General features: G+C 38.7%; 7 protein-coding genes across 22 annotated transcripts in view; 5 read left to right on the top strand and 2 right to left on the bottom strand.

Moving 5' to 3' along the window:
* The window catches only part of gbf1 (golgi brefeldin A resistant guanine nucleotide exchange factor 1), a 76,317-nt gene extending 66,670 nt beyond the window's left edge, over window positions 1-9,647 (bottom strand). For 4 of the 5 annotated variants that reach the window (XM_017724725.2, XM_037538255.1, XM_017724733.2 and 1 more), the window contains exons 1-3: window positions 9,365-9,641; window positions 8,151-8,253; window positions 1,500-1,566 (exon numbers count right to left, since the gene is read on the bottom strand). In XM_017724725.2, coding sequence (XP_017580214.1) covers window positions 1,500-1,566; window positions 8,151-8,246 — 163 coding nt within the window. In that variant the 5' untranslated portion in view covers window positions 8,247-8,253; window positions 9,365-9,641. Of the gene's footprint in view, window positions 1-1,499; window positions 1,567-8,150; window positions 8,254-9,364 lie in introns of all 5 variants that reach the window. The other variant, XM_037538254.1, reaches the window with a different exon arrangement.
* A 6,064-nt stretch (window positions 9,648-15,711) lies between these two features.
* Window positions 15,712-31,804, top strand: pitx3 (paired-like homeodomain 3). Its single transcript, XM_037538463.1, has 4 exons — window positions 15,712-15,909; window positions 23,215-23,338; window positions 27,196-27,401; window positions 30,330-31,804. Exons 2-4 carry the CDS (start codon window positions 23,230-23,232, stop codon window positions 30,894-30,896), a joined length of 882 nt encoding a protein of 293 aa, XP_037394360.1. The 5' UTR covers window positions 15,712-15,909; window positions 23,215-23,229; the 3' UTR covers window positions 30,897-31,804.
* Window positions 31,805-39,713: 7,909 nt separating this feature from the next.
* On the top strand, window positions 39,714-48,251 carry LOC108442392 (pancreatic triacylglycerol lipase-like). Its single transcript, XM_037538510.1, has 13 exons — window positions 39,714-39,789; window positions 39,878-39,932; window positions 40,203-40,357; window positions 40,861-40,983; window positions 41,095-41,229; window positions 42,269-42,377; window positions 42,748-42,867; window positions 43,122-43,241; window positions 43,823-43,941; window positions 46,876-46,996; window positions 47,379-47,490; window positions 47,709-47,876; window positions 48,134-48,251. Exons 2-13 carry the CDS (start codon window positions 39,878-39,880, stop codon window positions 48,195-48,197), a joined length of 1,401 nt encoding a protein of 466 aa, XP_037394407.1. The 5' UTR covers window positions 39,714-39,789; the 3' UTR covers window positions 48,198-48,251.
* Window positions 48,252-65,264: 17,013 nt separating this feature from the next.
* Window positions 65,265-67,394, top strand: gins1 (GINS complex subunit 1 (Psf1 homolog)). Of its 5 annotated transcripts, none has more exons than XM_017724808.2 (7): window positions 65,265-65,292; window positions 66,201-66,265; window positions 66,431-66,529; window positions 66,625-66,715; window positions 66,797-66,913; window positions 67,034-67,108; window positions 67,207-67,394. In XM_017724808.2, the coding sequence occupies exons 2-7, from the start codon at window positions 66,231-66,233 to the stop codon at window positions 67,273-67,275; spliced, it is 486 nt and encodes a 161-aa protein (XP_017580297.1). In that variant the 5' UTR covers window positions 65,265-65,292; window positions 66,201-66,230; the 3' UTR covers window positions 67,276-67,394. The 5 variants fall into 5 exon arrangements, with proteins under 5 accessions (XP_017580297.1, XP_017580303.1, XP_017580285.1 ...); XM_017724814.2 differs by lacking the exon at window positions 65,265-65,292 and adding an exon at window positions 65,338-65,415; XM_017724796.2 differs by lacking the exon at window positions 65,265-65,292 and adding an exon at window positions 65,483-65,665.
* Window positions 67,395-67,398: 4 nt separating this feature from the next.
* On the bottom strand, window positions 67,399-93,750 carry ninl (ninein-like). 4 transcript variants are annotated; one of them, XM_017724766.2, is made up of 28 exons: window positions 93,497-93,750; window positions 91,354-91,565; window positions 91,121-91,217; window positions 89,540-89,739; window positions 83,110-83,176; window positions 82,418-82,608; window positions 81,264-81,419; window positions 80,010-80,177; window positions 79,215-79,351; window positions 78,796-78,936; window positions 78,242-78,416; window positions 77,789-77,899; window positions 77,582-77,665; window positions 76,894-77,041; window positions 76,714-76,773; window positions 76,505-76,626; window positions 75,647-76,005; window positions 73,174-74,799; window positions 72,573-72,677; window positions 71,501-71,570; window positions 71,123-71,407; window positions 70,868-70,981; window positions 70,640-70,786; window positions 70,392-70,541; window positions 69,665-69,790; window positions 69,373-69,582; window positions 68,461-68,574; window positions 67,399-68,363 (listed from the first exon to the last, which is right to left on the bottom strand). In XM_017724766.2, the coding sequence occupies exons 2-28, from the start codon at window positions 91,534-91,536 to the stop codon at window positions 68,172-68,174; spliced, it is 5,538 nt and encodes a 1,845-aa protein (XP_017580255.2). In that variant the 5' UTR covers window positions 91,537-91,565; window positions 93,497-93,750; the 3' UTR covers window positions 67,399-68,171. The 4 variants fall into 4 exon arrangements, with proteins under 4 accessions (XP_017580255.2, XP_017580263.2, XP_037394741.1 ...); XM_017724774.2 differs by having other exon boundaries at window positions 89,540-89,736; XM_037538844.1 differs by lacking the exon at window positions 93,497-93,750 and adding an exon at window positions 93,004-93,108.
* A 2,374-nt stretch (window positions 93,751-96,124) lies between these two features.
* Window positions 96,125-103,064, top strand: aifm2 (apoptosis inducing factor mitochondria associated 2). Of its 3 annotated transcripts, XM_017722426.2 has the most exons (10): window positions 96,125-96,258; window positions 96,806-96,989; window positions 97,112-97,227; window positions 97,332-97,451; window positions 97,590-97,682; window positions 98,218-98,326; window positions 98,850-99,002; window positions 101,528-101,728; window positions 102,059-102,220; window positions 102,696-103,064. In XM_017722426.2, the coding sequence occupies exons 2-9, from the start codon at window positions 96,815-96,817 to the stop codon at window positions 102,211-102,213; spliced, it is 1,122 nt and encodes a 373-aa protein (XP_017577915.1). In that variant the 5' UTR covers window positions 96,125-96,258; window positions 96,806-96,814; the 3' UTR covers window positions 102,214-102,220; window positions 102,696-103,064. The 3 variants fall into 3 exon arrangements, with proteins under 3 accessions (XP_017577915.1, XP_037394306.1, XP_017577923.1); XM_017722434.2 differs by lacking the exons at window positions 96,125-96,258; window positions 102,696-103,064 and adding an exon at window positions 96,292-96,410 and having other exon boundaries at window positions 102,059-102,637; XM_037538409.1 differs by lacking the exons at window positions 98,850-99,002; window positions 102,696-103,064 and having other exon boundaries at window positions 102,059-102,641.
* A 9,779-nt stretch (window positions 103,065-112,843) lies between these two features.
* LOC108442152 (neuroblast differentiation-associated protein AHNAK) lies at window positions 112,844-138,957 on the top strand. 3 transcript variants are annotated; one of them, XM_037538622.1, is made up of 8 exons: window positions 112,844-113,192; window positions 121,526-121,575; window positions 121,765-121,851; window positions 122,038-122,145; window positions 122,365-122,509; window positions 122,807-122,964; window positions 123,062-136,843; window positions 136,950-137,105. In XM_037538622.1, exons 1-8 carry the CDS (start codon window positions 113,141-113,143, stop codon window positions 136,962-136,964), a joined length of 14,397 nt encoding a protein of 4,798 aa, XP_037394519.1. In that variant the 5' UTR covers window positions 112,844-113,140; the 3' UTR covers window positions 136,965-137,105. The 3 variants fall into 3 exon arrangements, with proteins under 3 accessions (XP_037394519.1, XP_037394517.1, XP_037394518.1); XM_037538620.1 differs by having other exon boundaries at window positions 123,062-138,957; XM_037538621.1 differs by lacking the exon at window positions 112,844-113,192 and adding an exon at window positions 118,364-118,448 and having other exon boundaries at window positions 123,062-138,957.
* Window positions 138,958-144,179: the final 5,222 nt, after the last annotated feature.

The raw sequence follows: 144,179 nt of genomic DNA, 5'->3' as shown, positions 1-144,179 counted from the left end.
TGACGACGACATATACACACACAATAAAACCAAGCACATAGGCATGCAGACTGCTTCTACAAACATCTGTGAAAGAATAGGTCTCAAGAGCTCAGTGAATTCCAGCGTGGTACCGTGATAGGATGCCACGTGTGCAACAAGTCCAGTTGTGAAATTTCCTCGCTACTAAATATTTCACAATCAACTGTCAGTGGTATTATAACAAAGTGGAAGCGATTGGGAACAACCAAAACTCAGCCACGAAGTGGTCGGCCACATAAAATGACAAGATCGCCAACTTTCTGCAGAGTGAATCACTACAGAGCTCCAAACTTCATGTGGCCTTCAGCTCAAGAACAGTGTAGAGAGCTTCATGCAATAAGTTTCCATGGCCGAGCAGCTACATCCGAGCTTTTCATCACCAAGCGCAATGCAAAGCGTCGAATGCAGTGGCATAAAGTGCTGCCACTCTAGAGCAGTTGAGACGTGTTCACTGGAGTAACAAATCACGCTTCTCCGTCTGGCAATTCAATGAACAAGTCTAGGTTTGGCAGCTGCCAGGAGAACAGTACTTGTCTGACTGCATTGTGCCAAGTGTAAAGTTTGGTGGAGGGGGGATTATGGCGTGAGGTTGTTTTTCAGGAGTTGGGCTTGGCCCCTTAGTTCCAGAGAAAGGAACTCAGACCAAAAGATTTTGGACAATTTCATGCTCCTAACTTTGTGGAAACAATTCAGGGATGGCCTTCCGGTTCCAACATGACTGTGCACCAGTGCACAAAGCAAGGTCCATAAAGACATGGATGAGTGAGTTTGGTGTGAAAGAACTTGACTGGCCTGCACAGAGTCCTGACCTGAACCCGATAAAACATCTTTGGGATGAATTAGAGCAAAGACTGTGAGCCAGGCCTTCTCGTCCAATATCTCATCTGACCTCACAAATGTGTTTCTGGAAGAATGGTCAAGAAATCCCATAAACACACTCATAACCCTTGTGGAAAGCCTTCCGAGAAGAATTAAAGCTGTTATAGCTGCAAAGGGTGGGCCGACTTCATATTAAGCCCTATGGATTAGGAATGGGATCTCACTCAATTCCATATGCGTGTGAAGGCAGATGAGTGAATACTTATATATATATATATATATATATATATATATATATATATATATATATATATATATATATGTGTGTGTGTGTGTGTGTGTGTAAAAAATATTATGTTAAGGTGTTATATGTTAAGGAAGCTGAATGCTTAACTCAGTCCTACCTGAGAAAAGGACCATCAGTACTGGCCTTTCCTCAAACTGAGAGTCAAACTGCCTAGACAACAAATGACTACTTTCATGACAAACAGATTATGCTATATATAACATATATAACAGCGCATACAAAAACATAGTATACTCAGTACAATGACATTCCATGGCCAAGGGGCTACATTTCATATAAACATTGTGTAACATGCCAAATAAAAAAAACTGAAGTTTCAATTGAAAATCTTGTGTGTGTGTGTGTGTCTAACCTTTGATGTTATTGAGGACATCCTTCAGTTGACTGAAACTATTGAGAAGTGGATCTTGTTCTTCATCCTGTGGGGGAAAAAAGAGCATAATCTTTTTTTTTTTTTTTTTTTAAATAACAAACTAAACAGTGACTGCCAATCCTACAACGTATACTCAAAAATGACTGTCACTGATAAAAAGTGCTCATCACTTTTTCAGAGATCAAATTCCCTTAGTCATACATAAAACATGAGAAAGATGAGCAAACACAAAAGAAATGAAACAAAAGCATGTTGACCCTTATAAATCAGGCAATGGCTATAAAATAAATAGTTACATGTCCATGTTCAATAATAAGACAATACTTAAGAAGATTTGAGGTAGAACTCCCTGGAAGAGGAGATTTCCTTGAAACACAGTGTGCGTCTTTTGCCTAGACGTACGGTAATGTGGATGGTTAGAGAGGCAAGAATTTTTTTATCATACGGATACAGCATTCTGGGGTTTCAGTGTATCCAAAACTACAAATAAGTGACACATTCATGCCAACAAACTATTTGTAAGGTGTGCCAGAAGGAAGGCTTTTCTTTTAATACTACTAGATCTTTGACTGAAAAAGAGGTCTTCAATCAGATAAAGAGGAACTGGTGTACAAAAAGATAGTTATACAAGTACAGACCGCATACCCACTGTTACATAGAGTGGAGAATTTATGATCCATGAGGGCTGTAGTTCCTCCAAAGGCTCTACAAACCTTGTTAGGATATATGGCATCTCCAACTCCACAAAGTACCTCATTTTAAATGGAAATTTGTCTGCCACTGCCAAAAAGCTAAAACTGAGTCATGATTGAAATTTCCACAATGACAATGATTCAAAACATGCCTCCAAACCCACACACAAATTTGAAAAGTGGTACAGTGACCACAGAACCAATCTTCTGACAATGCCATCCCAGTCCCTTGACCTAAAATACACTGAAAACATGCAGGTTGACCCAAGACCAAAAGAGGAAACCAAGGAACATAGAGGAGCTGGAGAGATTGTATTGAGGATAAGCATCTGATTATTTGCTCTTTGCTCCCTAGTCTCGTCCAGCCTCACAGAATACTACTCATTGCTTTTTTTGCAACATTTATTATTGCCTTATTTTTTACCTGAAAAACTTCTGTTTGGAGGGCCATGCAAACCTAACACTTCGCCCTATCCCTCTATCTCAACAAAAATCAGGACACCTTACCCCTAGGCATTAACATGCAAAATGATGGGGTAAGGGCTAAGTAGTAGGGGCAAGGGGTGAAATGACAAAGGGCATAAAAAGTTATATGTTTGTGTCTAATCAACTGCAAAAGCTTTTTAACTAATCTTAACTGTGTTCAAGAATAACGACTGCCCAGGGCAAGTAATATGCAACATTGAGACAGCAGCACAAAAAGAACTTGCCGATTGGGCGAGTTCAACTTGGGAGGCCGGGGTTTGTACTAACAGAACAATGGAACAATGGAAAATGGAAGTCAATTCACAACTCAAAAGTCAATTGACTTGAATACATAGCCCCTTACCATGCAAAAATGGTCTAATCCATTTTTGTATATCCAGTCAAGACAAGCCAATAGAATTATTTTTGGACAAATGTTGTCAGAGCGAGCAGCACAGGAAAACGCCAACAAATCACTAATACAAAACAAAGTGAATCCTCAGCTTTAGTCCCTCACAGAAAACTCAGACTTAATTGATTTTGACCCCTCTGTCTTGAGATGTTCTGTAAACAAGACAATTAAATATGAATATCCTTTTGTTGATACTATACAACTTAAAAAAACGGACATCTGAGTGTCAACAATTTCAGCAGTTTTGTTAAAAATGTTGTGTCAGTACTATATTCACCCTGGTGATTACAATGTTTTATGGGGATATCGTCTGAAAGAGCTGCAGTCGTCCAGCTTTTATTAGCGTTCTGGCTGTTGCCTCAACTGATGCCAGCAGAAGAGACTTTAAAGGGGTAATGGTGAGGTTAAAAGATGGAGAGCCAATAAACATTTGTGGCTGAGGAGGAGCTGCAGAACAGTACTGCTGTTATGAAAGGTCCTCATTTACAGCAAAACATAAGTGAAAGTATATTGTGACAAACATTTTAAGTGAGAAAAAAAAAGTATATATATATATATATATATATATATATATATATATATATATATATATATATATATATATATATATATATATAAACATAAACACACTGCTAAAAAAAAATAAAGGAAACACATAAACAACACAATATAACTCCAAGTAAATCAAACTTCTGTGAAATCAAACTGCCCACTTAGGAAGCAACACTGATTGACAATCAATTTCACGTGCTGTTATGCAAATGGAATAGACAACAGGTGGAAATCATTGGCAATTAGGAAGACACACTCAATAAAAGGAGTGGTTCTGCACTTCTCAGTACCTCAGTATGCTTTCCGGCTGATGTTTTGTTGACTTTTGAATGTTGGTGGTGCTTTCACACTCGTGGTAGCATGAGACGGACTCTACAACCCACACAAGTGGCTCAGGTAGTGCAGCTCATCCAGAATGGCACATCAATGCGAGCTGTGGCAAGGTTCGCTGTGTCTGTCAGCGTAGTGTCCAGAGGCTGGAGGCGCTACCAGGAGACAGGCCAGTACACCAGGAGACGTGGAGGAGGCCATAGGAGGGCAACAACCCAGCAGCAGGACCGCTATCTCCGCCTTTGTGCAAGGAGGGAGGAGCACTGCCAGAGCCCTGCAAAATGACCTCCAGCAGGCCACAAATGTGCATGTCTGCACAAACGGTTAGAAACCGACTCCATGAGGATGGTATGAGGGCCTGACGTCCACAGATGGGGGTTGTGCTCACAGCCCAACACTGTGCAGGAAGCTTGGCATTTGCCAGAGAACACCAGGATTGGCAAATTCACCACTGGCGCCCTGTGCTCTTCAGATGAAAGCAGGTTCACACTGAGAACGTGACAGATGTGACAGAGTCTGGAGACGCCGTCGAGAGCGATCTGCTGCCTGCAACATCCTTCAGCATGACTGGTTTGGCAGTGGGTCAGTAATGGTGTGGGGTGGCATTTCTTTGGAGGGCCGCACAGCCCTCCATGTGCTCGCCAGTGGTAGCCTGACTGCCATTAGGTACCGAGATGAGATCCTCAGACCCCTTGTGAGACCACATGCTGGTGTGGTTGGCCCTGGGTTCCTCCTAATGCAGGACAATGCTAGACCTCATGTGGCTGGAGTGTGTCAGCAGTTCCTACAAGATGAAGGCATTGAAGCTATGGACTGGCCCGCCCGTTCCCCAGACCTGAATCCGATTGAGCACATCTGGGACATCATGTCTCGCTCCATCCACCAACGCCACATTGCACCACAGACTGTCCAGGAGTTGGCAGATGCTTTAGTCCAGGTCTGGGAGGAGATCCCTCAGGAGACCATCCGCCACCTCATCAGGAGCATGCCCAGGCGTTGTAGGGAGGTCAATACAGGCACTTGGAGCCCACACACAATAGTGAGCCTCATTTTGACTTGTTTTAAGGACATCACATCAAAGTTGGATCAGCCTGTAGTGTGTTTTTCCACTTTAATTTTGTGTGTGACTCCAAATCCAGGCCTCCATTGGTTAATAAATTTGATTTCCATTGATTATTTTTGTGTGATTTTGTTGTCAGCACATTCAACTTGGTACAGAACAAGTTTCATTCATTCAGATCTAGGATGTGTTATTTGAGTGTTCCCTTTAATTTTTTGAGCAGTGTATATACATACACTGAATTTTTTTCCAGAAAATGAAGTATTTCTCCCCGAAAATTATTGCTATCATTATTATTATTATTATTATTATATTATTATTATTGGCACCCTCAACTTAATATTTGGTTGCACACCCTTTGGAAAAAATAACTGAAATCAATCGCTTCCCATAACCATCAACAAGCTTCTTACACCTCTCAACTGGAATTTTGGACCACTCTTCTGTTGCAAACCGCTCCAAGTCTCTCATATTTGAAGGGTGCCTTCTCCCAACAGCAATTTTAAGATCTCTCCACAGGTGTTCAATGGGATTTAGATCCAGACCAATTGCTGGCCACTTTAGAACTCTCCAGCGCTTTGTTTCCACCCATTTCTGGGTGCTTTTTGAAGTATGTTTGGGGTCATTGTCCTGCTGGAAGACCCATGACCTAGGACGCAAACCCAGCTTTCTGACACTGGGCCCTACATTGAGACCCAAACTCCACCATATTTGACTGTAGGTACTGTGTTCTTTTCTTTGTAGGCCTCATTCCATTTTCGGTAAACAGTAGAATGATGTGCTTTACCAAAAAGATCTATCTTGGTCTCATCTGTCCACAAGATGTTTTCCCAGAAGGATTTTGGCTTACTTACATAGATTTTGGCAAAGTGAAGTCTAGCTTTTTTATGTCTCTGTGTCAGCAGTGGGGTCCTCCTGGGTCTCCTGCCATAACGTTTCATTTCATTCAAATGTCGACGGATAGTTCTACCTGACACTGATGCACCCTGCGCCTGCAGGACAGCTTGAATTTGTTTGGAACTTGATTGGGGCTGCTTATCCACCATCCAGACTATCCTGCGTTGCAACCTTTTATCAATTTTTCTCCTCCGTCCACGTCCAGGGAAATTAGCTACAGTGCCATGGGTTGTAAAGTTCTTGATTATGTTGTGCACTGTGGACAAAGGAACATCAAGATCTCTGGAGATGGACTTGTAACCTTGAGATTGTTGATATTTTTCCACAATTTTGGTTCTCAAGTCCTCAGACAGTTCTCTTCTCCTCTTTCTGTTCTCCATGCTTAGTGTGGCACACACAGACACACAATGCAAAGATTTAGTCAACTTTTTATCTGGTTTCAGGTGTGATTTTTAAATTGCCCACACCTGTTACTTATCACAGGTGAGTTTACATTTACATTTATGGCATTTGGCTGACACGCTTATCCAGAGCGACTTACAATTTGATCATTTTACACAGGCAGGCCAAGGCGGTGTTAGGAGTCTTGCCCAAGGACTCTTATTGGTATAGTGTAGGGTGTTTGCCCAGGTGGGGATTGAACCCCAGTCTACAGTGTAGAAGGCAGAGGTGTTAACCACTACACTATCCCAACCACTACTAGTTTGAATGAAAAGGTGGCAATAATTTTGTCCGGCCCATTTTTGGAGTTTTGTGTGAAATTATGTCAAATTTGCCTTTTTTTCCTCTGTTTTTTGTGATGTTCCAATACACACAAAGGAAATAAACATGTGTATAACAAAACATGTGTAATTGCAATAATCTCCAGGGAAAAATACTTCATTTTCTGGGAAAAATTCAGGGGTGCCAACACTTTCGGCCATATATATATATATATATATATATATATATATATATATATATTCACATACATACATACATACATACATACACACACACACACACACACATATATACACATATATACATACACACACACACACATTAGAAGACAGCTAAATTATGGCCACGAAGATTTGCACATATTCAGCAACGATACTTAAATAGGCTGTGACATTCAAGCAAAGATTAATTAATAATAACTGGCCCAAAGTGTACCATGAAAACAGTTCCCACACCATTACACCATCTTCATCAGGCTGGATCCATGGATTCATGCGGTTTGCACCAAATTCTGACCCTACCATCTGTGTGTCTCAGACTAGGTCCTGGATTTCCAATGTTCAATTGTCCAGCTTGGTGAACCTGCACACACAGCAGCCTCAGCTTTCTGCTCGTGGCTGACAGAAGCGGAAACCGACATGTTCTTCTGCTGTTGTAGCCCATTCTCCTTAAGGTTCAACAAGTTTGCATTCTGAGATGCTTTTCTGCTCACCCCAGTTACTGCAGCCTTTCTGTCAGCTCAATCTGGTCTGACTCTTTTCCATTGGCCTATATAATCAACAAAGCGTTTCTGTCAGCAGAACTGCTGCTCACTAGCTGTTTTTCTTGCATCATTCTAAAGAAACTCTAGAGGATGTCGTGAAAAAGCCCAGAGAATCAGCAACTATGGAAATACTCAAACTAGCCTGGTGGCAACATCAATTATACCAAGATCAAAATCAATGAGATCACATTCTTCCTCAATCTGATGGTAGACATGAACAATACATGAAGCTGCTGGCCCATACCTGCATTACTTTATACATTGGCAGTGGGTTAATTAGATAACTGCATGATTAAGTGAGTGCACAGACGTTCCTAATAAAGTATTCAGTGAGCATAAATTAAGCCTAGTGTTTAGTCATTTTACAATGTCAATGGTAATTTTTCCTTTCAAGAAATTAAAAAAAAAAAAAAGAATCACAACAGACAGGATAATGTAGTCCAAGACTAACTTTTTTTTGTCACTTTCCCTTATTTTGATGATACTGGAACAAAATATAAATGCTGTGCCTCAAAATTACCATTCAGTCACAGCTTCTGTTCAAAATGCTGTACAAAGTGAGCAGGCTGACCTGAATAAGTGCTAAATGATACATTAGCATAGATAAGAGACAGCACAGTAGGATCAAATTGAATCTCTCTGCTTATCTTTTTCTAAAAACTAACAAGGAACGTTGCATAATTTACATAAACAGAGTTTCTTCAATTAAAGTTTTCAACAATACAGAACAACTTACCAGCGGTGTGTGGGTACTCCATCTGGAGTTTCTCTTGATAGCACCAACTACAGTTGAAATCTCTCCTTGAACAATGTATATATTTTTGTCCACCATAATGAACCTAGAAGTCAAAATAATAATATAGTTAAGAATTAAGCTCTACATAAATGTAAATTATAGTCTTGTACACTTTGGTCACACAGCAACACAGCATCAGCTGAGAAACGTTCCATTTTCACATCACAAGATAGGGATTTTGGGTCAAGGTCTAACCTTCAGCAACATTTCAAGATACGGTTGTATGCCAAACCAAACCACACCAGTTGATCATTTTAACATAAAGGAAGCACATAATTGCATAATCCTTTCATAAGAGGATAATAAAACAATGAAAAAGCACTATGGATGGGAATGCAAAGACTGCACAAGTCAACACACTGTACAAGATGAAACAGATGTGGATCACTAAAAAAGTATTTGCTTTACAGATTCGTTTGCACTGTCCTTACATGGTTGGTCTACAGACATTTGCATGTATATACTCCTACAATCACTAAGGCACATTCAGAGGTTATAGAAAGTTATTCGTTCCTATTAAAGTCCATACATTTGCCTAGGGATACGTTAATAAATGCCGCTCTACTTCAGGTTAGTGTAGTGTGAACGTAAGCATAATCATCCCTCAAGCTATTACTGCATCTCGCCTGATGAGAATCTCATGAGAACAAATTATCCAAGAAAACGGTCTGGAGCACTTAAACTGACTGTTTTACACAGACTGACACACTGCCGGCTAGCCAGCTATGTTAACTTTAACGCTTGCAAATCAAGTTCACCTAGCTAGGTTAGCTAGCTAGCTGGGTAAACTAGCTCTGCAGGCCCAGTTTGACAGCTGACAAATGTAAGAAGGACCAAGTCTAGTGACATTTCCTGGACCTTGCACCCACAGTTCTTACGTTTAGCAACGCGAACGAGAGAATTCACCATGCTCATTATAACAATGTATTTTAGCGCTGTTGACGATTCAGCTTCAGAGACTTCATGCTAGCTTGCTAGTTCACTATAGCCAGCTAGCAAGCTAACGCTAGCAAGTCGGCGTCAGGAGCCATGCAGCAGAGCAACGTGAAGTTTCGGCGGTTTTTACAGTAAAAACTCATACGACTGAATCTGTACACCAAACAAGTAGTTGTCTAACTACACGAAGCTGTCAGTTTGGACACAAAACCCCATACCTGTACGGACGCGAATCCAAAATGGCGTTCAGTACGTTTTCCACTGATGTGGCTGGCTAGCTAAACCGCTAGCGGGCTGCTAAACAGGACTGAATGTAAATGTTTTCTTGTCACAATGCACTTGAAAGAAATGACACCAGGGTGTCCCGATAAATAAAGTCTCACACTTCAAGCAATTTCACGTCATGCCCGGCTTTCTCAACACTGTTGCTGGTTGTAAATAATCTCACTCTGTTCAACGAGAGGGACTAACAGTAAACTTACTGACGTGGAAAAGCCCGGAGCGCGAACTAACCTGATGACTTCATCTGAAATGACGCACAGTCCAGCCAATCGTGTGCACGGATTTCTCCTCCTCAGCCGAGAACATCATTATTTAAAACACAATATCCGAGCCGGTACGTTCTCTGACGACGAATATGTGTGGCTTTAAGAGTCAAGCCGAGAAAGTTTAATACATGACTTTACTGGAAACTGTGCTGTACTTATGCATTTGCTGGTGCAAATGTAAGGGTGGGCCGACTACAAAATCCCAGGGAACCTAGCCAAGGTTGGTTGAATGACATTCATGACGTGGTGCGCTACAGTGGTGCGTCATCGTTGTTTTCCTTTCACATGTGACATAAGTGGCTAGTGAATTGGTCACTTCCCTTACACTGCTGATTAAAGCGATTGTAGCTCGGCTGGAGTTGAAGGAGCTCTCAAAGTCTGAAATCCTGCCCGATGGCGCTGAGAGTTCTGCTCTGTTATCAACGCACAAAGCAGATTCGGCGCATTTGATGTGACGCAGCAGCGAGGACCCTTCATGCTAATGTGGTACATTCAGGGCCATTTCTGAACGTTTGAGGGCCCTAGGTGGCACTCAACTTGCACACACCCCAATCATATTCTTTTGTATGCAAGAATAAAGAAACTTTGTCTTCTTGATTAAGAAACAGCCTGAGAAATTCTCTGGGCCCACTGTGCTTTTTGACCATTATTATTATTATTATTATTATTATTATTATTATTATTTAAAACATACATACTACAGTCCAATCCCATTTCTTATTATCACCCCTATCCCTTGGTTTTAAGTGTTGCTTAGTGTTGCTTAACTTAGTTGTTGAAATCTTTCTCTACAAAATGGCACAACCCTCGAACAAAAAGAACATTACTTAATTCACAGGCTAGTAGGCTAGTAGGCGACCCTGGCAGTCTGCCCTGATAGCAGAGGAAGGTAAAGTTCAGCAACCTTGCTGCTGGTCTTTAGTTAAATTGAAGGAATCATAGGCCTTCAACAAGTGGGGGAGGGGTGCGACAATTATTTATCATTGCCTGCCCCTAATTCTTTGGTGATATGATGCTGAAGTGAGCTATTCACCAGCATCTTGTACACATTTTCCCATTCCACCTTAAATGATGCAGCAGTTCTTTCTTTTTGCTTGTTGTGAAGAAAAGGACCAGAACACACTGAAACTACATTAAAATACAATAATAGTATAACGATTATAATTATAGTTATTACAATTTTTTAATGAAGAAAACTAAATTCCTGGTTTCTTTGGTCAACTACGCAGCCATTTTGCCATTTTTTTTCTCATAACACTGGAGTGCTATAAAAATGCTGACCTGTTTTTGGAATAAGATGGCAAGAGGAACCGATGTAAATGACTTTGAAAGAGGGTTGTGGTTTCAGTTTTGCTTCAGTATGGACTTTTGTGACATATTTTTAGTTGCACACTTGTCAGTTTTTCTCTCCTACTTATGAGAACAGCATCACAGGCTGTCATATTTTTGTGGAACTGGTGAATGTCTTCAAGATGATAAGCTCTTTCCAGCTATGTCTGTGATGTTTAATTTATTGAACTGTGGGACATACAGTGCAAAAGTGTGAACACCCTGCTCAAATGACATGTTTTGTTGATTTTCTAAGTGAAGAGTTGACACAGCCTGTTCAAAGAATGCACTTAAATGTGGCATTTTCCTGCATTTTTGTACAGTTTGCTGAGTCTAACAATTTATGTTAAATTTTTCCCAATATATTAAATTCAGCAAATAAACATTAATTGTTCATGTACAGAAGTGTGTTCTCTGTAGAAGGTGTGTTAACTTATTTTCACTTAGAAAATGAACAAAACCTGTCATTTGCCTGGGAGCGTTCTGCATATGACTGTACATGTAGCCCAATGCCGCTTTGATGCAGTATTCAGGGTAAGGTACTACACTCCTGTCCCACAGTGCAGTGTAAAGCAGGAGTAGCTACTCACACCTAAAAAAGAAAGCACAGTGAGTGCTAATGTGAGTGTAGATAGCTGGAACTATTTAGCCACTGGAAAAAGCAGTTTACGTGTGTAATTTACATGTTACAGCTCAAACTATTTAAGTTAATTAAGTACTTACACATAATTCTGTTCATGTCATATATTGTGTTTGTGTAGATTTGAATCAAGCAACCCATTGTCCAGTATCCAAACTGAATTAAGACCTACATATTTACTTGCAAACTTGTTTTAAAATTGTTTTGTATTTGTGAGATCAGCATCACCGAAAGATAGCTTTAGAACTAAGAAACTTGTCTTTATTCTCCAGCTTCTCACAGAGTTTAAACACATTCCAATGGGGCGATTATTAAGCCTGGAAAAACCCAGATAAGTCTCCTTTTTGAAAACAGGAAATGCAAAGCATATCTTTGAGCATTTTATGTTTATTCAGAACATTTTGATTAACAGTAATATGAATAACCACTTAATCACTTGCCTTTAAATGTCCTAACTAAAAAATGTCATAAGCGTGCATTCTGATGGGTTTTACTGAGTATTCCTGCAGTTGTTTTCCCTTGGTTACATCTGCACTGGAAGAAGAAAGTGTTTCTTTATTATTATTATTATTACTTTCAGATATAATAATAAAATAGGTCACATGGCAAGAACATAAAAGAACATAATATCACTGTATATATATATATATGAAGATATTTGTATGCTACATGACATGTATTATGGTAGTTTTTGAAAATTTTTGCAAAACAGTTATAATGGAAAAATACACCAGCAGAAGAGTGGTGCCACATTTAAAAATGGTTTCGAGCACAAAATATTCTCGTTCTAAAAGTCGCTTGTGGAACAAAATCTCACCTCTCCAAAATGTTTACTTTACAGGAGAAGGAAAAACCGTTCCTGGCGTTTAACGCATGTCAATGTAAAACATGTTTTCTTTCCGAATGAAGGCCCATTTCTAATGGCCTATTCATCATGAAACCTCTGTGGGATTTTATTGTTATTCAAAACATGTTTGGATGCAAATATACTGTGTTTCGTGATTTTACAAAGAAGGGTAATTGTGTTTCTGAAGATCAATATGATTTTTAATGCAGCGAGAAGCTGCAGAAGAATGCTAAGTTGCTCAGTACTAAAGCTCTCTGTAAGGTTGTGCTATGCACAGTAATACATTATGTGAAACAACAGTTTCAAGATCTGTGTTCAATAATAAGCTAATTGTTCTTTAAGTATGTCATTCAGTCATGCAGTCTGTAGAACAAAAGTGCAGAAAAGCAGAGGCCTTTAGAGAACCCATGGTGCATTGGGTTATTCATTTCTCAGTGTGTTGTAATGGTTTTAAAATCTATTTGTTCTGCAAACACAACTATAGGCTCTCAAATGCCATCTAATCATAATACTTCACACACTTCTTCCCAGCAAAGTAAGGAAAATGAAACTACTAAGCAACAACTTTGCAAGTTAAATCAATGGCAATACAAGATAGGAAAATTCATGTTGAAAAAAGGTTACCTTATATCATCTATACCTCATGCGTAATGCTAACATAACATTTACTATACTTCACCTTGATTTAGCAACTATAGTTAGTTCGGGAGAACAGAGATCTGTGCTGCAAGACATCAATGTTTCATTTAAAATAGGTGTCAAACAAATGCACATTCGGCATAATTTAAACTAATTTCACTTAAAAGTAATTAGCATTGAAGATAGCAGTCCTTCAGTTGATGTAAGCCAATGTGAAGTCTAGGCAACCCTTTTGCTTTAAATATTTCAGATCTGAGCTTTATACCATATGCACTAGCTGGGAATATGGGACACCAGTCCAAAGACAATAGGAGATTTAATATGCATATGTTCATTGAAGGTCCCACATTGTATATTTTACTTTTTGCCTTAAGGTCCATTTATGTTTGTATGGATTTATTTACCAAAAACTGTCACATTTCATTTTTGCATAATCATAGTCCAGGTCTTTTTTGTCTTAAACTGGCTGTTACAGTCACTGGGCTTTTAAGATTGATATATGTATATGACATCTGATCTAACTGGCAGCTCTATATTGAACATCATTCGAAAAGCATAATTCTGTGTAAACTGCTAGGGCTTAAACAGTTGAAAGCTGAAAAGGCAGATACATGTATACAATCCACTGCGTTTTTTTTTAAACATTACAAAAACAATGTATTCAGAATGGGCTGTTAGTGCAGGTCATGGATTCTGTGAACTGTGGAATAAACTTCAGAAACTTTGGCAGTGTCTACACACTATGTCAAACTCTTTTATAGCAAAAAAAGACTTACTGGGACTGATTAAATATGGTAAAAAAGTAAAAATGCATACTGTACTGGGCAAAAGTTAGAGACCCTCAGTCACCCTTTGTTAAATTTCCAGTTAAAATAGTCAATAACATTAGCCATTTTTAGGAGATATGTCTAAGATTATATATAAGATGATACCTTAAAGGAATATACACAGCCATTTCCAAAAGTGGAGTTGGAACTATGATTAAAAGATAGAGAAAAAATAGGACCCCTAACAACCAGGCAAGACCTGATAGACTACCAAAACACTCACCATCAATCAATCAAACACTGATTAAAGCTTTCATTTTTGAGAGAGAGAAGAAAATCAAGCTCCCCTCTTGCTTCAGATCCGAAAAAACCCACAGGTGTTTCTGTCCATCCTTCCAATGTGAGAAGACAACTCCACTCTGTGGGTCTGCAAAGATGTGTAGCTGTCAGGATACCATTACTGAGAAGAGGAAACAGACAAAAAAGAAGAAAATTTATAAATCAAATGAGGCTGTTTGTGTTCTCAGAGCAACAGACTGAGCATCCCAGTGTCCAGACCTCAACATCATTGAATGTGTTTGGGATTCCTTGGATTGGGAGAAGCAGAAATAATGCAACCAGCTTCTGAAACTGAACTTGGGAGGTGTGGAAAAACAACAGAGAAACATATTTCTCTGACATGGATTTTATACCTATTTGTTTTTACTTTTGTGTAATTTTCTGTAAAATATATTTTTCTGCTTGATTTCATGACATTGAAAACTTGAAACTCTCCTCAAAACTATTTCCTGAAAAATAAATGTAAGAATAATACATTTTGCAACGTACATATGCTTTGTTTGTTTGTTTGTTTGTTTTACAACACTTTCATTCAAGGACTCCTCTTTTTGTCTTAGCAAGATTGCTTTTTTCTTTTCGCATCATCAAAAACTCAGTAGAAGTCCAACAACTTTTTATAGAACTACACACAGAATCTAGTTTGTTCTATTCATCATGCAGGCCTGGTCAGGAAGCATTAGTTCTTCATCATTACTCATGTCAGTTGTCATTGGTGAGTCATGCCTTCCTTGAAAAATACACAGTTTTTGACAACATGTCCACATGGGAATGAGAATGAACAGTTCATAAAGGTTTACTAGGAAAACTTACAAGCATTCTCCACATGAGAGAATCACAGAGACTTTGAGTGACTTTGATGGAATATGCATTAAAAAAAACAAAAGCCTGTTGGACTCTGGTTACTTTAAAGAAAGTTTTTCTGTCTCTTGTGATTCAATAAGGGTTTGTGGTCATTTGAAAAAGTGAAATGAAAACGTTAAGCTTTGGTAAAAGGTTGCAGCAGCACTGTGATAAAGTCTGACATCCTCAAACAAGGCTGTAGGTCAAGTCCCATATGTGCTGTAAAAGCGGCTCTGCCATTACTCTTCAGAGCCAGACATGAAGAGTCCTTCGTGTAGAGAGACCTTTTTACTCAAGTAGTCCAGCCCGTCTCATCAAAGCTGAAAAAAATAAAAATAAAAGCCGTGCATAAAATGTTTCTGCGCGTGGTAGGCGTGATAATGGCTACCTGACAGAGATGGCAGGAGGCATTTGTTGAGGGTAGAACAAGCCGGTCTACGATCAGGCGGTCTTGCTTCTGAGAGCCCCCTTTGTAAGAGGGCGCGCGAGAGTGGAGAGAGAGAGAGAGAGAGAGAGAGAGAGAGAGAGAGAGAGAGAGAGAGAGAGAGGTGGGCAGTCCTTTTTCTGCTGTGGACCTGTCGCACAAGATATTTAGCATAAAGTCAGTCCCCCTCTGCATGGGGATCACGCCTTCACTTTTCCAGCAGCCCTTATGACAGACAAACACGAGAGAAGGAAACGGGAGCTTTTGGCATTTTTGCAGTCCGGGGAACTTTCTACATGACGGCTGAGGGCTACATCAGTTCAGGACAGCAGTTCACCCACGACGAAGTTGCGTTTTGCGGGGATTACTTGCACCAAAGCGGGATCTGATGTGAGTAAAAAGCCCCATTCTGCGTAGAGAACAGTGTGATGATGCTCCCTCACAGCAGCCCGTGTAGCCCCGCGGTGCTGTAGCATGCAGGCTACTGAACGCAGCTGAGTGTGTGCACCGCTGGAGCAGCAGCGCATCCACCCCAGCCCTGCTCAGCTCAGCTCCCGGCCTGCGGGAGAGCGAGCTGAGAGCCCGGGACAGGCAGCGTAGCCTCACCCCGGAGGTGACTGATGAAGGGCTGTAATTAAATGATCCATCAGATTCAGTGCGCCCTGTACCTCACGTGCCAAAAAGAGTCACTGAAACAAAGTTTATATATGAGATCCTACGGTTGGCTTAAAACAAAGCAGGCTGTGGCTAAACTCCTCCGCATCCGGTCAGACAGCTCACTGCTCGGCTACCGCTCTGTTAAACATGCGTTTAATTCGTGTACGAACCTAAAGGTCAAACATGTCGCTCAAGACTTTATAACGCAAAAATGTCCGTGTATGTCAGTAAAGAATAATGTGCACCGGCTCTGTCGGCTCTGTGTGTGTAAACTGTGAAATTCCCGGCGCGATGAGTTGACATGAGTTGAACTGGCTTTGGGTTCCGCTCACAGCATCAGCTCACCGCGCGGTCAGAGTCAGAACGGGCGGTTCAGCTTATCGCAGTTAAACGAAGATCAAGATGTTAGGAGCATTTTTATAGTTGTCGGCCGCCTAAACGCCTCATTAGCGCACAATGTGCAGCTGAACTTTCACATTTGCGGTCATTTGCTCCGGTCAGAAACGTGTCCACTCAGTGTTCGTCTCTCATAAGAACTGGCGCGGAACCCTGTGCTGTTAGAAGTGCGGATATTTCAGAGGTCAGAAATATTTGCGGGATCTGCTCAAATTGATAGGTGGCAGGTGCTCGAGCCGCAAGAGACAGTGGGGAAAAACGGGCCCCTCATACTGCCTGTTCTCCACAACAGCTGCTGCGGAATTGTTCATTTAGGACGACGATTTCTTTTCGTGTTTTCTCCAAAAATGTAAAGAAAAGAGATACAGGAAAAATGTAGTTACTCCCCTGAAATAAAAAGGGCTTTGAGTTGACGTGATTAAACAGTGTGTTGTCCGTTATTAAAATATTTTAAATGAACACAGTAATTATAAAAAACACGTAATAGAAGTGTGTTTTATACAACCACGTAAATAAATAACTACCGCTGTATCACAATAACATCACTATCGCTGTTCAGTAATAATGTAAGTAATAACGGCTATTTATGTCAACGCTATATATATATATATATATATATATATATATATATATATATATGTGTGTGTGTGTGTGTGTGTGTGTGTGTGTGTGTGTGTGTGAAGATATTTGTATGCTACATGACATGTATTATGGCAGTTTTTAGTAGTGTATATATATTTTAAATATGTACGTTTGTGTGAATATAATACGTGTGTGTGTGTGTGTTAGTTTAAAGCCTATATATATATATATATATATATATATATATATATATATATATATATATATATATATATATATATATATATATATATATGTTATAAATGTATTATGATTTTAATTTATTTAAAATAATTTAAAAATAATTTGAAGCGGCCTGGTGTTTATGAATGTGGACGTTCACGCACAAACAATTTAAACGTATTGAGCAATGAATAAATAAATATCTTTGGGGCACGTTTAACTGCAGAAAGCTGATATAATCGCCGTTTCACCTGTAGGCTATTTTCATGTGTCCAGCGGTGAATATGATCTGTTGGTTTTTCCGTATTTGCGAGGTCACACTGATTTGTTATTGTAAAACTTCGGCCGCTTTGATAATCGTGCGAGAAAGTAATGAACAAAACGGAGCGGTCATCCAGATTTGAACGGGGTGTGTTTAGAAAGAGAAACTGACCATTTAGTGTGATTTATTACGCCTCGCTAGGACTGAACTTTCAGCGGTCTAGGGTGCAAATGTAGGCAAACAGCGGGACACGAGCTTGTGTGGGCTTTACCAGTGGGATTAGATCACCTCCATCAGTAATGCCTCGTCACCTCTGGCTCGGTTTGAGTCTCTTCACTCTCCTCCACACGGATTCACCGCACAGTCGCGTGCGCAGCGGGTCCTGAGTAAGTTCAGCACAAGATTGTGTGGAGAGAGTTAAATACTGCATCATCACATAAACCAGTGCATTAAGTCTGGAAAACCAGACTTAGCTGAACCAGAGAGAAGGTTCGAGTAGCTGGAGCAGCTCACTGGAGATCGTCTCTCACCGCATTCCTGTCCCCTGTCCTGGGTTTATGTCTGAATAGTGTAATGTTGAATTTGCGCCGCTCATACAATATTCCATCAGCAAAAAGAGACAGAAAACGTTTGTATCTCGGTCTAGAGATTAATAGCGCGTATATACGCATGAGCAGTGTTATTTTGAGAGGAGCGCTCCTACTTTGTTTGCGCGTGTGTGTGTGTGTGCTGCCTCGCGGATATGCAGAGGTATAAAAAAGAGAAGAAGGAGAAGAAAAAGGCGCGCTTTAACACACACGGGCAAATGCAAATGGATGTTAGGAGGGTAGAAATTAACATCTACAAACATTGGGTGGAAATTCCATCTGCCGCCAGCTCGAGTGGGCCCTTAATAAGTTCTCAGACAGCAAAGTGACACACATCTTAATCAACTCTTAATCCGAGGAATTAATTCTGGACGCGTTTATGAATAATTCCCAGCCTAATGCCGCAGCCCATGGAAATGCGTTTAGTCTGCCTCTGCCCAGCCAACAGATGGACCGGCCAATCTCCCGAAAAATGAGAGGATTTTCCTCGGCGTTATCTGTCCTCTTATTAGATATATATTTTAATGAGATCGATAGCTCATATGCAAACCGCTGCATTAGCGCAGGGCGCGCGCTCGCATGGCGACACTGAGCCGTGTTTAAGAGCTTTCTTCTTCTTTTTTTACATCGTGAATATGTGACGGTCTCTTTAGTTTGTGCGTGAATCTATATCTGTGTTTCAAACCGTAAACAGCACGTCAGAGCAGCAAACCGCCATTAGCACTATCATTAGCTGTGTAGAGTTTACTAGTCTGTGATTTGAGACGCGGCCGACGAAACAGTCCGTAGATGTGTGGTCAGCAGGCTGGACGGAAGAGCTTGCGGAGAAGTGGCCCGTGATTGAGGCTGAAACACAGACCAAACTTCCAAACCTCTTAAACAGGGTGTGCCTTTAAAATTAGCTATAAAATGGCCATACACAGAATCAGTGTCCCTATAGTATTATAACAACAACACGATTATTATTATTATTATTATTATTATTATTATTATTATTAATAATAATAATATTGTTGTTGTTGTTTTGTTGTTGTTGCTGTTCTTGTCATCATCATCATCATCATCATCTTATTATTATTATTATTATTATTATTAGCTATTATTGTTGTTGTTCTTGTTGTTGCTGTTGTTGTCATCATCATAATTGTGTTCTTCTTCTTATTAGTATTATTATAATTATTATTATTATCATCATCTTCTTTTTGTTATTATTATTATTTTTATTACTATTTTAAACATTTTTTAAAATGCCATTGCTGACCGTTTAAATACTCTTTTTACTTTTCGATACACTCGAAATCTGTAGCAGATCAATTATTATTAATATTTTTTGCCTGTATTCAGCGCCGTTGTTTGCCTTCAGTTTATGCGTAAAGGCTTAGGTTTAACCCACAGACATCTGAGGTGAACTCAGGTCAAGAAGATGCCCCCCCCCCTCTCTCTCTCTATCTATCTATCTATCTATCTATCTATCTATCTATCTATCTATCTATCTATCTATCTATCTATCTATGCATGTATCTCTCCCTCTGTGTCAGACTTTTACTGTGTAAAATCTCAGACTGTCGGTGTTTACAAGTTTCCCTGATAGCCTGTTACTAGACTCATAAGCCTCTCCCTCTCTCTCTATCTCTCTCTCTCTCTATCTCCCTGTCTGTGTGGAGTTAATGTGGATGTAATGTAAATGTCGTACCTCCCGAGGGGAGCAGTCGAGCAGTCACACCTTGTTCCGGACTCAATCACTATAGCCCACGTCACCTACTAATTCCAGCCTGAACAAAAGCAGGAGTGAACTTTAGTCTGTGCGAGTGTGTTCAGGATGTGGCAGTGTCCCCTCCTGAGCTGAGCATTCCTCCTGAGACCCTCGCCAGCCTCTCTGAATGATCTGTGCCCAGAGCTCTGAGGCTTTAATACGCTACACTATTAAAACTAAAGATCCGGAAAATGACCACTGCCGTATAAGAGCCGCTCTTTTCTCCCTAAAGAATCTTTCAGTGGGCTGTTCTATGAAGAGCCATTTTTCTAGACGTGTGAATTCTTTTAATTAGAACTTTTATATTAAAGCCAAGAACCTTAGAAACCGTATCTGACATGGTTGTCCGTGTGCTGTGTTGAACCTGCACGGTGCCAAATGCATTCCTCTTCGGTGTTTCACTCATCAGAGATAATAGATGGCTCTCATTTCATGAGTCTTATTTTTCTGATCCCTCACATCAATCAATGCTCATCAGCAGCAGAGCATATTCTCTTACAGTGATCAGATAATGAGATCAGGACAGGCTGTCCAAGACAACTGAAAATAATGAGTCATGAATAAGATTTAACAGAGAACATTTCAAACACGAGCTCTATTAAAACAGCCTGACTATAGTGGGGCATCTGTACAGTGTGTGAGGGCACGACTTACCAGATTTCCTCCGAATTTAAGATCTTAACATTTATGTGATATATTGTGCTGGGATTAAGCCTAGTCTGGGACTAAATCGCAGTGTCTGTGATAATTTCTCAATTCGAAGTTATTCTAGTCTAGGTTCAAGATGGAAACAAGCCCTGAATGTTAATAGACAACAATGTCTATATTTTTTCATTATTAAAGGCATGGGCTGCATGTTTCTGAATCAAACCAGGTAAAACGAGGTCTTATGTTTGGTTCAGTCTGGTTTTATTTTCTGACTGAGTAAATATCCCTCTCTGTCAGGTCTCATCACTGGACCCTCCACCTTGGGGGTCCACCTTGTGAATACTGATCACTACATGATTTCTCGTTCAAATAAACGCGGTTATGTTCAGATGATCTTAACCCCATGCATACCAATAAGATTTTTTTCTTCGCCAGAACGGATGAAGTCATGTCATTCAGCTTACATCCACATAATAAAACATGTTTCGCCTTTACTGATGGTTGCCTAACAACAAGGATGCATTCGATGGGGCATGTTTTGCATTTTTATTGGTATTTGTACACAGGAATGCTGACTTTCTGGCTGTTAGTCCTGCATCATACTCTATTAAACTGTGAGTTCAGTCATCTCCTGACAACTGTTACTGAATTTATTTATTGTATTTATTTGAATAGTGAATTTATAATGGATGTCTGTCTGTTCAGAGAGACCGTATTCTGAGACCTAAATCTAGACTAATAATCACTGTTAATTGGGGGATCAGACTAGGTTTAATCTAAATGCACCTCGTACAAAATGTATATTAACAAACAATGTAATTAGTGATAAAAATGTAACATTCGTGTTAAAACAGTTTAAATATTTGATTTATTTGAATTTAATTGATTTTTTTAAGAAGAGCTGCCCTCATTCGAAGGACCGAACAAATCTGAGCTCTAACGTCATGAAGATGCTGAAATGATTTTTACCAATCAAATGAATGATCAATGATACTAAATGACTTAAAACGGAGCTTTAAGTAACGTGACCTTCTTGGTCAGTGAGTTTGAGCATTTCTGTTGTTGTAATTGGTGTGAATACTTGTAGCCTCCCCTGGACCGAGCAGCAGCTACATTATTAGCGTTAATACTAGTATGTTTTAGTCAATTTTAGAAATGGGGAAAACGAGAGAATTCATCAGTAACTTAATCTGCTTTAAACTTAAAAAAAAAACACCTTCCCAAGTCCAGGGTCGTCTGGATCCTCGCGCTGAAGTCGTTGTTCGTTGAGGTGAGGGGGTTCTGAGCAGGTGGGCTCATGGTTTTACTGCGCTCAGGAGCTGCAGCAGTATTTTACAGCCTGTTTTATTCAGGTCTCGCCGCGAGCGCTGAGCCGCGCTGGGGGACTGTGTCCCGTATGAGAGGTGCTAACTGCTGTTGTATAAATACACGAGTTGTTATTTTAGCTTCTATTACGGAGCATCGTTCCTGGCGAAACTGCTATTTAGAGATGGAGTGTCATGTGTTTGCGCTGAGATCTAAAAAATTCGGCTTAAAATTAAACTTAAAATAAAAAAGCAATAATGAAAGAGTCCGTGTCGGTTAGATATTACACTTTTCCATCGTTGTGACGGGTTATAAAAAGTCTATTACATAATAATAATAATAATAATAATAATAATAATATAATAGCGTAATGTTGTATGCCTTTTGTTATACGGTTAAATGTTATTATACAGTTAGATTTTCACATCTCTTTTCAGTCCGCTTTTTGTTATTTATTTAAGCATTTTTTGCTATTGATTGATTGATTGATTGATTGATTGATTGCTTGATTGATTGTCTGTCACATGTCGTTCTCTGTCGGTGAGCTTTAGTGTACAGGGCACCCTGATCACTCTTTACCCACCGGCTGATGCTCCTCTGAGCTGACAGCTCTGGGACTGATCTCATTTATTACCGGCTCGTTCCTCAGTGCATGTCTCAGCTCTGATTTCTGACAGTTTTACGCTAAACTACCGTGCACTGCGTTCGCCTAAAGCAGGCTACTGCTCTCGGGTGAAAATGCGAGCAAAGAAGCGGAAACACCTCAGTTTTAAACCGCACGGTGCGACAAACAAACCGCCAGGGAATCCTCGGAGATGAAGGTGGAACGCGGAGGAAACGGAAATTCGCAGCGCGTCATTAAATCAGAGCAAATGAAACGAGCCGGATTAGTTTCAGTGTTTTGGCGTCTGTCATTGTGAGGAAAGTGAGCGAAATCTGCGCTGTGCGCTAAACGTTGATCACAGTTTGATTGTGGGATCGTGCTGCGCGCTGTTTTACTGATTTAACGCATTAAATAAAGCAACGTGTCTTCCATAACCGGGTTTATATTGTTTTGTGCTAAATTAACAAAAAAAGTAACAAAAAAAATCGTCTCCACCTGAACACACTGTGATCTCTAAATGTGTCCAGCTAGAGACAGAATGTTGAGTTTCTTTAACTCATCTGCGCTGATGATGAGCTCAGGAATGTTACTGTCTTCTTGTTTTTATTCTTCCGTGTGCATCTCTACTGCCTGTGTTCTGAAGCTGTGTGTGTGTGTGTGTGTGTGTGTGTGTGTACAGAGGCTGAAGGGGGTTATGGATTTTAACCTGCTGACGGAGGCCGAAGCCCGCAGCCCCGCGCTGTCGCTCTCCGACTCCGGGACACCTCAGCATGAGCAGAGCTGTAAAGGCCAGGACACCAGCGGTCAGTCTACACTCAGACGCTCACACAAACACAAACACGCTGGAAATCAAAGCAGATTTAACCAGAGAAGTCAAAACGTCGGAAGATCGCGATCTCATTATTCCGCATTCATGTTCTCAGTAGCACGTCCATCGTCCCCTTCAAACGCCAGCACGAGATAACCCGCGGCTGATAAGCGCATCGCAGCTCTTTCAGGGAGGATTCAGCGCGCGGCTGACGGCGGTCGCGCCAGTAACTGAACGCAGATGCTGGTTTAGAGAAGAGCTCCAGGCTGCTTAAGACATCAGCTCCACTCCCCGAGCTGCCCGACTGGAAGTCCACGCACACTTTAATATTAATGATTCATTTGCCTCCAGTCTAAAGGGCGGTTAGGGGGGACTCGGGGATTTGTACCCCACGCACTGATGTTCTGACTTTGGCTCCAAAGGGTTTGAACGCTGATTCACACGGAGAATGAATGGAGCACTATATAATCCAAAAGTAGTCATTTTCTACTCTCTGTCTTTGGAACGAAACGTTTTAGCAACGAGATGAGAAAACTGGCCTCTCAGAAAAAGGTGCTAAACTGTCACTGAGGTGGTCCAACGTAAGTGTCCCATTGGAATTATATTTTCTAAGTTGGATTAACTCCACACACCCTGTTTAGTCTATTTAGTTTTCATTATATGTTTTGTTTTAATGCATTAGGTTATTATAATGTACAAATATGTCTCTTGACTTTTGAAGAAAAAAAACTCATTTAGTTTAGGTTTTTTTTTCTTCAATTTGGACCTTAAAACCACGGATGTACCTTTGAGGGTGCATATATATTGTTTGTACCTTGATGAATGAAACATTGTTAGAAATAAAGGTTCTGTGTAGGTACATTTTTCATTCATCAGTGAAAATGTACCCTCAGTGCAACACTGCTTTTAAGGTCCAACTGTGCACCTTAAATAAGATTTTCCAGGTGAAAAGCACGTATTTGCATCTTTTACACAACCTAATGTTTTACAACAGAACACTAAAATAAAAGCCTGGAGACCCGGCGAGGTGTGTGGAGTCAAAACAACTTGTAAAAAAATATAATTTCAACAGATTATGGTACAATTATGTTCCCCGACTAAAAGTACTGAGAGGTACAGTGACAAGAGGGCTACAGCCCCAGAGACAGTTCATTACTTTTCAACTCAGCACTCAACCTACAGCACTTACAGATTACTAACAGGGGGTTTCAGTATATAAACATCATTCATTTTATAGAAAATGAATACGTCACCACACTATTCTGACCACTGTTATATCAAAAACAAAATGAGACAGATATGATTATTTCTGTTAACATCTCTTGGCAGGAGGGTGGGGGGTGGGTGGGGGGGTGGGGGGTTGTGTACTCCATATGCTCATTCTCATGTTTTCGAGATGGGTTAACTAGTGCTCAATAAAAGGTCACTTTTCTAAACTGGGAAGACACACTTTAGATCTAATGCTATATAACAGATAATCATATTACAACATATAATCATGAAAAATTACTATTTGTGAAGAGCATTGAGAAAGAGCATATGTGGGAAAGGCATAGTAGTAAAAAAAACGTCTGCTATGAAAAACCCAGACAAACTTAAAGGAAAAGAATCTGCGCTGGAAAACTTCAGTTCTGAAATACCATCAGTTTTAGAGCTTCAAAACAAATATATCACAGGCAGTGATAAGAGGCTGACATGAAAGGTGGGTGCATCTGAGCTCATGGAGCCCAATGGAGATGAGCGTCTCTGATTTTAAGTGAGTTCTCCATCTTTAAAGTGGAGCCTACTAACAACAAATGAACTGGGAAAATCTAATATATGAGATTGCAGTTCAACGAAAGGTCAAGATGTTTCACAGATCGAGTCGTACTGAAACGCTTATATTTTTTGAATGGAACCAAATTTTTACAATGAGAATTACATCCACACCAGGAGAACATAATAGTTGAAGGTAATTTCATTGCTATTACTGTGCTTCAGAGGAGCTATATAGCTTGGATTATTTACTTAGTGCGTATTTTTATAAACTGAAATCCCATAGTGGGGGACACGTGGGATACATTCAAGATATTACACTGCTTGTCATGAAAAAATAAATACTCACTTTGAATAAACACTGCGACCAAATCCCCCTGAGAAAAAAGTCTTACAGCATGTAGTCACCCGTTTTGTAAAACACTTTCATAGGGCATCTAACCACCATATCAGCATACTGAAAAAAGTTCAAGCACGTCTTTATGAGGTAACATTTTTCTCATAATGCTGCAAACTGAAGGAAAGTGAAGGGGCTGCAGATGAATTCACATTTAATTGGAGCCAAATGTGCAGAGGGATGTGGTGGCCACTCATAAATCTTCTTATAACAAGCCTGCAGGCATCAAAGCACGCCAACAGGCTTTCATCATAACGGCCAAACAGATAATCTCTTTTCATCAGAGCAAACAGGAATCAGTGCACTGTAAAGGGTACAGACTCATCATTTGGAACCGATCATATAAATCTGATCAGTACTTGTCATCTTGAAGGGTCTTGTTCCAAAAGGCACTGTAGACCACTTTGAGGAATTTTCTTTTTTTTTTTTCATGATACACAGACGTATGCAAAAGTTAGAACACCCCTGGTCAAATGACATGCTTAGTTGATTTTCTAAGTGAAAATAAGTTACACATGCTTTACAGAGAACACATTTAAATATGACATTTTTATGTAAATTTGACTTTTATTACATTATTAAATGTGTGTTTCATTATACGTCAGCTGTTATTCTTTTCAGAAGCTTTTTATTCAAAACGGTTACAAATGGATATACAGCATTGTTGAATCAAACTCCATAAATCTAAACATATTTCTTATTCAGCAGGACATTAAAATATAACCTCAACACTAACAAAAAGATGTATCTTTATTATGCTATTTTGAAATTATTTGGTAATCAATTATTTAAAAAATGTTAAAGTATGCCTGTGTGATGCTTTACGATCCTCATGTCTAGACATTTTTAGTATTTTCCAGATAAATCAGTGTATTACAGTTGCTGTTGTCCTAAGAAGAAAGGTGTATTCTCATATATCACTGCTGTCAATATAAAACCTCATACCTCCAAAACAGTATCTTTACAGGAGAAGGAAAAAACCTAGTTTACTTTTAATGTAAGCCACTGGAACCAGACTTTTCCAAGTCACCTTGTACACAATGTAAAGGGCAACAGGCATTTTCCAATTGTGTTAAAAACTGAAAAACATCTGAGACACAAGGCTTTGTTCTGACAGCAGTGATATCCTCATTTTGCACATCTTGGATTCTTGTATTTCTAAAAGTTCCATATTAAATATTGGTGTGCGTAATTTGAAGGAAAATGTGTTTGTCCTCTGGCATAACAACAATGCGCTGTGGTATTGGTTTATAGTGGCACTGTGGAGTGCTGGAAAGCCTGCTGATCATTTAGAAATGCTCCTACAGTTAAGCCTTTGCCAAACAGCTCCAAACCTGCCCTGTCACTAATGCCTGATCCAGGGATTATGTGGCCAGCTAATTTAGCCCCTTCTGTGAGGTCTTCAGTTTGCAGAACTCTGGTCCACTGAGAGAGGATTTTCCCCCAGACATAACAAAAGGGTGTTTGGGCCTGCTTTTCACCTTACTTTTGTGTCAGTCATTATTTCTTTGTCTTTGGTAGGCTGTTGTTCAAAGACTTTTTCCGTTGTAGAAGCTACAAAATGTGTACACTGGTTCCACATGAACATTCGTGTTTTAGAGGTGTGTTTAGAGAAATGAGATGCTATTTCAATGCAACTGTATCATACATAAACAGTCAGAATCTATATAGTACTTTTTTTTCATCCTGCTTCTGCGCAGATACAGAGAAATCCCATCAGAATCAGACAGATGAGTCCAATCCAGAGGACGGCTCTTTGAAAAAGAAGCAGCGCAGGCAGAGGACGCATTTCACCAGCCAGCAACTCCAGGAACTGGAGGCCACTTTCCAGAGGAACCGCTACCCAGATATGAGCACGCGAGAGGAGATCGCTGTGTGGACAAACCTCACAGAAGCACGAGTGCGGGTACGTGTCCCATGAAGCACTGAATGAACTATAGAACAGCTCATTAAATATTCATATATTTTTAGTGATGATTAATAATGTAATAATGATATATAATAAGAAAGACTTGATTGCACTTTGTTGGTGCTGTAAATAGAATAGAATAGAATAGAATAGAATACCTTTATTCTTAATGTAGGAGTACAAGATTCAGTCTGTGATTACACTCAGTGTGTCCATCAAAAGTGATGCATTTAATTTGTTAATTAATTCATTCAAATGTGTACTTAATTCAAATATTATTTGTGCATGAAATTTTTTTATTGCCAAAATAAATTATTGACAAAAGTAAGTAGACAAATGGGACCTTTTATTTTATATGGAAAAGACTTTTGAATCAAGTAAATTCAATGGATTTTTTTATCATTGTACTCCATCTACTCAGTTATTCAATGAGATGCGGGCTGTAGGACTGTACTGTAGGTCTTTTTTCTCATGTGGTCTTTTAGATGGACATAGATACATGGACATAATAACATCTCTAAACATAAACTTTACACTATCCAATTTTCATACAGTATACAATTATACAAATGCTGGATTAATGGAAAATGCAATTTCAGCTTAGGCAGATGACATTACACCATTGTTCCAGTTTACCTAAACTTGTTCCATTTATAACACAATATGTGATGTAATACAGCTGTGTTCATGTAAAAACACATGCAGGTCATGTGCAAATTCAGTGCTATTCGTCTCAAATCACAGCCAGCATTTCTGGTTATTGAAGCATGGTGGAGTATAAGGCAGATGGGCTCCTGGCCTGATGGATGACAGTACAGTCACTGCTTTCCTGCCTGCCTGACATCTAATGGATCAAATTCATGTTGGACAGAGGAAAGGTCACATAGCATGCAGTCTTGGTTGTTATTTTGAAAGAACAACAGGGCTGGAGCTGCCCCTGTCCTAATGTCTATCAGTGGTCTTCTGAACCGTGCATGTATGCCACTAATCCTAGCTGGACACTCACTCCCGCCACATAGCCCACATGCTTCTTCTGTCATGTTGATTTATGCAATTGAATGAGTATGCGTTCCTAATACACTCCCAAAGCCTAAATCATGGCCCTGACCTAAAGCCAAGCTGACCCACACTACCTTTAAAGGCCTAGCCGTTAGACCACACAGGTTGAGAGGGATTTTCTTAAAGAAAACTTGTAGCACTCGTGCTGCTACTATTGGTCATTACGTACCTTGTGGAAGTGTTTATTGTCATGCATCAAAATAATTTGAATGAAATGAAGGGTTCTCATTTTTTATAGCCTTGATCATCATGAATAAAGTGTTTTGATGTAGTTTTCATCATTTTTCGATATGCGATAAGACTGTACTATTACATGGGGGAGTGAGTCTGTCATGATATAGTTGGGAATCTAAATTAAGACCAGAGTCACCCTGACAATCCAGCTAACATTTGACATTCAGTTATTTCTGTGAGGCTTTAAACACCATTGCTAAGCACAAACGTCACTGGAAAAGTTGGAGAATGCTTCAAAGAGATGGGGATTCCCTATCACTTAAAATAAGCTTGTATTATGTGTGTTGAAAATAAACACAACCACAATACAGCCATGTGGTGTACTAAACTCGAGCTCCATGTCCCTTTGAGCTCCTCGCAGCTGTAGTTGCTCGGTATTCTGCCGAGGTGAACTAGGTTTACTTTCTGCCTATTTTTCGGCACATTTTACTGCATGATTTGTTTAAAATATTTGGAAAAATAAAATATAAAACATATAATTTGCCATAATGTTTGCCCAGGCCACATTATATGTTTTACTTTTTTCAATATGTTAAATTCAGCACATGAACAGTGATTGTGCTTCAGATGTGTTCTCTGTAGTGGATGTGCATTTAGACAGGCAGTAAAACATAATTTGGCCAAGGCGCACAAACTTTTGCACGTGACTGTATGTGGATTAAACTTTTCTGTTTGCCCTTTTTAGTATCTGACAGCCATCATATCATCAAACGTCTACTTATTAGTGAGCATTAGATGGATTTCCAAATACTCTGTTTTATTATGAATAACAATTGGATTTCACTTTTTAATTTTATTCTACAATTCGGCTGGCTGTATGCTTAAGAAAACAGATTTTGAGGAGCTAAATTCAATATTTTCTTTTGAAATTTGCAATTAAAACTTTAATCCACCTATATCCTCTAAAAATAGGATCTTAAATTTGACTAATGTGAGCGAAGCTCTCTCCTGACATTTCTCATAGAAGCAGCTCATAATAAGTGAATAATTTAGTTTAATAAATCAAAGCTAATATGGTTTGATAATTCATAGTTCTCCTATTAGTAGAACTGTTCTTTTTTTACTTTAGTCGTTTTCCCCTGAAGTATTATTTTAAAAAGTGGGACACAAGTACACCCTGTTGCAGTGTTGAAAAATTATTATTTTATCTATTATTTTATTAAAACATTATTTTAGTGTTAACATTACGACTTTTGAAGTATGTTCCTTTAATAAATAAATGAAAATGATAGAAAAAAAATCACAATAATTGATATAAAGGGCCCATAACATACATTTTTAATTGATGATTTTCATTTCTTTATCCCTTAGAGTTGATCAGCTGTTGAAAAACTGTTTTTATTATTGATATATGTAAATGTGCTCTATTCTGATTGGCTGTTCTGTAGAATGCCTTTTTCAAAAAGCAGGCCAGGCTGTAACACTCCATGTAACGCAACCTTGATTGGGCTGAATAGATGAATATGTTGGTTTTCCTGACATCACAAAAACACTACATCTGAAAGGGGGTTATTGTTCACATGTGGACTATAGTGACTGGGGAGTGACTGATATATTTTGAAAGTTTTAAAACTTAAAACAAATGATTACATTACATAGCTTTGACTTGTTCCTATTTGCCCTTTAATCCAGGTATGGTTTAAGAACCGACGTGCTAAGTGGCGAAAGCGTGAGAGGAACCAGCAAGCTGAGCTGTGTAAGAATGGCTTTGGCGCTCAGTTCAACGGACTCATGCAGCCATACGACGATATGTATTCAGGCTACTCCTACAACAACTGGGCTACCAAGAGTTTGGCCAGCAGTCCCCTATCAGCCAAAAGCTTTCCCTTCTTCAACTCCATGAATGTCAGCCCCCTGTCCTCCCAGCCCATGTTCTCCCCACCAAGCTCCATCCCTTCCATGAACATGGCCTCCTCCATGGTGCCCTCGGCAGTGACAGGGGTGCCAGGATCAGGCCTGAATAACCTGGGGAACCTGAACAACCTGAACAGCCCCACACTCAACACGGCGGCTGTGTCGGCGGCCGCATGCCCATACGCCACCACGGCCAGCCCGTACATGTACAGAGACACCTGTAACTCAAGCCTGGCCAGCCTCCGGCTCAAAGCCAAACAACACGCCAACTTTGCATATCCAGCTGTGCAGAACCCTGTGTCCAACTTAAGCCCCTGCCAGTATGCTGTGGACCGGCCAGTATGAACCCCTTCTGCCTGACCCATCTGAGTCCCCTCCTGCCCTCAAACCCAGTCCCAATCCAACCCACCTTTTAATTGTGAGGCCTCACCCAGCAGTATGGACTGGTTAAGAACGTGTTTTTTTTTCTGAACAGGACTGAGTGCCATAGGAATAAGCTTCACAAGGAACTAAAAGAGAAACAAACTCGAAAATGGACCATGCTTCAAAGGACTCCTCCACAATATGCAGAGACTTTGACGCTGAACCGACCAACTGTTAAAAAACAGGATCTCTATCGTTTCTCCACTGCATGACTAGAGTGCAGTACAAAGAAGAGGACTCCATGGCCCTCTTTACTGCACTGGTAGGAAAAGGCCAATTTAAAAATGTCCAATTTGCTCTGACCACCACCACCACGTGTACAAGGCACATGCGTTCGCAATACAGGCAAAAGGATGTACATAATAGACTTTCTGTTTTTGTATGTGACAAAAAAAAAATCTATGAAACGTAGTACTTCAAAGATGAGATGAGCATGTTCCTCAAGAGCAGAACCTGGATCGATGTGCCACGAGTACCTCCTTAGGAATTTTAATCTTTGTTGTGAATTCCATTCACCTAGGTTAAGAGGTCGAGGTCAGAGGTTGCTGTCAAATGGAAGATGAAACGTAGCAAAGAGTAGTTTGAGAGAAAAACAAATAAGTACACGAGTAAAAATATGTTCCAGCTCTGTTGGAACCCAGAAAATTAGGAATTTTTCAAAAAAAAAAGAAAGAAAAAAGAAAAAAAGAAAGCCATTGAATATATAGTTTTGTGTGGTGTTCTAAAAAGGGAGTCTATGACTGTAATATAATGTATGTAAGAGTGCAGTTGTTATAAAACAAGTTTTTTTTTGATGTAGCCTGCTTTGTCTCATTAAAAAGGAAAATAAAGAGTTATTTGTTTTTTGAGTAACTAACACACTCAAAGAATCTATGATTCAGAGAATATCCGGATGTATTTTGCCGCACATCACTCGCCACATCATCCAGGTCAAAAGTACACAGAATGTCAAAGTCTCAAAGTCCTTGTGACCCCACAGCAACATTACCTAAGCACCATGGCAACATCATGCAGCCAGAGTGCTGTGGAAAGGGAGAGCGGCAGATGAAGAGAGATATAGATGTTCCTGTTGACTCGTCACTGATCTGTTTGACCTACAGGCTTGGAGGGGTCTTCAACGCAGACGGCACTTTCTGCTGAACGTCCTGCGTTGGTGGTGTGGAAGGGGGGGGATTCTTGGTGCTGTGCCTCCTCTACTCTGAGGGAACATGGCCAACATTACATAAGCACATAAGAGGCATCCCTCCAGAGTGTCACAACAGCAGGGACTGCCCAGTCTCTCAGCCACAGCCAAACTAAACCTGAGTTCCTTCAGCTGTTCACAGAAACGCTCGCTGCTTCAGACCTTTCAGCTCAGAGCCGCCACTGATTTATAGAGAATAGTGTTCAGTAGCAGAGCAGACCTGGAGCTGAAAGACTTACTTCAATAAAAAAGTATTGCAAATTAAAAAAATGTGCACTACCGTTCAAAAGTTTGGAATCACTTGCCATATAAACACGTTTAGTTTATATATATAATATTCATTTACATAATTTGAATTTAAATCTGATAAGCTATTTGCCAAAAACTTATTATGAGATACTTTAAAGAATTCAATGTAAAAATATAGGATTCAGCAATATATGATATATTGTAAAAACGGTTGTATTCAAAGTTTGAGCGTCCCTGGCCAAATGTTTTGTTGACATGTTTAGATCACACATCTTCTACAGAGAACACACTTCCACACATTTCAACACACAGTGACTGTTTATTAGCTGAACCATAAAATGTGGCTTATGTAAAAATTATAATTCATGTTTTGCCCCCCCCCCTACATGTTAAACAGCAAATAAGCAGAAACAGTGCACAGTATTTTCAGAAAAAATGCCATATTTAAGTTTGTTCTGTGTAGATGTATAAACCATAATTAGAAACTTTGCATAAACACTTGGAGAAAAATGTCATATTTAAGTTCCCGGTCTCTTTATTTTCACAAAAACAACCAAACATCAACTTTCATTTGACGGGGGGTGTTAAACTCTTATGTATGACTGCATTCATATACAATCATTTTTTGTGAAGTTATCTGCCTTGAGATTTGATCTCCACTTTTTTAATATGATGAATTCTTGATAGTATTTTAATCAGCTTCCTCTGTTACTGTGGAATGCTCACTCTTTTAAAAACAGTGCCACAGAGGAATCTTTGCGCGATGCCATAGAAGAACTACTTTTGATTCCCTGAAGAACCATGTTTGAAAAAGAGATTTAGGAGAGTGAAGAACCTTTCAAAGGCTTCACATAATATAAAAGTTCTTTGTCACTTTCACAGGGTTCTTCCTAGAACCATTACATTGTACAGAGGTTCTTTAAACTTTTAAAAGAACCTTTATTTGTTTATTTTTTATTTTTTTACACTCAAACAGTTCACTCATGAAAATGGATCTGCAAAGAACCATCTACTGAAAAGTTCTTTATGGAACCGAATGTGTTTCTTCTGATGTAAGATTTTAAGGGTGTTCTAACATCCACCATTCTGGACACACTCGTTATTTATATTTACAGCCTTCTACAAATTATTCCAAAATGCTGACATTGCACAAGACTGGCATATTTAATCAATTTATGCATTTATCTGCAATAAAACTGGTTTGTACTGTTGAAAACCGTTAATCTAAACTTTTGAATGGTAGCGAATGCACTAATAGATCTAATCAAATCAGACCTGCTGAGTTTCCACAGCACAGTCAAGGTCTTTGAAATTGATACAGACCCCATGAATGACAACAAATTCTCTCCAAGCTGGACATATTTCTGAACACGACTTCGTTGGTGTTAGTTCTTATTTGATGTGTTATTGTCTTACACATCACAATCTGCAAAATAAAACATAATACAACACATACACACACACCATGCTCTGCATCAGCATCATCATTATGTTTTCAACATATTCATCAACTCCTTCACATTCAGTACGTACAACAATAAATTAATATACTAGGATTTCAACTGGGAACTAGAAAAAAAGAAAACAGTAGCATTATTTGTTTAACAGCAAATAAAGCATAGTGTACAATATAATGGGACAAAATATACATCAGCTTTTTTCTGGGAGTAAGTTATATATATATATATATATATATATATATATATATATATATATATACACACACACACACACACACACACACACATATATATATATATATATATATATATATATATATATATATATGTATGTTTGTACTAACATTAGAACAAGTGGAATATTTTTTTCATTTATTCATTGATTTATTTGTTATGTAAAAATTATACAGTGATTTTATGTGTATTAGTGTGCTAACCATTTCCAAAGCTCTTATTGAGGAATCCCAGTATTTACAGTCAGTATCCAGACAATCCTATAAATTTAATCCAAACCTGGAATCAAGCCTGTTTTCATCTAAGTTTATTTTTCTAACCAAGATAATATTAGAAACGCATGTTTACAGGCAAAAACACACTAACTGCTGATGTAAATAGTTGTAACCAATTTTTGTTGTAAACTGCCTAAGACTTACGCACAGTACTGTGGCTCTTTGAGGCACTGTGAGATTATGAAACCCAAATTGTTTGTAGATAAAATGTCTCTTTCATATGAGTGATCACAGACAACAGCCTCTATTGTTCCTACAGGAAAGCCTCTGTATGTGAGCGTAAGAGTTAGTGTGTATGAGCGCGATCCACAGACAGAGGCGAGGCTCGGTCACACTGATGATCCTCTCTCAGCACTCCGAATCAATATCTCACTGGAGGGTAAATATCCTCTAGTCCCCAATGTTTACTCCACAGACTGTGAACCATGAAGAAAACGCATTTACAATGGTCATGACCCATGCTCTGAAAAATCCTTCTAACTGGTAAGCATAGTAACAATCACCTCTGAGATTTCGGTCACCTATAAAGCAAGGTAAAAACTCAATTTTCAGACTGTGCCATGGAGCAGTACTTGTTCAGAAGCTAAAGCTGCTCATGAGCACACTCACTGATGTGTTTCTGTACGGTTACAGCAGAAGATAAATGTACTAAAACTACAAGGTTAGATGCTTAGAAACAACGGATTCTGATCATACTGTAGAGCCTAAACTGACTGAAAAAAGTGATGCACTGAATTTACTTGATTTCAATGTGTACGTCATTTCCACTTTACTAAAATATACAGTCTTATGCAAAAGAGTGGGCACCCCAATATGATTTGTTTGTCTTCTAAGTGAAAATAAATTACACATCCTCTACAGAGAACATACTTCTGCACTTTTTAATGCACAATTACTGTTTATTTGTTGAACTGAACATGGGAAAAAAAACAAACACATAAAATGTGGCTCTAAAACTATGGCAGACATATTATATTACTATACTTATATTATTATATTTAATTATATGTATAATATAATTACAGAATAACAGAATATTTTATCCAATTAGTTCAACTCAAATAAATAGAAACGTTGCACTAAAATTTGCAGAAATGTGTCATAGTTAAGTGTGTTCTCTGTAGATGATGTAATAACTTATTTTCACTTTGAAAATCAACAAAACGCTTGTGTACAGCTGTACTACACCAGCACTGTTCTCTCAGTTTATGCATTTAATGATTGTGTTGATGTTATATATTTTACTCCTGTTGAAATGTTAATTCAATGCATCATTTTGAATTAAAACAGTCATCAATGGTCCCTCTGTAACCACAGCAGGTTCAGTTTATGTCATGCAACCTACACAGCAGGCTACTGTGGTCTTTGGATACTCTGTTGGCCTGAAAGTAACAGAAAAGCAGGGACTAAAACTTCCTTAGGACCAATATTACTGTGATTATATTAAGTAGAAGATTAGCTCTGAAACAGCAAGCATTCTACTGTCCTTTTATAGCCTGTTTATATCTAAGCTGAGCAGAAGAGACAAGGATATTCATCATAAATACACACACTACAGCTTTGCATAGGTTTCATAACGGCTAATGAGCAGAAAAAGGGTTACTTGTTTAAAATTGCAGTGTGAATTATATCTAAACAAGCGAAAACATTTTAAATCTCGTCAAGACATCTAACACTTACTATTATTGGATTGTTCTGAGAATATTCTTCGATTATTTAATATATTTTGGTACAATTTTACTTGTTTTAAGTAAAGTTATCATGAAAGTGTCTTGTTCCATTGGCAGATGATCTTGCTTCAAAGGAAAAAAGCAAAATTATCTCAAATAATACTGAATACAAATACCTGACACTGGAATGACACTTTCACTAGACAACGTTACTTAAAACAAATGAAACCATGCCTATAATGAAATTCTATAATATTCTGGCAACAGACATTAGATATCTTAACTAGATTTAAGATGCTTTCTTGGGCAGATGTCCTTTTTTGCAGTGAACGCATTATTTCATTTATAACCACATAACCAGATTTTTCAACACACACATCTGAGTATCACTTAAATGAATGAATATAACTGACTTCACAATAACACAATAACACAGCAATACAGCAACATTAAAAAATACTCCACAGTTGACACGTATAAACTTCAGATTCATAACTTAGATGCTTGAACTAATTTTTACCGAAGATACAGCTACATCAAAGGGACTACAAGTGCAGGATATTACCAAACTTGTCACACCAAGACTTGCAATCATGAAATAATGAAAACCTTTTAAAAAGCTCATTATCAAAAGTCATCTCTTACATAATGCATTCAAAAAGGTATTGTGCCTTATATCAAGAAGCAGTGCCCTAATTCGCTAATTGCACATATAGTTGGAGGCCTCAACATAATTACATTTTTTTAATCAATGGTTCAGTGAATTCGTGTCATGGGGCACTAAGATGAAATTAATATGGAAAATTGGATAAAAGTTATTGAAGCCTGAACAGAGTGCCTTAATCATGATAATTAGTACGGAAAATAAAAACACTGTGGAGAAAATGTCATTTCTTTTTATACTGCGTTCTAAATGAGGATTAAAGAAATTAAAGTCTGCCGGGACGGCTCGCTAGAATTATTAACTAGACAAACTGATCAAAGACAGACAGAAAGTGACTGCACTGTCTCGATATTACAACTATTTCATGAACTGTTTGCACGAGCTGCCAAACTAATATATTTACTGAACATTTGAACTTGTCTATTTATTGTAAATGTAGAATATAAAACAGGATTTTATAATTAAGATGGTCTCATATTGTCTGTAAAAATGCTTAAACTTTATCTTTAAACGTAATTTTATAGCAACAGGCTTCAGTAGGCCGCACGGAATTTGCTATAACACCGATCATGATAATAACGTATTGTAGGTCACTGGTCTTACAAACAGGAGACCTTAAAAAAATGACCTTACCTTAAAAAAAGAGGAGAAGGCATTTCAGGCCCCCCAAAAAACGTTTTAAAAATAGGGTTGATAGTTTTTTAAGCATTTACACTGCTTAATTAATCAATCAAAAATGAATTAATCACTCTGGTTAATCCATTATTTTATGGCAAGTGCCACAATGTGCATGTACAGTAGCCTGAGGCCTGATTGACTTAGAAGGACTATGTCAGACTACACAACTCTTGTACAATCATTGCAAAAAAACAAAAAACCCTCCTTCAAAACGAATGAATTATTCTAACAGCACACTCAGATTATGATACTACAATGGAAATATCTGCCTGCACCCAACTGCATTTAATTATCTGCAAGTTATTTCTCCTCTTGAGGTCTATTGCATCTTGTGACCATCCTCCAAATGTAATGCACTGTGGGATTAAAATTCCAGAGGTAAATCCAAAAGATGGTTCAGCCTGTTTTTCTTACCTTTTGCCTAAACCCAGCAGCTTGCTTCATCTTGTTCATAGCCTGATTTCCTCTTTACTCGTTTTACAACTTAAAAACGTCACAGTTTTAATACAGATTGGCTAGAATTAGACTTTGTAACATAAAAGGCAAAGGCCTATAATGACATACCATATAGATAGATAGATAGATAGATAGATAGATAGATAGATAGATAGATAGATAAATAGATAGATAGATAGATAGATAGATAGATAGATAGATAGATAGATAGATAGATAGATAGACAGACATGCATGTATTTAGTGTTTAGCTCTATATCAAACACATCATAGAACTAAAGAGCCCCAGTGATTATATTAGGACACACCAGCTACACCCTGAACAGAAATGCACATCTGGTAACACAGATAAGGTTAGAACAGCTGGCCACTGGCTCACCAGCAAACGCTGCGCCAGCAGTGGCCATTAAGCAGCTTCATCAATATTAGTGCAGGCCTTCCTCCACTCACCTGACGTTATTTTGTGAAAGGATTATCCTGGGCTTTAAGAGAACCACCCGCTGACCGTGCCCAGCAGTGTATGGCAGCTCAATCGTACGATCAAACTCACTTTTATTTTCATTTTTCCCTGCTTTGAATACGATAAGAGCCACTTAAGGAGCTTAACATTACTGCGAGTACATCAGCCTCCTTTTTTATTGGTGGCGGTAAAATGCAAAGTGAAAAAGGAGCAGCAGCTCGAGCGATCAGTGATCACACAGACAGGCCCCCAGCTCCTTCAGCTCTGCAAGCTACTCTGCACTGCAAAACTTGCTCTTTGCTGCCATCTGTTGGCCGTAAACTGCACGCCAGCCCCTTCAACTCAGACACGAAGGAGCCAGTGGTATTAGGCCTCCAGGACTGTTCAGACCAAACAGGCTGCTTCAAATTAAACCCATTGTTCTCTGGTAAAGAGAATCACATAAACAGAAAAAGTGAAGTTAATGACCCCTTCTGCAATAACCTATCCTTTTCCCAGATTCCAGATATATTGCATTGTCGGGTCAGACGTTTTTGTTCGTAGCCCATAGTGGTGGATTCTGGTGGCTCTCTGCAGGTTTTTGGATCAAATGTCTTACCACTGAGCTCCCAAAGCTCCTCTACTAAACTGAAGATGGATGAAAAGCTAGGCCACAACCAACCCAGTGAAATATGGCAATGCTTGTGCAAATCTGTTAATTATTATCCTTATTATTATTATGATCCAACATTCTGGAGAATAAATAACCTCTACCTTGCTACTGTGCGTGGAGCCTGACGTGTTAGGCACATCAGTTCAGAAGAACTCGAGGACACTCAAACAAAACCACGGTGAATAATCAACTAAGCGACGATTAGCGATTGATATTCAAGCATTATACACACACATACGTTTTCTAAGCCGCTTCTCCCCCAGGGTCGCGGGGGTGTGCTGAAGCCTATCCCAGCGGTTATCAGGCGGAAGGCATTCAAACATTATACAACATACCAAAAGGATATTAGATAACAAGGCATTTTGATAAGCAAGGACACTGATGATATGAATGTTCCAAGGTTCTGCACTGTTTCTCATGACCTTTAAACACAGAATCCTCAACCAGACCTATACCTATGTCACTACATAGACGACATCTAAAACATTTTTAATTTCATTTGCTTGGTGTTAGGCCTTCTATAGCACTGTGCCATTGCACCACATCAAGGGAAATGACTCTTTAGCCTTTACCCAATATGTCAGACATTTTACTTTTAACTCAGGCAAACCGGACATCATAATTTTTCACCTACACTGATATAAAAGCTGTACGATTGTCTCCTGAACAAGTGAAGGTGCTGTGTAGAATGAACTGAGTCAACAGCACAAACAGGTGCACGCGGTGTTGTGCCAGTTCCTCACCTGGACCTTTCTCACGTTCACGTTTGTCTGCCAGTTTGAGGATCACATATATAAGGTGCTGCAGAACATTTTAGGTTGTTGTCACTGTCAAAGTAAGTATGGTTGGGATAGATGTGGATGACCACTTTGCACTTACATTTATATTCTGCTGTAGGGTGATTTGTATTGTTCTGTTTTCAGATGTATCTGTTCTGGATTGGAGGGCTTGTGAGTTGCCTTGTAGGGGCTGCATATGGTAAGAACAAAACTAAAATATATGTCGTTATCAAAGCCCTAAGAATTATATAAAGAGAAAAGGATTTGTGTATGAATATTTTATGTCAAAGGCACTTATTCAATAATAGAACATTTAATATCTAAATTATTGCATACACTTTACACACAACCTGAAGAGCAACATTTTGTTCCAATGTTGTTCAAGCTATATTGAGGAGAATGACCTTAAAGACCACTTGCATGCATACATTTGCTTGCTCTTACTCGATTTGTATTGAACGACTGGCAGGTGGTGAGGTGTGCTACGGAGACCTTGGCTGCTTCTCTGATGATTATCCATGGAGCGGCAGTCTTGAGAGGCCCATTGCCCGCTTACCATGGAGCCCTGATGCAATCAAAACCGGGTTTTTACTCTTAACACGAGATAATCCTAATAACTACCAGGTAAGTTGGTATGTTGTTAGCTACCTGACTTGTATCTACTCAGGCGAGCCCTCGGTGAGTGGATTCAGGTGTGCTGGAACAGAGGAATATGGCAATTCCTGACCTGTGCAGATATCAACATGCTTGTATCTACATGTAATACTGATGCATTTACATTTGGGCAGTAATAGATCAATTAGGTCCAATGTTTTTACTATAAAATTAAACATTATAATCACACTCTCTACTTCATGTTAAAAAGTATTGTGCATATAATCTTAACCATGTGGTCTCATCCAGTTACTCTGATTAATTAATGTATCAAGTAAATCAATGCTGAATACGTGCCAAATCCTAACATTGAATGAATATGGTAATTAATCAATTACCTGCCAACACTGGAATAATACTAACGTTATCAGGTATCTTCATAGCAATAGCAATTTGTAGTAAATAAAGGGAATCAACAGAGCTCTCATAAATGGTAATATGTTTTCTCCATAAATTGTCTTCAATGTTTTCAGGTAATCACTGCAAACGTAGGCTCCATTGCTGGATCCAATTATAAATCATATAGAAAGACTCGTTTCATTATCCATGGATACATTGACAAAGGAGATGAGAACTGGCTCCTAGACATGTGTCAGGTATACACAAAGTGATACCCTGTCTATTCAATTTTTCATAGTCATTTTCCTTCTCAGTATTTGCATGCTGTATTATTTCAACTTTAAAATTGCATGATCTGTGTGTCTCAGGAAATGCTGACCGTTGAGGACATAAATTGTATCTGTGTGGACTGGAAATCTGGTTCAAGGACACTTTACACACAAGCTGCCAATAACATTCGAGTGGTCGGAGCTCAGGTGGCCCAAATGATTGGTGTCTTTAGGGTAAGTTGCATTAAAATGACTTCTGACTTGTGACTTTGGCCTGTGATGTGTTACCTTTTTGGTAACTGGTAACAAACTTGATGCACCAACATACAAGCTGACATATTACAACTTGTTGCCTGTTGTAATGTGGTTACAACCCCATATTACAACAGGCAACCAGCCTGTTATACTTAATAAGCTTGTCTCATGCTCGAACACCTGTACTCACAAGTTGACACAGCCAGCTAATAAAGGAGCAACGTTTAAGGCACTCATAAACAGAAGAAGTTTCACATACTAATTTATTTGTTTTCCAGTCAAAACAACCATTCAAGTCGGAAAAAGCACATAATTTAGCAAAAATTACACAGTAGCCTCAACAATTACAAAGAATTTAAAAGCATTCAGTATTTAGTGTCTCCACTTTTGTCTTATTAAAGCTTCCATTCTTTTCAAGAGACTTACTTTAGGTTTTTCAAAACAATTTGATGTGATATTTTGTCAAACCTCTAAAGTTCAGTCTTAGAAACTGGTTGTATTTTCTGCTTCTCACAATCCAAGTATTCCCAAACCCATTCAGTGATGCTGAGGTCTGGGCTCTTGGGTCTACAGTCCATTGTTTTGAGAATACCAGCAGCTTATTTGATTTGAAATATTCCTCCTGTTTGTCTATTTCATTTTCCCAGAAATGGCTTCTTGACAACTACACATTCTTTCAGACTCATATCATTGGGCTTTCTTTAAATTTCCCCTCACTATGCAAATGGGTACCCTTATATACCACAGAAAAATGGATAACTTGTACTGGAAATTAAATAGCCCAATGCTGGTCTCTGATTTTTATACAGTACTGTGTAGTGGATGAAGTAAACACAGCTCACTTCTCCATTACCTATTTATCCTCTTGTGTTATTTACACCCTGGAGACAATGGTCAGACATACACTCAGAAAAGATGGTACTTGATGGATATGCTTTTCAAACCAGATATCACATACAAAGAAAAATCTAAACAGTTCTTTAGCGTCACATTTGTCACTGGGTTTTCCCCCCAACAGGACAGTTTCCAGCAGAGCCCTGATAATGTCCATGTCATTGGGCACAGCCTGGGCGCACACAGTGCTGCAGAGGCTGGACAAAGGATTCCAGGGCTGGGCAGAATTACAGGTACTACACAGTCAAGTCAGAAACAACAGCAACACAATTAAAAATCATCCATCCATCCATCCATTTTCTAAGCCGCTTCTCCGTCAGGGTCGCGGGGGGAGCTGGAGCCTATCCCAGCAGTCTTCGGGCGGAAGGCAGGATACACCCTGGACAGGTCGCCAGTCCATCGCAGCAATTAAAAATCAAAGAACTAATAATAAATCAGTTAGTTATGCACAGCTATCCTTACATAAAAATGAACAACTGATTTTTAGGGCGCAATAACTTCAGGGCAAAAGAACTTTTCAGAAACCAAAGATGTGTTTAGGTCCACAAATGCACAGTTGCGAGTTTGACCACCCCTACTCAAATGGGTTTGTTTTACTTTAAGGCTTGGACCCTGCTGAGCCCTACTTCCAGGGCTGTCCTATTGTAGTACGACTGGACCCCACTGATGCCAAATTTGTGGATGCCATTCACACCGATGGCCTTCCAGTCATCCCTTACCTTGGTGAGATTTACTTACAGTTGTCTTTTCAAACTCAAATCCTGCATCACACTGCTCTGTTTGTTTTATTTTACTTTTTTACTAATTAATCATAAAGGCAGTTTCTGGGCATTGTTAGGGATACAACAATCATGATGCTCATTTTATGACATTAATTTGTGTTACTGTAGGTAAGGATGTGAAAAAAAGCCACATATATAAGTATACTATAGTGGCCTGCACTAATATATCTGAAACATTTATCTTTCATCTTTTAGGCTTTGGAATGTCTGAGGCTGTTGGACATGTTGACTTTTTTCCAAATGGAGGAGAGCAGATGCCTGGCTGTGACAAGAACATAATCTCACAAATTGTGGACCTTGATGGCATCTGGGAAGGTGTGACATTATACTGCTGATGTCACATGCTTCTTACATGCAGTTTTGATGAACATGATCTCATGAAAAATGTATATGAGTTCTAAAGACAGAGGGTCATTTCATTGTATTTCATACAAATGATGTCTTACAACAAGCTGTTGTATATGTAAACAGAGATGAAGAAGAACTTGTCGTTTTAAGCGTGTCACTTTGTTACATGATGTTGCTCATTGCCAGAATAAGTGTGTGAACTAGACAGTTTTTTCCTACTTCAGTAACAGAGACCTTCATGGTCATAAGCAGTCATGGTGCTGATTCAAATCTCTAGCAATGGCTGGGGAATGAAGTGAAGGCTCAAGTGATGACATTTGTGCATTACCATTGGGATTGGCTGGAGGGCCACAGCTGAATCTGATCAGGTTTATTCCTGCAGATAAAAGAGTGTGAGAGAAACAGAGCTTCATACATGGAGCCCTTTGAGTGGCTGATACTTGAGCCACGGTGTGAAAAAGTCACAGTGATCCTTTTTTTCTCTCTCTGCATTTCTGTGCTTTCCTCTCATGTTACCCATCTCTGTTCCTTATTTGGTATTTTCCTAGGTACTCGCGACTTTGTGGCCTGCAACCATCTGAGATCCTATAAGTATTACAGTCAGAGCATAGTAACCCCCGCTGGATTTCTGGGATACCCCGCCTCTAACTACAAACAGTTTAAGTCTGTAAGTATGATCTTTTCAGCTTGAACAGCAGAAACCAAGCAGGATATATCAGCAAAACCAAACAGGATGTATCTGTAAGACCAAGCAGGTTTTGTCAAAACAACCAAAAATGCTATAAAGATCTGAATAAAACATCTTGATCTAAACATAACTCAGTCTTTTATAAGCATGACTGTGCATCACATCACATTTAGAGTTGGCCTGGAAGAGGGGTGGTGTAAGGGGTGGAGGGACCACCTGTCATCAAACATGACACTGATATGGCTGTGAAACATTTCTATTGTTTTAGAAGTCGAATTGCTGAGACTGGCTTGAGCAGAACCCCCGTGGGCTTCCCTCAATATCTGCTGGTGGGCCTGCGTCTGCAGCTGTCCCTGCAAATAACACTTTATCCCCAGTTTGGGATGCATCCCAACCAAACAGTGCAGCACACACAGGGCATGACCTCATGTGTCTATGATCTCCTCAAGCACTGGTATCTCTGGTTTGCTCTTCTTGTAAATGACTGCAGGGTGTTACTCCTACATCTAGCTCACAGCTATAAATTTGCCTGTTCCCACACTGTAAAACATGGTAAACTGTTGTCATCCTCTGATTTGGATTTACAGGGTGATGATGCAAGACACATGAAAGATGAGGACACGTTTTAAAAAGCCTTTGAGCATTCTCTTTGCCAGTGGGCACAGACACTCTGTTGTTGATGGCACGAGGCAACAAAATTCTTGTTAAAATTACATTTTGTTTATCTGTTGAGTGAAAATACACATTCTCTATAGAGAACACACCTCTGCACATTTTAAAGTACAGTTACTGCTTATTTGCTGAATTTATGTTGAAAACAAATAAACATAAAATATGGCCTGTGCAAAAGTTATAGCACATTTTATATTATTTGTTTATTTTTAATCCAATATTTTAAACTCGAGAAAATGGACATTGTGCACGAAGATTTTCAGCAAATGTCATATCTATTTCTTTGTAGAAGTTAACTTGTTTTCCATCAACAAAATGTTTTACATAAAAATTTTACATAAGACTGTATTTTAATACTACTTCTACTAGTAGTAATACAATACAGTGCCTCCAAGTAGTATTCTACCCCCTGCAGATTTTGCAAATAAGTTAGAGCCTTCAAACTTTGAACAAGAGTAGCATTTATTAATAGATGCCTAAATATTACAAACAAAAAACATAAGTTGCTCAAGTAAATTATAATACAATTTAAACATAAAAAGTAGGATTCATTATCATTCAACCCCTCGGTTTAATATTTTGTGGAATAACCCTTGTTTGCAATTACTATTTATCATTTTTATAAGACTTGATAAGGCCGGCACAGGTCTCTGGAGTAATCTTGGCCCACTCCTCCATGCAGATGTTCTCCAAGTTGTCTAGATTCTTTGGGCATCTCTTGTAGACTTTGATCTTGAGCTCCTTCCACAAGTTTCAATTGGATTAAGGTCAGGAGACTGACTAGGCGACTGCAACACTTTGATCTTTTGCCTTTTAAACCAGGCTTTGGTTTTCTTGGCCGTGTGCATGGGGTCATTGTCAGTTTGAAGAAGAAATGATGATAGGTAGGTAGGCTGTGCTGTCTATCTTCCCATGGATGTGGACCAGATGGCCAAGTCCCATGGCTGAGAAACAGCCCCATAGCATGATGCTGCCACCACCATGCTTGACTGTAGGGATGGTATTCTTGGGGTCGTATGTAATACCATCTTCTTGCCAAATGCAAGAGTGGTGTGGTTGGCACCAAAGACCTTGATCTTGGTCTCATCAGACCAGAGAACCTTGAACCAGTCTGCCTCAGTCCTCCAAGTGATCACAAGCAAACTTTAGACAGACCTTGATATGGCGCTTGGAACGGAGACCACTGCGGTGGAGCATGTTACTTAATATTTATTGAAACCAATGTTCCCACTGCCATGAGATCTTTCTGGAGCTCCCTCCTTGTTGTCCTTGGGTCAGTCTTGACCATTTGGATAAGTCTGGCCTTGGCACAGGAGGAAACTTTAAAAGGCTGTCCAGGCCGTGGAAGGTTAACAGTAGTTCCATAAGCCTTCCACTTCCAGGTGATGCTCCTCCTTCCAACTCCTTGGAAAGGGTTTTGTACCCCTTGCCAGCCTTGTGAACCTCCATGATTTTGTATCTGGTGGCCTTTTAATGCTGCTTAGTCTTTCCCATGTTGTACATGTATGAGTGCTGTTCACTTGATTGGGGATGGGCTTTTATAGTCAGAAAAGGTGGAAAAAAACCAAATGACTAATCCAAGCTTGTGAATGTTATCGTAATACCTCAATTAATTCTTAATACTTGAGGGAACTAAACAGAATTCTGATGGTTTGAGGGGTTGAATAATAATTAACCCTTTGGTAAACTGGTAAAAAATTAATTAACAGAGGAATAACATTCTTTTTTGCTGCAGTGCATTTCAGATGTCCAGGCCCATCTACAGTCTGAATTTCACAATGCTAAGTTAGCTCCAAATGTGTAAACCTGCAAAATCTGCAGGGAGATGAATATTACTTGGAGGCACGCTAGTAATGTTTCAGAAACATGCTCACTTTTACTTTGAAACATTTTTAACAAGAAATATAAGTAATAATAATTGAATTATTACATTATAGTAATTAGACTGTTAATTGATTAAACAGTTGTCATCTTTTACAATGTGACAATCTACAATCTAAGACACATGAAATATGATGGCACGCAAAAGAGGTTTTTGTGTGTTGTCTCTGCCTGTATACTAGAATTAACAACAAAGTGAGTCAGCAAAGAGAATATTCCCATTGAGTGTAATGTTTGGCACGATAACATTTTTCATAAATAATATATGTAATGTAAGTACATATTTATGATGATAAGTCTTTCGGAGAGCATGTTCTTGGTTTTTGTAGATAACGATTCACGTTTGTTTTTGTTCTTTAGGGAGAGGGCTTCCCTTGTGCTGATGGTGCGTGTGTTACCATGGGTCACTATGCTGACTCCTTCAATGTATCCAGTGGAGCGAAGTTCTACCTGAACACTGCCGATAGTCGCCCCTTTGCACGTAAGTATACCTGTTCCAGGCATACCTACATACACCAGCCTTTAGCATTTTCTAGATTCAAATTCTCATTTTTTAATTTTACTTTAAGAAAACACTCTTTAAAAAGATGGTTCCTGAAACATTCTTCAGTAAAGACATTTAAAACCATGAATATTCAAAGACCCATTTGCATCGTTAAATCAATTTCATGTATGATGTAATGGTTCCTCCTATAGAATCTTTTTGAAAAGGGTTCTTCTATTGTTGCAATTCAAAGCTTGTAACAATAGAAGAATGCTTTTATATAGAAATATAAACATTTATTGGTTCTGTTTGACTAAGACGAATTTATGTGAGAGTGTGTTTAATAAGCAATCTTTTAAACTGAATATTTTTTCTCTAGGTTATCGCTACAAAGTGTCCGTAACTATCGATGGCTCTAGAAGCAATGCAGGCTACTTCAAGGTCGCTCTGTACAGTGACACTGAAAATACTCGCCAGTATCAGATTCACAGGTGTGCACTATACAGTCCATAACTGACAGGTTTTATGAAATGTTATTCATCACTTCTGTTTGTTTTGAGTTGTGAGCTGTATATGTATTAGTTATATATGTGAAAAATGTATATGTTTCTAAAGGTACAGTTTACAATGCTAAAGCCAGTCCTATTTAATTCATTGTCTTTGAGATCATTTTGAAACAGGACAGTAAGTCATTTCTTACTTGTTTCAGTGGCATGTTGACTCCTCGGAAGACCTACGAGCTTTATATCGATGTGGAAAAGGATGTGGGTGATCTGAGCTATGCGAAGTTTTTGTGGAACAACAAAATCATCAACCCACTGCTGCCAACCTTCGGTGCCACTCAGATTACAGTGCAGAGAGGAAGGGACCGGAGAGTGTGAGTTTCTCTGCCTGTCTGTCTCTGAGTAGCCACTATGGGGCAGGCATTTTCTTGGTTTAAACTGTAGCAAAAAAGCACATTAATTCAATGGATAAGATTTATAGTTAAAAAGTACAGACAGAAACTAAACAGCAAGATTTTGCAGCACTGTAATGGTTACAGCATGCTTTGTTTTGGGATGTTATAATAATAATAATAATAATAATAATAATAATAATAATAATATCCTCTTCTCTTCTCTCTCTCTCACACAGGTTCAATTTCTGTGGAAAGGATCGGGTGCGGGAGAATGTCCTCCAGACACTAACTGCCTGCTAAAGAAGATAAAGTTAAATAAGATTAATCATCTTAATAAAAGCATTAACACTACTATGGCCTCATTTTATTTCTTGACATTGAGCTCTGGTGTCCCTTTCACCTGTCATGATTTCACTGATTTATCTGCTCGGCAGCTATTTTACAGTCCATGTGTTAAATTAACACAGCTAGACTGTGCATTGCAGCAACTCTCCATGACAAGAAGCTGTCATCCTGAGATCCCTGAAAAACACTAAAAAATCCATTTTGGGCTTGGCACTTATGCATAAACATAGCGCATGCCAAGGTCTGGAAAAGAAAGGGAGTAGCTTTACATGAAAACAAACATGCACCTAGACACAGAGGTCATTCTCACAGCAAAGAATTAGGGTCTCATAAGAGACCCCCCACTCCACACTCTGAAAACAATGCAAAAACTATATACAGAAAAATAAGCAGACTGGGCTAGTTTATTTAAACAGCTCAAAAAGGTTGTGTAAACCATTTCATTTCATTCATTTTGTTAATCATTACTTAGTCAAAAGCTTCTGCAGAGCAGTGGGCTGTCCTCAGGTCTTGTATCCACCTCAGGCATTTTGGTCTGAGGATCCTCAAGGATCCTGGCAGTACTGGTCAATAATCTATCCCTGGACATTCATTAAGTTCCAGCTTACTTTGAAAAGCACCCTCATTCAAAGCTATTGGACCCACTGAAGGACAGTGATTGGTGTTTATAGTAGGGTAATAACTAGGGTACTTAAATGTGTGTTTTTTTTTTTTCATGAGATAAACAGTAAGAACAGTTAAATCGTATTACCTAAAAATGTTATTCTGTGTGTAATTAAGGATTTTCTTGGAATTGTGATTTTATCATATGGTCACCATTGTAAATTTTCATACATTACTAGAAAACAATAACTTCAAATGCTTTTGAAAATTTGATGTATATTGTAAAACACAGAAATGTTCTATATCTGAACAAAAGATTAAATACAGTGGGGAAAAAAAGTATTTAGTCAGTCAAATGTGCAAGTTCTCCCACTTGTAATTGATATCATAGGTAGACCTCAACTATGAGACAAAATGAGGAAAAAAAATTCAGAAAATCACATTGTCAGATATCCTGCCTTCCGCCCGAAGACTGCTGGGATAGGCTCCAGCATCCCCCCGCAACCCTGACGGAGAAGCGGCTTAGAAAATGGATGGATGGATGGATGGACATTGTCAGATTTTTAAAGAATTTATTTGCAAATAATGGAGGAAAATAAGTATTTGGTCAATAACAAAAGTTCATCTCAATACTTTGTTATATATCCTTTGTTGGCAATGACAGAATTCAAACGTTTTCTGTAAGTCTTCTGTAAGTCTTACGGTTGGCACACACTGTTGCTGGTATGCTGGCCCATTCCTCCATGCAGATCTCCTCTAGAGCAGTGATGTTTTGGGGCTGTCGGCGGGCAACACTGACTTTCAACTCCCTCCAAAGGTTTTCTATGGGGTTGAGATCTGGAGACTGGGCCACTCCAGGACCTTGAAATGCTTCTTACGAAGCCACTCCTTTGTTGCCCTGGCAGTGTGCTTGGGATCATTGTCATGATGAAAGACCCAGCCACGTTCCATCTTCAATGCCCTTGCTGATGGAAGGTTTGCACTCAAAATCTCACAGTTCATGGCCCCATTCATTCTTTCATGTACACAAACCAGTCGTCCTGGTCCCTTTGCAGAGAAACAGCCCCAAAGCATGATGTTGCCACCCCCGTGCTTCACAGTTGGTATGGTGTTCTTTGGATACAACTCAGCATGCACTCTCCTCCAAACACGACGAGTTGTGTTTGTACCAAACAGTTCTACTTTGGTTTCATCTGACCATATGACATTCTCCCAATACTCTTCCGGAACATCCAAATGCTCTCTAGCAAACTTCAGACGCGCCCGGATATGTACTGGCTTAAGCAGGGGGACACGTCTGGCCAGGGGTGCAACTACATACTTTCTGAGGTGGATGCAAACATATTATCGGCGCCCCCCCCCCCCCCCCCCCAAAACCCCGCCCCTTAACTTAAAGTGACTGAAAAAAATTAAAATTAAAATCAAATATTTAAGCAGGCAAGCTAAAATAAGGAACTTTATAAACAGAATACAAATTAAACTGTAAGAGCAAAAAACAAGCAATGAGGATTTAATTAAGAAGAAATAAAATAATTCAGAATAAACTGATAAGTGGACAGGCTAAAATGTAACGCAATAAAATAGAGATTAATAATTAGAATAATAAAAGTTTATATAAAAAAGTAAATTATGGAAATAAAATAAACAGTAAAACAGAAGATAGAATAAATAAAAAGAAGAAATAAATGAAATAAAAAGGGAAAAGGCGAAAAGTATGGAATAAAATAAATAAAAAGGTAAAACAGAAAATTAAATAAATAAAAGGACAAAATAAATAAAAATGTAAAGGAAAACTCAACTAAAACAGTTACAGGCTGAATGTGTCTGAATGTGGCTAGAAACTAAGAGTTTAAGATGATTTAGTGACACCAGCGAGCTGAGCTTTAGACCAGGCTACCACGGTTAGGATTTTAACTAGAATGTTGACTAGCTAGGTTAGCTAGCTAAACAGGCTACTATAAAGAGCTATGGCCTGACTAATGTCACTCGTTTTGAAGTTAAACCGAGAAAATAACCAGTTCAGGGTTAATCAGGTCGTAGCTGGAGAACCAAGTTTAGCTTTAACGTTAGCTTGCTGCCTCACTGCTATCATTCATCTGGCTGGCTGGGTAATATTAATATGGCTAGCCTTAGCTAGCACAGTAACATACATCTTAAACTGAAAAGGCGATCTCTTCTGATTGTGTGAATCTATTCACGGTGAAGTGCGGGATCTTTGGGGAAACTATGGAAGGTTTGACGTCTATTAGATTCCTTTATTTTTGAATAAGTGCATTTGGGAACGCAGCAGTGAGGCAGCTTTGCTAGAACCCAGTGGTCCAACGCTACTTTCGTACCCTACAGTCTCGTTTTGGTAGACAAAGGTGACGTAGGTGAATAAAGCGTATAAACTGACCAACCTGCTGTCTTTCACTTTGAGAAGCTTTTCTTCATCCCTACAACATCTTTTTCTCTCTCCCTCTTCTATTTTCTGTTTTGTTTTCTGTTTTGAAAAAAAAAACAACACACGCCTTGACGCGTTCCCTATGGGGCGCGTTCTCAAGCGCCTGTGTTTGGGAGCAAATGACAGGAGGGTAGGGGACGGAGTGGATGGGCGCCTGATTAGTGCTGTGCTGTTTTTTGATGTGTATTATCATACTTGAACAAACAGCTCTTACAGAAAATGCAGACTAGAAATAATTTTCCGGCATCGTTTTGGCGCCCCTCTAGTGCAGCGCCCATATGCGCCGCATACGCTGCATACCCCCTTTTTGCGCCACTGCGTCTGGCACTGCAAGATCTGAGTCCCTGGTGGCGTAGTGTGTTACTGACAGTAGCCTTTGTAACGTTGGTCCCAGCTTTCTGCAGGTCATTCACTAGGTCCCCCTGTGTGGTTCTGGGATTTCTGCTCACCGTTCTTGTGATCATTTTGACCCCACGGGCTGAGATCTTGCGTGGAGCCCCTGATCGAGGGAGATTAGCAGCAAAATGCAGTGTAGTCCCGGACTAGGCATGACTTGCATACATTCATGAACATATGCCCAAAAAAAAAATCCTATTTTATTTTATGCTAAGTTGTAGAAATCACTACATGCAAAAAAAAAATCTAGGGGTACTATAGAAGTTAACCAAAGTAAAAAAAAAATAATAATAAATAGAAACTGCCTTTCCCTAGTACATACCCAAAAAAATTGGAGTGCTGTGTAAAATGTAATTAAATGTAAATAAAGACAGAATGCAATGATTTGCAAATCTCATAGACCCATATTTTATTTACAATAGCACATATCAGATGTTGAAAGTGAGACATTTCACCATTTCCTGAAAAAAACTCATAAAGAACTTGGTGGCAACAAAATAAACTTACAAAAACTACACTGGGCTGTAAGACAGGCTAAAAATCTATATAGAGCCTAAAAAACTTGCTCAGAAGTGACCAAGATTTTTTTTATGTTTTATGACAGTTTTTGCACTTATGAAGCTTCTTGGAGTAGGAATGCTGGCCTAAAATATATCTCTAAGAGTGAGGTTATCGTAAAAAAGAGGGAACTTTGATCCTTGATTAATGAATATGGGTCCAGATTAAAATGTTATATCATTGCCTGATTACAATTATTATTTAGGCTGACTGCACTCTTTTAAAGATTTTATTTGACTACAGTTGTTTAATACAATCATTAGCTTTTATTATCATAGCTGCATGTTCATCCAGAGCAGTAATATGGCAACAGTCAGTTTATGCATTTATTTGAGCTTGAGCTGTGTTTGTCTTCAGCTGGAAGCCACTAAGAATAATAAACCACAGCCTTGTTCTGTATTATCTGCACACAGTTTATAAAAGAAAATTGCTAATTGCAAATTATTTATATGGCAATTCATGGTTAGCTAAATGTGATTATTGGTTCAGGCCTAGTGAGGTGTTGGTTAAGAAAATGTATAAAATGTTCTCTCCGGTTCACTCAAGTTCATCTGGCTTGTCAGTTCGTTTTCTGAGCTGTAAAAAACATTATAATATCTGTGTTTGTTAAACAGGGCGGCACGGTGGTGTGGTGGGTAGCGCTGTTGCCTCACAGCGAGGAGGGCCTGGGTTCGATTCCCTGGCCGGGTGATCAGGGTCCTCTCTGTGTGGAGTTTGCATGTTTTCCCCGTCTCTGCGTGGGTTTCCTCCGGGTTATCCGGTTTCCTCCCACAGTCCAAAGACATGCAGTCAGGCTAATTGGACATGCTAAAAGTTGCCCCTAGGTGTGAGTGTGTGAGTGACTGTCTGTGTCTGTCTGTCTGCCCTGCGATGGACTGGTGACCTGTCCAGGGTGTATCCTGCCTTCCGCCCGAAGACCGCTGGGATAGGCTCCAGCACCCCCCGCAACCCTGACGGAGAAGCGGCTTAGAAAATGGATGGATGGATGGATGTTTGTTAAACAATGCCCTCATTTCAGTTTTTTCTAAGTATAAGCAAGTTCGGTTTTCCCAGCATGGACATCATAGCAGAGGTCACGAAGAGACCGAAGAAGACGTTGGAACCGAGCAAGAGTAAAGCTCAGACTGGCTTTTACTTACTGGAGAGAGCTAAAAGGGACATAAGGATGCAGGACAGTCTCATGGCTAACAAGAAAGCAAAAATCCAACAGCAGAGTATAAATTACATCCCTGTTAAGATCGCAATATAGGCTGTAACCATATCCCTGTCTTTCACCTCACCTGCCAAAAGTCACTCACCAGCATGCAAAGAAATACATTCATCTCACGCCTAAACATTTGGTCTGTCTTTGTCTGTCTCTCACCAAATAAGACTTTAAAGTTGAAACCTCCTTATAAAATCCTGTAATGTTATTGTTCTTTGTAAGACATTATGGTCCTTTCTTTTCTGATGTTTGCAGGATTTGTGCCGAATTCCGACTCCCTGGTAGAATCTGACTCTCCTTTACGTGTCTGCAGGCCTAGATAAGCTATGGATTTACACTCCCCACCTCGTGGTTGAGTAATCTATAACTTTATTAACATTTATGTTTGTATCACCTTACCAATGTAAAGTTACCAGAATGACCTTCCAGCAAGAAGCCAAATCCAAAAACCTTTAGAAACTTAGCTAATTTGCTAGTTTGGTGTGTCAGGTGGAGAATCACAAACATTCTGACAATCACGCCCTTAAAGTAGCTAAAACATAGTGCACTACTTTTCAGAAAGTGCCTAAAATTAGCCACTACCTTTTCTGGAAAAGTAGCTAAATTGTGGCTAGCTGCAAATGATGGGAAAGTAGCTACAAAGTAGCTAACTACTCATTTTTCAGTAGCTATCCCAACCCTGGTTATAATGCTCAAATGTAATTCCTCAGTATAGTGACAGTGTTATCTGACAACATTGTGTCAACATAGTGGCAACATCGTCAGTATGTTGTCACAATCTCCAGGAATCCTTTAAGTTCCACTATGTTGTGAAGGGAACTCCATGGAGTTCTAATTTGCTTACATGTAGTAATGATAACATCACTTCATTAAGAGGTTGTGACAACTTTGTTCAGAAAGTAGACAAATGTGTGTGTGCAGTTTAAGTTCCCTTCAAACTGAACGTTTTCACTCTATGGTTTGAAATCTCCCTATAAATGTCTGTGCGGTTCACTTTGCAGGGAACTATATGAGGGCGATTGTAACGCACATTGAGACTCCAGGCTTTTGCTTTCAGTAGTACTGAAACTACGCATGCACTGTCTAGAGAGCCGCTACTATGCGGAAACCAAATGCGTTGAGGTGTTGAAATTAGTATGTTTTAAAATAGTTAAAGTATGTTTTATTTGTATGTATTGGCTCAAAGTAACATATCTTTATTTTGAATATAATATTATACTCAATAATACTACATATATGATATATTGTTAAAAAAACATGTTTTTACTCAAAGTAGCTCTTCTTCCATTGTTTTTAAAATTATAAAAGGATTGAAAGGCGATACAGTGCACTTTAAATCAAAACTGTTGTACTGAAATTGCTGTATGGAATTCCACATGAAACGTGTACTGAAACCATTTAAAACTGTAGTTATAATTCAGTAAAAGGTTCACTTGTAAATAACTACTGCTTGTGAATACAACGGCAAGAATAAGAATAAACTGAATATACTGTTTTACACTACAGAAAGAGCTAACTCTTTCCAATAGGAAAAACAAAGAAAGCAATGATATATTAATATTATCCTAATATACAGGGTGAGTCAAAAGTCACAGGATACTGTTTTATTTTATTTTTTATGCTGTCAGGCGGGGTGGCACAGTGGCGCGGTGGGTAGCGCTGTCGCCTCACAGCGAGAAGGGCCTGGATTCGATTCCCTGGCCGGGTGACCGGGGTCCTCTCTGTGTGGAGTTTGAATGTTCTCCCCGTGTCTGCGTGGGTTTCCTCTGGGTTCTCCGGTTTCCTCCCACAGTCCAAAGACATGCAGTCAGGTTCATTGGACATGCCAAATTGCCCCTGGGTGTGAGTGACTGTCTATGTCTGTCTGTCTGCCCTGCGACGGACTGGCGACCTGTCCAGGGTGTATCCTGTCTATGTCTGTCTGTCTGCCCTGCGACGGACTGGCGACCTGTCCAGGGTGTATCCTGCCTTCCACCCGATGACTGCTGGGATAGGCTCCAGCACCCCCCGCGACCCTGACGGAGAAGCGGCTTAGAAAATGGATGGATGGATGGATGCTGTCACAAGCCTCCGTGATGCAGCGCTGAAGGCAATGTTTGTTGCGGATTTTCTCAGCATACACAATTTATGTGAGATGACCCCAGAGATAAAAGTCGATGATAAAATCAAACAGAACAGTGTCCTGTGACTTTTGACTCACCCTGTATTGTTTGTTTAATGTGGGGTCTCCCATTCATGCTTCTGTGGTATACACTTAAAATAATACAAAAAGGAAGCTCTTCAGGGTTCATTGGTAAAGAAAACAGGCTCACCAACCTTTCTTTGGATGACAGTTTTCCTAAAACCCATTCTCACAGTTTTCACAAAGACTCGTTCATGACATTCATTAGTGTTTTCATATTTGGGTTTTGTTCTTAGGTAAGAACAGAATCTACACACTCAAGTCCACAAAGGTGTGAACTATTCTGCAGTTTAAAAACACGCCATGAATCTGATGTAGATATTTTTCTTGGGATCTTTCTTAAGAACATTTTTCTTTAAGAAAAAAATTTAGGAAGATATGATATGATAAGATATGGTGAATGAGGCTTAATGGTTCTATATCAGTAAAAAGTGTCACAAGCTTGACATTATAACCACAGCAGAGTCCTTCTGGTCCTATCTAGAACCCTTCTCGAAAAGGTCCTATGTACAATCATGTACAGTACATTCTCCATTAATCTGAAGAACCTTTTCAGGATGCAAAGAGCCCTTAATTATGCATATGGTTCGCTGAGTGAACGTGGGGAATTTCAGATCTGCAGGTCTGTGTGAAATGTTGCAGGCAGTCTGTCAGGACTGATAGGTTGTCTTCTTACTTGAAGGGTAAAATAATGCACTCCGGATCTCAGTGAAGTTAACTTAGTATTAGCAAAAATGTGTAGTTTCTAAAATAAATACAAAGGTGCAGCATAAAATGTCGGCACAAAATCATGTCTATAGCATGACATGGGGGACATATATAGGACATCCTACAACCTTTGGAACATTGAGCGTTCACGGTTCTATTATTAATAATTACTGAAGAACCCTCAAAATATGCTGATCTACAGCTTTGCCAGAACCAGTCAGATAGATGATGAATTGAAACTCAAACCAACTAGCACTCCTTACACACACTCATGCACAGTTTCAGTCCTCCTGAGTGCCTACTGGTGCTGCAGTATGCAATATGTACTGGTGCCACAGTATGCAGGATGCACTGGTGCCACAGTATGCAGTATGCATCTGCTCACTGGGAGGTGCATGTTGCATTTTCCCAGTTCCTCATCCAGACAATTTTTACATTTGCATTGGTCTATTTGTTTGAGGGCCACTTATATAAGGACCTGCAGAACATTTTAGATTGTTGTCAGTGAGGTGGTTTGTGTTGTTCTGCTTTCAGATGTGGCAGTTTTGGGTGGTAGCACTTGCAAGTTGCCTTCTAGGGGCTGCATGTGGTAAGTACTAAACTAAAATGTGTTCATTTTGTTGTCATAAGCCTAAGATTCATATGAAAGAGAAAATGATTTGAATATGAAGACAACGTCTTTTTCAGGGAAGGCATTTTTCAGCAAGGCAATGCCAAACCCCATTCTGCATGTATTACAGCAAAATTGCTCTGTATTAAAACTAAACTGGCCTGCCTGCAGTCCAGACCTGTCACCACTGAAAACATTTGGCGCGAAAGAGACCTTTAACTGTTGAGCAGCTGAAATTCTATATTAACAAAGCTCAAGAAAACATTTCACTTTCAAAACTACAGCAATTGATCTTCTCAGTTCCCAAACGCTTACAGTGTTGTTAAAAGAAGAAAAGGTACATACAGTGGTCAACATACTCCTGTCCCAACTTTTTTGGAATGTGTTGTTGGCATCAAATTCAAAATGGGTATATACTTTTCAGGAAACAATAAAATTTCTCAGTTTCAACATTTGATATGTTGCCTTTTACTATTTTCCTTTATGAATATGGTTTAGATAATTTGCATATCATTGCATTCTTTTTTTTCATTTACATACTGCACAGCCAGTCTTTTGAAAATGGGGTTATATTTTGCATTACTGTACATAAGTGAGAAAGGCCACATATATTAATATATTATAGCGACCTGCACTAATATCCGAAACATTTGTTTTTTTCGTCAGGCCTTGTAATGCCTCAGGCTGTTGGACACCTTTTATGCAAATGGAGGAGAGGAGATGCCTGGCTGAATCTCACAAAATACAGACACTGATGACTTCTGGGAAGGTGCGACATTATACCACTGATATAACATGTTCCTTATATGCAGTTTTGATCCATATGATCTCATGAAAAATGCATGATAGTTATAAAGACAGTGGGTCATTTTATTGTATTTCATACAAATGATGTCTTACAAAAGATTATATCTGCTAAATGCACATGTAAATGTTGTCAGGTTTTCCAAGAAGGTGGCTGATGTTAACTTATGTTATAATCCATAGAATTCTAAGCAAATATGCTAAATAGCTTATATCTATTTTTTCAGTCAAAGATATAGATATAGAAGAATTTGTCATATTAAGCATGTCACTTTATGTAACATGATGTTGCTCGTTGCAAGAATCACGAACAAGGTCGGATTTTCATACTGCAGTAACAGGGACATTCATGTTCATAGGCAGGTATGGTGCTGTTTCAGCCTCAGTTGAAATCTGTAGCAATGGCAGTAAGTGCAGTAACATGGTCTTTCATGGTCATAAGCAGTCATGGGGCTGGTTCAAATCTGTAGCAATGGCTAGGGAATCAAGTGGAGGCTCAAGTGATGGCATTTGTGCCATTTTATTCAATGCCATTGTGGATTAGAGGCTGTGAGAGAGCCAAAACTTCATATTTGAGTGGCTGATACTTCAGCCACAGTGTGAAGAGGTCACAGTGATCATTTTTCCTCTCTCTCTGCACTTCTGTTCTTTCCTCTCATGTTGTCCATCTCTGTTCCTTATTTGTTATTTTCCTAAGTACCCATGACATTGTGCCCTGCAACCATCTGAGAGCCTATAAGTATTACAGTGACACCATAGTAACCCCTGCTGGATTTCTGGGATACCTCTGCTCTAACACACAGAGTTTGAGTCTGTAAGTAGGATCTCTTCAGATTGAAAAGCACAAACCAAGCAGGATATATCAGCAAAACCAAACAGGATATATCTGTAAGACCAAGCAGGTTATATCAATAAAACCAAGAAGGCTATATCTATGGCTGCACATCACAGGCTTTAGAGTAGGCTGGGAACAAGGGTGATGTAAAGGAGGGACCTCCTGTCATCGCACATGACATTGATTTGCTGAGATTGATTTGGGGAGAACTCCTGCTTCTGCAGCTGCCCCTGCAAAAAACACTGTATCCCCAGTTTGGGATGCATCCCAGCTAAACAGTGCAGCAAACACACAGGGCATGACCTCAAGTGCCTATGATCTCCTCAAACTCTGATATTTCAAGGATTCAAGGAGATTTTATTGTCATTCACATCACATGGTACATGAGGTGGAACGAAATTAAGATCTCATGGTCCAGTTTACACCCAAGAGCTGTTATTAAAATAGATAAATATAAGGTAAATAACACAAGAGAGGGAGAGTAGGAGAGTAGGCAGTTAGCAGCAATATGAGGTCCAGAGTGCAAGTTTGCTATAGCAGCATGATATTGAATTGAGCAGTAGATAAAGTGTCTAGATAAAGTGTCTCAGTGCGGTTTAAAGTGACAGTGTTTGTAACAGTAATTGTTCTTGTAAGTGTCAGTGCAGTGTGTTTAGTTGTAATTTAAGAGCCTTACAGCTTCTGGTATGAAGCTGTTTCTGAGTCTGGTTGTTTTGCACTTGATGCTCCACAGCCTCCTGCCTGAGGGGAGCGGGACAAAAAGTGCATGTGCTGGGTGGGTGGGATCCTTCCCTATGCAGGTAGCCCTTTTCCTGCATCTGGAGGTGCTGGGTTGCTTTTCTTGTAAACGCCTGCAGTGTTTTATTTCTACATCTAGTGGACAGCTATTAACTTGCATAAAAACTCCTTGTTTTTAGAGTAGAGAGGAAAATACAGGCTGTGAGATTTTTTGGAAAACAGGGAGAGTAATTTCCATTAGGCTCATGTAAAATATGTTTGTTTTATTAAGTTTTGACTGTTTCATGAGGATTGATTTTTTTAAAGTAATAAGCAACAAGAGGCATTCTCCATGACAGGATATAGAATGAGATCTGTTGTGAGTTGGTCTGGTCTGATCTTTTTCAACTGTAATTGAGCAAAGAAAGTTAACATTAACTGGCTGTCAAAACCAGCAGGTGGAGCTCATTACCTTATTTAAAACAGTGCTTTTCATGCGTCAGAGTTACACAAAAGTGTAATTTATGGCGTTTAAAATATCTGCATTAAAACAGCATTTAAGCTAATATTTAAACCTCAAAAGACACTTTTTCATTTTCATTTTGAGCTCCATTTTTTGTTACAAATTATTTTTAATTTTAAATACAAATTATAGTTATTGACTAATAAATATCAATGACAGCTATTGTTAAATGTTTAATTTACATTAACATTGTTAAATGTTTAATTTACAAACCCATTTCCCAAAAAGTTGGGAAGCTGTGTAAAATGTAAATAAAAACAAAATGCAATGATGTGCAAATCATTTAAACCCTATATTTAATTGAAAATGCTTCAAAGATGACATTTCAAATGTTGAAACAGAAAATTTATTTTATTTTATTTTAATATTTGCCCATTTAGAATTTGATGCCAACAACACATTCCAGAAAAAGTTGGGACAGGGCAACAAAAGGCTGGTAAAGTTGTGTAATTCCAAATAAATAAAAAAAACATGGTTAATGGGCACCAAGTCAATAACATGATTGGGTATAAAAATGCATCCCAGGGAGTCTGAGTCTTTCAGAAGTAAAGATGAGAAGGGGCTCACCACTCTATAAAAAACTGCATGATCAAATAGTGCAACAGTTCAAGATTAACATCTACATTCATCATCTACATTACATAACAACATTTAAAGATTTTTGCAAGGGACAAGGCCAAAAACCAGTATTGACTGGCCGTGATCTTTGGGCCCTCAGGTGGAACTGCATTAAAAACAGATGTGATTCTTTAATGGAAATCACTGCATGGGCTTCTGAATCACTTCTGAAATACATTATTTGTGGACACAGTCCATCGGCAGTTCCACAAATACAAGTTAAAACTCCCAAATGATAAGAAACCATAAATAAACAGGATCCAGAAATGCTGCCACCTTCTCTGGGCCCAAGCTCATTTAAAATGGACTGAGGGGAAGTGGAAAAGTATCCTGTGGTCCAACAAATCAACATTTGAAATTCTTATTGGAAATCATGGACACTGTGTCCTCCAGGCTAAAGACCAATCAGCTTGTTATCAGTGCACAGTTCAAAAGCTAATATTCATGGTGGTACAGGGGTGCATGGATGACTGGTACATCTATGAAGGCACCATTAATGCTGAATGATATTATATAGGTTTATTCAACATATGCTGCCCTCCAAATGTTTCAACATTTGATATGTTGTCTTTGTACCATTTTCATTTAAATATAAGATTTAAATGATTTGCATTACATAATGGAATTGTCTTTTTATTTACATTTTGTACAGTGTCCCAACTTTTTTGGAAATGGGATTGCACTATTTTTACTGCCTATACTGTGTAAAGCTCAAAGAAATTTTTCATGATAATATTGTAATATTGATTTAATGTAAGTTGTGAGAAAGATTTGAATTTTTGTAAATGTTTTACATTACAGAAAAACATAAAATTTATGGTAAATGGACTTCGGTCCCAAATATCGGTTATAGGTGTCCGTGATTACTAATAATTAGTATCTCTATGACCCATGGTGGTCTTTGCCAGTGGGCACTGACATTCTATTGGTGATGGCACATGTAGACTAAAGCAGCAATGAGAAAAATTTTATTGTGCAATCAATACGTGTAATCACTGGCCACCCCAGTCAAATTATGTTCTGTTGATATTCTAAGTGAAAATACACATCCTCTACAGAACACACTTCTGTACAATTTAATGTACAATTACTATGTATATGCTGAATTTAATATATTGGAAAAACAAAACATAAAATATGGCCTGAAAATGTTATTGCACATTTTAGGCTTAATTTTTTCCAATATGTTAAAACCTTACTTTGTTTAGAAAATCGACCAACACTTGCATAAGACTGTATTTAGATTTAATAATAATAATAATAATAATAATAGACTGCTGGGATAGGCTCCAGCATGAGCAAAGGCTCATGAACCCTTTGCATGTAAGTACTTGTGGGTATGCAGAACTATTCATTAGAAATCTGTTCTAGACATAGCTACATACACTAAACTATACTATTTTCTAGATTAAGATTAAAATTTTTAGATTTCACTTGAATACCCGACATACACATACTAACATTTACTGGTTCTGCTGGACTAAAAAGACCCTGGTCAATAATATTTGTAATCTCCTGTTTGATACGCAAAATTTAAAACTCCATGTTTTTTCTCTAGATTATCACTACAAAGTCACTATCAATAGCACTGAAAGTGTTAAAGGCTACTTCAATGTGGAACTGTATGATTCCAGTGAAAATACTCGCCCGTATCGGATTTACAGGTATGCACTATACAGTCCATAATTGACAGGTTTTATTAAGTGTTTTTCTTCCCTTTTTTAGCTAGTTGAAAAACATCTACATTTCTAAGGTACAGTTTACAATGCTAAAGCCAGTTCTATGTAATTCACTTTCTTTGAGATCATTTTGAAACAGGACAGATGTTTAAAGACATTTCTGATTTGTTTCAGCGGCAGAATTATTCCTGGAAAGACCTATGAACACGTGATCGATGTGGAAGAGGATGTGGGTAATCTGAGTAATATGACATGGAACAGTTCTTGGCAGAGAGGTAGAACCTTCGGTGCCTACTCAAATTACAGTGCAGCGAGGAAGGGACAGGAGAATGTGAGTTTCTCTGTCCATCTCTGGGCCACCACAATGGGGCAGGCATTTCTCTGGTTTGAACTGTAGCAATAGAAAGCACACTAATTTAATGGATAAGATTTACAGTTAAAAAGTCCACACAAAACTAAACAGCAAGTTTTTGCAGACACTGTAATGGTAAAACCAGACTTTGCATGGGAATTGTAGAATTGATTAATGGACTCAGCGGAAGTAAAGACAACAAAGCAACAAACTAAAATCCTTTTCCCTCTCCTTCTCTCTCTCTCGCTCACTCACAGGTTTACTTTCTGTGGAGAGGGTCAAACTCAAGACTGAGTTTGTTTATTTAAAAATAATCATGTGAACATTTAGTTTCATTTACTCATTATTTATCACTGTTTGTTGGAAGAAAATCTTGTATCTCCATTTTTGTTGTTTTTCAGTATTTGACAATAATTTGAAAATGCCTGTTGCCCTTTACCTTGAATGTAAATTTCATGATGAATGGACTAATAGAAACAGACCCAAAATAACTTGGAAAAAAGTCTGGTTCCATTGACTTTCATTAAAAGTAAAAGATGTTTTTCCTTTTCCTGTAAAGTTACCATTTTGGATATACAAGGTTTTCTTCCGACAACAGTGTTATTCAAGAACTTGATCTAATTTTACACCTGCAGTGGACTGTCCCCTAATTAATGTACCTCACTTAAGTACATACATAAGATTTGGCAGAAGTACACAAGTCCATTACTTTAGTAAAAGTACTAGTAATTCTGTAAAAAATAAGCATAAAAGAACATGCTTATAAATGCACTTAATGTTAAAAAGTAAAAGTACTTCTTTAAAACTCATCTCTAATTCAATTTTTATACAGGATATTTTTCTACTGAGAGTTAGACAGGTACACATCCATCAAACTGAGCATACACAATAGTTTATACTAGAACTGTATGCATTATCCACAAAAATCCACACATTTAGAGCACCCAAAAATGTTCACATTTGATTTCCTGTACAAGAATTAGAGATGGATATTGTTGGAATCTCTAATGAGAAAAAAAATTAACTATTCAAATTTTTATTTCAGCAGTCAATACTGAACAAAATGTAACATTTTGTTTGATGTTTTATATATATATACTACTAGTGTGTATATATATATATATATATATATATATATATATACACACACACACACACACACACACACACACACAAACTCAACCAACCACCTTTACTTTAAAGCATGTTCACCACAGACAACTTCTACCCAGAGAAGATGACAAACCTAGGTTAAAATAAGACGTACAACGTTAAACTTAGAGAGTAGTACAAACTTAAAACTTTATCATTGTTAGCCAAAAACACAGGTTACTGACACAGTGGGCAGACCCAAATAAAAATGACATGAAAGTTAAATCAAACACCTGATGCAGCTTCTGTGTGAAGATGAGGAAAAACAACATAGCAGCCTAATCATTGTAGACAAAAGGAAATTGGCACAGCAGGCATGAAACATGTTTATGGATTATGTATGTCTTACCTGTAATGACTCGATGCACTGAAATAATGTCCATACAGCCACCTGAACGTAACTGCTTCAACATTTAAGGTGGAATGGGAAATGAAGCTAACTTCAGCTTCATCTAATTTCTATCGACTGTACAAGTCTCAATTACAGTCAGTAAACCAGGGATTACTGGGATGACCAGGGATTACTGAAACAATCATTAATTAAAGATGTGTTAATGTTAGAAAATTAATCTGATCTCAATTTTGAAACATTCTTTTCCTCTAAGTATATCAATAAACGTTAGGATAAACCAGCCGTTACGGGTGTACTTTGCTGAGATTTTTGTTGGGAGTGACAAGGATGGACAAGATTAGAAATGAGCAAATCAGAGGGATAGTGAAGGAGCAGTTTGGCGATAAAGCCAGAGAGGCCAGGTTGAGATGGTTTGGACATGTGTTGAGGAGGAATAGTGGATATATTGGTCAAAGAATGTTTGAGATGGAGCTGCCGGGTAGAAGGAGAAGAGGTAGACCTCAGAGAAGGTTTATGGATGTAGTGAAGGTGGACATGGAGATGGTTGGTGTAAAAGTAGAGGAGGCAGTGGATAGGGCAAGATGGAGGCAGATGATCCGCTGTGGAGACCCCTAAAGGGAGCAGCCGAAAGAAGAAGATATCAATAAACGTTAGGATATGACTGGTATTAACTACCAAGTCTAAGAACATGATATCTATAATATTCAAAACTCAAAGCCATAAACAAACGACCAACACTCTGTGAAACCATGTTACATTTACCCAACATGTAAAGTAACGATAACTATCTGTTTAATCATCAGATAGTAGCGACTTTTACTTTAAAATATATCCTATTGTTGTAACCACACAAACATTTTGGTTTTCTATACAAATATGGCAAATCAATGCATTTATTGACTGCTAAGTACCAAAAGACGCACTTCTGTCGCTGCGTTTATGGGTTTAAACTGCCCGCGAAGAACTTCCCGGGACTATCTGAAGTCCACGCGAATCACGTGGCCATCGAGCATTTTGAACTCCCGTTAGCGCGACTCTCTCTGCCAGGCTCTGCTTGGGCTGTGGACTTTTTGTGGCAGATGTGTCGACATTAGCAAAAACCCTAACCCGATCCCGTATTTTATTTTAAAAATGTTCCTGTTCTTTGAAATATCATTCTGTTTCAACTCCACAGAAATGCTGTAACTGAAACAACCAGTTAAAGGGATTTTAAAAGCTTGCTGAAGTATCGTAGCAATTCTCCTCTCACACCGCTAGGTGGCGTTGATATGACAAGTTACATTTGGAGAAGAAGAGAAAAAGAAGACGAAAACGGTGAGACTAAAATGCTGCATCCTGTAAAGAGAAAGAACCGTTAATAAACAGTCGGTGCGTTCATATTTGTACGGATTCATTGCTGTATCGATTTATTACACATGCAGTATTTTTACTTTCGCGGTAAGTGGTTGATCTGTGGAATCCCACTTGACTTTCCGTACTTTTCGAAGGTATCACGTGATCAAAACAAAGGCATTCTCCCGCGAAAATCGTGTTTGCCGGTTGTGGTGACGAACAGCGAGGGAACGTCGCAGCACAATAAAACGGGACAAAATCACTACATAGAAGTCTAATAATGTTCTGCGAAAAGGCCGTCGAGCTTATTAGAGAACTCCACCGGATGAGTGATGGCCAGTTACCTGCTTTTAATGTGTGTATCTTTGTGTCCAGCTCACTCGAAGCTTCGTGCTAACTCGGCTAGCTACGAGCTGAAGTCAGCTTCTTGTTCGAATTTTCCCGTTCCACCTTAAATGGTGCAGCAGTTACGCTCCAAACAACAAGGGGGCGAATAGGAAGCTAACGTCAGCGTTTATCTTATCTTTAGTTAACCCGCAGGTATTAATAAAGCGTTGAAACCGATAGGAGTTGGTTAAAACTCAGCTTATGACGATGCTATTGTGTTAACTGTCATGAGTTAGCTTGGCTAGCATTACATTGACTCGCTGTCATATTGTCCCTAATTCTGGTTTAAGGTAGTCTGTAATAAGAAGGAACTTTAGCTCTTTATGTGATTTCACAAGTACATTCTGGCTTCAGTAGCTACGCAGAACAGTAAACGCGCAGTGTAATTGTCATTGTGCTTAAATCTCACATAAATGTTAACTTGGTGTAGAAGATCAGCTCCCATGTCTAAAATTGATTTGGATTTTCAGCAGACGGCTAATAAACGGCATTTGTCTCAACAGGAGGACAGCATTCGACAGGTTCTTGAAGAAATGAAAGCTTTATACGAGCAGAACCAAAGTGATGTGTAAGACATCAGCTTTATTTACATTTTTGATTCTTTTATCATATCCCATAATTCTGCAGTTCCAGGTGTGCTACTGTGTCGTGAGCATGTAGGTAAAGTGTTCACTTGCTTTAGTTGAACACAGCATTGACTATGAAATGGAATGTCTTTTGACCTCCTTATAAGGAGTGAAGCAAAGACTGAGGGCAAGAGTGAACTGATTCCAACCATTAAGTTTCGTCACTGCTGTTTGCTGAGGAACCAGCGCTGTATTACAGCCTACCTGTAAGTATTCTGCATCCTTTGTTTACCTGCACACAAGAACAGACCGTCCTGTCGCCAGAGTATGATTTTACTACCTCTCTGTTCTGCTTTCACAGCTATGACCGCCTCCTTCGAATCCGTGCTCTCCGATGGGAGTATGGGAGTGTGTTGCCCACAACAATTCGGTTCCACATGTGTGCAGAAGAGGTGCGATTGATTTTTATTGCCAATACCAAGTTGTTTAATGTTTCCTTGGAAATTTAATAACTGTTTATTTAAACTGTGCAGTTGGAGTGGTTCAATCAGTACAAGAAGTCCTTGGCTACCTATATGAGGTCACTCGGAGGGGAAGAAGGGTTGGACATAACACAAGACATGAAGCCTCCTAAGAGCTTGTATATTGAGGTGAGAGAAATGGCTTCATTAGTCATAGAAGATGAAGCTCCAATAGCAGTTCCTGTCTGAGTGGATTACTGCACGCGCTACAGTAAGTGTTGTTCCTCTCACTTGCATTTCTCTCCTCAGGTGCGCTGTTTGAAAGACCATGGGGAATTTGAAATAGATGACGGTACAGTTATACTCTTGAAGAAGAATAGTCAGGTATAAGGACTTACACTAGTACATTTTATATCATTAACATGCTTTCCTGCCTCTTGTTTGTAAGCCAATGTGTTTACACCCAACTCTTGTCTTCACAGCATTTTCTTCCCCGATGGAAATGTGAGCAGTTGATTCGACAGGGAGTCCTGGAGCATGTCATTTCTTGACTCAGATGTGCTGGCTTTGGTTACTTATGTCAGTGGAAATTAGTAGTTAACTTTATGTATTGACAATTCTAATCATTTAACTTTTTTTGCATGTAAATGTAAAAAAAAACAAAAACATTTTTATACCATGTAACTTTTTTTTACTGTCAAACTGCATACAGTGATTTACACAATGATAGTCTACATCTCACTGTTGACATCTTAACAGGTCTTTTTTCCTTTTTGTTGCTAAAAACAGTGAAGAGAATACAATAAAATTACATGTTCTGCAACAGTCAATGCTTAATAACTTAGGAACATCAAAGTAGATTTGTACACTAGTGCATCACAAAAAATGTGCAAAGTTAAGGATAGTATGTGTATCAAAACTGTACATTTGATGAATACTGTGCTTTTGGTTGATACCTCTAAACAAACATTTAGTCTTTTAAAACTTCTTGATTTGTCAGGAATATTTACCACCATAAGTCAACAATTTATCACAGGTTACTAAAGCATAAAAAGTAAAAATCACTATCTAGGACAATGGTGTTGCCCCTTTACAATTCAAACTTGACCCCAAAGTTATCTTGTATATTCCATACCGTACACATCCATGTTTGTCTCAGAACAGACATAATATAATAACTATGACCTTTTACTAGCTGTCACATTATTCAAAATAGTAACCTAGAGTCTTTCATGCAAAATACCCAGACAGCATTACAGTTGTGATTTGAGTAGTGATTTGCATTCATTCTGCTTTTAGGTTTCACACTAGGAATGTAAACTGCCTTACTGTGGATAAAATCCTCCTTCTTGGACTAAGCATACATTATCTAAGAAATCATTCTGTATTCCAGGTATTTCACAGTTCAGTACCATTAAGGGTCCACCCACCCTTCTCCCGAAGTGACTTATGCGGAAAGCGAGGCAGGGGCAATTTTGCGCAGGAGTTTGTTGAGAGCAGTCACCTTCTCTTCCAAGAGAAAAGATTTTTTCTCTGCACTTTTCTGCCTCTGCTCTGTTACCTGCAGAGCCTTCATGAGCTGAGAGTTTTCAACATAGAGGTCCTTCAACAGCAGATCTGACTTGGCATTTTTAGCCAGCTAAGGAAGGAAAGAAACACAAACATTTCTCAGAATTGAGGGCAGTTTATCTTCCATCCTGACAAGCAGTGTAGTGTTAAGAGTTCTCGTAGCCTACCTGTTCCTTTAACTGATTGACCTTCTCCTGCAGCATCAGCCGCACACTTTTTAGCTTGGCTTCCACCTCTTCCATCCGCTCCTGCATGTTCTCCATCACTTTCTCATACTGCTCCTGTTAAAAATGAAAGATTAAGTGATTTCCTAAAGTCAGAATCTTGTACTTTCTAGATTGAGCCCATATCTGCCTCACTACTCCTCAAATAAGCTCTCATAATTTAGTTTTTTGTAAAACCTAAACATGACTATAATTTATGTATATGCACTGGCACATTAAGAATAATAAACCATGTGGTCACTGCATGGTGCAAGAAACAGTGCAGTAAGTCTACAACATGTAACATTGCAAATGGAAGTATTTAGAGTATGATACAGTTTATGATTATGCAATTTAGTTTGATTATATGCTGTGTTCATTTTGAATGTAGTGAACAATGTTCAGATTCACTGTTTTCACTACTGCAGTACATAAACACTTTGTAAATGTCCACAGCCCATTTCAGGATGTTGCATAATACAAGTTATGGAGCCCTTCATAAAATTAGAAGAGGTATCTCACGGAAATCATTTTCATTAATTAAACTTAGTACAAAGTTTTCCAGAACATTCAATGGGACCTATATAAAAAAAAAAAACACATTACAATGATCTAGATTTATCCTTACTTGCTATTTGCACTTGATCCCTGATATGCATTGATTAATTACAACCACAAGCTGATGACTTGAGAACCGTATCACAATGCCCATAAATATAAGCTAGAGTTCTGTTTTTTTTTTTTCTTTTTAATTAAAGCTCTCGGCGTATCCACTAAATTAATTCAGAAAAGAACATTTTCTTTCAAGGTGACATTCTGCAAATACACAGTTTTTCTCCAAGGAAACCATGCGTGAGTGTTGTACAGCAGATTTACCTGCTGAAGGCTCAGCTGAGTGCTGGCCTTCTGTGCCTGAGACTGAAGCTGCTCATCCAGCTGCTGAGTTCGGCTCTGCTGCTCAGCCAGCTGGGCCTGCAGGTGAACCAGCTGCTCTCGGGTGCCGATGTTTACCTGCTCCCGAAGCTGCTGTACCTCACGCACATGCTGAGCCTGGCTCAGTGACAGATCAGTGTTTGCCCTTAAAGCCTACAAACAAACAAAAAATTAAATGCTGAAAAAAAATTGCAGGCAATTACCAGAAACTTTAATGAAACGGCACATTTTGTACCTGTTCTTCTGCTCTGTGTTTGGCAGTCTCCAGCTCTGCTTGTTTATTCTTTAAGGTGAGGAATTCATGTTGTACCCTTTGAAGATCCAGCTCTTGGATCTGCAGCTTAGATTCTGAGACTGCCACCTACAAATAAATTAAACAAACCCAAATTCACATTACATGACATTTACATGACTGAATTCAGCCATTTACTACTCTATAAACAGGTCATGTTTGTAAATGAGAACTGGTTCTCAAACATTTTACCTGGTAAAATAAAGGTTTAAAAAAAAAAAAGAAGAAAAAAGCAGTTTTGCATAGTACAATACTGTGCAAATGTCAAATTTCTTTGATTTAGATATGATACTACTGGACAATTAATTGTGAGCATTTTGTGCAACATTGGCTGCGCTGACATTTCTACCAAAACAAGGCTACCAAACTTTGCATCAAGGCATATTGAGAGAATCTGTGAGCCTGTCTGGGTTTTAGAGAGGGCCAGGCCAATTTTGTCAACAATACGGATACTGATCCTAAGAATTGAAAATTTAGATAAAACAGTAATATAAGCTAATATAATTTAAAGTGGTCAAATATTAACACAGACTAATAGCTCAGCAACTGTATGTTGTCAGTTGTCAAATCACAAAGTCTTAAATAGGACAAATATTGTAAACACTGGAGGTTATTTCAGCTAACCAATATATTCACTGGGGCATAGCTTTAAGATTCTTTTCTGACCAACCTTGTCAAGAAGCTCTTGGTTGTGTACTCGCAAAATCCTTAGCTCTTCCTGCATAGAACTTGCTGCTGCCTCTTTTTGCATCCTGTGAATTTCCTGAAGCTGCTCCTTTTCTTTATGAAGCTCACGCATACTGACTTCAAGTTCCAGCACCTATTGAACAGCAGTATTGGTGTATGAACGCAAGGTACATTATTTTGGTTTCTAAAGTCAGTAATATAGGAACAAATCAGATTTATTTCAAAAGGAACCTTTTCTTGAGATTCTTTCAGTAGCATCTGGTGTGCAGATATCTCCTGGATGTGAGCCTCCTTTTCCTTGTTCATGGAATAGAGCTGGGAGTGAAGCTGTGCTGTTTGGGTTTCAAGAGTGTCCATATGCTCTTGAAGTCTTCCAAGCTGCAATATGTATGATTTGCTTAGTACAAAACATGACCAATGGCTTTTGGAGAATATGTATTTCTTGTCAAAGCTTCTCACCTCCTTGTTTCTTTCCTCTCCTCCCTTTAACAGCCCATCCTTGTCCTGCTGCAGAGACTGGTTTTTCAGCGTTAACTTGGTCAGCGCAGACTCTACCTCTGTCAAATGGAGGAGCTGCCAAAGCAAAAGAGTTTAAGGGGGGGGCTTTAAATTGACCACAAGGTTGCCTTATATTTCAAAACATGTTCCATTTAAATAACAATAAATGAGAAGGGATATAATCTAAAATACAAAAACATGAATTATATACTACACCTTGTCCTTTGCTGCTTTTAGTTCCCTTTCTAGGTGTTCCTTTTCTTCTTGCTTGCTGACCTGCAGTTGAAGTTTCTCTCTCTCTATCTGACTCAAGGTCTCATGCAGCTGTTTGATGGAAACAGCTGCCTCTTCCTGCTCTTGAGACACCTGTGCAAGTCTTTCAGTCAACATTTGCACTGCTCCTTGGTCAGAACGGAGGCGGGAATTTAACTCTGCATTCTTGTTGCTCAGCTGCAGGTTTCGCGTACTCAGGTCCAGAACCTCTTCTCGACACTTTGAGTTCTGTTATATAGTTTTTAATGAGATGATTTTTATCATGACTAGAAATGACATGCAAACCATTCTGGTTAAGCTTTTATTAAGAAATGATCTTGCCTCTTTGTGTAACTGCTCCACTTCCTCCCGAACTGTTGTATATTCCCTCTCCATCTCCTCAAGTTTCTTTCTGTAAGGACAAATTACAAACCAATTATTAACATGACTAAAATTTTACAGTGTAGCCCAATAAAGCCTATATGACTTATTCAATGTCATGTCAAAACAATGATGGTACCTTAACTTTAGTATCTTGTAGGGATACTGGGACCATATAATATTTTCATTAAATACAAGGCTATTCAGATATTTAATTATTTGATATGTAGCCAAAAACACAAAGATTATTTGATCAAAAATGTACCCAGCACCTACATTTTTAGAATCTTTCCACGTACAACCTATTAAAATTCAGTTTATTACTTTAGCTTATGATTACAAAGAAACAAAAAAGATTAACCTAGGACAGCCATATTTGTACTGATTCCCTCTCCTCTTGCCGAGTATTAAAACTCCATTAGGAAAAAGAAAAAAAAGCATTTTTCCTTGTTTGTTTGTTTTTGTCATCCTCCGCACCAGCAATTTATAATACTTTAAAAATCAAAGGAAATTGAAATATAAAGCTGAATTTTATTATTATTCATTTTTATTATTTTGTCTGCATATATGTCTATTAGTTTCTGATCACTTTCACTCAGAGTTGATGCTAAATTGGAATTCACATAGTCTTGCTTTTTGGAATATGACCCCGTTACCTAGCTCCAGCCGCTCCCCTGCTCTCGGAGACATAAACAAACACACATGCTTAGACCACATGTGCTGAAGCCTGTCAGTGTCAGTCATTGGTTTTAACTGGGTTGATTCATAATTGCTGACTGTGGAATGCAGTACAGAATCGAAGAAAGTATGCTAATAAACATAAAAATAGAAATTAATAATCATAGTGGCACTTTACTCTCTCACAAACACAAGGTGCCCTATCAAACATGCAAGATGTGATGTTTATAGGGATTAGCTGCTGATGCTTTGTTGCACCTTGATGAATCCACTATATCCTTATAAAATGCCCACAGAATGCAGGCTTTGGGTTCTAAAGGTTAAAAGATTTTCTTAAAAAGGGAAGAATGTGTACCTCTTTTTATTGACCTCCTCTTCAAGCCTCATCACATCCTGGTGCAAAACAGCCAGCCTGTCTTTCAGTGCACTGTTTTCAGAATTAACCTCATTAAGCTGGGCTCTACAGTTGGGAACAAAGAAAAGTGTTTCAAAGTCTTCGGTCATAACTATATCATTTGATAGCTTTCAGTGTAAATGTTAAGTGAAATACTGATTTCAATGAAAAAAAGATTATATTGGCAAAGATTAGTTGTTAGAGGATGCAACACTGCACATAAGGTATATTACCAGTTATTCATTCTGGAGAAGAAAAAAAAAAAAATCATGAACAAAAATCTTAAGTTAGCACAAAAGCTTCAGTTAGTAGGATGCAAGTGAAACTCAAGACTCAAGACAAGAAGTATGAAAAATCAAAATGCAAGTGTGAAGGGGTTAAATGCACTTTTCATTCCATGACACACAATCCGGTATAGGAGACCGAATGGTGAGAAGTGCTCTTGCAACTATGTCATTCAACACTTTTCATCCAAGTTGGAGAAGCAAAACAGCGATCAAGGCGGCGAGGATTAATCGGTTTTCTCTCTCATTTGTCATCTACCAGGCCGAGTGCCACAAACCTGTGTGGACTGGCTGGATCCATCACTCTTTCAAGAGCCATGACCAGCTTCTCCATCTCCAGTAACTGCTCCTTCATTCGGTTCTTCTCCTGCTCAAATGCCTCCTCCACCTTCCGAACTTCTGTCTGGGAGTCCAGCAGTGACTGCTGCAGCTGGTTGGTGCTGTTGTCTGCCTCTTCTCTCAAGGAGCACAGCTCATTTTCCTTGTCCTCCAGCAGGCTAGTCAAAAGTTGTACCTCATTAGAAAGATGGCTTACATTTTGAAAGAAGTCTGCCTTCTGGCGTACCTCATTCCAGAGCAAGTCCATCTCTTTGTCTTTGGCTTCCAGTTGTCTCCCAAGTTGTAGTACTTGGTTGTCCTTGTGCTGCATGTCTACTCTCAGTTCCTTAAGGTCCTCCTTGAGCTTGGTTGACTCAGCCTCCATTTCAACAATCTGGGATGAGAGCTGGTCTGAAAGACGACAGTAAGTGGACTTCTCCTGTAAAAGTTGGCTCTTCTCCTCTTCCTCCAAATTTAATAGGGTCTGAAGTTGATCAACCTTGCCTTGCTCCTGGCTTACGATACCCTGCAGGTTCTGAGCCATTTCATTCAAATAGTCCCGTACTTCAGAAAGCCTCTGAACCTCTGCTTGAAGGTTCTTTAGAGCAATGCTTTGATCCCTTAGTTCCTGCTCAAGCCTATCTCTATGCCTCTCCATAAACTCTAGCTCAGAAGCCTGTTTTGACAAATCTTCATCTCTATATTTCAGTGCATCGTGTGTTTTCTCCAAGTTTTCTCTAAGCTGCTCCAATTCCTTCTCTTGTTCCTCCAGTTGCGTTTGCTGCTGGACAAATGCAGAGGACAGACGACTGCAGTTTCCCTGCATTCTTTCCCTCTCCTTTTGCAATGTCTCAGATTCTGTTCTCATGCTCTCTAGCTCCTGTCCAAACTGATTCAATTTATCAAGAAGTTCTTGTTCTCTGTTCTTGCACTTTGTATGCCTCTCTTCAAGCTGGGATAACTTGCTGAGATGCTCTGCTTCTTTGTTTTTCTCCACCTTCTGTCGAGAAAACTGGTCAAGAAGCTTCCTCTTCCTTTCTTGTTCCAAATTGAGCTTGTGCTCTAGTTGAGACACTTTACCGAGAAGCTTTTGCTCTCTCTCTTTCTTAATATCCAGTTCCTTCTCTTTGGCATGCAGCTCTGTGGTCAAATTTTGGATTAGGGCATCTTGGGCTTTCATTGAGATGGTGTTGTCTTCCAGTTGAACACACATCTCCTCTAGCTTCTTCTCTAGCTGTCTCTGTAGATTGAGCAACTCCTCCTCAGCTTTAGACTCCACTTCAGCCTCAGCCTGCATCCTGCAGATACACTCCTTCAGCTCCTGGACCTCCTCCTGGTGCTTCTCTTCCAGTGTCTTCCTCTCTCGAGCAGCGCTGCTGCAAATCTGAGCCTGCTCTTCTCCCAAACGCTCAGCACTGAGAAGGCGCTCCTTGCGCAATTCCTGCTCCAGCCCCTGTACTCTAGCCTCCCATGCCCCCATCTCCCTGCAGTGCTGCTCAGTCTGCTTTTGCAGCTGCTGCCGCAGGCTGCGCTGAGCCTCAATAGATTCCAACTTCATTTGCGATAACTGTTGTTCCATCTGCTCCCTAGTACACAGCAACATGCTACATTTTTATATGTGCATATCTAGATCCATGGCAGCTCTACCAGTAAATATATGCCTGAAAAAGTATAATACTTTTACATATTTTGCTTTGGGGTGAATTTTGGGGAAATATATTGAAAAATTGCAACTAGGGGTTTTAAAACTCTCATTGTGCTATTAACAAAGTTTACATATAACTGGAAACCTATACAAACCCTGAAGTTTCATGTATTCTCTGCACCAAAACACATGATCCACCTAATAAAGGGCTTGATAATTACTTAAATATCTAATCAGGTGTGTTGCAGGGCAAAAAAGTAGGAAATATGTGGTAGAAATAGTAAAATGTAGTAGAAATAATAAAATGTAATAGAAATAAGGGGGTCTACAAAGCTGAGCAGTAAATTATAATGTATTAAATGGGACCATTGTGTGAAAAAAATGTTAAATAGGAGGTGAAAATTTGTGGCCATGGTTGCATAATTTGTTTATCACTAAACATGTTGGACAAAAACATCACAAGTCAGTAATATTTCAATAATAGTTACCTTTGCACCAAAATAAAGAGGTGGTATGTCAGTGTTCTTCTGTGAAATTCAGAATATTACATTTTTCCACCACAGATGATACTATGAAACAGTGTGGACTTTTTGGATATAGTGATATTTAGTTAGAAGTAGGCATAAACAGAATGCTTTGAACTTTATAATTCGGCAATTCAGGTCTCTGAATGTTAAAATTAAATTACACCTGTCCCAGTGGTTATTGGAGGAAGTAAAAACACATTAAAACTTCACCGCTACTTTCATTTAGATTCAGAGAGCCCAGAATGTCACAGTCCAACCCACCTAACAAGCAGCACTTCCTGGTCCATCTTCAGCTTAAGCTCTGCCTCCTGTTGATCTTTCTCCGAGGTTAGCCGATGCACAATGTTGCTGATCTCTCGAGCGTAGTTCTGCTCCAGTTCGGCCTGCTCCCGCTGAGCCCGGCGCTCCTGCTCAGGACCCCAGGCCACACCATCACCCTTAACCCTTAGTTCCCCCTCTAGCCTTTCCACAGTCTGACGCAGCTGCTCTAGTCTTTCCTCTGCCTGGGTCTTCTGTTCCTCTAGCTCACTGATTTCCATCTTGTAGCTCTGTGCGATCTCTTTCCTCTCAACTTCCATGTTCTGCTTCATCAGCTCTATGGTGCGCTCATAGAAATTCACCTGCAAAGAATGCACAGTAAAATTTGACCTTTCTGTAGGCAGATGAGAATTGCAGTGAGATTTAACAATTAAATTTCATAACAAATTAATAATAATTATCATTTCAGTGTAGTTTGCACTACATTATCTGATTCTATTAGTTGTTAGCTACATTATGTTAGATTATCAAATGTAAAAACCAAAGAAGCTTATTTTGGATACCAAGTATATCTGGGTGATAACATTTGAGGTGAGAAAAAATTTCTCTCAACTGTCATTTCTCAGAGGTACAGTTACTTTGTTCCTCCCTAGTTCTTAAACCAGAAAATAACTGGGCTACATTAAAAGCAAGATGAAGAAATATCAGGTTCATAGTCATCACAAATTTCTGCAGTTTTTTTTTTCCTAAAAACTCTCACCCTCTTAAAAAAATGTACACATGCTGCTGCAAATATTGGAAAGCCTATTCAGAATCACATATTTCATTCCACAACGCTTATAATGGTTTGGGTATTTGTACCTTGGTCTCCAGCTGGATCTTCAGATCCTGGACCTGATGTTCATACCTCTCCTTCAGTTGCTCCATGGCTAGCTCAGTTTCAATGCTCACAGTGGGGGTCAAACTATCCAAAGAGCCCAAGACTGTCAACAGACAAAAGCCAACATTGTGTGCAATACTTCTTCAGCCTTCAAAAGATCAAGACAAATCTCATTCCCATAATACGTTACCATTCTTGTCAGTGCCTTTCTTGACCTGAGGAGATGTGACTCTTTTTACTTCAGGATCATCTACATGTCAAACAGGGAAATAAAGAGCAGTTTGGTGATCAACTCGGTGACTAACTGAAGAAAAAAAAAAAGTATAACATTCTAAATATCAAAGTGTTGCTCTAAAATGGTAAAATCTACCAGAATCAGATTCAGTGGTCAGTGCTCTCCGGCTGGACCAGGTATGAGTGCAGAAGCTGTCCCTGGATCGTCTGCTTCTCCTTCCTGAGCCTTGATTCTTCAATGCTTCCAGTTCAGAGCTCAACTCGTCATTCCTGTCCTGCAAGTCCTTTTTCACACAAACAGTAGCAGTGATTGGTATGGAAACCACAGATTGCTAGTGAAACCAACCAAAACTAGTAATTCAACAAAACTATATTTAAGCAGGTGAAAAGCAACATCAGTAGGAATTCACCAACAGCTAAAATCACAGTATCTGCTTAATAAAAAGCTCACCTTTATAATCATTTCTAAAACAGTCATACACATTTAAAATATTCCAGGTTTCAAGTTTTAAGATAAGTAGAACAAATCTAAGTATTCAACACAAATAGTTAATGAACTCTAAAACGTGTTTGTTACTTTAACTGATTATTTTCTAACTAAAACCCATTTTCTCCTCTGTCAGTATGGTAGCACCAATAACTAAATACGAAGTTTTTGTTGCCACTCTGGCATTTTGCTGGTTAAAGGAATGCTACTGATTTTTCGCAGAAATATCAAACAATCAGTGGAATTCCCCTTTTAATTCATAGTAAGGGTATATGTGACCATGTTAGCTTATAGCAGCCAATGTGGTTCACCACAGCAATCTCACACAAAGGCTTACCCTGCACTGAAGTTCGTACTCATTTATGATCCCTGAGAGACGCTCCTCCTGGCTTAGTCCGGTGCTGTTTGTGTCTAAACCATACTGTCAAAACAAAGACAATTCAAGCACTAGTCATGATGACTCAAATTTTTTCTTATTGAAGAATTAAGATTAAGCAAAGTCAAACATCTAAGAGGAGCAACACACAAATCAAAGTGTACAGACCTTGTCCTGTAGCATATGGTCTAGCTCCTTCTTCAGTTTAGAGATAGTGCTTTCTGATTCAGACAGCTTCCCCTTCAGAGCACACATCTCCTCCTCCAAGCGGCAGTTCTCCTGTAACGGCAGATCAACGATTACTTAACCTGACACCACCACTGCTCACAGAAATATACACCACAGCTCTGCCTTCTGGCCTTCCAAATGAAGTGTGATCACAAAGGTGCCAGAACATTATGCAAAAAGACCCACTGACCCAACTGTAAGGCAATAGTCAAGGACATATTTGCAGAGTGAATTGGTGGGTTTAGCTGATATAACATTCAGCCTCCTTTTCATGCAAAGTGGGGTTCTATCTCCCTGCAGAGCTCTTTCTGTAAACACTATCTTCTGGAACAGTGTTGGAGACCTCTGCTTTGTAGAGAACACGTCGCTAGTGTCATGATGTGCTGTGGTCACCTTAATGGCAGTGGCGGCTTCTTCCTGCAGAGTGGCCTCTTGGGCCTTGAGGAGTTCCAGTTCTTCCTTTAGTTTTACTCTCTCTTTCTCCACCTGCTGTAGCAGCACCTCATTCTCCTGCTCTGTCTCACTCCTCAGTGCAGTCAGCTTATCCCTGAAGTCCTGCTCCAAATCCCTGCACCATGCAGAGAGAAGAGGATAATGTTTAATCTTACTTTAGTAAACTCCTTTAAAAGAAATTAGACTCTCAAAACAGATTTAATTATTGTTTTTAAACATATGGGCATGTACAGTTTCCCCAGATTTTTTTTTTTTTTTTTTTACACAAAGATGTGAGCATTGCACAGTCACTGGGAATCCCTGAGGCGCTTACTGATCTAGAGGCCAATGGTCCTAGCTATTGTTAACTGATAACACTACCCCAAATGGTCATCTGACTGTCTTTTATAATTCAGCCAGCTTTTAAAAACCACACACACAAACACACACACACACACCCCAATCCATTTAGTCTTTCAAAACTTTCAACTTCATTATACATGCAATAATCTTACTTGATTTTAGACTCATTAAGTGATTCCATGGTGGCATGACGGTCATCAATCTCTCTGACCAGCTGGAGGTTTCGACGGTCAGCCAATTCCAAGTCTGTCTTAGCCTTGTCTCGCTCCTGACAGGCCTGCTGTGCCAGCTCTCTATAGAAGAGAACACCATCTTACCAGTAAGTCACTCAATCTGGATGTAGATGTAATGATGTAGACATGATAGCTTGTGCTTACAAGGCAGACTTGTTATTGTTACATGAATTTCAAATCAGCAGCCATTATTGTTCCTATTATAGTTCAGATATTGGTACTAGGCAACATCACCACTAGGTGGAGACAAAATCTCATCTAAACTTTAATATTCACAGACGCACTACAAGCTATTTTGCTGACACACAGTAGAACATGGAAGAGCATCAAAAACCCACTGTAGGAACTGGATTTCATCCTTGTAGGAGATGAGGGCAGCCTGGTGAATGCCATTGCCGCTGACCAGCAGTTCATTATCCAAGGCCAGAGTTAGCTCAGCAAGGCTCAGTCGCTCCTCCAAAGGGAAGTCCAGGGTCTGCATAACAATGCAGATACAGAGAATGTGTCATATGATACAAAAACTTGGTTTTACATGTTATATAAGAATTACCACACTGTGAAGTGGTCTGAAGTTATCAATAACAAGATTAACATATATTGCAAAGCAATATCATTATTATAGAAAAAAAAAATCTATAAACACAATCAATAGTACAGTTACTTATATCATCTCAAAAGTAGCCATCAAAAGTCATGTTTAATTCTCACAATAAATGAGAAAACTTGGAAACTCCAAAGTTGATGCTCAAGGATCTCCAAACTCTCATCAAATCCTTTTTTTTTTTTTTTTTTTAAATCGACATAAGTTATTTGTCAGAAACAGGAATGTGTGACCATGCATAACTATCATTCTGAAAACTAAAACAACATGCACTGAATGCAATTAAAGTTGACTAGAAGAGTGATGGAACAGTATTTTGTGCCAATGGGCATCTACATTCAACATATGTAATACACAGTCTGACATGACTTCATAAAAAAAGACATAAAAGCCAGCAATCACAAGACAAAGTCAGCAAAGACATGGAAGGAAAAAGCACTTCTAGCAAATCAAACGCTTATTCTGTTCACAGACACAAAGAATCTGCTTATATGTATAAAGAAGAAGAAAAAAAAAAAGATCCAGTTCTGACCTGTAGGATGTCTCTGCTGTTGCGAATCCCTTCCTCAGTCCATAAAGCGATGACTCTGTCTGGGCTGGTGCAGCCTGAGCCATCGTCCAGTCGAGTCAGCAGCCTCTGTCCCACCGTAGCTGACAACAGTGAGGGTGAGGTGGAACGCACCAATCGCTCCTCAAGTGCCTGAGAGAGGACAGGAAATGACATGACAAAGAGCTACTAAAGCCAAAGCAGCGCTCCTGCACTGATTCTATCAAGTGATAAGAATGGTAAAACCACTTTAACTGTTCACTCCCACACCCCCGTCCATCTAACACTGGACAATGTGAGCTTGGATAAAGTCACGAAATCTTTAACATGAGTAATGTTTCTCAGTCACAGCACTAATAATCCAAAGCTCTCTGATGTTGTAACCTTTAAGCTGGCTTAGCCCAATTTCAGCACCAAGCAATACATTCATATTACATCAACACTGAGCCTGTGTTCTGCCCTTTTACCTAATCCAGTGTACTGACATATATACCCTTTCTAATTTCTGAAATCAGCACACATGTGGAATATGAAATATATGCCTTCAGTCAGAAGTAGAGACTGGAAAGAAAATGCATGAAAGCTTTTGATACTATTGGGTGGATCACCTCAGAAAAGCCCAGAGTGCTATCTCCAAAAGACTCAATGTTGTCTTCAATTTCCCATGTTATTAAGCTCAAGCCAGGTAAAAGCCCTGAAGCACAGTACATTTTTCTAATATTCCACACTAGTTTAGTTGTAGAAATTCATTCATTATTATGTTTAGCAGCGTAGAAAACTCAGGAAGCTCCACCTTCCCAGTTAGCTTAATTGCTTCCAGCATGTGCTGACCCCAAGTATTTGGCCTGAAATCGGAGCTGTTTAAACAGTCCTTTGGGAGACAGGTGAGTAGTTAGGTGCCTGTGCTTTCTGCCTGTTTGAAAATAGAGATAGACTGATAAAACATTACTCTTAGTAATTATGTGAAAATACAAGCAATTGTTTTGCCATTAGTAACTGAAAAGGTTTGTAGAAGCCAGTGTGAATACAGTGGCCTCTATCAACACTTTTACAGCCTAAAAAGTGAAAGCAATACAGCTTTCCTTCACTAGTACACAAAGTAAATTGAAATTATGCAGCATGAATGTCTGTGTGCCAAAGAATGTCTCTAACAATGCCCACATCTGACAGTATACAATCCATTTCCAAGTGTAAAACATCATTGTGTGGTTCCTGAAGATGCTTGCTGGATTTGCTGACCTGTGAGAATACACGCTGAGTGTTAGCCCGGATGGGGGTGGATGCAGCAGTAGGTGCAGGTGGGTTTCCATGTCTGAACAGACCTCTCTGGAACTCACTAAGGCTCACTTTCCCATCCTGGTCTTTGTCCAGTTTTCTGAAGAGAGCATCTAACTCCTGTATACATAGACAATTGTTCAGCTTGAACTATTCAGCAAACAAAAATAAATGGCACTAGTAGATAAAAGGAAAACCATAATTTAGTTTTTAAAGCTAACTTGTGTTTTTGAGACCTTTTTGGTGGAAATGTAGAAATGCATGTGTGGAAGAATCATTTTGTAATGTCAGTTATATTTCGGACCTCTTCCCTGAGCGGATGAACCTGATGATTGCAAGCGCATTAAAAGACTATCCAGTGCGCTTGCAATCATCAGTCAAAACTTGGTGAATGGCATGTAAGTGGGATATAAGTGAATTATCTACTATTGTCATCATATCTTCATATAACAGTATAATGTTGATTTTGCATTTGAGACCTAAACACCAAGCCAGACCTTCTCTGTGAGGCGATGTTAATGTGATGTTAATACATAAAGATGTGAGCTCCCTTGAAATCTGGCCTGACGCCTCTGACTCAGGCTTTACAGGATTAGGCAGTATGTAGACATAGAATTTTTAAATTTTATTCTTTCAGTTTTGACAAAAAGATCTAACATGCATATTTGGTAATCTGTTTTATAGCTATTGTTACTTTGAAAACATGATATTTTGAACAATGCATTTAAATATGAGTGACATTTGTCAAGATAGAAAGGCATGCAATGATTTGAGAAATATTTGGTACAAAAAGTATATTTAAAAACTTTTTACTTACAATAAATGATCATATATGCCTTTATATACTTTAATGCACATATTAGGGTCTACACTTGATGTTCTCCACACCTGAGCTAAAGAGAAAGAAAGCAAGGGTGGCACAGTTTCACTTCACTCCCCACAAAAATAAATGGAAGTCCCCTCCGAATTGGGATGTGGCTTTGTGGGGAAATTCCCCCAAGGAATACTTTGATGTGGAATGAGGAGCAAAGGAAAAGACTGTGTGTTGTGATGAAACAAGATCCATTTATGAATCTGCCACATGATGCTTTCTCAAACTGTATTTTGTATGACTGTACCTCAGACTGCAGATCCTTGAGGCCGATGTGGTCACAGACCAGTGATAACTCCTGCCTGTTCAGTGATCCACCATTACCGACCCCCAGCTCCTCCCACACAGCCTTCACCTGCCCATCAGTCACTTCCTGACATGGAGCAGTAAAGTTCTTGGGATTTCCTGAGCTGTCTGGCTTCCAGCGTTTTAACTGACCTGCAGCACACAGACCTCGTTTATAAGAATAGAGATTTAAGTATGAAAGCACAGTTTTCCAGTTACAGTGCAGCAGGGCCACAACACTACACAGTTCAGTGTTTTCACTACTTCCATGCAGAACTGTTGAAGAGTTTGATATATAGCTGAGGCTAAACTGTGCAGTGCTGTGTACATCCAGGTGTTTATTTTATTTTGCAAAGTAAATGAGAAATCAGAGTTTTTAAAAGGCTAAACAATTCATGTGTACTTGACAAAACCAAACCAGCCATATCCTTTCAGAAATTCTGAAATACTTAATTTGAAAAAGATACAAAGAAACAAACAGAAAGAAGGCTACTCCTTATTAATTTAGTTTCTTACTCTAAGAAAGACAAGAGAATTCAAAATGCATAGGATCATCATACAAACCGCCTAATATTGATGGTCAATATGTCATAAAAGTACATTAAAATTTTTTTATTAATGATTAATCGAGACACCCCCAAAGTTATCAATTACCTTGTGCCTCAAAAGAGTGTTGAATAGACTCCTTGTTGCTCCCGGTGTCTTCATCAGACTTCAGACTCTGGAGGAGATACAGGTAAAAAATTTAGCACTTACTCACTTTTTTAAAAAATCATAAAAATGATAATGAAAATCATCCTTGCTATACACTAGTATTCACTTCACTATAGAAAAGTATTCACTTGTCTGCCTTCACATCCATATGAACTTGAGTGGCTTCACATTCTTAATCCTTTGGGTTTAATATGATGTCGGCCCACCCTTTGCAGCTATAACAGCTTCAACTCTTATGGGAAAGCTTTTCACAACGTTTAGGAGTGTGTTTATGGGAATTTTTGACCATTCTTCCAGAAGCGCATTTGTGAGGTCAAACACTGATGTTGGACAAGAAAGCCTGGTTTGTCGTCTCCGCTCTTATTCATCCCATATTCAGGACTCTGTGGAGGCCCGTCAAGTTCTTCCACACCAAACTGGCTCATCCATGTCTTTATGGACCTTCTTTGCAGACTGGGGCACAGACATGTTACAACAGGCAGGGGCCATCCCCAAACTGTTCCCACAAAGTTGTTTGTATGAAATTTTCCAAAATCTCTTGGTCTGCTGAAGTATTAATTGTTCCTTTCACTGGAACTAAGGGGCCGAGCCGAACTCCTGAAAAACACCCCACACCATAATCCCCCCCAGTCAGACAAGTACCGTTCTCCTGGCAAACACCATACCCAGACTCATTCATCGGATTGCCAGGTGGAGAAGCGTAATTAGTCACTCCAGAGAACACGTCTCCACTGCTCTAGAGTCCAGTGGCGGCACTTTACACCACTGCATTTGACGCTTTGCATTGTGCTTGGTGATGTAAAGCTTGGATGCAGCTGCTGGGCCATGGAAACCCATTCCATGAAGGTCTCTACGCACTGTTCTTGAGCTAATCTGAAGGCCACAGGAAGTTTGGAGGTCTGTAGTGGTTGACTGCATAAAGTTGGCGACCTCTACATACTATGTGCCTCTGCATCCGCTGACCCTGCTCTGCCATTTTATGTGGCCGACCACTTTGTGACTGAGTTGTTGTAATTCCCAATACACGTTGTTATAATACCACTGACAGTTGACTGTGAAATATTTAGTAGTGAGGAAATTCCATGACATGACTTGTTTCACAGGTGGCATCCCATCACGGTACCATGCTGGAATTCAATGAGCTCCTGAGAGCGACCCATTCTTTCACAAATGTTTGTAGAAGCAGTCTGCAGGCCTAGGTGCTTGGTTTTATACAGCTGTGGCCATGGAAGTGACTGGAACACCTGAATTCAATGATTTGGATGGGTGAGTGAATACTTCTGGCTATATAGTGTATCAGTTAAGATGTCGCTTTTCATCTCATTACACAGCACTGAATTATTATGTGGTTCTTCTGCCTGATAAGTTCATGTATGAGTGTCTTTATATTTATAGAGAGAAAGCATGCAGTGACATGAATTACTGCAGCAGTGATATCAGACTGAACAATGACCATAAGGAATTCCAAGCCACCAACATTACTTGTGCTACAATGAGCAGGAACAACTGGCAGACTGTGGCTTCAGGCTCTAGAGCGAGGTAGTACATCTCTTCAGCACACGGCCCCTTCAGCCTCGCACTAAGGGGCTTATGGCCTCATTCCTGAGTGTGGCTTCAGCTCTGATGCATCATGGCTTATATAAGAAAGTTTCCCCATGGCCAAAAATTACTTAACAGCTCTATTGACAAGCTTTATTTTGCTCTACCCTATGAGGGTCATCACTGCTCTGATTTTCAATTTTTCTTATTTTTACATGCCTGTATGATGCACTTTATACTTTATAGGGTTAAACACAGAATACAGAGTAAAATATTATATATATATATATATATATATATATATATATATATATATATATATATATATGTGTGTGTGTATGTGTGTGTGTGTGTGTGTGTGTGTGTGTGTGTGTGTGTGTGTGTGTGTGTGTGTGTGTGTGTGTTACATTAAAATTGGGTGTCATATAAAACATCAAGCAACATTTGAATACAAAACTACAAGCTTTAAATACACCAACTTCTGGCTGTGCACCCAAGAGCAAGATTATTCAAATAAGAAAAAAGTACAGAATTCAGTTCTCTTAGGTTTTGAAGATAGAATGGACTGTACCAGGCAATTGTCTTCTGTAAAATGTCTTGTAGTCCACTGTACGCCACACATCATTGCTGTCTAAAAAAACAAATATCTCCAAAATGGCAAGTTTAAAGGAGAAGGCAAATGAAAGTTAACTAGAAAGTTCTTAACTTTCAATGCCAGTTAATGTACAAAGTTAATGTAGAGAGATTTTATTCAAAGAAATCATGGAATTTTTAACAAAATTGAAAGGACAGCTAGTGTGATCAAATATGGTAGAAAAATAAAAATTTAAATTGAACAGAATTTTGGACTGTGATGATGTGCCTTGCTTCCCTATATAAAAGGGAATTCTGCAGATTTTTCAAAATTTCTGTATAATTTATTGGTTTAGGTGCACAGAAAATGGCACAAATTTGATGGTTTGACGTTTCATTGTAAAAATACTTAAAGATTTCTTTACAGAGGTTTTGATTGGAAACAGAGGTCAAGGTGTCTACAATGCAAATATAGCTAGTTTATTTACTATCCAAAGCCACCAATAAACCTACACGTCATCTGAGTTTTAATATGTAATGGTGATGAACACAGAAAAGTTTTCTTTGGGCAACTATTTTTAATTACAACGCCCAGCACATACACCTTCACTACGAATATAAAAATAATTTTAGCCCACAAAGGTAAACAATTTTATTAGGCAGCATAATTATAACCATTTTATTTAATAACCTTCTGCAAAGGGAGCTCTTTAGATGTCTTTGTTCCTATCACCACCACTGTGAACAACTCTGTTTCTGTAAGTTTCTCTAGCACTAGAAGCATTTCACATTAAACCACTCTGAATAACTTTTATGTTTATGTCTTAAGCATTTAACTATGCATAAATTTTAGACAGTCTGGGAATTTCCTTTTAAGCATTTCCCTTACTCGTTTTTATGCAACACACTTATGGGATACATCTGTGAAAACTTCACTTAAAATGTTTTAAGCAAGCTATCACTAGAGAATTTTACTAAATCAGCATAGAAACCATATTCTGAATAAGCGATTGTGTTTCATCATAGCAGCAGACGAAGGAGATTCTGAATAGAACACATTGAAGGAATCCGCTTAGATAAACATGGATCACAGTTCAGCCTCCAGCAACAAGTGATCAAACCCAGGCTGCTGAATGTGGGACAAGCCACAATCAATTTTCATCAGCTTTAGGTATTGAACAACATTACATAACTTCACACAAACAGCTTTTCAGCCAAGAGCACAGAACGCTCTGTATTCTCAGTCTATTGTTTGTACACACTCTCTCTTTTACGCTCTCTTTTCACTTTTTCTTCTCTCTTTTGCCCTCTGCCGTCTCCCTTACCCTCTCTGTCTCACTCTCTCTTTCGCCATTTGTCTTTCTGAGGTCTTGCTGCTATCGAAAAGTGTCTCAGTTCTAATACTGCTTCTACATACAAATTTTCTCACCTTTTAAACATGCATAGCCTTCACCAGCCTCAGAGTTTTTGTCCTGCTGACCCATTGTTATTGACTAAGCAAAACGAAAGAGTCACTCTTAAAAATATGATATGAACTGTATATTTGATTTTTTTTAAAAATGAATCACACTAGTTATGTGCAGTATATGTGGGTCATTGTTATACTTCTCTGCTTTAACTTCGCCATCTTTGTGAACAAAAGCAGAGTGGGTAGTTACATAGCATGTCGTACTTGTAGCAAAGTACGTTATGCAATGCAACGCTAAAAGCTGCAAAGGTTGGTGTAAAAAATTTACCAGTGCCAGTTCAATTATTTATATAACAAGAGCTGCTGCCCCCATAAACATTCCAGAAAGACATGAAGTCTGCGATCAAGGCTGCAGCGGCTATAACCCCCCTCTTCCTCCACAGCAGTTTAGTCTGCTATCTTTGCCCATTGAGCACGTTTTTCTGAATCCTTTTCATCATTAAATACCACAGCATAACTTACACTCAATTTCCAATCCTCTGGAAATTGTACCGAAGAATCTGTGTAGGCTTAAGGCTCTTTACATAATGCTTAAACTGCTGGACATTTAAACTATTTAAAAGAGCTTACTGGTTTGAGCAGGGTGGGGGTTGCTCTGATTTCTGTGCAGTAATACATAGAATAACTGAGGTTTTGCAGTCACATATAGAGGAGAAACTGGCTTACAAACCACGTAATCTCTCCAGCCATTGCAGTAGTTACTGCCGGCATGTTACATAAAAGCTCTAAATATTTCAAACTGAAGAGTAAGTGAGAGAGAAAACCTGGTATGCAACTATGCGTTTCTAAAACGAGAGGAGAAGCAGTAGACCCAATTACAGCCAACTCCTGCTCTTGTTTGGCTGTGCACTGCCCAGTGTAATGCAGGACTCTTCTGCTTTGCTTAAGACCTACATGAGCTTTCGCCCTCGTCCCCACCCAGAACAACTAAACAAGACCTCTAATCCCAGCTAAATACATACAGCCAAATCACTGCATCTGACACGCAGCCATACAGGCACTAAAACACACACTGGCTAAAATGGAGCCTGGCAAACTGTTTTATAAACACCAGGCAAATGCTGTCCCCTGCCAACACAAACTCAGCAGAGACTGTAATGTGATTGACTTCTCTCTGCCTAAACTCACAGCAGGGGGTCTGAGAGAGATCCTTCTAGCCATGACCTTTTCCACGAGAGAAGTAACCGAATGACCACTGTTGGGCTAAGAATGTCTCTTAACTCTCAAAACAATGCATTAAGTGATGGTGTGCCTCCCTTCCCCCTCAAACACTGACATGGACGGATTTCAAACAATGGAACAGCTACAGTAAAGGATTAGTTCTAGTGACCACAAATATGGCCCTTTTTCTTTAGTGTCAGGGCAATTTGATACCTCATTTGAAAGTGAGAAAAGAAAAAAAAAAACTATCTAGATCACAGGAGCATTACAGGGTTTTCACCAACACCAAGAGTCTGCAAATCAGAATTAAAAAAGGGGGCATATTAGGGGAGTGTTCTTATGGCTACTAACACCTACATAACACTGCCCTTCATGACCGACATAGACCTACATTTACAAACACTTATTTTAATAGATGTTATTTGTCACAAAGTTTGTGTTTGCCAGTTTTGATGCCAGGTTAACATGATGAGCGAACATCAGCTGACACAGATTTTATTTCTAACGTAAGCTTGTTTCATTATGCTTTCTGGACTGAAATCACGTAGACTTTGTAGCTCAGTGGGTCACATATGACACAGTGTCAAGTCAGGCTGGTAAAAGAAAGTGAGCATTTTCTGTGGCTGTTTAAAGTTTTGTTTTATCTTTTTTTTTTTTTTTTTTTTTTTTTTTTTTTAAGATTTAAGCCATCACATCACCTAAAAAAGTGTCAGACCACAACACAATGTTAGAAAATATCAGTGCCATCTGACATAGGTGTTAACTAAAGCAGCCTTTCTGACAGATGATGCATTTATGTAGGTTTATGTCAACTGTCATAACAAGTGTATTTTAGTGTCACATAACTGTACGCTGCCCTACAGTAAAGCATTACTGAAAAAACACTACACAGGAGTAAGACACAGGCCCTTGGAGTGCACCACAGGTTTGCACTAACAACTTTTCTCTGCACAATAATGGGCACCAGTAAATAAAATAAATCCAGAAGAAAAAAAACAGACACAGGCCCTTTTCAATAGCACTCATAAACTATAGAAAGAGAGTGGAAATGTGAATTGGACTGGTCTTTGATCCCAAGCCAAAGGTAACAGTGAGGGCTGGTGAAGGTGGGGGTGCAGAAAAAGGCAGCCACTTGCACATTCCACGCTGCGGCACTTCCTGAGTGGAGAGCAGCTGGGCTTGCGCTCTATTAGAGCTGTAGTCAGTCAATGGCTCAGGTCCTCGTTGCAATATCTGTGCTATGTTACTACAAACAGTGTTAAGAGTAACACCAAGCACTGGCTAACAAAGGCTGTAGCATTTAGCTGCTTCCCACAGTCTGAATCCCACATATGAAGGTCCACATAGACAAGGACAGAGCTGTATCTGTGCAGTCCTGACATCCTTAAAACCAAACTGACAAACCCCAGATGCCTTTTTTATTTTTTTGGTGTGAGAGTCAAGTATCATGCATCTGTCCAATTTAGTATAATACAAGCTACTCACTGTATATTTATGTATCCTTAAATAAATATAGTGTACTGTCTCAAATAGGCCGATTCTGTCTATAACAAATTCGGTTGACACCAACATGAAGAATTCCTTGTACATCTGTACTTAGCTATGAAAGTTTCTGATTTTGCTTCTTACCTCAACACTCTCTAATGAGGTGGAGCGTCTGAGCTTTGCCCTCCTCACACCCATAGCAAGGGTCTCATCCTGCTCCTTCCCAAATGGCAGGGAGTCTTTCAAGTCTGTTGTCAGCACAGAAGCAGTCTTATCAGGCCGTGATCTGCGTCCATAGCGTTTAGTCCCCTTCACAAACTTGGGCTTCACCTCCTCTGGGACTGCTATGGGCAAAGGGAAACATCAGTAACAATTAGGAGCAAGCAAAGATAAACATGTATGAGAAAAAGAAAGTGAAACTGAACTTTTACCAAAGAAAGTGGGCTTTAGCCAAAAAAAAAGCGCATATAAAATAACACCTAAATCAAAATCTCTTTCAAGCTTATTTTCCAAGAGCGGTCATGGTTTATGAATGAGAACTGTATCTAAAAGGAAATGAAACCCTAAGGGAAACATCTCAAAACCCATGATCACTGGTTTACCATCTGTTTTCCATTACAGGTCTTTTTATCAAAAGTTCAGACAACAGCAAATAAAAGATGTAGGACACAGAAAACATTAATATAGTACTCAATTCACTCCCAAATGGCAGCACAGTTCCATAATCACTGTAAAAATATTAGACAGGATAAATATAAGAATCTAATCTTGCTTCCAGCATCTGCATACCCCACCAAAATCAAAGCATACCTCTCATAAGAGTAATCATTACAGTCGCTTAGCAGATGCAAATAGTTCCTCTGACAGCTCCTTCCAAATGAGCAATTACAGTAAATGATTCCATAAAATACAAAAGTGACAGACATGCATATGTTTCTAAAAATGCAGGAATGACCCACAGAGCTGCACAATATATAGTCTGTTATCACAGTATCAGCCTTCACAATTCTGACCTGCAAAAGCACGCAATGTCAAAGTAAGTAAGCATAAAGTATAAACATTCACTGAATGTTTCATTGTTTGTTGTCAGCATTGTGACCAATCCCAGGAATTTCTGATGAGGTTTGGATGAATCAAAGCATTTACATGATCCAATAAGTATTTTTCTGGTCAGAATTGACGCAGGCTAAACTTTCAACTACATGTGTTCAGTATACTGCAACTGGAACTATAGCAATATAATTACAATGGTACTCTGCAGTGTCAAATTACCTACATTTGTGAGAGATACATGAACTTGAAAGAAATAATTAAAAACAGATACAACACAGGACAAACCAGGACAACACAACACAGGACAAAGACAAACCAGTCTTTTTTATCAGAGAAAAAACAAACTGACAAATGCATGAAGTGCAGCTACTCAGCTTGCCAAGCTAGTGTAGTATTGGCTCTCAGTGATAATGTGAATGACCCTGGTCTTGCTAAGGAGATCTTCTCAAATCCAGTGATTAACTTTTTGCACTAAGCACTCTGTCGTAACTACAACTCTATGATAAACAATGAACAAACGGTGAATGTGGTTTATCAGAAGTGGTTTATCAGAAACCACAGATAAGCAGGGGTGTAGGGAAGGAAAAGATTTACTGAATTACAATAACAGTTGATATTGGACATGAGAGCTAAACTGCACAAAACTTGGTGCTATAATATTGATTTGTGCACCTGGTTCAAGGTAGCTGCTCTCCTCTTCAGAGGTGGACAAGTCCAATGATCTGGATAACACAGCCACAAATCCCTCCTTGAATTCTTCAAAATTGACCTGTGTTACATAACAGGACAGTATTAACATATTTTTAAAGAAGCATGCATGTTGTATTTCCACAAAACCATAACTAATGAATGAATGCCTTACATAGAGTCTAGTAATCAAGTGGTCATGTTCATAAGAATCTTACCCTTGCATAATGCTGTGGTCCTAAAAGGGTGTCCAACAGCAGTGGGAGGTGGGCTTCCAAACTCAGTCTATGGCACAGTGCAGTCAGCTCCTCTTTGTCAAGGTAACCAGTGCCTGTGGTATCACAGCTATCAAATTCCTCTTTTAGTTGAGCCACATAACGGTTCTGCTCCTCTTCATCCATCCCACCACATACTGCAGAACAAACTGGATCTGTAGAGGAAGGTTTTATAATAAGAGTGATAAACAGAGATATTTACATACATAAAAACAAAAAAAGAAGGCATTGCACTTTCCCCACCAAACAGTGTTCACTGGTCATATCACTCATAAAGAATGTGTAAGTCTACTTAATACATATTATTACAGTACTTTTGTTTACTACTGTTTAAAGGGCCTATATCCTACATTTTATTCACTTAACATCTGAGTGGTTTATATACCAAAAGAGTCAGAACTGTTTTTTTTTTCAGGATTATTTTCTGACCTCTCTTTATATCTTAGAATTACACAGGCTGTTCTTACTGTGCCTTTAAAACTGATACATGTGAATAATTGACCTCTATTCAGGTGTTTGTTTAAAATTGTATTGTCCTTCTTTAAAAAAAAAAAAAAAAAAAAAAATCAGTCCAGGTTTTAGAACATTCCTGATAATGTAAATAGGCAGGTTTAACCTGCTGTAGACTGAATATGCTGAAATAAATGTGCTGGGATGGATTATCTGACATCACAATAGTGAACTCAAAGACAGGAAAAAGATTTTGCTGCTTAGTTTCTGTATATGGAATTTATCAACTGGGGAGTGAACGGTGCATTTTAAACTTTAACAATGGTTACATATTACACCAAACACTTTTATTTAAAAATAAAGCAAAGAAATGCATGATATGGGCCCTTTAACAAAAATCTAAAATACCAGTCACTTGCAAGTGTAATGTTTCTTAAAATAATATAATACTGTTACAGTATTGATGGATAATCATCCAAGGCTGTGACTCTAAATCTTCTGCAACACACCACCATTAACCATTTCTATTAAAATGGAATATGTGATTTAAAAGATTAAGATTTTAAAAAAAGAATAAATATGTATACATACACATATTAAAACGAATCATATAATATATGAAGCATGTTCATGATCATGTTGGTAAACATTTGTCATGTATTTAGAAACAAAACAGGCATCCAAGATTTACTTTTACAGAAATGTAATACTTATTTGCATTATGGAAAACTGAATTTTCCTCACTCTTTTTTAAAAAATAGAGAGTTTGGTGTAGTGTGTAAACATAATAGTTTCAAAATGTCACACAAACCATCGCATTTACACATCCTATTCAGCCTACAATAGTTTATAGCTCTACCCATTTGCACTGAAGCCTTAAGTATTGTTTTAGCCGACTAGCTTTTGAATGAGGCACAATACAATCCAGCCACTCACAACAGAGCTCATTTACATATATCTTAAAGGCACACTAAAAAAACACAGTCTGATTAATTCTAAATTGATGCAGAAAGGCTGGAAATGGTTATGTAAAATGAATAACGCCTGGTTTGGAACATAAACACACAAAAAAGCCATCAGAGGCATTTTCCGCATGGAAACAATAAACAAGAAGAAAATAAGGATATGGTTTCTTTAACATACCAATTGCCGGATACAAGTGCAGAGTTAATGTAGATTTACTTTAACTGGACACAAGAAGTCTACAGTAAGACTGCGAGACGAGTAGCATACCCGGGCGGGGGGGGGGCATTTGCAGTGTGTTAGTTCTGGTACTGAGTATGATCAGTAAAGTTTAGAAAGGTGATGTTTAGAGGTGCGAGAGTTTAGTAGAGAGTTTAGAGTTTATCTAGACTACAGTTACATTCGGTGCGCTTCCCACAGTGAACGGCGACCGTTAGGCAGGTTAGTTATCGTCGCTGCAGGCTAAACGCTTCACCATGGGAACGGAGCGGGACTACGGCGAAACAAAAGGCTCAACAGCACGAAGGAGAAACTTCGTCTTTTAGACCGCTGTGTGGAGAGTGTAGTCGCCTGTAATCACTCTCTCCACAGAGCAGCAGACGAGTGGGCGAAAATATGTGGTGGACAAAATATGCAGACGTAACGACAAGGGGGAAATCTGAGTCCAGCTTACCGTTTAACTGCTCACCGCCGCCTCTCCAGAGAAAAGTCCACTCGATCTTATCCTAAGCGTCCACGACTCGCTGAACAGAGCGCATAACTGAAGCGGTGAAGTTTCCCAGAACCAGCAGGGCCCATTACATCCACCGATGTAAGCAGAAGAGCGGGCAGTAACGGGACGGACGCTCAGCAGAAGCTGGTACGGGGAGGTACTTAACGCTAGTTGTTACCGCTCTTTCAGTGATGCTCAGTGTGAGAGGGACGCGGGGAACAGGCTCTGCTATTTTGCAGCCCCTGCTGGTCAGGCGGCTCATTTTTAGTGAATTGTAGGGATGGACGATACTACCGTCTTTCTTTTCGATCCGATTAGTAAAAAAGATGAGAACGCCAAAACGCATACTTAAAAATGTTCCTGTTAAAAAGAGAATTCTTTGAGATTAACAGTGTGTGGTGGACTTAGTCATGGCTAGAAATATTGCACATAATGACACATAATGCAAATAAATAAATAAACCAAATGTATCTTTATTGGCACCAGTTAGAAGTTGTCAGAGATATTTGGAGCAGGTAAACATCCTATACTCTTTGACACGTTTCAGGTGTATAATAGTTTGAACCAGTTTAAATGGAGAAAGAACGCGTACATCTTTGTGTTGTGAGTCTGTGTGTCCCACGCTGAGCATGTAGAGAAAAAAGAGGACGAAAGAATTTCCTGAGGATCTGAGAAGCACAATTACAGAAAAGCACAGGCAACACCAAAACTACAAGTCCATCTCCATTCTGGAATTTGCAAAATCGTATCTTAGGAAGCCAAAATCCTACTGGAAACCAAAACAGATCTTTTTGGTAAAGCACATGATTGTTTACAGAAATACACAGAGCACAGACTGTACGGTCAAACATGGAAGAGGTTCACAGATGTTTGGGGGTTGTTTTGTTGCTTCTGGCAGCAAAGCATATGCCTTGAATGAGTGGATGGCATCATGAAATCCGAACACCAAGAGAACTGTGGAGCGCAATGTAGGGTCCAGTGTCAGAAAACTGGGTCTCTGTCAGAGGTCATGGGTTTTCCGGCAGTACAATGGCCCAAAGTATACACCAAAAATCACCCAGATATAGTTTAAGACAAAGCACTGGATTGTTCTGAAGTGGCCATCCGTGAGTCCAGAGTCCAGAATGAGTCTGAATTCCCTAGAATACCTGTGGAGAGATCTCAGAGCAGCAGTTGGGAGAAGGTACCCTTTAAATCTGTCAGATCTGTCGCAGACTGCAACAACAGATTATGTCCAAATTCCAGCTGAGAGGTGCAAGAAACTCATACATGGCTATAGGTGGTGCTTGATTTCAGTTATTCTGTCCAAAGGGCATTTAGCTGAGGCTGCCAATAATTTTGTCTATACCATTTCTTTTATTTGAATGGAGGTATTGAAGGTATTGAAAGGTATTGTAATAGTATAACTGAAATAAACTTTATTAATGAATAAAACTATTTAAAATAATTCAGTAACTTGGAAGAAAATCTACAAATCTACAGCTTTTTATTAGTATTGTATAAACTGCAACCTAAACTCAAATTTTAAGGAGTGTGTACAGTGACGTCATGTAAAATTGTTTTCCGGTTTTTCTATTAGATTTTGCAAAATTTGTGAAACAGTGGTGCGTGTCACACTCCTAGTCAAGCCGTACACTTTATTCAATACTCAGTACACGAGCACACACCACACGAGTTATAATAGTATAAAAAACTAAGTACTGAAAAAGTGTGATGTTATTGTGTTAGTTGATCTTTGTCGCTTCTTTCAAGCACCACACATACTTTAACTCCGGACTTCAAAACTTGCTTGTGTTCTAGCAACACGTGATCAAAGCAGCTAAAAGCTGGTGAGGAGAAACAGGTCAGCTCGCTGTAATGAACATACAGCATTAACATGAACAGTTCAGCCAAGAGCTGAAGCCAAACTTTGGGTATGACATGATAGACGTATTTCAAAGGGACACATAGCAGTCTGTCCTCCTCCTTGAGTCTTGCACTGTAGGGTTTGTGACAGCAGGTAAGTCTTTTACACTACAACAACAAAACCATTTGAGGAGCCTCACATATTCAGATTTGGACTAGGACTGAAATATGAGTGAGGATTATGGCTGCAGCCCACAGACTACACTGACACAGCGAAGTCGTGCTCGGCTCTGCGTCATTATAACCTGGTATACTTTCCCCAAACGCCCCTGCTGAAAAACCCACAGAGACCATTAGGCGTTTCTATTGGTTCCTAAAATAGTTTTTTCAGCGGGGTATTCGGCAGGATAAAACACAAGCAGGCTGAACAACTGTATTTACAGTTAGTCAGTTAATGTGTGAACGCGTGCGGAGAGAGGGTGTATGTTTCGGGCATGATCTCAAAAAGCTCCATATGCCCTACATAGTGCACTACGTGAGTTATACATCTGTGGGGTTTACACAACAAAAGTGTGTACTAAATGTTAAACAGGGAGTTTGGCTGAATCCCTAATCGCTTTCTATTAGATATTTAATGCACTATTTCGGCAGAGAAGTCCTTACTTCATGACCTACTTAGTGCACTACATAGCGAGGAGGGTTCCATTTGAGCTTCACTAAGGTTTTTCTTCCGTGTAACATAGCCACGCCCACTTTATTCAACGCTGAGTGAAATTGCTAGTCAGAGTTTGGAGATAAGCTACATTTACAGGTCTGGAGACGTTTCAGTGAGTTTGGTGTGTTTTTCCTCTGTTCTTGACTACCTGAAGGGCGCATAGGTAAGCATTGTTATTCCAGTCAGAGTCCCCAGCCCTCACTGTGGAGTACGCTCTGTTAGCTGCTTTCGTCGGAAGGTTGAATGTGTTTGATACAAGTCTAAGTTCTGGCTGAGAAATGAGCGCACCGACGTGACCGGTATTCCTTATCAAAGGTCGGACTGTGTGGCATACAGATAGAGGAATTTAGATTTTAGCTAGGTTTATCTGTCTGCAGTCTCCAGCATCACACTGCAGCAAGCGGCGTACATCTAGTACCTTTTATTGGAAACCGTTAGTAGGCTGCTGTGTATGAAGATTACCTGTATCTGACCATCTGTGTTATTATATTTAGGCATGTGCAAATTTCACGTCAGAATGCATGAAGATACCCACATCTTCTATCAGTGGTTAGAAACTCTTAGGCTTCGTGTAAGAGCATTGCCTCTTTCCGTCAGTCTTATTTTTGAACACATTTGTGAATAGAATCCAAGCAAAAGAGACTTGAATGATTAGGATCTTTTGTCAGAAGATGAAAAAAGAAATCAGTAAAAAAGATTTTGCCTTGTAGGTACGCACTATGGGAGGCAAACTATCCATTGATGACGATGTCCATGTGGTGATTGTTGGTGGTGGATTTGGTGGAATTGCAGCTGCCCAGCAACTTAAACACCATGGAGTGCCCTTTATGCTGATTGACCTCCTAGATGCATTTCATCACAATGTAGCAGCATTGCGTGCTTCTGTTCAAAGTGGTATGCCAATCAGCAGCAGATGTATTTCATATAATAAAAGCTTAGTTGTAAATAACTGGTTATATCTGCTATTTCTTATATTAGTGTTTAACAGTCTGTTTTTTTTTCTTTTCTTATTACAGGCTTCGCTTGGCAGACTTTCATCCCGTACAAAGAGACTTTTGGAACGAGTTTCCTTCAGGGACGTGTCGTACGCATAGACACCACAGTGCAGTCTGTTGTGCTCGACGATGGAAAGGTAATGATTAATCTTTCACAAAGGTGCTATTGCAGTGGAATATGCACTTCAATGAAATATTTTCTTTAGGTATTGGAAAATCATTTCTCTTTTCTTTTTTGTAGGATGTTAGATATTCCCATCTCATCCTGTGCACTGGGTCAGATGGACCCTTTCCTGGCAAATACAATGCTGTGGATTCGTACCAGAAAGCCATTGAGAAATATGAAAACATTGTGAAAGAGGTGTGTCTTCCTGTTCTACTCATAAGGACCCCTGTTCTGCTGTTTCAAGCACTTGTTGTGATCCTTTCCACAGGGCTCTGCCTAAACAGGAAGGCAAGCAAAGGCTTATTTACATTTTAATGTATGGTTCTTTCTCAGATCCAAGCAGCAGACTTTGTTCTCGTAGTTGGTGGTGGAGCCACTGGGGTGGAAATGGCTGCTGAGATCAGGACAGAATATCCAACCAAGAAGGTAGTTGTCCTTAATGTCACAACAAACCCTGAATCTAATCAATCTGTAGATTTGAGCGTGATTGATTTATGTTCTGTGTATTAACTGTATTGGGTATTATATATATCTAAATTATTTGTTTAGATTTCTGATTCTCTCAAGAACCATGTGTTAAGCCCCATAGTGCACTCACACTAGATATAATATCATTTTTGGTTTACTAAGGATGGTCATTATTAGTAAATAGTTTTAAATATATAGTTTTCCTGTAAAGGTTATTGCAGTTCTCCACGGCACAAAGACACATACATGGATAATTTGCTAAAGATAATGTGAAACAAGTGATAAAAGTCATTTGTTTCCATTGGCTAGACATCAGTTACTGCAAGCAATGGTAAATTACACAAGACTACAGCAACACAGATGGGGTGAAGGTAATGAAGTTGCCAATAGACAAAATGCAAATGGGTAAAAGAAGGAGTGGCAGCTGGTTAAACAGGACGGGAGATGACATTTTCTTTAGCTTTCGTTCAGTCGTTCTTTACTTCATTTACAGGTGATTCTAATTCATTCCCACGAGGCCCTAGCAGACCCAGAGCTGCTCCCCTGTGTGAGAGAGCAGGCCAAACAGGTGCTGCTAGAGAAGGGAGTGGAACTGTTACTTGGTAACTTAACATCATTGTCTTATACTGTTGTTCGCTTTAGTGCATATTTGTAGTAGACAAATTTATGTTGGCGTATAGAGTTAAAATGATCTCAGACATTATATGTTAACCTCTGAAATTCTACATTTTCTTTGTTCCATAGATTCTCTTAGTCTAAGCATATACAAAAAATTTTTCAAATTGATTTCTAAACATTGAGGCTTAACACAAGTCTAGTCTTTTGACCAAGCGGGACAATTATTTTGTAAATCCAAATTTTGATTGATAAATAAAATGAAGTTTGAATAGATACTATTAAGTCTTTAGCCAGTGTAACACTAAACAAACTTTAATGGTTTTAGGCCAGTCAGAACAAGTTCTAATGTTTTTTGTTTTTGTTTTTTTTTTTTTTGTTTTTTTGTTTTGCACATTGTTTTGCAAATTTTCCAGTTTTGTTATTGGCATTTATTTGCAGATTTAGCATTTTTTTTGTTTCATTTTCAAAACTTATTACCTTATATTTTTTCTGTTCACCTGTAAATAGGACAGAAGGTTTCAAATATGAACGAGCTGGAGTTCAGTGTGACTCGGAAGGGCACAGTGGTCAAGACCGATAAGGGCGAGCAGTTCACTGTTGATCTTGTCATCTGCTGTGTAGGGAATAAGATCAACTCAGATGCGTACAGGTCCAGTCTAGGTCAGTTGTTTTCTCAGAAGCATGGGTGGTATTTGTGTGCATCATTTTTTTTTTTTGGCAAAAGACAATGCAGTATTTCAGAATATGTTTATTGCACATATAATAAGGCCTTTCTCAATTAAAAAAAAATGTCAGCTGTAAAATAATTTTTAGCTGAGGAGCAACAGATAAAACATCTTACTCTGTAGGAATGACTGGTATGTTGGTCAGAATAATTTAATGTAAGTTAATACTTTAAGTCAAGTGAACTTTTAATACAGGAGTTTATATTATTTACAGTTACTTTCACATCAGGTTATTTGTGATGTCACTTAAAAACATAACATGAACATACTTACTGTAATGCTCGTAGCACTTACAACCCCAATTCCAATGAAGTTGGGACGTTGTGTAAAACATAAAACAGAATACGATGATTTGCAAATCCTTTTCAACCTATATTCAAATGGATAAACTTTGTTGTTTTTTGCAAATATTCACTCATTTTGAATTTGATGCCTGTAACACTTTCCAAAGATTGGGGACAGGGGCATGTTTTCCACTGTGTTACATCACCTTTCCTTTAAACAACACTCAATAAGCGTTTGGGAACTGAGGACACTAATTGTTGAAGCTTTGTAGGTGGAATTCTTTCCCATTCTTGCTTGATGTACAACTTCAGTTGCTCAACAGTCCGGGGGCTTCGTTGTCGTATTTTGTGCTTTATAATGCGCCACTCATTTTCAATGGGAGACAGGTTTGGAATGCAGGCAGGCCAGTCTAGTAGCCACACTCTTTTACTACGAAGCTATGCTGTTGTAACATGTGCAGAATGTGGCTTGGCATTGTCTTGCTGAAATAAGCAGGGACATTAATGTTGCTTGGATGGCAGGATATGTTGCTCCAAAACCTGTATGTACCTTTCAGCATTAATGGTGCCTTCATAGATGTGCAAGTTACCCATGCCATGGGCACTAACACACCCCCACACCATCAGAGATGCTGGCTTTTGAACTTTGCGCTGATAACAATCTGGACAATCTGAAATGTGGGCTCATCAGACCACAGGTCACTTTTCCACTTTGTGTCAGTCCATCTCAGATGAGCTTGGGCCCAGAGAAGCCGGTGGCGTTTCTGGGTGGTGTTGATATATGGCTTTCGCTTTGCATGGCAGAGTTTTAACTTGCACTTGTAGATGGAGCGACAAACTTTGTTCACTGACAGTGGTTTTCTGAAGTGTTCCTGAGCCCATGTGGTAATATCCATTACAGAATGATGTTGGTTTTTAATGCAGTGCCGCCTGAGGGATCGAAGGTCACGGGCATTCAATGTTGGTTTTCTGCCTTGCTGCTTACTTGCAGAGATTTCTCCAGATTCTCTGAATCTTTTGATGATATTATGGACTGTAGATGATGAAATCCCTAAATTCCTTGCAATTGCATGTTGAGAAACGTTGTTCTTAAACTGTTGGACTATTTGCTCACGGAGTTGTTCACAAAGTGGTGAACCTCGCCCCATCCTTGCTTGTGAACAACTGAGCCTTTCAGGGATGCTCCCTTTATACCCAATCATGACACTCACCTGTTTCCAATTAACCTGTTCACCTGTGGAATGTTTAAACAGGTGTTTTTTTTTTGAGCATTCCTCAACTTTCCTAGTCTTTTGTTGCCCCTGTCCCAACTTCTTTGGAATGTGTTGCAGGCATCAAATTCAAAATTAGTGAATTTTTGCAAAAAACAATAAAGTTTATCCTTTTGAACATTAAATATCTTGTCTTTGTAGTGTATTCAATTGAGTATAGGTTGAAAAGGATTTGCAAATCATCGTATTCTGTTTTTATTTATGTTTTACACAACGTCCCAACTTCATTGGAATTGGGGTTGTAGTATCCAGGGAAAACTCCATGCATCTGAATCACCACTGTTGGGACATTTATAACATTAAGGCCTCACTTATGTTGTTTAGGTCGATAGAGTGTTTTTCAACATGCTTCAGAAAATGTGCCTTTATACTCCACCTATCAAAACTTTAGACACTCCTACTAATAGAAGGTTCATTTACCTTTTTACATTTTATAATAGGTGAAGACATAAATATGAAATAATACATATGGAATAACACAGTGACCAATTTTTTTTTACTGTAGATTCTTTTAAAATCCCACCTCAGATGTTGTTCCAACAGGACTAAAGAAGATGCTGAGACCTTGTGGTCACCAGTTGAACAAAAAATTTTAATTTCTGTTCTGGGAATAATTTTGTACATAAGTATGAACTTCAATATTTGTACTTGTCTTAGAAACAGATTTTATTTGCAGTTAAACTTTAAAATACATAGGTATATTCAGTTAGGTCTGCCCAAACCTTTTTCTAGTTGTGTATATGGAAGATCCTGTATCATTAATACAAAATTAACCTAAATAAGTTTGTATTAATTAAGCTGAAAAACCATTATGAACTGTTTGTATTATTTTCATTTCACTCCAAGTTTTAAACTAGTTCCTCACCCTCTCCCTGTTTGCTGCTATGTGTCTGCTCATGTTCCAGGTGGGTGTCTGGCAGAAAATGGGGCCCTGAAAGTGAATAAGCACATGCAGATTGAGGGCTTTACCAATATATATGCTGTTGGGGACTGTGCAAATGTCAGCGAACCCAAGATGGCCTATCATGCTGGTCTCCATGCAGCAGTAGCTGTCACCAATATTATTAACAGCATGTCTGGAAAAGCACTGACGTCATACCACACAGGTAACTTTGGGCACGTCACCTTTCACCTCCAGTAACACTATTGTAGCACTTCTCACTGAAGTACATTCTAGATCAGGGGTGCCCAATCCTGGTTGTGGAAATAAACCACCCTGCACAACTTGGCTCCAACTGTAATATAACACACCTCATCATGACCTTCAGGAGCAACTGGATATGAACTCTTCAGGGTGGTAGATCTCCAGGACCAGGTTTGAGCACCCCTGATATAAATGTTTCAGAATGTACAATTATCCATTTTAAATGGCCCTTGTTCTCTTATATATCCAATGTGTAACATTCAACTCGTATTTCTACTCATTTCTCTTAAAGGAAATGTGACAATGCTGTTGGCTATGGGTAGAGATGATGGGGTGGGCCAGTTCAATGGCTATAAACTACCTCGCTTCCTGGTCACTAAAGGAAAGAGCCAGGGTCTGCTGCTGTGGAAGAGCTGGAGGGAAATGGGACAGAAAGCCCCCAGCTAGAAGAAAGGTATTGCCCATCTTTAGGTTACATGCAAACAGGCCAGCCCAGGTCTAAGAGCATGTCTTATTATGTACAAGAATAAATGAATCATATATGATTAATAAATGACAGTGAAACAATATCATTAAATTTACTTTTGTAAAAAGTCATGACAAATAATGTTAACTTTTGATCTTTTTAAGCATTAATCTTTGTCATTTTTCTTATGTGGACAAAATAAAATTGCTTAAGATATGTAGATCTGTACCCTTCATACAGTTAAATAGGTGTAGAAAAGCCACGTGTCTGAGTGAATTGTTATTTGCAGCTGTTCTCAATAATTGAAATTAGGAGGTTGAAGGGGAAAAAAATCTGAAAGCGATATAATTAAACAAATTTATTTTTAAAATTAAATGTTTTTTACTGTAATATGTTTCACACATTTTTTTTTTAGCTGAAGTAAAACTGTCTTTCAAGTAAATTTTTGTTTATTTGATTACAGGCCAGCTCTCTACATCCCTTTGTAAAAAAAAAAAAAAACGAAGCTCACCTCTAGGTGGAGACAGATTTATACAAATTGCAGTAAATGTGGCTTGATTCACCATAACCTTACTGCAGTGAAAGTAGATTTATGGACAGATGATTTTGCCTGTGGAGATTCTGCTGTTAAATCTTTTTGATTAGGTATAGTGGATGAATATGAAATCATAAATACTCTGCATTATAAAGTATGTATTTTAATGTCAACCTATCAAATTATGACTTTGCTGCTGTCTAAGCTGGAGATCCAGTGTTTTTGTATAATTATGAGACCACAGATGTTACATTTAACAAGAGAACTTCATAAAATATGTGCCTGTTTTAATACGCATATGCTTTGTGGTTTTTTTGTTTGTTTGTTTTTTTTAATTTCACCAGAGGTGGAAAGAATACAGAGAGAACTGTAAGGGAAATGATGAGCTCTTTGCAAAATGTTCATTCAAAGTGGAAATGTGGTGCCAAAAATTTACTGAAGTGGAAAAAAGTATTGAACATTTTGTATATACTCAAGAATATAAAAGTAAAAAAAATCAGTTTTAAAGTTTTCTGTGTTTTGTGATTTATGGTGCAGTGACTAATCATTGCATCGGTTTAGACCAATATGAATATGAATTTTCCACTCAATGACCGCTGGGAATAGGCTAAAGCATCACACTGCCTCGCAGTCTCCACTCTAATTCATCCCAAAGGTGTTCTATTGGATTGAGGTCAGGAATCTGCAGACCAGTCAGGTTCTTCCACACCAAACTCACTTGCTTTGTGCACTGGTGCACAGTCATGTTGGAACAGGAAGGCCCATCCTCAAACTGTTCCCAGAAAGTTGGGAGCATGAAACAGTCCAAAATCTTTTGGTCTGCTGAAGCATTAAGAGTTCCTTTCACTGGAACTAAGGAGCCAGGCCCAACTCCTGAAAAACACCACCACACCATAATCCCCCTCCACCAAACTTTATACTTGGCACAATTCAGTCAGGCAATTACCATTCTCCTGGCTTATTACTGTCATCCATTGGATTGCCAGATGGAGAAGCGTGATTTTCACTCCAGGGAAGTGAGTGGCAAGAAAAAATAGATTTTTTTTAGTTTTCTACTTCAAGTACTTTGAAGCTGTAAATGAAAATCTAAGGATTCATTTTTTTTCTCGTGGAAATGTAATAGAGTAAAAAAGCAATTATTCAATTTCATTAAAATGTTCAGTACAGCAGTATTTCCATCCCTTGTCCTGGAGACACTATGCACATTTTAGCATTTAACCTGCTTTAACACTCCAGCCCCCCCCCCCTGCTGTAACACACCCATTTCAACTCTGTAAGGCTCATTTAATGAGGTAATTATTTCATAAGGTGTATTGGAAGCAGGGAAAACTAAAACATGCAAGGCAATGTGCCTCAAATACTGGGGACGGGAAACACTATAGTAAAGTATATATCTTCCAGACATAATACTTCAATATAGTAATAAAGTACAGTACTATGAAAAAGAAAACAAAGCATATTGTTTAAAACCATTTATATTGGCAATGTGTTTTTTTTTTGGTTTTTTTTTGTAAAAGTACCATACATCTTATATATAAATGAATGAACATTCATACAGTGAAAAATAAGTTAATAGTAACAGTATTTAATATCTTATAAGCTAGTCTGAAGAACAATATATGGTTCAGGATTTCTCTTTGATGTCCCCAGCCATCACATGGATTTATTTACATTTACGGCATTTGGCTGACGCTCTTATCCAGAGCAACTTACACTTTGATCATTTTACACAGGTAGGCGAAGGTGGTGTTAGGAGTCTTCCCCAAGGACTCTTATTGGTATAGTGTAGGGTGCTTGTGCAAACAGGGGATTGAACCCCAGTCTACAGCTTAGAAGGCAGAGGTGTTAACCACTACACTGGGATTTATTAATTTTTTAAAATATTTAATATGATGTAGTGCTGGTTAAGCCAAACCGGGTTGGATTGTAGCTGCATTTAATTCCAGGCTGCTGTAATGTGAAGTTTGGAAATGGTTAAACAAGCACATTGACAACTATAAAATCACTAATATTATTTGTATTTGTTCTGATATTAGTGGTTACTTACTGACCAGATACATAGCTTTTTAATTCCAGTTTTGTCAGGTGCCTAAAACTTTTGCACAGTATTTTTTCCACTCCTTTTTATGACCACAGAACCTTTTTTACCATTGCTATAAGACATGATACTCAGGATTGGGGATGGAGTTGTCAAACAGGCAAGTATAAATGTTCAAAAGTAAAATAGAACAAGTGTATAAATTTTACTTAAAGTATCATCTTTGACTAAAAGATGCATAATGCACAGATTTAGCCAAATTTCAGGATTCCTAAAACAAATAATCATACAGTGTAAAGTAACTATTGGAAACAGCAACACTTTAATTTCTGTCACTCTGTTAACTGTCTTTTTTCATCTGAATATTTGCTGTATATTTTTAAGATTTATGTGATTTACAGCAATTTGAAAATAATGTAACTAGATTAAATATAAAGTAACTACAGAGGGTCCACTTCTGCCAGAAGGTTGGCCCTGATTGGTCCAAAAGAGTTTCAGGCAATACTGTGGAGACAGTGGCCTCTGGTGGTAGGACCAAGCCTGTTCTTTCAGAGGCATGACATTCTTTGATTGCAGACGAAATACATTACTGCAAGTTTTGACAGGAAGTTTTCAGAGTGACACTTGTGTAATCATTGCTGTTTACAGCACCTTTTGTTTCAGGAACCCTGAAATCTGACTAAAGTCTATGCATTATTAAGCCTATTTATTCAAAGTTGATGGAATAATTAAACTGTATATATCCATATGTAGTCTATTTTGGACATTTGGATTTGCTTGTTTGACAGTTCCTTCTCCAATGCTGTGTATCACGTGTTACAGCAATGGTCACCACCAAAATAATGCCTGGTCAATAAAGGTCACATGTCCTGTGGTCATAAAAAGGACCGGAAAATATACTGTGCATAAGGTTGTGGTTACCACTTCCTCTGTGGAGGAATGTTTAATACATACAGTATATTATGATGGACCACCAGAGGCCAACTGTCACGGTCATGTCTCTCTATGTTCTGGACACATTAAAATGTGTCAGGACAAACATTTACAAAAAAACTCCACCCATCATTCTATTCTTCCAGCGAGTACTTTATCAGTTGTGTAGTAAACATAACCTGTCACAATTAACCTGGGAGCATGTGGATAGATAAAGTCCATGTAAAAAAAAATAGTTGTTTACTACATTGAGACTCTAAACGTACAATTGTTATGAGAAATAAATCTTCAATAAAAGATCAATCTTTTTCTAAATAGCATTCGACAATTACTGTCACCCTTACAAGGATAAGAATAGTTTAATAAAGAACAATTGAATAGAATGTGAACATTTTTTAATTAGCCTGAGTCTAAAAGAACTCTCTAATTATTACACATGACTTCTTAATTTACAGGAGTGTGAATATGAGGTGATGCATGTCAAGTGTCCTTACCTATCTTGGAACATTAGTGCAGTCAAGAGACAAAAGCTCATGGATCTTCAAAATAACAAAACACTTGAAAGTAAGCATCAGAGGCGAGTTTGGCAGAGACAGAGAGGAGGTCTTCTAGAAAAGAATCTGATGTAAAGTATGGGACTAGACATGATGTGTTTTGTTTCTGAGGTAGTGAGAATACATGACATTATATCCACTAGGATACTTATTCCTGGATACTTGAGAGCAAAATCTGTTTGTCTCTGCTGGGATGCTAAAACTGGACTGTCATTGGATCTTGGCACGATAATGATCCAAACCAGTCTTCCAGTATTCCATACAAAAATGGCTCACTGACCACATAATCAACCTTTTGCAATCATGTTCTCAGTGCCCTGGCTTAAACTCCACTGAAAAACTGGTAGAGTTTAGCTTAAGATGATAATTTACAAAAACAGTGACCAAGAACCCTGAGAGCTGAAAAGAGAAGAATTGTTTCACATACTTTGCTGTTTATTCTTACCCATTGTAAAATATTGTATAGGGGAAGATTGTAGGCTTGTATTTTGAAGTGTGCACAAAGTACTGAACTTTTATTATTTTTTAAAGTTCAGTGAACTCAAATATTTAAGTCAGTCCAGTTACTGAACTGTACTGGAATGTAAAACTGCTAACACAAAAAAATTATACTGCATTATTTTTAAATTCCACTTTATATTTCTTTTGTTAGGAAGCGAAAGACCCATAAGGATCATTCTACTGAACTGGTTCAAAGTTCAAAACACATTTTGGTCTTTTAACTGACTTGGACTTTAGACTAAAATCCATTTGCTTTGAATGGCTGTATACTTTTTTTTTTTTTTTTTTTTTTTTTTTTTTTAGCACAAGTTGAATTTAAAGGACAACAACCTCTCAGTAGAAGGTTTATCTTCTAATTGATGATTTTGTATATATTTTGTTTGTTACTGTCTCCATTAATACCTTGGGTTTAAACATATAATATAATCCTTGTAAATATGTATGAATATGTAATTTTATTTTTTGATTAGTGTTTTTTTCCCCCTGTGGTTGCACTGTTTGAATTAATTCAGTAGAGTGGTCCACAGACAGAAAGGAAAAATCAACATAAAGTGTCTCAGGAAGGTGTTGGTCCATCGCAAGTCACTAGAACAGCTTCAGTGCTTACACAACTCTCTAGAACTGCTCTGGAGGGATGGAACACTGTTCTTGCTAAAGTTATTCTCTTAGTACTTATCAAGCCATTCAGTGTTGCACTGAGCTAGGGGGACTGTCCTCCTGGTAGAGACTCACACCAGGATCAGGAAAAAAAGACTCACATCAGGAAATCTTCATCGTAGGATAAAGGTGATCAGATCGGACAACTTTATGCACCTAAATCATACCTCCCACAGGATAACAGATATTGATGATTCTTTACAGGACTTTAAAAGGTTCTAGCTAAAAGGCTTCCCTACAGGGACAAACAGAATAATCTAACATTCTGATAACTAGAAATGTCAATCTTACCTTTCTTTCTAGATCCTATATGTAGAGGTTAGTGCTATCTCTGCCTTCTCCTCACCCAAACCAGCAAGCAGGTCACACTATCCTTCAGCATGGGTCATCTCCATCCATTGCAATTCAATTTGCCATAAAATGAATTATGCGTAGCGTAATTAATGACCGAGTTGGAGTCATTAAGCAGTCTCTATGCTGTTCCCATATACTCTCTAGTAAAGAGTTTTTTTCTAGCTCATGTCCCCTATTTCTTTTACAATCAGCATACTAGGCCAATTTTTCAAATTATGAGAATAAATGCCCTCTTGTGCTGGTTTAAATTGAAAACAACATTATTCTGTGGAGTCTAATTCATACTGATGAAGAAAACAGGCTTTTACCAAAAGTTTCATAGAAAAGGAAGGGATCAAATTCTCTCGCTCTAACTCCCTATTTTAGGCACTGTGCTCTTTAGAACACATAAACAGGCTAGAACCATACAACTAGACTACATAATATATAAATGGTATAAAAATACAATACTGGGATCAGTTCCACATAATCTAGCGTTGCATGTAATACATTACAATTATAGAAACAGCTTAAACTTACACTGTACAAACATTTGGAATGACTTGTCATATTAATAGTATATCTTGCTTCATAATATCTTATAGCGTTGTTGCTATTTTACTGAATATTTGAAGTATTTGGGGAACAACAAGAAGTTATTTAATACTAAATAATATATTGGAATTATATATATATATATATATATAGACTACACTTATATATAGACTACAATTTTTTATATATATATATATTTATATATATATATATATATATATATATATATATATATATAGACTACACTTCTTAATTGAAAATATGTATTCCAATAGAAAGAAAGAAAGTGAGAAGGAAAAAGAAAATCAACCAGAAAAATCCAGTGGTACACATACATAAACCATTACATTAGGTATATTCTGTGTTTATCCTAGTAAAAACAGAAGAAATTATATACAACCCCAATTCCAATGAAGTTGGGACGTTGAGTAAAACATAAATAAAAACAGAATACGATGATTTGCAAATCCTTTTCAACCTATATTCAATTGAATACACTACAAAGACAAGATATTTAATGTTCAAACGGATAAACGTTATCATTGTTTGCAAATATTCACTCATTTTGAATTTGATACCTGCAACACGTTCCAAAGAAGTTGGGACAGGGACAAGAAAAGACTGGGAAAGTTGAGGAATGCTCAAAAAACAGCTGTTTGGAATATTCCACAGGTGAACAGGTTAATTGGAAACAGGTGAGTGTCATGATTGGGTATTGAGGGAGCATCCCTGAAAGGCTCAGTCATTCACAAGCATCTACAGTCCATAATATCATCAAAAGATTCAGAGAATCTGGAGAAATCTCTGCAAGTAAGCAGCAAGGCAGAAAACCAACAGTGAACGCCTGTGACCTTCGATCCCTCAGGCAGCACTGCATTAAAAACCGACATCATTCTGTAATGGATATTACCACATGGGCTCAGGAACACTTCAGAAAACCACTGTCAGTGAACACAGTTCATCGCTCCATCTACAAGTGCAAGTTAAAACTCTGCCATGTAAAGCGAAAGCCATATATCAACAACATCCAGAAATGCTGTACGCTTATTGAGTGTTGTTAAAAGGAAAGGTGATGTAACACAGTAAAACATGCCCCTGTCCCAACTTCTTTGGAACGTGTTGCAGGCATCAAATTCAAAATGAGTGAATATTTGCAAAAAACAATAAAGTTTATCTGTTTGAACATTAAATATCTTGTCTTTGTAGCGTATTCAATTGAATATAGGTTGAAAAGGATTTGCAAATCATCGCATTCTGTTTTTATTTATGTTTTACACATTAAATGTCCCAAAAATGTCCCAACTTCATTGTAATTGGGGTTGTAAAATAATAAGTAAAAACAAATGTTGTGTTTAAAAGCCCAGCTTTTTAAAGTTAAAGTATCAAACCTCAAACTCCAGCATTGTCTTTGGTATCTTTATTTAGTGTTATACTGAATGACCAGACCACCACATTGTGGTTTTGGTAAATATATTGTATCTTATGTAATACACCTCTATAAATACTTGTATACTTTTGAAATTACTTTAGGAAAACCCCCACTAGACAAAATTATGTTGTTTGTGATTTCCAGTCTTGACAAACAACTCACTTCTTTCCGCCTCTAATTCCCAAGACAAACCAAGCATTTCAGGCATGCTAACCTTGTCTTCAGAGTTCATGGAAGCAGAAGCACACAACAGTGAGCTGATTCAGCCATCTTTTTGCTCCTTTCATTTGACTCCTTGAAATCAGTCACGGGACACAGAGGTTACATTATGCCATGAATGGGGCAGCACAAATCTCCCTGCTTTCATTTGAGATGCACATTGAATGTGGAAATGAGGTTTTAGAAGGTGGTGCAACATGGTCCTAGTTAAGGCCTATTTCAGTAATATCTGGACCAACTGGTTGAGCTAACGTGTGATAGAGTTCATGTATTTCAGACAGATATGGCATGTGTTGTAAGCTACAGCTACTGAAGTAAAGGGGACTTCCATCATTTTTTCCAAAGCTCTTCCAATTAAATGTTAAGATGTAAACATAGTCATTCATGAGTCAAGTCATGCTGTGAAATGCTCTGTCAGAACTGTTCAAAGCAGCAATGATAGGAATCTGAATCTGAAGAGTTTTATGTGAAATGCTTAAAAATACTTTGCATGAGTGTTTGTTTAATAACAGTTTTGAGATAGAATATTGAAGATTTTGGCCTACAACTTAAAAATCTCTTCATGGCGGAGAGATACATGTAAGATGTTGTAAGGCAAAAAACATCTGTAAGACAACATATTTTTTCAGATTAAAATTATCACCTTTACCAGCAATATATGTAAAATCTCAGAAGATGTATTCATTTTGTGACCTCTGCTGTGTTTGTGACCCCTGGTTCCTATCACCAACCTCCTGCACAAGCTCTGGCTCCTTCCCCCCAAGTGAGGTTACATTCTATGTACCAAGAGCCAGTTTCTGCCGCAGGGGCCTAGGCCACCAAGGGCCTCCTTGCGATCTCCCACTGCCTATATGGCACTGCACCGCTCCCTCATGCTGGACCTTGAAGGTGGTGGGCCCACATGGTCAATAAAGGTTGTTAACAAAAACTTGTTATATAATTGTTGTGTGTTTGTTAAATTGGAACCATTCATTCATAATTCCTTCCTTCCAAAGAATTTAAGAATTAGTTTTTTTTTGTCCTCACAACCTTAAATTTGTTTGACAGACCTTATACTGAGACACAAATAGTGCTTACATCAAGACCAGCGGTCAACAAATCTACTCCTGGATCTCTGTCTTCTTGCAAAGTCTATTACAAATTCAGATCTGCTAATCAATGTCTTCAGGAGTTTCTGATGACTTGATGAGGTTCATTAGCATTGGGTGAGGAAGCAGCATCCAGCATGTTAGATATTATAGGAATGCAAATCTCCTGGGGGAGGGCTAGTGGCCACTGATCTAGACAATATATACTCTAAAGATACACTTCCAAACAAAGGCATGCCACTGTAAACATTGCTGCATGTTTTGTTGTTCAAAACTTCAAATTATAGTCCACATATGTAGCAGTCTGGACAAGGACAGAGAAGGTGATAAGGCCCAATCTTGTTTTTCTCAATTCCCTAAACAGCTTTTAACATGGAGTTGTTTCTTGGGTGAAGGCCAGGAGCTAATGCAGTATCATCTTGCCACTCCCTGTCTGTTATGCAGAGAGATGGAAAAGGACAGACTGACTCAGTTGAATCTAAAAAGCAAATATTGTATGGCCTAAAGGCAGTGCCTTCAAACTGGCTTGTAGGAAATAATATCCACCTATCCGTCCATCCATCCATCCATTGCCCGCAGTCTTTGTGCCTGACACCATTGCATTGCATCATAATTAACCTTATCATTGGGGCATAAATTGGTCTAACTCCTCTGGACTGTTATGAGGACAGTCTGTATCAGTTTGATCAGGAGCCCTGCTTTCCCAAAACAATTATCACAATCGAAAAAGCATAAATGCCTGCAGTCCATCTGTAACATCCAGTAGCATTCCAAAAAAAATCTTCAGAATTTCTACAGAAATTACATATTTTTTGTTTAAACATTTCAGTTTCCCAGACAGGAATTTAACTTAGTCATGGACAATATTTGCCTTTCAGTGGAGAATTGCCATTCCACATCTTGTGTAGCCGAGGACTAGGCTTAATCCCTGTCCAGGAAACCATTAATGTTTCGTATGTTGAATGACTTTGTAAATGTATGATATGCAATACATATGTGTGTTGTTTGCTCTGAAGCGAAACAAAATGGTGGTTCTGTTGTCTGTGTGCATGTGTGTGTGTGTGTGTGTGTGTGTGTGTGTGTGTGTGTGTGTGTGTGTGTGTGTGTGTGTGTGTGTGTGCGCCCTCAGCAGTGATCTGGACTGAGACTGACGTCATGGTCTGCTTGTGTGTGAGATCACTTTTATTCTTGGTCCAGAGTGCTAAATCATTTAGCTCTTTGCGGCCATCTTAGGCCTTACTCAAATGAAGTGAGTCAGACAGAGAGGGCAAGGAGTTTGTAAAATTCTACGCAGATCCTTTCCCAATGTAGTTTAACACAAACTGACAATCACAATATGCTGCAAATCCTCTGAAATGCTGTGTAGCTCACCTATTCAGCCTGATCCACAGGTCACAACATCCTATAAACTTGTTAGCTTTTCCTACACTCCTTTCATTCCATCCTTGGCACCTGATGGGCTGCATGCTGCATTTTCTTCCCTGCCTTTATAAGAGATATGAAACCATGTACTGTGTGGTTACCATCTGCATGCTTTGTGGGGGTAAAAAAGCGAATGTTTTTCTCAAGTCCTAGTTGAACTGGCTGGTGGTCTATCCTGCACGTCCTTGCACTGGTTGGTCTAATCGATGAGGAGGGTGGAGTTGAACTGGAACCGGACAGACCCCACCCCCACCCCCACCAAAACAGACAGACCCCCCCCCCCCCCCCCCCCCCGTCAGGTTTACAGGCTGCATAGGAGCCTGTGTTTACTTTGCAGGAGAGGAGAGTGGAGCGTCATTCTAGAGTGTCCTGCTAACTGCTGTGGATGCACACCAGCATCGTTTTCTTTCTCCTTTACTCCCTCTCCTCTGCCAGAGACTGACTCTGCATCTTCTCTCAGACGTGCTCTCTCGCCCTGCCTCTGTCCTCCTCTCTCTGCATCTCTACTGAGTAAGTGAGAGGGAATAGGAGGCTGCGAGTGCTGCAGCGCTCCGGCGGGAGTGGACGGAGCTGCCTCAGCTGGAGCAGCAGATTTATTTTACCTCACTGGAAGCCCACCGCAGGATCTCTAAAGGACAGCCACCATGTGTGACTGTTTTCATCTGGCATTCCCCAACTGGCATGGGCCAGCCACGGGTGGGCATCATCTCTCTCTTTCTCTCTCTTTCTCTCTCCCTCTGTCTGTTTCTCTCTTTCTCTCTCTCTCTCTCTCTCTCTCTCTCTCTCTCTCTCTCTCTCATGCTTTAACTTCACAGGCTGTGAGCTATTTATATCCCTGATCCAATACTCAGCACTCCTTGCAGTGCAGGTGGTGTTTTAGGCAATGCAGTGACTCTGTTTTTGTGTGTGGAAAGAAAGTCTGGCACTGAGCTTGTTAACATCCCTGCACAGTTCTGTTGAAACACTCTGCAGTGTGAGTGGGTGTGTCTGCAGTAAAGTGGGTGTGGTTCTGTTGTTGTGGGTGTGTCTGTAGTTATGCAGTATGCCATGGGAGGTAGTTGCAGTCTGGCGTCTGCAGCACTGTAGATGAGCTCTCAGACTTTTGGGGAGAACTTCAGCTGAACCTTCAGCAACAGCTGCGAAAGATTGTTGTAAAACTTTCACTGTCATATTGTCACCATTTAAAATGTAAAACCATGCACATTTTCAAATACTATTCATATAGCAAACATATTTTTAATGTATTATGTGTTATATAGGATTATGATACTGGCTGTGTTAGGGGTTAATTGCTTTAGTTTTCATGAAGAATCTGTATGTAATATCCAGTGGTGCAAATTTCATTGCATTAGACCAAGTAAACAACGTCTGGCATACTTCTTGATGAGTAACCAGGGCGTATGTGTATGAACAGTAAGCTAAGATCTGCCACCGACTTAAGATACACCCTTCTCTCTGTGAGAAGTCAGACAAAAGAGCACAGGCATTAATCAAAATTAGAGGCTAGTCAGTACATGGCTTTGATGCTTTCTATCCAATACTTTTGTGCCAAAGGAATTTTCCAAAAGAACTCAGGATTATAAGATTACCTGGTGTCACTGCAGATGGTTAACGCTCCAACTTTTTGTAGGGTGATGATTTACATGGTTCTAGTCTCTGACGTTTTTCTTGACAATGTTTCAAAAATTATTTTATAAGAAGTGATGACAGCAAACAAAACTAAAATGCTATAATAATACTGTATAAACATACCATGGTGTCAAAAACATTCCCTGGTGCGCTTGTTTTCAAAATCACTGTGTTATTGAGTAATAGCTTTTATTAAACCAAAGACATAGTCTTGACATGATTTTGTTTTGGCAGAGATTCCTAGAATTTATATTGTGGGCATGTGGGCATTATGTTTTAACTTATTTTCTAGGCTTCTTTTGATTGCACTATAACACATCTTTAATTGTTCAGCTACATCATCACCAAAACTTCATAACCTACACATTTAAACTTTAATCTGTTTAGGTTTTTACAATTATTTAGTTGTACCCTCATAGTTGATTGGTTTTTAAGTAAATAATGCCCTTAGCTGAAAAAGTGAGTGATATTTTGGAGGTATTTGACTTAAAACATTGCATGTGCTGTAATCCGATTGAGTGTGGTTCTGTTTACTCATGTCTCAGTAATCAGACTTGAAGTGCATAAAATAGCCTCAGCAGAAACAAAATAGCAATGACTGTTGGTTCTTCTTTTAATGTAAAATTTTGTTTGAATTACTTAATCAAAAAACTGCATTTGAATGTATTGAATGTAATGTTCACCCTTTCACATGTTTATGAAATGTATGGTGAGGCCTTAGATGACACAGATGTTACACAGTGCAGTCGCAAGGTCACTCTGTGTGATTCTCAGCTTGTGAGGCTTGGATAACTGCCAACATAGATGATGCATTTCTCTTCCTAAGTGCACCCTGAGCAAGAGGATGGGTATTGAGATCTATCGCTGCTGTCAGGAACAAAACCTCATGTCTCCATTTTTGTCATTTTTCAGTTTTTGCAATAATTAGAAAATTCCTGTTGCCTTTTAATTGTGCAGAATGTTTATGATAAATGGACCAAATGAAATGGGTCAAAATTACTTCATTTTATAATTCAAAGTAAAGTATGCATTTTCCTTCTCCTGTTAAATTTATCATTTTGGAGATAAGAGGTTTTGTTCTGACAACAGCAATATGCTATATTAATTAAATGTATTATTGTTATTTATTTATCTATTTATTTATTTTTTATTATTGGTTAAATTATCTGAATTAGACAAACGTACTTTCATTAATGTATACTGTTTGAACAACAGCAACACAGATATAGCTAAAATAACATATGCCTCATATACAACCCATGTTTATGAGGAGAGGCAGTGGAGGCCCGCTGAAATATTTGCGCATCAGCAGAGACAGCTCATGTATTAGCTGCTGTTTATGTCTCTTTAGTGTCAATTTAAAAAGTAGACTAGAAGTGTCTCAGCCTCTTATGTCCTTCCTATCTATGAATAATGAATGATACTGAGTGTGCAATGAGCAAATGCACAAACATGCCCTGAGACATTGAACAGGACAAAGCACCTGCTGGTGAATTTTATTAGTACAGCTATAAGTCTTGGTTTGTTACAGCTATTTTATGGTGCTTTTTCATTAAACCTCTCTTACCATCCAAAGTCAAAACCTGTAGACATTTTCTTATTAAGTTGAAGCTTGGAGGACCTTGGACAAAGTTCTTAAAACCTAAATTGAAACCCCCCCTCCTTCCACAGAATCTGATTATATTTTAGATGCAAACAAGTCCCAGCCGTCTCACTGTGAATGAGACTTGTGTGTGTTCTTATCAATACAAGTCAGATTTGATGTCTCAGCTCTGCCAGTTCTAATTGTGTTACTGCAACTAATAAGCACTGGACCGTCCCAGGTGGCCCCAGCAGCAGAAAAACAAGCTCTAATGCCTGTAATATTGGTCATGCGTGATCCACTCACATACAGGATTGTATATGTGACAGAGTGACTGTTTGTTGCAATGAGAGATTCCAGGAACTGCAGCAATCATTGTACAATGTGTTTGTAAACCCATTTAGCATAACCCTTTATGAACTTGTAGTTATGAAATAGAAGAATGGTTATATCTACTGATAATTTCTTCCTAATTAAAAATGAGGTTTAGAACTCACAACACAGCCCAAACACAAGAGCCATGCTGAAGCCACAAAGGGACATCAGTCTTTCTTTTTCCCTAGGGAATCACAGCAACAGTGTGATTCCTCTCACAGATCCTGATTTTACAGTAAAACAGTGAGCAATGCGAATACATTGTTGATTTCTAAGAGATCACTGGAGCCAATAGCCAAAGAGATAATCTTGCTATTACTAAGCTGTTTGCTTAAATTACTGATCTCTCCTCATTGAGAACTATCGGAAAAGTTGTAAAAAAAAATGATGGAGAATTACACATCTGGTTCTGTGGATATGCACTGAACATAGTGACAATTAATATGCAGTCCAACTGCAATTGAAGTCCAACTGAAGTAGCTAAAGTTAAGTGATGGACTATTTGGGCAGTGAAGTGGGACCTTCTGCTAAAAGAATAACAATGGAGGTATCATAACCAACTTATATGTACATAACCTGGCAGAACACAAAGATGTACCAAGGATCAGTATGACCTATGCTGACGTTTGATGGACATTGCTATGATATATAAATGGTAAAGTGCCCAGTTTGGAATCATAGCAATTTATGAAAATAAGCATTTTGCACCATCGCACACAGAGATAAAAATCATATCAGTTCAGGTAACAGTAAATATTAGTGCAAAACTCAGTATAGGCTACCATCTGAAATAAAACCACAGTCTCTTTTCTTAAAAATGAACCCAGAATATGTTGTTTGAAAACATTTCATAGCATATTCTCTGTAAAAGTGCAGACTTGTATAAATAACACTTCCACTTACCAAAAAAAATACTTAACCAAAATCTACTCCTGACTGGCTCTTGATTCTGGATTTTTTTGGGGGGTAAATTAAAGTCTTTAGCTGTTGCACAAAAGTTTTTTCTATAAAATCATTTACGTACTATTTTGGTGGTAACCAGCAACACACCAGTACCTTTTGCTAACCTCTCTGAAAGCTACAACCTCTACAGCTGATGGACATGACAGCACAAACTTTCTAGCCTGAAACAAGTGGTCCATCACATATATCAAAGAAAAAAATCATGACAACACAAAGATGCAAATTTGGCTGAAAAATAAGGCTGAAATGTAATAAGCTATTACATTTGCAGTACTGTACTTCCACAGCATTAGTATTAATACTATTTTAGCCTGCATTGTATCTTGTACATTACAGTATAAGTATAGCCCATGAATGCAAACATGTGTTACTGGAATTTATTTAATCTTATGACATTTTTTCAAGACTTTTCTGGTGTAACTCTAATACAGAACTCCATTGGAAGGAATTACATATTCCAAACACTTGTAAGTCTTTCAAGGAAAACCTCTTACTCTTTAGAATAAAATCTTGTATTTACATTGTAAACAGATTGACTTTACTGTATGTCCTTATTTCGAACACATGTACAATAGATATCAAGAAAAAACTTAATCGCTTTGGTAAATAGGTCAGTCTTATCGTTTTTAAAACAGCTCCCTAAAAACAAATATTTGATTAGGGTGGAACTAAATACTTTACAAAATCAGCATTCAGGTCTCGGATCACATGAAAAACATAAGAAACTGACAACAGATATAGTTTACAAATAAAAGACACACTTTACTTACTTAACTTTGTTAAGCGAGATATATTAAGAGAGTTATATTAACTAAATTGTGTGTAGTGTTTTTTCTCCCTGTGATAAATCAGTCAAAAGGTAATGGACATCCTTAAAGTAAATAACTTGTTTATAAATATCAACATAGTTCTATATTGGTAGTAAAAACTAGATACCTCTATTTTCTGTTCTCATAATTACTGAGCTCACTGGTCAGATGAAAGAATGCTGTGTTCCTAAAACAACAGCATAAAAATAGGTGTGGAAAATGTATTCAACCATCTCATTAGGTCAAACAATAATGTCAGTTTCCCTAAACTCATATTTAAACTAAACAAATAGCTATTCCTGTGAGAATGGAGCAACATTCACATTAATGCTAAATAAAGTTTCTGGCAAGTTCCTTTAATCTCTGGACATTCATACTTGTTCTTGTTCATGGGGATTATTATTTTTTCCTTTTCAAGTATGGATGTTGCCTAACAAGTGTGTAAAATGGGCAGGGCACTGCAACACCTCCTGTACTGAAATACAGGCAGCTTTAGAACAAGACTGTGTAGTGGATTGGGTGAGGCACAGTCACGGAGGAGAGAAACAGATACAGTACCTGTACACAGCTAACTCCATGTAAACGATAACTCAGGTGAGAGAAATCTTTGATGTTCTTGAATATGTAGGTGTTCTTAAGAGCATTTGATTGCAGAAACTAATTGCATTGGCCTGATTTTAGTAGAATACCAATGATCTGCAGTAGACATCAGTCTTGATGAAAGTATGCTGTTGTCAATACACAGTAGAAATATATTTCTCTTCTACAAAGACAGATGCAGTGAGCTGAAAGTAATACTGTCTTTTCTGTGTCAAGAACATTTGGAGACTAGAACAGCACAACCACACCCTTTTGACCAGAAGCATATATTCACAGATGTACATTACTATGCAAAAGTCTTATGAGAAATTTGCTTTAAGAGCTAATATCTGGGTAGTAAACCTCAATTTGCTTGGAAGGAACACTAGCATCTTTCCAATACATATTCAATAATACATTATATTGTAACAGTGTGTAAGCTTAATCTTTACCAAACCTCTCCTCCAGGAGTTCCATGCAATACCAGTTTGGTCAGTACGTTGGTTAAAGTGAACTGAACATGGCATTGCCACAAAAGATTTTGGAGGACATAGACTTCCATTATGTTGTTAGCTACATTCGCTAAATTACAAAAGCAAACTTTAGATGTTTAATATGTATGACTGAGTGCATTTAGGGTATGGGAAAAACTGGATGAATCTGATGGGAAAATGGAAGGAATCCATGCAGTGGGCTGAAGTGCAATCAAACTTCTTCTAAACTCACAAAATATCAACACCTTCTTTGAAAAGATATTCCTGTTACTTTTATTGTATTAATATTTGTTTTATATATATATATATATAAACTGGCTAATTGTAAAAAAAATTCAAATGGCCTAAAACTGTATGTGCATACACGCGTGGACACTTGCAGACACATGCAGAAAGCTTCCCCAAGCTATGTGCTCAATCTTTGTCCATAAATCTTCACTAAAGGCTCTCAGATTCCTGTCATAGATGACTGACTTACCCGGATGTTTGCCTTGGAGTGTAGAGCTTAGGCAGTGCTCACAAAGTTAATCAAATACTGAGCAAATACCACTCTGCAGAAGAAATCAGTCATGTTCATTGGACTGAACTAAAAGACAATAAGTGCATTTATGATTCCTAATCAAATGAATTTCGAGTATGTTATTTTGCATCAGCTAAAATGATATTCTATTTTACAGTGAGGTTCAGTTTCACAAAAAGTGTGGAAAACGTACCTATTTACAGGGATGAATATGCGTTTGCACAATTTGAATTTTGGTAGTATCTATGGTGCATTCATGACATTGTTACATTGGAATACTTGTTTTGGACCAAAGTATAAAATGACAAGGATGCTTACTTGAATGTGTAACATCGTCCATTGCTTTGTAACTACAGTTATGTCTTATAGTGGTGGTCACTAAGCCTCTTCTGCTACCTTCCAGCAGAGATTAGTTCCAACATGCACCTAACATTAATGCATCTGATCTAGCCAATCAAGAACTTCTGAAGAAGTGGCAGGTGTGGCAGATCGTAGTTGGAACTAGACTCTGCAGGAAGGTAGATCTCCAGGACCAGGACTGGTGACTACTGCATTAAAGTGTACAGCAGGGGTTCCAAATCCCACCATCATGGGGACCTCACACTATTCACATTTTTTTTTGTCTTTGTCTCATCTAGCATGCTTGACTCCATTTATTTACTTATTTACTTATTAGAGCTACAAGTATGTAGAGGATGGGGTGGCCAGGAATGGGATTGGAAATCGCTGGTGTACAGAAACTTCTACAGGCATCTCAGTTAGAACAATGTGATGCATCTAATGCATCTATGAAATACTTCAGTCGAGTGAGGTAATCGCCTTTACCAAAGAGAACCCCATGATAATGTCTAAGCAGTCTCATAATGCAAGGAGCATTAAAATAAGTGGAAGTGCTTTAATGTATGCCCATTATACCTTCTATACTAGTCATGAAGGGTCTGAACAATAATGGTATCACATTTCAAATACATTACTGAATGTATGCACATAGCTGAAGGCTGAACAATTACGACAGATGCTGGGATAATATATGCTTGAGGCACTTTAGAAATGCAATATTGTTAAAGAATCAGACCTATATTTAAATTAGTAGGGCTCATTACAGCGATGGTTGGCTTACAAATCATTGAAATGATTTGTTATTGCTTTGTTTCTATCATTTTGTTTCACGTACCGGGGTACAACAGCATGCTTTAACAAATTGTTTTTATTGATTTGTACATTCTACCTATACACATTTCTTCCACAACAGGAAGCCACTGTGGTAGGCCAATCACTGGCCTTTACTAAACAAACTGGTCCAGTAACTACCCTACAGCAATTACGCATGTTATGACTTGCCCACAGATTCACATGGTTACTGTATTTTGTGGGTGTGTGTGCATATTATGTATACGTGTCTGGTTATGTGTTATTCACAGTAAATAAGAGCCTTATTTACATTTAGACATACATGCTAACACTAAGCGTTCTTGTGCAAAAATATAAATTAGAAAGCATACTAAAAATAAGATTCTTTGTTTATTATGTCATGGTTACAATTATTTTGGGACAGGAATAATAATATCAAAGATACTGATAATAACAGTCTTTGAAATAACTGATATTGGACAATTAAGTCTCACTTTTCCCCTTTATTCTGCAAGTGGATCTCTGCTAGTTGTGTAAGCCTATCCTTCAGATCAATAATGTGCTTCAATTTACAGACAGAATTGGAAGGTGGGCAGACTGCCTAAATCCTCTGGGAATATTTGCCAGGAAAGAGTTTCCAAGTTTCATTAGTCTTGGCCTAATCTGGTGTGATAGCATTTTTTTCAGAACATTAACCCAACTTGCAAATAAAAGGATGCAAAATATTATTAGCAAGTAAATTATAACAGTGTCATATATAAAGCTTTGATGTCATTTTTTAAGGCTTTGTTAGTACTTGCCGCGGTTAGAATTGTTGACATTTGCCAGTAATTATACCTCAATGTGTAATAATCTCTATAAGATATGAAAAAACCTATAATCTATACTGTGTTGTGTTCAGTAATGAAGTACATATTTGCTTATGCTGCATTTTTAATCTGAAACAGGAGCTGGGCGTAGGCTGAGGGGACCAGAGCAAGAGGCAGAGGATGATTCAGTGAGTTTCATTTAGACATAAACCTTCAAATCAGCAAATTTCAAAGGTGCTGGAAAGTGTGAAAACTATATTTGCTTTCCACAAAAAGTACACGAAAGAGCATTTTATCCCTTAAATGATAGCATACATGTGACACCATGTGATACATTTTGTTTTGAACTGTTCATTTGTTAAATTTATTATTGATAGGTATGTGAGGAACCTGAGATTTTAGAGGGGGAACGACCTCGCCCTCAAGGCTCCTCCCCTGTAGAGGAATTCCCAACTGAAAAACAGGTAACCTACTGCAGTTGAAGAACTGTTGAGTATTCAAATCTTGGTTCAAAATTCAAAAATTTGTTATTTATATATGTATATATATATATATATATATATATATATATATATATATATATGTGTGTGTGTGTGTGTGTGTGTGTGTGTGTGTGTGTGTGTGTGTGTGTGTGTTTCTTGTCTTGTCAGGCAGAGGAGGACTCTCCACACAAGAGTGCCAGCAACAAAAAAACCAGAAGACTTGGTTTTGGGTCTTTGTTTGATAAGCGCTCTTCTGCCAAAATGAGTGAAACAGAGGTCAGATCCTCATTTGCTTTTACTTTTTTATAAAAAGTAAATTTAAAATTTGTTTTAAATGGAAATTTAACTTGTATAATTTTTTGTGTGAATTTACAGCATTTTGCTACATTAATTACACTTCTTTAAGTGTAATATGGCCAATATGTAGTTTTACTCAGAGAAACCTCACAGAAATGAGAATGAACTGACATTGGAGAGCATCATTTCTTGTTTCAGGACAGTGAAGCTGGAATGATTGTGAAAACAGTGAAAGAAACATGTGCTGAAGGACTAGTAGTGACTGGTGGAGGGAAAGAGGGCATCTTCATTAAAGAAGTGAAACCAGATTCACCTGCTTCAAAACACCTGACAGCGAAAGAGGGTATGCAACATAATTTGGTTACTAGTGATTTAGAAAACTGTATAAAATAAACAAATGTTATTCATGAGAGGCATGTCCAGGTTTCCATTACTCACTCCTGTAACTTTGTAATAACTTATTCTGCATTGTTTTCTATGTACTTACTGAAGAGTGCCTTAGAATATCATAAGCCTGGGAATCTGTAAGGTTAAGAAGAACTTCTTTGAACTAAGCATGTTAGGAGGGATTGCAGTCACTAAGGTAATTTCAGTTACTCATAATTAATTAAATTTTTCATCTTTATTTGTATTCTTCCAGGTGATCAGATCCTTAGTGCTACAGTATTCTTTGATAACGTGTCATATGAAGATGCACTCCAAATCCTTGAGCATGCTCAGCCATATAAAATGGAATTGTGTCTAAGACGCAAAATGGAATCAACCATGCTAGAAGATGATGAAATTGTCCACCCAGAGGTTATCACTGTATCTACGCAGTTCTTAATTATCACCATACATTTTTCAAGCTTTCATATGTAAACCACTTAATATACCTGTCTTTGATGTTCCGTAGAGCAACGAGAGAGGTTCACCAGCGATGAGAAGTCCAAGAAAGAAAAAACATCAAGACCGTATCTCATGGCCGAAGTTCCCCTCTTTTGGCAAAGGACATAGAGCGCAATTCAAAAGATCCCACAGCACCTCAGAAGCAGAGGAGCACAAAAAATTAGAGATGAGCCCACCAACAAGTGACACAGAATCTCCACTCAAATCACCACTAAAATCTCCAGGTGGAAAAGACAAAAAAAAGAAGCAAAAAATAAAAATGAAGATGAAAAGCCCCAGGAGCATGTCTGTTGAGGAATCTCAGAGAAATCAGAAGGAGTTGACATCAGAGAATTTGATAGTTTTGGAAGATGAACAAGTTGGGGATATATTAGATGAAAAGCTCCCCGAGAAATCTGTGACAAAAGTAGCAGAGATATCAAAGGACGACAAGGAAGGTGAATATGGAGATTCATCCAAGATTGTGAATGAAGTTCTAGGTTTGTCAGGAATGGAATCACAGCACAGGGTTCATCTTATTAGTCTGAGCAATACATTAAAGACTACAGATATATCAGATGCTCTTGCAGAGGCTTCTGCAGATGATATGATGACCTCAGATGAGGGAAAGATACAAAGATCAGAAATGAAATTTAGCATTTTTCAGAAGGACCAATCAAAAATAGGGGTAGACAGCCAATCAACAACCATCTTAGAAATGAGTAGAATCCCAGATCCATCTGCACATGACACTATTGTGGTGAGTCATGGGGCAATATCACAGGCAGAGGGTGAAGCTTCTCAACTTGTCACTGACTTCAAAACAGAGGTTATCAGCAAGGACAGTTCAGAGATAAACTTGGGATCTAGGGATATGAAAATGAGTATGCACAAACTAGATGTTTCTGCAGATTTGCCAGACATAGGAGTACTTAAACAATCACCAAGGCCTGTCGGTGAAAAACAGTGGAAGGAAGGAACTATTTTTGAAAATGAGATATATGGGATTCGAACCAGAGGTCCATTGGCAGACATAGTCACATCAAAGTCTCACTTTACTAGTCCAGTAAATGGGCTTCAGTTTACTCCACCGGATTCTTCTGAGATGATAAGAGAGAGCAATATGTCTGAAACTATCACTGTTATTTCCCAACCACAGCTTAATGACCCCAGTGCAGTTTCTGCCGTAGATGCCAAGGACCCACATTTGGAAATAAAAACTTCTAGGCTACCAACAGAGTCAACGATTCATGGCATTCTAGCAGGTTTAGATAAAAAATCAGAATCAAAGTTTAAGGCACCAAAGGTTGATCTCACTGGACATGTAATCCAAGAACCAGTCAAAATGACACATCTCCCAAAACGAGAAGACATTGAGATTCCAGGGATGGAAGATAAAAAATCAAGGCCTAGTCTTCAGACTCCTGGAATTAAGGTACCAAAAATTGAGAAGATTATAAATATTACTAAGGACAAAGAAATCCAGGCTCAACAAACAGATGAGGAGTTCAATGTTGAGGATGTTAAAGAAGCTGTTTCCAAATTCCCAGCTTTGAAACTGCCTGAAGGGGACATCACAGGAGTGCTTGTGCAAAGAGAAATCACAATTATGGAAATGAAGGGAGATAAGACTAGCGCAACCCCTAGGGGATCTCCTCGTAAAATATCAGGCGCAAGTGCTGATAGTAGCATTACTGTAACTAAGAGCAAAATAGGTGAAGAAAAGTCTTCAGCTTCTCATAAGGACACAGTAATCAAGATACCAAAAGTTGAACCACCTTATGCTGATGAGCAAACAGTAACCATGACCAAGATAGACTACTCAAAGCCAAATGTTGAAACCCAGCAAACAAAAGCTGATAAGTTACTGATTAGAGATGATGGGCAAATAGATGTTAAATTCAAACTCCCAAAAAGAGAAGACATTGAAATCCCCGGGATGGAAGCCATTGAGGAATCAACTGCTCAAAAAACAGATATGAAAGTAATCAAAGACCAGCATCACACAGCAGAATTACAAGGCATGTACAGTTCACTCTTAGTTGAACAACCAAGTGTACAGATTACTGTACAGTCAGATATTGAAATGAGTAAAAGACACAAAACTCATAAACATGGTGACAAGAAAGGACAGGAAAAGAAATCAAAGAAACCCAAAGTAAGCATGCCAGGCTTTGGGATCACAAAACCTGACATTAGATTTCCAGATGTTGGAATTGAAATACCAAAGAACGATGTGCCTGCTAAAAAGTACACTGGAGAAATAAGGGAAAAATTGGAAGCAGATGTACCTCATAGTGATATCAAGCCCAAAGATATTTCCCATCCTGAACACACAGACCTCGAACTTTATAGAATGGAGAACACTAGCTCAATGCTGGATCAAAAAACAACTGATGACTTTCAAATAACTGTTTATAATAAAACTGAATCTATAAATTTAACAGAATTTGATGATTTTACAGTTAAAGCTCCAAAAGCAGCATCAGACATTTCTGTTGTCGATGTACAAGACATAAAATTAAAACAATTGGCCGGGTCAGCTGACATAAAATGCCCTGAGAAAGACAAAGAAGGGCATTTTGTTTATGTGGATATGAAGGCTCAGGATATTAAAACTGAAGGGCAAGGGAGAAAGTTCAAATTGCCAAAATTTGAAATTAGTTTTCCTGAGGTAAAAGCACCAAAAATTAGTGCATCCAAAAAAGAGGATGACAGTAAGACAGAAGTTCCAGCAACGCATGGTGAAATGCCATATGTGCAAATTGAAAAAGAGGCAGATTTACTAGAACTACATTCTAAAGGTCTTGAAATGAAAGTACAGAGACCAACCTTTCAGTTCCCAAAGTTTGGATTTTCCAAATCACAAAGTAAAGAAAAAGAAGCTGATATGAGTGTCCTGACAACTGACATTTCTATACTGGAGGGCAGTACTGATGGAGCAAACACAGACATCACAGCTACTGTGTGTGATGCTGGACAAAAAGATGAATCAAAGGTTGGCGCTTCTATAAATGTTGAACTACCTTCAATCAGAACCTCAAAATTAGAAGCTAAAACTCCAACGGACATATCTGCTATGGAGGTACATGTGAAAGGACCTGAGGAAGAATTGAAACTGAAAGCCAAACCACCATCATTTGACAGAGATTTAAAACTACCAGCTAAGCCACCATCAGAACCTGAAAAATGCATACGTGACACACAAGTAAAACTGGCAGCCGAGCCACAATCAGCTGATATAAAGGCACTTGAAATGCACAAAGAAAAGAAGAGTGTTGATATGAAAGCTCAGGACATTCAAACTGAAGGTCAATTAAGTAAGTTCAAATTGCCAAAATTTGGGATCAAACTTCCAGAAATAAAAACACCAAAAATAGATTTAAGTGGGGCCAAGACAGAACTTGAGATTTCTCTACCAGAACGAAAAGCAGAAACGCATTCCCAGGATGAAGTGCAAGATGTAAAAAACAATGTTAAAGCTGATGTACCAGAATTAGATTCTAGAGGTTCTGGTGTGAAAGCAGAGCAAACAAACTTTTCATTTCATAGATTTGGATTTTCTAAGTCAGAAGTGAAGATCTCAGATACTGATGTCAATCTCCCAAATATTGATGTTTCACTACCAGAAGGAAGAGCAGATCTGGAAAAGACAAATACAAACATTACAGTTTCAATAGTGGACACTGGTAAAAAAGACGAAACAAAGTCTGGCTATCCAGCAAAATTTAAAATCCCATCAATCACACTTCCAAAATTTGGAACAAAAGCTGGAAGTGAAGCAAAAGACATCTCTGCTGTGGATGCACAAGCTAAAGGTACAGAGATAAGCCTGAAGGAAAAAGAGATAAAATTGTCAGCCAAGGTGCCTGATGTAAAATTACAAGAAAAATCAGTGGATATGAAACCTCAAAGCATCCAAAACGAAGGGCAAGGGAGCAAGTTTACATTGCCAAAATTTGGGATCAACCTTCCTGAAGTAAAAGGACCAAAAATAGGTTCAGTAGGATTGAGTGCAACCAAGACAGAAACTGATATTTCTCTACCGGAGGTAAAGATGGAAGTGCATCCACCTGATATTGAATTGCAAGAGGGAGTAATCGAAGTAGAACCAGAAATAGATTCTAAAGGCAGTGATGTTTCATTACCAAAAGGAAATGTAGAACTGGAAGGACCAAACACAGACATTACATTATCAATGGAAGATACTGGACAAAAAGATGAAACGAAGTTTGATTCTCCAACAAAATTTAAACTTCCTTCAATCACACTGCCAAAATTTGGAGCTAAAGCTCCAAAGGGGATTGTAGAAATTTCTGCTGTGGATGTACAAGCTAAAGGACCGGAAATAAGTCTACAAGAGTCAGAGTTAAAATTTTCTGCAGAGCCACTATCAGTGGATATAAAGAGGCATGATGTAGAAAAAGAGGCGACATCTCTTAGGGTGGATATGAGGGCTCAAGACATTCAGACTGAAGGACAAGGGATTAAGCTCAAATTGCCAAAATTTGGGATCAATCTTCCTGAAGTAAAAGGACCAAACATACATTTAAGTACAGCCAAGCCAGTGATTGACATTTCCCTACCAGAGGGAAAAACGGAGGTGCATCCACCTGGTGCTAAACTGCCAGAAGGAGCCATTGAAGTGAAAGACGACATGCGAGAAATAGAATATGAAAGTGTTGATGTGAAAACAAAGGGCCCAAGCTTTTCATTGCCTAAATTTGGAATTTCTAAATCTGAAATAAAGGCACCAGAAGCAGATGCAAGTCTACCAATTGTTGATGTTTCATTACCAGAAGTAAATGCAGAACTGGAGGGACCAAAAACAGACATTACAGTATCAATGGGTGATACTGGACAAAAGTTTGGTTCCCCAACAAAGTTTAAACTTCCATCGATCACACTCCCAACATTTGGTGCTAAAACTTCAAAGGAGGCTGTAGAAATCTCTGCTGTGGATGTGCAAGGGAAAGGATATGACATAAGTCTACCAGAAGCAGAGTTAAAGTTATCAGCTGAGCTACTGTCTGTTGATATAAAGGGGCTTGATGTAGAGCTAGAGGAGTCTCTCAATGTGGATATGAAGGCTCAAGACTTTGAAATTGAAGAGCAAGGGAGAAAGTTCAAATTACCCAAATTTGGGATCAGCCTTCCTGAGGTAACAGGAGAAAAAGTAGGCTCCAGTGCAGCCAAGACAGAGATTGACATTTCTGTACCAGAAGGAAAGATGGAAGTGCATCCACCTGATGCTAAACTGCCAGAAGGAGCCATTGAAGTCAAAGCCAACATACCAGAAATAGATTCTAAAGGTCTTGATGTGAAAACAAAGGGCCCAAGCTTTTCATTCCCCAAATTTGGATTTTCTAAATCTGAAGTGAAGGATCCAAAAGCTGATGCAAGTATTCCAGTTGTTGATGTTTCATTACCACAAGGAAAGGTAGAACTGGAAGGACCAAACACAGACATTACAGTATCAATGAATGATACAGAACAAAAAGATGAAACAAAGTTTGGCTCTCCAACAAAGTTTAAACTTCCATCAATCACACTCCCAAAATTTGGAGCGAAAGCTCCAAAAGGAAATGTAGACATTCCTGCTGCGGATTTACAAGCTAAAGGACCGGAAATAAGTCTATCAGAAGCAGAGTTTAAATTGACTACCGAGCCACTATCAGTTGCTATAAAGGGGCCTGATGTAGAACTAGAGAAGTCTCTCAATGTGGATATGAAGGCTCAAGATATTCAGACTGAAGGGCAAGGGATTAAGTTCAAATTGCCAAAATTTGGGATCAGCCTTCCTGAAGTAAAAGGACCAAAAATTGGTTCAAGTGCAGACAAACCAGAGATTGATATTTCTCTACCAGAGGGAAAGATGGAGGGGCATCCACCTGATGCTAAACTACTAGAAGGGGCCATTGAAGTCAAAGCAGACATACCAGAAATAGATTCTGAAAGTCTTGATGTGAAAACAAAGCGACCAAGCTTTTCATTTCCCAAATTTGGATTTTCTAAATCTGAAATGAAGGCTCCAAAAGCTGATGCAAGTCTACCAGTTGTTGATGTTTCATTACAAGAAGGAAATGTAGAACTGGAAGGACCAAACACAGGAATTACAGGATCAATGGGTGATACTGGACAAAAGGATGAAACAAAATTTGGCTCACCAACAAAGTTTAAACTTCCATCAATCACACTCCCAAAATTTGGAGCTAAAGCTCCAAAGGGGACTGTAGAACTCTCTGCTGTGGATGTGCAAGGTAAAGGATATGACATAAGTCTACCAGAGGCAGAGTTAAAGTTATCAGCTGAGCCACTATCTGTTGATATAAAAGGGCCTGATGTAGAACTAAAGAAGTCTCTCAATGTGGATATGAAGGCTCAAGACTTTGAAATTGAACAGCAAGGGAGTAAGTTCAAATTGCCAAAATTTGGGATCAGCCTTCCTGAAGTAAAAGGACCAAAAATAGATTCAAGTGCAGCCAAGATAGAGATTGACATTTCTGTACCAGAAGGAAAGATGGAGGTGCATCCACCTGATGCTAAACTGCCAGAAGGAGCCATTGAAGTCAAAGCCAACTTACCAGAAATAGATTCTGAAAGTCTTGATGTGAAAACAAAGGGCCCAGGCTTATCATTCCCCAAATTTGGATTTTCTAAATCTGAAATAAAGGATCCAAAAGCTGTTGCAAGTCTTCCAGTTGTTGATGTTTCATTACCAGAGGGAAAAGTCGAACGGGAAGGACCAAAGGCAGACATTACAGTATCAATGGGTGACACTGGACATAAAGATGAAACAAAGTTTGGCTCACCAACAAAGTTTAAACTTCCTTCAATCACACTCCCAAAATTTGGAGCTAAAGCTCAAAAGGGAAATATAGACATTCCTGCTGTGGATGTACAAGCTAAAGGACCAGAAATAAGTCTACCAGAAGCAGAGTTAAAACTGTCAGCTGAGCCACTGTCTGTTGATATAAAAGGGCCTGATTTAGAACTAGAGAAGTCTCTCAATGTGGATGTGAAGGCTCAAGACATTCAGACTGAAGGGCAAGGGATTAAGTTCAAATTGCCAAAATTTGGGATCAACCTTCCTGAGGTAAAAGGACCAAAAATAGGTTCACGTGTAGCCAAGACAGAGATTGATATTTCTCTACCAGAAGGAAAGATGGAGGTGCATCCACCTGATGCTAAACTGCCAGAAGGAGCCATTGACGTGAAAGCTGACACACCAGAAATAGATTCTAAAGGTCTTGATGTGAAAGCAAAGCGACCAAGCTTTTCATTCCCCAAATTTGGATTTTCTAAATCTGAAGTTAAGGCTCCAAAAACTGATGCAAGTCTTTCAGTTGTTGATGTTTCATTACCACAAGGAAAAGTAGAATTGGAAGAACCTATAGCAGATATTACAGTATCAATGGGTGATACTGGACAAAAGGATGAAACAAAGTTTGGCTCCCCAACAAAGTTTAAACTTCCATCAATCACACTCCCAAAAGCTGGTGCTAAAGCTCCAAAGGGGACTGTAGAAATTTCAACTGTGGATGTGCAAGGTAAGGGATATGACATAAGTTTACCAGAAGCAGAGCTAAAATTATCAGCTGAACCACTGTCTGCTGACATAATGAGGCCTGACCTAGAACTAAAGGAGAAGACTCCCAGTGTGGATGTGAAGGCTCAAGACATTCAGACGGAAGGGCATGGGAGTAAGTTCAAATTACCAAAATTTGGGATCAGCCTTCCCGAGGTAACAGGACCAAAAGTAGGCTCAAGTGCAGCCAAGACAGAGATTGACATTTCTTTACCAAAGGGAAAGATGGAGGTGCATCCACTTGATGCTAAACTACCAGAGGGAGGCATTGATGTGAAAGCTGACATACCAGAAATAGATTCTAAAGGTCTTGATGTGAAATACAAGGGCCCAAGCTTTTCATTCCCCAAATTTGGATTTTCTAAATCTGAAACAAAGGCTCCAAAAGCTGATGTAAGTATTCCAGCTGTTGATGTTTCATTACCAGAGGGAAAAGTAGAACTGGAAGGACCAAAGGCAGACATTACAGTATCAATGGGTGATACTGGACAAAAGGATGAAACAAAGTTTGGCTCTCCAACAAAGTTTAAACTTCCTTCAATCACACTCCCAAAATTTGGAGCTAAAGGTCCAAAGGGAAATGTAGACATTCCTGCTGTGCATGTACAAGCTAAAGTACCAGAAATAAGTCTACCAGAGGCAGAATTAAAACTGTCAGCTAAGCCACTGTCTGTTGATGTAACAGGGCCTGATGTTAAATTACAGAAATCTCTCAATGTGGATGTGAAGGCTCAAGACATTCCAACTGAAGAGCAAGGGAGTACATTTAAATTACCAAAATTTGGGATCGGCCTTCCTGAGGTAACAGGACCAAAAGTAGACTCACGTGCAGCCACGACAGAGATTGACATTTCTCTACCAGAAGGAAAAATGGAGGTGCATCCACCAGATGCTAAACTGCCAGAAGGAGCCATTGACGTGGAAGTTGACACACCAAAAATAGATTCTAAAGGTCTTGATGTGAAAACAAAGGGCCCAAGCTTTTCATTTCCCAAATTTGGATTTTCTAAATCTGAAGTGAAGGCTCCAAAAGCTGATGCAAGTTTTCCAGTTGTTGATGTTTCATTCCCTGAAGGAGAAGTAGAATTCGAAGGACCAAACACAGATATTACAGTATCAATGGGTGATACTGGACAAAAGGATGAAACAAAGTTTGGCTCTCCAACAAAGTTTAAACTTCCATCGATCACACTCCCAAAATTTGGTGCTAAAGCTCCAAAGGGGACTGTAGAAATCTCCACTGTGGATGTGCATGGTAAAGGTTATGACATAAGTCTACCAGAAGCAGAGCTTAAATTAACACCTGAGCCACTGTCAGCTGATATAACAAGGCCTGACCTAGAACTAAAGGAGAAGTCTGTCAGTTTGGATGTGAAGGCTCAAGACATTCAAAATGAAGGGCAAGGAATGAAGTTCAAATTGCCAAAATTTGGGATTGGCCTACCTGAGGTAAAAGGACCTAAAATAAGCTCAAGTGCAGCCAAGACAGAGATTGACATTTATCTACCAGAGGGAAAGATGGAGGTGCATCCACCTGATGTTAAACTACCAGAAGGAGCCATTGATGTGAAGGCTAACATACCAGAAATAGATTCTAAAGGACTTGAAGTGAAAACAAAGCGACCAAGCTTTTCATTTCCCAAATTTGGATTTTCTAAATCTGAAATAAAGGATCCAAAAGCTGATGCAAGTCTTCCAGCTGTTGATGTTTCATTACCAGAAGGAAATGTAGAACTGGAAGGACCAAACACAGATATTACAGTATCAGTTGGTGATACTGGACAAAAAGATGAAACAAAGTTTGGCTCACCAACAAAATTTAAACTTCCTTCAATCACACTCCCAAAATTTGGAGCTAAGACTCCAAAGGGAAATGTAGACATTCCTGCTGCGGATTTACAAGCTAAAGGACCAGACATAAGCTTACCCGAAACAGAGTTAGAACTGTCAGCCAAGCAACTCTCTGTTGATATAAAGGGGCCTGATGTAGAAAAAGAGGGGAAATCTCTTAGGATGGATATGAAGGCTCATGATATTCAAACTGAAGGGCAAGGAATGAAGTTCAAATTGCCAAAATTTGGGATCAGCCTTCCTGAAGTAAAAGGACCAAAAATAGATTCAAGTGCAGCCAAGCCAGATATTGATATTTCTCTACCAGAGGGAAAGATGAAAGCGCATCCACCTGATGCTAAACTACTAGAAGGGGCCATTGAAGTCAAAGCAGACATACCAGAAATAGATTCTGAAAGTCTTGATGTGAAAACAAAGAGCTCAAGCTTTTCATTCCCCAAATTTGGATTTTCTAAATCTGAAGTGAAGGATCCAAAAGCTGATGCAAGTCTTCCAGCTGTTGATGTTTCATTATCAGAGGGAAAAGTAGAATTCGAAGGACCAAAGGCAGACATTACAGCATCAATTGGTGATACTGGACAAAAAGATGAAACAAAGTTTGGCTCACCAACAAAATTTAAACTTCCATCAATCACACTCCCAAAATTTGGAGCTAAAGTTCCAACGGGAAATGCAGACATTCCTAATGTGGATGTACAAGCTAAAGGACCAGAAATAAGTCTACCAGAGGCAGAGCTAAAACTGTCAGCTGAACCACTGTCTGTTGATATAAAGGGGCCTGATGTAGAACTAGAGAAGTCTCTCAATGTGGATGTGAAGGCTCAAGACATTCAGACTGAAGGACAAGGAATCAAGTTCAAATTGCCAAAATTTGGGATTGGCCTTCCTGAGGTAAAAGGACCAAAAATAAGCTCAAGTGCAGCCAAGAAAGAGATTGACATTTCTCTATCAGAGCCAAAGATGCAGGTGCATCCACCTGATGCTAAACTGCCAGAAGGAGCCATTGAAGTCAAAGCTGACAAACCCAAAATAGATTCTAAAGGTCTAGATGTGAAAACGAAGGGCCCAAGCTTTTCATTTCCCAAATTTGGATTTTCTAAATCTGAAATAAAGGCCCCAAAAGCTGATGCAAGTATTCCAGCTGTTGATGTTTCATTACCAGAGGGAAAAGTCGAACTGGAAGGACCAAAGGCAGACATTACAGTATCAATGGGTGATACTGGACAAAAGGATGAAACAAAGTTTGGCTCACCAACAAAGTTTAAACTTCCTTCAATCACACTCCCAAAATTTGGAGCTAAAGTTCCAACGGGAAATGCAGACATTCCTGATGTGGATTTACAAGTTAAAGGACCAGAAATAAGTCTACCAGAGGCAGAGCTAAAACTATCAGCTGAGCCACTGTCTGTTGATATAAAGGGGCCTGATGTAGAAATAGAAAAGTCTCTCAATGTGGATGTGAAGGCTCAAGACATTCAAATTGAAGAGCAAGGGATTAAGTTCAAATTGCCAAAATTTGGGATCAACCTTCCCGAGGTAAAAGGACCAAAAATAGGTTCAAGTGAAGCCAACACAGAGATTGACATTTCTCTACCAGAGGCGAAGATGCAGGTGCACCAACCTGATGCTAAACTGCCAGAAGGAGCCATTGAAGTCAAAGTTGACAAACCCAAAATAGATTCTAAAGGTCTTGATGTGAAAACAAAGGGCCCAAGCTTTTCATTTCCCAAATTTGGATTTTCTAAATCTGAAATAAAGGCTCCAAAAGCTGATGCAAGTATTCCAGCTTTTGATGTTTCATTATCAGAGGGAAAAGTAGAACTGGAAGGACCAAAGGCAGATATTACAGTATCAGTGGGTGATACTGGACAAAAGGATGAAACAAAGTTTGGCTCACCAACAAAGTTTAAACTTCCTTCAATCACACTCCCAAAATTTGGAGCTAAAGTTCCAACGGGAAATGCAGACATTCCTGATGTGGATGTACAAGCTAAAGGACCAGAAATAAGTCTACCAGAGGCAGAGCTAAAACTATCAGCTGAGCCACTGTCTGTTGATACAAAGGGGACTGATGTAGAAATAGAAAAGTCTCTCAATGTGGATGTGAAGGCTCAAGACATTCAAATTGAAGAGCAAGGGATTAAGTTCAAATTGCCAAAATTTGGGATCAGCCTTCCCGAGGTAAAAGGACCAAAAATAGGTTCAAGTGAAGCCAACACAGAGATTGACATTTCTCTACCAGAGGTGAAGATGCAGGTGCATCCACCTGATGCTAAACTGCCAGAAGGAGCCATTGAAGTCAAAGCTGACAAACCCAAAATTGATTCTAAAGGTCTTGATGTGAAAACAAAGGGCCCAATCTTTTCATTTCCCAAATTTGGATTTTCTAAATCTGAAATAAAGGCTCCAAAAGCTGGTGCAAGTATTCCAGCTGTTGATGTTTCATTACCAGAGGGAAAAGTAGAACTGGAAGGACCAAAGGCAGATATTACAGTATCAGTGGGTGATACTGGACAAAAGGATGAAACAAAGTTTGGCTCACCAACAAAATTTAAACTTCCTTCAATCACACTCCCAAAATTTGGAGCTAAAGTTCCAACGGGAAATGCAGACATTCCTGTTGTGGATTTACAAGCTAAAGGACCAGAAATAAGTCTACCAGAGGCAGAGCTAAAACTATCAGCTGAGCCACTGTCTGTTGCTATAAAGGGGCCTGATGTAGAAATAGAAAAGTCTCTCAATGTGGATGTGAAGGCTCAAGACATTCAAATTGAAGAGCAAGGGATTAAGTTCAAATTGCCAAAATTTGGGATCAGCCTTCCTGAGGTAAAAGGACCAAAAATAGGTTCAAGTGAAGCCAACACAGAGATTGACATTTCTCTACCAGAGGCGAAGATGCAGGTGCATCCACCTGATGCTAAACTGCCAGAAGGAGCCATTGAAGTCAAAGTTGACAAACCCAAAATAGATTCTAAAGGTCTTGATGTGAAAACAAAGGGCCCAAGCTTTTCATTTCCCAAATTTGGATTTTCTAAATCTGAAATAAAGGCTCCAAAAGCTGATACAAGTATTCCAGCTGTTGATGTTTCATTACCAGAGGGAAAACTAGAACTGGAAGGTCCAAAGGCAGACATTACAGTATCAATGGGTGATACTGGACAAAAGGATGAAACAAAGTTTGGCTCCCCAACAAAGTTTAAACTTCCTTCAATCACACTCCCAAAATTTGGAGCTAAAGCTCCGAAAGGGAAAGTAGACATGCCTGCTGTGGATGTCCAAATCAAAGGACATGATATAAGTCTACCAGATACAGAGCTGGCATTATCAGCTGAGCCACTACCAGCTGATGTAATAGTGAGTGATTTCAACATGCAAGATATATCTCTCAGTGTTGATATGAAAGCTCAAAACATCCACACTGAAGGGCAAGGGAGTAAGTTCAAATTGCCAAAATTTGGGATTGGCCTTCCTGAGGTAAAAGGACCAAGAGCAGGTTTAAGTGAGGCCAAGAAAGGGTTGGACATTTCTCTACCAGAGGGAAAGATGGAAGTGCATCCACCTAATGTTGAAATCAGTGAAGAAATATCAGTACCTGAAAAAGATATTGAATTTAATGCCTGTGACAAACATCTAAAATTATACGATTCCCAAGCTGAAGTTGAAATTAAAGGCACAATTCAAAAACCTCCAGAAACAGCTGTGAAGACTGAACAAGAAGAACAAGGCACACTAAGTAAATTCAAACTTCCTACTATCAAAATGTCAAAGATCACCATTTCAAAAACAAAATCTCAGGATGGAGACAATGATACAGGCATGAGAGTTCATGTTCCAGAGGCCATTTTAGAATCCAAACATAAAGAGGCACAAGGACAGGAAAAATCATCCAAATTTACAATCCCCACACTTGGTAATGTTCTCAGGGGCTTTGATGTTGAGTTTAATGTGCCCACGTTAGATGAAACTGAAAGGGCAAAAACTGAAACAGCTCCTGCAAAGCAGGAATTCCATCTGCCTTCAGAAGGTGGTAAGATAGCAGACTCAGAGGCCAATCTTGAAAACAATGAAAAAGAGATTATGGTTCAGACTGATCAGAAACCAGAAGATGACGAAAAACAAACAAAACCTGAAAAGAGTAGCTGGTTCAGATTTCCTAAGTTTTCATCTCCTACCAAAACAGTGAAGGTTGTGGAAAAAGAATCTTCTCAGCCATCTAAGGAAAATGAAGAGAGTTCAGTGAATGACAACAAAGAGAGAGAACCTGAGCTGAGTTCTGCAAGAGAGACTGAAGAGGACAGTGTCAGTCCAACATTGTCACTGAGATCATCAGATGCATTTGCTGATGTGAGTTCTGCACAAACAACTGAACAGGTTGGCCTCTCACTGACATCTCCTACAAAAGTCAAAGTTAAATATTCTGAATCAAGGTCAACTGTTGAGATCGGTGACTTACATGGTGATATTATTACTTCAACAGCCAGGACTAAACTAATAACCATGGAGCCCCACCAGCCAGAGAAAGTGAACATTCCATGTTCTTCTGAAATGTCTTCTTCTTCAGTGGATACTATGAGACAGCTGTCAGGAGAAATTCACATAATTGTGTCAAATGTACAAAATGTGCCAAGCACACAACACACCACGATCATCACAAATGTAGATACACAAGATATTCAATCCTTGCCCCTAGAGGGAGCAGCAATGCAGTCCGACACAGTGTTGTCAGTTCAGAACACAAGAGTGCAAAAAGAGAGACACACTGTGGTGGAGAGGCATATTGTAAAAGAAATGTCTGGTGAGGAGAAAGTATTTGTGACAAGAAGAACACAGGTTTTTGAGGGGGACTCTGTTGAGCCTATCTCTGATGACGCTGCCTTCTCAATTCAAAAGCTGAGAGACACTGTACGCACTGAAAAAATGAGATTTTTTGAGAGTGCAGAATCAAATGAACAAAACGCAATGAGCGATGAAACATGTTTAAAGTATATAGATTCCTCCACAGAAGAGAATGAGGGGAAATAAACTTATGTCTTTTAGCTAGCAGAATGTGATCCATGGCTGTGCTTTAAAATACGAACAATTAATATTCCTTTGGCTGCATTTATATTCTGTGTACAACTAGATATGTGTGCCCATAATATAAATAAGGGCCAGCTATGACACTTATTTAACAACATAACAAGGCAAAATATGATTAGATAATAATAACTAAACTGTTAAGTAAGGAAATTAGTTTAATTTAGTTTAGTATTCAACACTGAAATATGTATTCTTTGTGGAAATTGTTTACAGTGCTGTCATATAAAAGAAACTCATTGACATATTCGTAAAACTATTAACAAGTATTAATGGTAACACTTTGCTGTAGAGCAGTGTTCGTAAGGCTATATGATACCTAAAAAACCTCATCATGCCAACTAAAATAAACCTACATAAACATTAATAAAGGCTGATTCAATTAGGCATCTTTCATTAATGCTGCATTTGTCAACTTTGATGTCAGGTGACATGGAATTTCTCTGATTTTTCCGTCATGACATTTTACCCCATAACATCTGACTTTGTAGTTTAGTGTTCATCACAAAGACATAGTGCTGATATGATATGGCTTAAATCTTATACATGGTAAAATGAAACCCACTTGAACTAAAGGGTACAGAAAATGCTCACTTTTAATCAGTCAGCCTGACTTGTTGCTGTAACATACATTGATCGTTTGTCACTTCACTCCAGTGTCATGACACAACCTCATGTCAGAAAAAAAATTCATTGTTACACCTTATGATAGGCCTTATGCCAACTTGACATTAAAGCAGACAAATACAACTTTTATAACAAATGATGCCTATTGCAATAAAGGTTTATAAATGTTTATGTAGATCTAGGTCAGTTGTCATGAAAAGCTTATGTAGGTGTCATGTAGCCTTACAAACCCTGCCCTACAGCAGTGTTGCTGTTTTAATATTATAATAGTATGTTGATGCAAATAGCTTGTTTCTCTTGAACTATGCTGTTGTCAAAATAATATATAATTTAATATAAGCTTAATTTTGCATTCCTTAAAGACATTGAAATGTTTCAAAAATATGTAAATATATTTGGCTCATTTAAGTTCTTTTCTCTGTCCTGTATTACCTTATTGCAAAAGCTAGTACATTTGCTCTTCTAATTAAATTGCTGTATTTACACACAAGTATATGCTAAAATAAATATTTTAAAAATGAAAATGGTTCAGCATTTCTTGTATATTGATTTCTTTGTGGAGAATCCTTTTGGAAACCTGACTTCTTTATTTTAGAAATGATTTTAGCATGCTCACATTTTCCGAGAACTGTACCAACCACCTCCTCTTCACATTTTTTTAGGATCCCATATTAACTTCACTAAATACTAGTGAATGAGGGCAAATAATTGTTACTGTGACTGATTCTTGGTAACATTGGCCACAAATGTAGTGTATATCTATTGCAAATAAACACTGGGCATACAAAATAATACACTTTTGACATAAACTTCAGTTTTTGCTTTTGTTTTTCTTTAATGAAATAGCAGAAACATTCTCTAACAGAAACACAGGAGGTCACTTCCCATGGAAAGCAATCAATCAATACAATTAAAGCTACAACAATAGCTGTAAGCATATGCTCATCAATCACATGTTCATTAAGCAAATTGATTTTAAACAACCAAACATTTTGCTGTAACATTTATTAAAGCCAAACAAGTTCACTTAAAAGAAATGCTAACACACGCACACACACATTTTCTAAGACCCTTATTCCTCTGGGTCGTGGGGGTGCTGGAGCCCATCCCAGCAGTCACTGGGCGGAAGGCAGGACACACCCTGGGCAGGTCGCCAGTCCAAAGAAATGCTTAACGACTTTACCTAGTGTTCACCTGTGGAAGTATTAACTCAACATTATATAATTAACTGAAGTGCAAGTGTAATATGCTCTATGTAAGTTCAATGACTTAGCAGTCATCAAGTCACAGCCTTGATGTAATCACGAAACAACTTGAGACACCCTAAAAACATCATAATCTTTTTAAGCCGCCCATCAAATGAATCTCATTTTTACAATCCTCTATTTCACAGTCATAATCTTCATCATCTTCATTATGACTGCTGCTTTCACTGTTACTTGTTTTACTGCCATCTTGCAGTGTCATGTGGTTGTCAAGGGTAGATGTTTGAGGAAATTGATTAAACTGCATAAATGAAGTAGACAGGTGTTCTTTCGAAATATAATGACCTTGGTCAGTGTTGACATGTACATTTATTGTCTTAACGGAGTCCACTGAGCCACCCTCTGAGACGTCATTAAGAGAGCTGTCTATGTCCTTGATATGATTGTAGTAGTCATTTCCTGGGCACTGAATGCTGTTCAAATTTAATCATCTTCCTTGTGGTTGTTCAATTTGGACATAATTCCGACAAACATTCCCCATGGATTCCAATACTTTCTTTTTTTAGCTTTTGATAAGTCACAGAAAAGGAGGGATGACTGCATTTGAGTGAAAGTCTCTTTTTTCTGAGTTGTCCTTTTTGCTTGAACAGGCTTCTCTTGGAAGCCTTTCTGAGAGCTGCATTATTACAGGAAAGGGTATTTAAATTTGCCAACAAATTGACCAACATTGTATTCAGTCTACTCTCATTTGTATCAGTATTTGTGGGACATCTTTGTATTGATTTAATATCTGTATCTTCAATGATGTAGAGCTGTTTTTGACCAAGGCATGTTGGTGTCATTTTTTTTGTTTGTGGTTTGGAAGACTGAGAACTTGGGTTAAATGAGTAATTGCAAATTTCTGGTGTTCTGCCATGATTTTCTTTTCCAGATTTGTATTCATGTGTTGTTGATGAAACTGAACTCATATTGTTTAGTTCTGATTGATCTATATGAACTTCTAGCTGGACAGAGACTGTGTTCCTCGGCATTATGAATCATGCTACTGTCATTTCCAGTCATTCCATCAGTTATTTTCCTTTTGCCAGTCTTTGCTAATGAAGGGGAAAAACATTTGTATTTTTGGCACAACTCAGGATTTCTAGCTTCTTTTTAATTGGCCTGACTCACAGGTTTTTCCTTCAGAAGATGACTCTAATGTAGTGCTACTGTTGTTTTCCTTCCCTGGGAGCAAATGAGAAAATACTAATCTTCTTTTCCAAAGATCCTGGGTTTCTTAGTGTTCAACCTCAATAGACTACATTGGTGTACTCTGTAAACATTCACTGAGCACATGATTTTCTTTTTCTACAGATGGTGTGTCAAGCAAAGAGAGTTGGATTTTAACCCACTTTTGAAGGTGTCTTCAGAACTGAGATCTGCAGGTTATAATCTTTGACAGTCCAAAGTGTCTCTCTTTCAGTCAAAGGGTGAGCTGATTCTGATGAGGAATGAGCCAGATGTAAATGTTGCTTGCTGATATCCGGAAACATCTTGGGATACAGTATTTGTTCATACTCACATTTCCTTTCTGAAACCACATTGAGACCTTTCTGTCCTCTTAGATCAGATGGTGTTATAGACAAGGCAAGGCAACTAGGAGTAAGTGAGTAATCACACAGTGCAGGAGCAATTTGCTTGGATTTTAACCATCTTTTGAAGCTGGCTTCAGAACTGAGATCTGCCAGCTCATGATCCTTGAGATTCAGTGGTGTTTCTCTTTCAGATGACAGGTAAGATGATCCTGGTGAGCAATGAGCAAGATTTAAATGTTGCCTGCTTAAATCCAGAAACGTCTTGGGACATAGTTTTTGTTCATGCTCACATTTCTTCATATCTTTCTGTCCTCTTAAATCAATATATTTGACATCCTGAACATTTGTCTGCTCCTTCAGAACATTTAACTCACTACATTCATTCAGCTGCTTTAGCTTTGTGTCATGCTTCTCTTTGCCAACAAATGGTCTTATAGACAATGCAAGACAAGTAGGAGTGAGTGAATAATCACACAGTTTAGGAATTTTTTTGGTTGGACATTTTTTTAGTTTTGAAGCTATCTTCTGCCTGCTACTGCTCCTGATCTCGATTCAGGGTTGTCTTCTCCTGAGATTCAGATGAGGTTGCAGAAATGAGTGTGGAGGGTCATTGCAGTGATGAGTGTTTAAACTCAGAGGCCCCTTGAGTTGCACAGTTGCTTCTTGCTCATCATTCAACAGAAGTTTCTGTTCCATTGGATCTATACATTTCACTTCTTGGCAGCTTGCCTCTTGTTTGTGACCAGACTCTCTGGAGTGCACCAGGCTTACATCAGACATAAATGTACAGTTGCTTGATACTGTGGCACTGTTGGTTGAAATACTGCTGGCTTCTTGTAAGTTACTAGTTTCATTTTTACTCATGTAGTTGTCCTCAGTAAATGTATAATTATATTTCACATTCCTGGTGCTAGAAATTGATGTTCAGAGTCAGAGGTTTTGTCCGGGGTGCTGCTGTACTCATGAGAGGCTGACATGTCCTGGTTCAAATCAGTAACAAATGACATTTCCTTGATCACATCAGTAACAGGTGACACATTCATGTCCAAATCAGCGTTTGGATAACTTTTAGAGATGTGATTAGAGAACTCTAGAATGCCCCTAGATCTCTTTGTCTCATCTTGTATAACCTGAGTTTGTTTTTCTGCCTAAGTTGATTTGACAACCTTTGGAATTAACTCCTTGTGAAAAGCAGTAGGCTCCCCCAACTCACTTTCTTGCATTGTGTTACCAGATCTGAATCCATGGACATTTGACACACTGATGTTACATAAAAGTGCAACATCACCTTGGTCATTGTGGTCGTCCTCAGAAAACGATTCATTTGCTGAGATACTTGAAATGTTATTTAAATCAGACACACAAGACCTTGAAACGTGTGCAGTCTGTTTTGTTTTGTCATGAGAAGGTGGAGAGTAGTGCATGTTTTTTTTTTCCTGGTTACTCATTCACTTCACTTGAAAGATTAACAGCATCTTCATCATTGTTTACAAATTCAGCCCAATTTTCACAAGATTTTGCCGCACCTGACAAATTTCCAGTGTTAGGCCAGGATCTTGCAGTGTGACATAATCAAAGAATAGCGAAGTGCCATCTGGGATGCCCCAACCAAGACACTGTACGAAATTTATCGCACTATGACTGCTTAAACTGACATAGTGACCAGATAAAGACAAAAATATTGCATCCTCTGAGCTGGGCATAAAAAGGCCCCAGATATGATGAGGGTTGGGTCGTCTGCCCCAGAACAGTATAATGAGAGTTGAAATTCTACACTTTGAGCTCATATTCATGCGGAGGTGAAATTTCCCCGTTATAGGACTAATAAGGGTCTCTTAATCTTAATTTTACCTTGCACTTGTAGATGGAGCGACGAACTGTGTTCACTGACAATGGTTTTCTGAAGTGTTCCTGAGCCCATGTGGTAATATCCGTTACAGAATGATGTCGGTTTTTAATGCAGTGCCACCTGAGGGATCGAAGGTCACGGGCATTCAATGTTGGTTTTCTGCCTTGCCGCTTACTTGCAGAGATTTCTCCAGATTCTCTGAATCTTTTGATGATATTATGGACTGTAGATGATGAAATCCCTAAATTCCTTGCAATTGCACGTTGAGAAACGTTGTTCTTAAACTGTTGGACCATTTGCTCACGCAGTTGTTCACAAAGTGGTGAACCTCGCCCCATCCTTGCTTGTGAACGACTGAGCCTTTCAGGGATGCTCCCTTTATGCCCAATCATGACACTCACCTGTTCCCAATTAACCTGTTCACCTGTGGAATGTTCCAAACAGGTGTTTTTTTGAGCATTCCTCAATTTTCCCAGTCTTTTGTTGCCCCTGTCCCAACTTCTTTGGAACGTGTTGCAGGCATCAAATTCAAAACGAGTGAATATTTTGTCGGGATCCAGAGCAGTCCAGCCTCCACCCTTGGTCTCTGACGTAGTATTACGTTACGACTAGTAGAAAAAGCAATACCGCCAAAAAGTTTAAAAGATTTTCTTGCAAGAATGAAGAAGATGAAAAAACAAATTTCAGCCGTTGGTTCTGTTGAAGGAAAAGCCTTTTATTAAGTTTCAGGTGACAATTTGGCTTCCGGACACCCAAAAATGCAAAGATTCAACACATTACATCAGTTTTTATAATGTTTTTTTGAATATGCTCATTGCCCCTCCCTGGGATGCTTCTTCACTCCTCCTCTCCGACCATCCTAGGGTTTCCATTGACTATCATTATATTTGAGTTAGAACCTGTTCCTGCTCGCTGCTTATTTATCTCCTCACCAAAAGCTAGTTTGCTTTTAATAAAAACATCATATTTCTTACAGCTCATATCTGCTCCTCTCTCAAGGCCTTCTAAGCAGTGCCTGGCATGGACACCTCTCGCCTATAAGCATTAGGCCTAACTTTCCTACCTAAGGCTGCCTGGGCCTTAGTTACAATGACTCTGTACTCTAGTTGAATTGTTTCTAAATTAATAATTGCTGCAAACCTTTTATTAATGATAACTCAAAGATATATTTTATCAATAAATCCCTTCAATTTGCAAAAAACAAAGTTTATCCATTTGAACATTAAATATCTTGTCTTTGTAGTGTATTCAATTGAATATAGGTTGAAAAGGATTTAGATTAAGAGATCCTTATTAGTCACACAATGGGGAAATTTCACCTCTGCATTTTATTGAGCACACTTGACACCTCAGCCATGTGCTGTTGGCTTTGGGGA

The sequence above is a fragment of the Pygocentrus nattereri genome, chromosome 5 (genome assembly GCF_015220715.1).
Source record: "Pygocentrus nattereri isolate fPygNat1 chromosome 5, fPygNat1.pri, whole genome shotgun sequence".
Classification (NCBI taxonomy): Eukaryota; Metazoa; Chordata; class Actinopteri; order Characiformes; family Serrasalmidae; genus Pygocentrus; species Pygocentrus nattereri.
Note: the sequence above shows the minus strand (reverse complement) of the source record. Positions and strands in the feature narration are given on the sequence as shown.

What these genes read in the sequence shown, in the direction of transcription:
- LOC108442152 (XM_037538620.1), top strand. Translation starts at nt 113,141, where the DNA reads ATGTGTGACTGTTTTCATCTGGCATTCCCCAACTGGCATGGGCCAGCC. An exon ending in AAGAGGCAGAGGATGATTCA is followed by an intron (nt 121,576 to 121,764) that starts GTGAGTTTCATT and finishes TATTATTGATAG; the next exon opens with GTATGTGAGGAACCTGAGAT. An exon ending in AATTCCCAACTGAAAAACAG is followed by an intron (nt 121,852 to 122,037) that starts GTAACCTACTGC and finishes TTGTCTTGTCAG; the next exon opens with GCAGAGGAGGACTCTCCACA.
- ninl (XM_017724766.2), bottom strand. Translation starts at nt 91,536, where the DNA reads ATGGATGAAGAGGAGCAGAACCGTTATGTGGCTCAACTAAAAGAGGAA. An exon ending in ACCATATGCTACAGGACAAG is followed by an intron (nt 77,666 to 77,788) that starts GTCTGTACACTT and finishes TTGTTTTGACAG; the next exon opens with TATGGTTTAGACACAAACAG. An exon ending in TCAATCAGTTAAAGGAACAG is followed by an intron (nt 68,364 to 68,460) that starts GTAGGCTACGAG and finishes TTCCTTCCTTAG; the next exon opens with CTGGCTAAAAATGCCAAGTC.
- LOC108442392 (XM_037538510.1), top strand. Translation starts at nt 39,878, where the DNA reads ATGTATCTGTTCTGGATTGGAGGGCTTGTGAGTTGCCTTGTAGGGGCT. An exon ending in AGGGCTGGGCAGAATTACAG is followed by an intron (nt 42,378 to 42,747) that starts GTACTACACAGT and finishes TTTTACTTTAAG; the next exon opens with GCTTGGACCCTGCTGAGCCC. An exon ending in CGCCAGTATCAGATTCACAG is followed by an intron (nt 47,491 to 47,708) that starts GTGTGCACTATA and finishes TACTTGTTTCAG; the next exon opens with TGGCATGTTGACTCCTCGGA.
- pitx3 (XM_037538463.1), top strand. Translation starts at nt 23,230, where the DNA reads ATGGATTTTAACCTGCTGACGGAGGCCGAAGCCCGCAGCCCCGCGCTG. An exon ending in TAAAGGCCAGGACACCAGCG is followed by an intron (nt 23,339 to 27,195) that starts GTCAGTCTACAC and finishes GCTTCTGCGCAG; the next exon opens with ATACAGAGAAATCCCATCAG. An exon ending in TCACAGAAGCACGAGTGCGG is followed by an intron (nt 27,402 to 30,329) that starts GTACGTGTCCCA and finishes CCTTTAATCCAG; the next exon opens with GTATGGTTTAAGAACCGACG.
- aifm2 (XM_017722426.2), top strand. Translation starts at nt 96,815, where the DNA reads ATGGGAGGCAAACTATCCATTGATGACGATGTCCATGTGGTGATTGTT. An exon ending in GCGTGCTTCTGTTCAAAGTG is followed by an intron (nt 96,990 to 97,111) that starts GTATGCCAATCA and finishes TTCTTATTACAG; the next exon opens with GCTTCGCTTGGCAGACTTTC. An exon ending in TTGTGCTCGACGATGGAAAG is followed by an intron (nt 97,228 to 97,331) that starts GTAATGATTAAT and finishes TCTTTTTTGTAG; the next exon opens with GATGTTAGATATTCCCATCT.
- gins1 (XM_017724796.2), top strand. Translation starts at nt 65,591, where the DNA reads ATGTTCTGCGAAAAGGCCGTCGAGCTTATTAGAGAACTCCACCGGATG. An exon ending in CGCTGTATTACAGCCTACCT is followed by an intron (nt 66,530 to 66,624) that starts GTAAGTATTCTG and finishes CTGCTTTCACAG; the next exon opens with CTATGACCGCCTCCTTCGAA. An exon ending in CTAAGAGCTTGTATATTGAG is followed by an intron (nt 66,914 to 67,033) that starts GTGAGAGAAATG and finishes TTCTCTCCTCAG; the next exon opens with GTGCGCTGTTTGAAAGACCA.